The 144,179-nt window shown below is 35.1% G+C and overlaps 2 protein-coding genes across 2 annotated transcripts; one reads left to right on the forward strand and one right to left on the reverse strand.

Annotated features, from left to right (window-relative positions):
- The first annotated feature begins 2,507 nt into the window (after window positions 1–2,507).
- On the forward strand, window positions 2,508–100,995 carry LOC148941844 (protein tweety-like). The gene is made up of 12 exons (XM_089103000.1): window positions 2,508–2,643; window positions 35,619–35,832; window positions 40,118–40,278; window positions 42,873–42,984; window positions 50,015–50,259; window positions 55,855–55,950; window positions 58,949–59,021; window positions 70,667–70,891; window positions 77,349–77,488; window positions 78,159–78,260; window positions 96,673–96,867; window positions 98,744–100,995. Exons 2-12 carry the CDS (start codon window positions 35,722–35,724, stop codon window positions 98,922–98,924), a joined length of 1,641 nt encoding a protein of 546 aa, XP_088959126.1. The 5' UTR covers window positions 2,508–2,643; window positions 35,619–35,721; the 3' UTR covers window positions 98,925–100,995.
- Window positions 100,996–134,858: 33,863 nt separating this feature from the next.
- On the reverse strand, window positions 134,859–135,701 carry LOC148941845 (uncharacterized). The gene has a single exon (XM_089103648.1). It carries the CDS (start codon window positions 135,699–135,701, stop codon window positions 134,859–134,861), a length of 843 nt encoding a protein of 280 aa, XP_088959774.1.
- Window positions 135,702–144,179: the final 8,478 nt, after the last annotated feature.

The following is a 144,179-nucleotide window of genomic DNA, read 5'->3' on the forward strand; positions in this document are numbered from 1 at the left end:
AACAGAAATTACAATAAATAACCGAGTCAAAACTCAAAACGATTAGAAATTAACATGAGTAGGGCTCAAAACCCCCATGCCTTTCCAAGGCCAGAACATAATTTGCACTTTACTGAAAAAAAAATACAAATGGAATGAGCATTGTCAGTTTAATATACTTATACTGATATTTGTTAACCAAAATTTTAATATTATTTTATTTATAAAAATAATGAAAGTAAAAACATTTATATTTTTTCATTAAAGTGCAAATTATGTTCTGGCCTTGAGAAGCCATAGGGGTTTTGAGCTCTTATCATGTTAATTTCTGCTGCTTTTGAATTTGACTTGGTTATTTATTGTAATTTCTGTTTGTTTTGGGTTTCATTTATTTATCGATTCTGATTTGTGGTAGTTTCACGCTTGGTAGATTATTTGATTTTATTTTTGCTCATTTTTGGTTTAATGGAGTTCTTTACTTTTCTTTGAAAAAATTATTTTGTGGAAAAAGTTTTTTTTAATTAATCTAGTAAAAGTTGCTAACGATTAACAAGTGTTTATCCACTGAATTATTAATGCAAGAGTTGTCAAGTTGAATGATGAATTCTCAAGAAATGTAATAGCTTTGTTTTAGCTGCCGAAGCTGTTAACAATCTTCTATTTTTAAGGTAAAAGCCGGGGACCCTGGTTTTACATGTATGTGATCAAAAAAAAATATCCCTTAAAAAAAAATGGACTGGAAAACCATATTGTAATGTGATAAACCTGAAACTGGATTTAAATCTAAGAACAAAAAAGCGGTGTTTTTTTTATAAGCTCCTCAAGAGCTAAAGCATGAAGTGATGAATGTAATAAACATAGTGAGTGAGAATTGATTGAAATGGACGCTGAGTCTAAATCATGGCCTGGGAATGTCTTTTGAAGTGTCTTCTTCCCCAACATTCTCCTTTGCAAGGCATTGGCCAAAGAGTACGGGTAACTTTTAAGAGCGAAAACTGGCACTAGTGTTGACTAAAAAAAACTATCAACACCTTTTAACGTTTGGTAACACTTGGCATTTTTTCAGTGTACCAATAAGTATGATTAATTTAATTGGTGTCATTGGTAAAATTAGAGTAGCAATAAGTATTTCCTGATAAAAAAATGATCACAAAGCATGAAAAATGCCACATTTTGCTCAAGCTAGAGGGTGTTGATAGTTTTTTTTCTGCCGACACTAGTGCCAGTTTCCATTCTTATAAGTTGCTCCTTTGGTATTGGCTTTTGATGAACTTGGACAAGAAATATATTACAAACACAGCACAAATGAGCTCCAAAGCATTTTTTTTCTTAGGTTTGCATCCTTCCAAAGCATGGCGTATAATGTTTGAATCATTTATTATTTTTTTTTCCGTTTGAAAAATGGCTTAAAATTCAGAAATTCGATATAATTCTGTTTTGAAACCTACTGTCAAGAAAAACAGATATGAACTAAAATTAAGGGCAACATTCTTTTTAGCCAAACTTATTTATATGTAATTTATTTGGTTTCTAGGAATCAAAATTAATTTTGAAATATCTATGTTTTCTGGCCAATTATTATTTAATATGCCATTCATCAAAGAAGTTTATATTAGTGAACTAGAATTCAGGTATATTTTATCAAACATTCGGACACAGCTGCAATTATCACTTTTCCGGCTGAATAATCTTGACTACATGTAAACTATCGAACATGTGTAAACCCATGGACAAACTAAGTATTTTTTTCTTATCAAAACGTGCATGATTGTAAAATGAACAGTCTTTAAAAAAAAAACAAAAAAACATTGCGGTCTTATTAATTTAAATTTTAAAAAAATAGACTCTACGAATCCTATATAGAAGTATTTAAACGTATTGAGGAAAACTTAAGAAATAAATTGAGTTGACTTATTGGTCCTGCTGGTGGTCCAGCATAAACAGAAAAGCCACTCGTCGCCTTCAGTCCAAACGGCCCTAAGCTTGCATAATAGCTTCGCCATGTGTGCTGCTGATCAATGACAGGTCGTGATCATGGCTATCCTTCTGTCTAGAACAAAGCCGTCTACGTAGGCGCTTCCAGCCCTGAGTCGAAGGATTGAAACTAAAGGACTGACGTAACTGACGCGCGGACGTAACGTAAAGTTTATTTCTGATGTAAGTCAGAGGTAACTATAAACTTACCCCCCCCCTCCCTAATGTGCAAAGATATACCCTAAATTGGTATATATAGGGGTGGACGTGAAATTTATTTCCGACAAAAATGATTATTATATTTGGAATGAGCATAAAAAAGGCATCGAGTGGTACGTTTATTTTATTTGTAAGTCAAAAATATGAACTGCGGTAAATTTACCCTTAAAAATCCTAAGGCCTCTTTTGTTCGTCCCAGGTTCATCCAGCTCTTTAGTGACGTTTAGAGCATTGGTGTAGGTGCGGCATAGACGAAATTACCCTTAACTTGAACAATAAGTCGGCTAAGGAAAGAAGGCGAAGAAAAATAAAAAGAAGGAGAAGAAGGATAATTAATTGGAACCACATACTGATAAAAATCAATTGGACCGGTGGTTCGTGTAGGACTGAAGATTACCAAGAAGTTACTAACGAGCCAATAAAAGGGTGCAGAAGACCTTTGCCCCTCCACTCTTACAACAGCTACAAATGGTAAATAACTGGAGCATAATAAATTTAAAGTTTAGTGGCTTTTTGAGATCTTGGAATGTTGTTTAGCTAGGTGAATAAAACTCTCGGGAAATAAAGATCTAGATCCCAGAAAGGTATATCAGGTCTAGCCAATTTCTCTTCTCTCATCAAGGGCAATGATATTTCATGATATTAGGAAAATTATTCATACTAAAAGCTTTATTTTGAAAATGCCGGGAATGGTTTTGATCAGATTAAAGACCTCTATTAAACACTTTCCAAATATAATCTCCCTAGGCACGACTAGCGTGTAGCCTAGTTCAGCAGTTCTTTTGAAGTTTCCTAAATAGGCCTACAATGGTACACCAATAGGCTACAATGGTAAATTTACAGTTTTCAACATAATTTAGCTAGGATAATAATTTAGCTTGGCCAAGATGGCCAAGATGGCCAAAATATTGTTTTGTAAAAATTTGGTATACAATCCCATTTTATGGGCCTCTCTAAAAAGTCAAGTTTGGTAAATGCTAATGCAATAAAATAGGATGAATATATAATAGTTTAGAAACAAATTTGGGCTATATATTTGCACATTAGGGGGGGGGGGGTTGGTAAATAAATGCATATATTAAATATGTAACCTAACCTAGGTACCTTCCCCCCAAAAATGCAGTTTAATATCATATATGCAATGAAAACCTTGCTATCATTGCCTGCTCTACAACAGTTAAGACATCACAAAACAGGTTTTATCATTGCCAGTCTATAGTGATTAAGCCAAGAGGCCCATAAAATGGGATTTTACCAAAATTTCAATAGGTATAGACCTGTCATGTAGGAAAATTTCAGGATCCTGTAGAGAGAGAAGGACTGGAGGTAGGTACTTCAAAATACCTTCCCGGGACCTACTTTAGCCTGTAGACCCATCCCTGAAAGTTTCATTTTCCTAACCTAACCCCTTTCCAAGATAGACAAAAGTAGCTAAAGTAAAATTTTACTGTCTTTTTTTATGCTCTTTCTTAATTCATTAATTGCTTTTGGGGGAAACATTTGAGCCCTTAATGGGGCCCCAAAGGGTAAAACAGTCCAAAGTAACCAAAAGTTAAAAAAAACATGTTTTAAAAAATGATCTGTTGTTGATTCAAGAATGGTAAATGTTATTTTCCTTAGTTGTAGCAGTAACATGTTATTTTGAAAACAAATTTGCAGAAATCTTTAAAAAGTGCCGGAAATCCTTTGGAAATGACATCACAGCAAAATTGACATCATTTTGAGGGGTTTCAGGGTTTTTTTTTAATTTTTGCAAATTTGGTTTCATAATAACATTTTACTACCACAACTAAGGAAAACAACCTAACTACCATTTCTGAATTAGCTACAAATGACAATTTTTCTCACTATACAGATTTTTTAGATACATGCTTCTAAAATTCTGGTTACTTTGGGCTGTATTGGGCCCTTCAAGGGCTCAAAACTTCAAGGCCTTCAGGTAGTATCCCTGAGAGCAATTATTGAAATATGAAAAAGTATAAACAAGGCATCCAGTTATGTATTCACTTTCATCCTAGCTTATTTTTTTTTGAAAACTGCAAATTTACCAATACAACATACAATAATATCTGTCAATATAATATTACACCAATACAAAACACAATTTTACCAATATCAATACAAATTTACTGATACAAAATGCAATAATACCTTGCAATACAATATTATACCAATACAATATAATATTCTACCAATATTAATACAAATTAAACAACACAAAATACAAAAATGTCTGTCAATATAAGCCTAGAATTAGGGCTGTTGAGAAGGAAACATGTCAAGCCAACAATTCTTGCTTCATAATCTATAGTATAATTCTAGCTAACATATTTTGACTGTAGCTCCACTATATTTTACACCTAACCACCCTTAATGGGCAAATATATAGCCCAAATTATATATTTCCTATGCATTCTGCCATGTGTTACTCTGGTTCATGTTTTGTCACAGTTGTTCAATTTATGGGTACATTGGTTGAAACAAGGGAAATACATGGTGGAATGCATGGTAAATATATAATTTGTGCTAAATATTTGCATATTAGGTGGGGGTGAGGGCTACAATTATTCTGCATATTATTTATCAAGACTTCATTTAAACACGATTCCTTCTCAATAGCCCCAATTCTAGACCTTTACCCAAAATTCTATAAACAATGTAGGGATAAGGTGAACATGATAACTTGATTCCTTTTTGAGTAGGCCTACTTACATGTTATAGCAACCACACCAAAAAAGTGAAGTTAGGTTAATCCTCATGAAATATACCAAGATATGATGAAAATATAGTAGGCTACTTTAGAAACAAAACTATAGAAAATACAACAGAGAATTATGGAAAGCAGGCCTGTGTTCTGCAGGAAAGCAGGCCTGTGTTCTGTAGCCATTACAGAACACATTATATTAAATATCTAACCACCTCTATATATTAAATATTTATTTAAAATATACCTGTATAGTTACCATTTATCTAGCTCAGGCTAAGCTGATTATCTCCAAGTGGACACAGAAAATCAGTTTCATTACAGATCAAGAACAAAGTGTGATTGCTTTAACTCATAAGTATCCCTTTTTGTAAGCTCTTCCTAAATATATAAATCAATTTGGTTGCAAACACACTCCTCCCCCCTTGATGGTCCCAAAACACCAACACTGAAATTCTAACTTTATAATATGCAGTATGTTTTTATCAATCCAATTATTGTGTTAATTTTCATTATTGTATATTTTTTAAAATCATTTTAAATAATATTTTTTGTAAATTACATACTCAATCACCCAGAGAGTTAAATTACAAACTGAGAAGATATTAGGGCTATATATAGGGTTATCTAGTGGGGAGGGAATACATTTGCCAGTGAATGGATTAGTATATTTGGAAAGAGCATACAAAAAGGAATCAAATAGTGTGTTCATCTTATTCTTATATCAGTTATAGAAACTTGTATATACTGACCTTATTCTACTTTACAACAGCCTAGTATATTTAAATACAACTATAGTGTTTCACAATACTTGTCTATACTGACTAAGAAACTTGTATATACTGACCTTATTCTATTTTACAACAGCCCAGCATATTTAAATACAACTATAGTGTTTCACAATACTTGTCTATACTGACTAAGAAACTTGTATATACTGACCTTATTCTACTTTACAACAGCCCAGCATATTTAAATACAACTATAGTGTTTTACAATACTTGTCTATAATGACTAAGAAACTTGTATATACTGACCTTATTCTACTTTACAACAGCCCAGCATATTTAAATACAACTATAGGGTTTCACAATACTTGTCTATACTGACTAAGAAACTTGTATATACTGACCTTATTCTACTTTACAACAGCCTAACATATTTAAATACAACTATAGTGTTTCCCAATACTTGTCTTGGGTTAAATCTGTCCAAGCCTAAGTGTGTCTATGTTTTAGATACTTTTGTAGTAAGATTGGCCATATCAAGAATCAGAATTTGGTCTTATTGAAAAAAAAATTTAAATATGCAAAATGTAAAATACAAACTCATGAAATAACCCTTTTCACTGAGATAAAGAGTTTTTGAAATAACCAAATAGCCAAGAGCTCTTACAGGATGTGCTGGCTGAGTTACAGAATTTTGAAATTACCATCTCCCTGAATAAAGCAGGAAGTGTGGTAGGGCATATAGTTTAGATATTCCCTGTGTTTTAAGATAATGTTGTTGTAACATTTAAAACTTCTTATCACTTAGATTGTTTGAGATTGCAATGATTGGTATAGTAAGTGTTATCTGATTTAACTATTATTTTATGTGCCAATTTATTATGTGTATTATTAATAAATGTGCCAATTAAATATGTGTTATTTTGTCTCTTTCATGTCAATTAAAAGCAATCAATATTTAACATTAGTCTTCTCTCAAAATTCAGTAGGCAACATCTTATAATTAGTTTTGGCTACCTCAGTATTAAGATGCTACCCATAGTTATTAACTCTATAACATTTGGTGACCCTAAAGGTCACCCCCCCCCCCCCAACACCTCATTTAACACCATCTAGGACAATGGTTTATTTTTTCATCACTACTCTTTGTTCTAACTTTCAGACACTATGTCCAATATTGAGCAGCTTTTTAATTATGTTCTTATTAAGGAAATTAAGGCAAATCAGATAACAAAACAATCCATTTTCTAGGTAGTGTAATAGAGATTTCACAGTGATTTAACTGTTTAATTGGTGATTAACTGTCTGAGTACTATGTATCTTACCCTAAATAGGTAATATTCTAGATTAGGGGAGTAGTAAGTATCTATTGAATTTGCTTAGACAAATAGCAATCTCCATGTTATTTGCATGCCCCTATAGGAATTCCCTCCCATGCTATTTTATAGCGCTATGCCCCTTCCATTGTTATTCTATGGGACCTCTACACGTGATTAAGCCCGTTATAAAACTACGTGCTATTTGCTTATGTCCCATTGGTACCATTCTAAACGAGTGGGGATTCCCCGCATATTTCTAAACATTGCAAAAAAGATAACAGTATGAACGGGGATTCCCCGCACAAGTTTGTTTCAACTCCAAGTTTTTCAACCAGACTGGTTTTATGAAAGCATAGTGTGTACATGTGTGTAGGCTTTGTTATTAAAAACTTGGACACTACAATCAGAATTGTTTGATTGATATTTAAAAAGGGGTAATGAGATTTGCGAATTGGAGTGTTGGATTCGCGAATTTGATCCTATTAAGCATTTACTTGAAATACAAATTTTTAACTAGAAATGGCTGAAAAGTGTTTTGGGGGAGATGGGGTGATTGTGTACTGTATAATACACATGTGATGTTTGGACAGTGTTGTCAGTTTAAAATAGTTTAAGGTGCCCTTCGTACCCCCATTTCTGAGGGCAGGGGAGGGGGGGTCAAATTTGGACGGAAAACCAAAAATACTCAGAATAGAAAATAAGTGGGATCTGCCTCAAGGGCAAGGCTCAGAGGCCCTTCGTTCCCCCATTTTTGAGGGCAGGGGGAGGGGGGGTCAATTTTGGAGGTAAATTCAAAAATTCTCAGAATCTAAAATAATTGGGATCTGCCTCAAGGGCAAGGCTCTGAGGCCTCTCGTTCCCCATTTTTTGTGGGCTGGGGTGGGGGGGTCAATTTTGGAGGGAAAACCAAAAATGCTCAGAAACGAAAATACCTGGGACCGGCCACCCGGGCACGGCACAGAGGCCCTTCCGTCCCCCAGTGATGAGGGCAGGGGCGGGGGGTCAAGTTCTCAGTGAAAATCAAAAATGCTCAGACTTGAAAATGAACGGGATGTGCCTCAAGGGGAAGGCTCAGAGGCCCTTCGTTACCCCCTTTCTGAGAGCAGGGGAGGAGGGGGGGGGACAATTTTGAAGGGAAAACAAAAAAAACTAAGAATAGAAAAAAAATGGGATCGGCCTCAAGGGCAAGGCTCAGAGGCCCTGCGTTCCCCCATTTTTGAGGACAGGGGAGGGGGGAGGGCTAAATTGTGGGGAGAAAATCAACCATGGTCATAGTTGAAAATAAATGGGATGTTTCTCAAGGGCAAGACTCATCGGCCCCTCGTTCCCCGATTTCTGAGGGCAGGGGAGGGGTCAAATGTGCAGGAAAAATCAAAAATACCGAAAATCGAAAATAAATGGAATGTGCCTCAAGGGGAAGGCTCAGAGGCCCTTCGTTCCCCCATTTCTGAGGGCAGGGGAGGGGGATCAATTTTGGAGGGACAACCAAAAATACTCAGAATCGAAAATAAATGGGATCGGCCTCACGGGCAAGGCTCAGAGGCCCCTCCGTCCTCCATTTCGGTGGGCTGGGGAGGGGGGGGTCAATTTTGGAGGGAAAACCAAAAATGATCAGAATCGAAAATAAATGGGATCTGCCTCAAGGGGAAGGCTCAGAGGCCCTTCGTTCCCCCTTATCTGAGGGCAGGGGAGGGGGGGGTCAATTTTGATGGGAAAACCAAAAATACTCAGAATCGAAAATAAAGCGTGATCTGCCTCAAGGGGAAGGCTCAGAGGCCCTTCGGTCGCCCATGTCTGAGGGCAGGGGAGGGGGGGGGTCACCTTCGGAGGGAAAACCGAAAATACTCAAAATCGAAAATAAATGGGATCTACCTCAAGGTCAAGGCTCAGAGGCCCCTCCTTCCTCCATTTCTGAGGGCAGGGATCAATTTTAGAGGGAAAACCAAAAATACTCAGAATCAAAAATAAACGGGATCTGCCTCAAGGGCAAGTAGTTCATTTTGAATTTCTTTCATTGAAATGCAAGAGTTGGAATATTTCAGTAGTGTTTTGTTGTACTTTAACTTGTCACAGTTACATTCTCTTAATTTTTCAAAGTTCATTTTGAATTTCTTTCGCGAAATGCAAGAATTGGAATATTTCAGTAGTGTCTTGTTGTGGTTTACCTTGTCACAGCTACATTCTCATGATTTTTCAAAGCTCATTTTGGATTTCTTTCGTTGAAATGCAAGAGTTGGAATATTTCAGTAGTGACTTGTTGAGCTTTACCTTGTCACAGTTACATTCTCTTGATTTTTCGAAGTTCATATTGAATTTCTGTCGTGAAATGCAAGAGTTGGAATATTTCAGTAGTGTTTTGTTGTGCTTTACATTGCCACAGTTACATTCTGTTGACTTTCATAGTTCATTTTGAATTTCTTTCATTGAAATGCAAAAGGTGGAATATTTCAGTAGTGTTTTGTTGTGCTTTACCTTGTCACAGTTACATTCTCTTAATTTTTAAAAGTTCATTTTAAATTTATTTCGTGAAATGCAAGAATTGGAATATTTCAGTAGTGTCTTGTCGTGGTTTACCTTGTCACAGCTACATTCTCATGATTTTTCAAAGTTCATGTTGAATTTCTGTTGTGAAATGCAAGAGTTGGAATATTTCAGTAGTGACTTGTTGTGGTTTACCTTGTCACAGCTACATTCTCACGATTTTTCAAAGTTCATTTTGAATTTCTGTCGTGAAATGCGAGAGTTGGAATATTTCAGTAGTGACTTTTTGTGCTTTACCTTGTCAGAGTTACATTCTCTTGATTTTTCGAAGTTCATTTTGAATTTCTATTGTGAAATGCAAGAGTTGGAATATTTCAGTAGTGTTTTGTTGTGCTTTACCTTATTACAGTTACATTCTGTTGATTTTCATAGTTCATTTTGAATTTCTTTCATTGAAATGCCAGAGTTGGAATATTTAAGTAGTTTTTTGTTGTGCTTTACCTTGTAACAGTTACATTCTCTTTATTGTTCGAAGTTCATTTTGAATTTCGGTCGTGAAATGCAAGAGTTGGAATATTTCAATAGTGTTTTGTTGTGCTTTACCTTGTCACAGTTACATTCTGTTGATTTTCATAGTTCATTTTGAATTTCTTTCATTGAAATGTAAGAGTTGGAATATTTCAGTAGTGTTTTGTTGTGCTTTACCTTGTCACTGTTACATTCTCTTAATTTTTCGAAGTTCATTTCGAATTTCTTTCATGAAATGCAAGAATTGGAATATTTCAGTAGTGTCTTGTCGTGGTTTACCTTGTCACAGCTACATTCTCATTATTTTTCAAAGTTCATTTTGAATTTCTTTCGTGAAATGCAAGAGTTGGAATATTTAGTAGTGACTTATTGTGCTTTACGTTGTCACAGTTACATTCTCTTGATTTTTAGAAGTTCATTTTGAATTTCTGTCGTGAAATACAAGAATTGGAATATTTCAGTAGTGTTTTGTTGTGCTTTACCTTGTCACAGTTACATTCTGTTGATTTTCATAGTTCATTTTGAATTTCTTTCATTGAAATGCAAGAGTTGGAATATTTCAGTAGTGTTTTGTTGTGCTTTACCTTGTCACAGTTACATTCTGTTGATTCTCATAGTTGATTTTGAATTTCTTTCATTGAAATGCAAGAGTTGGAATATTTCAGTAGTGTTTTGTTGTGCTTTACCTTGTCACAGTTACATTCTCTTAATTTTTCAAAGTTCATTTTGAATTTCTTTCGTGAAATGCAAGAATTGGAATATTTCAGTAGTGTCTTGTCGTGTTTTACCTTGTCACAGCTACATTCTCATGATTTTTCAAAGTTCATTTTGAATTTCTGTTGTGAAATGCAAGAGTTGGAATATTTCAGTAGTGACTTGTTGTGCTTTACCTTGTCACAGTTACATTCTCTTGATTTTTCGAAGTTCCTTTTGAATTTCTGTCGTGAAATGCAAGAGTTAGAATATTTCAGTAGTTTTTTGTTGTGCTTTACCTTGTCACAGTTACATTCTGTTGATTTTCATAGTTCATTTTGAATTTCTTTCATTGAAATGCAAGAGTTGGATTATTTCTGTAGTGTTTTGTTGTGCTTTACCTTGTCACACTTACATTCTCTTAATTTTTCAAAGTTCATTTTGTTTTTCTTTCATTGAACTGCAAGAGTTGAAATATTTCAGTTGTGTCTTGTTGTGCTTTACCCTGTCACAGTTACATTCTCTTGATTTTTCAAAGTTCATTTTGAATTTCTTTCGTGAAATGCAAGAATTCGAATATTTCAGTAGTGTCTTGTCGTGGTTTACCTTGTCACAGCTACATTCTCATGATTTTTCAAAGTTCATTTCGGATTTCTTTCATTGAAATGCAAGAGTTGGAATATTTCAGTAGTGACTTGTTGTGCTTTACCTTGTCACAGTTACATTCTCTTGATTTTTCGAAGTTCATTTTGAATTTCTGTCGTGAAATGCAAGAGTTGGAATATTTCAGTAGTGTTTTGTTGTGCTTTACCTTGTCACAGTTACATTCTGTTGATTTTCATAGTTCATTTTGAATTTCTTTCATTGAAATGCAAGAGTTGGAATATTTCAGTAGTGTTTTGTTGTGCTTTACCTTGTCACAGTTACATTCTCTTAATTTTTCAAAGTTCATTTTGAATTTCTTTCGTGAAATGCAAGAATTGGAATATTTCAGTAGTGTCTTGTCGTGGTTTACCTTGTCACAGCTACATTCTCATGATTTTTCAAAGTTCATTTTGGATTTCTTTCGTTGAAATGCAAGAGTTGGAATATTTCAGTAGTGACTTGTTGTGCTTTACCTTGTCACAGTTACATTCTCTTGAATTTTCGAAGTTCATTTTTAATTTCTATCGTGAAATGCAAGAGTTGGATTATTTCAGTAGTGAATTGTTGTGATTTACCTTGACACAGTTACATTCTATTTATTTTAATATTTCATTTTGAATTTATTTAATTGAAATGAAAGAGTTTGAATATTTAAGTAGTGTGATGTTGTGTTTTACCTTGTCACAGTTAAATTCTCTTAATTTTTCAAAGTTCATTTTGAATTTCTGTCGCGAAATGCAAGAATTGGAATATTTCAGTAGTGTCTTGTCGTGGTTTACCTTGTCACAGCTACATTCTCATGATTTTTCAAAGTTCATTTTGAATTTCTTTCGTAAAATGCAAGAGTTGGAATATTTCAGTAATGTTTTGTTGTGCTTTACCTTGTCACAGTTACATTCTGTTGATTTTCATATTTCATTTTGAATTTCTTTAATTGAAATGCAAGAGTTGGAATATTTCAGTAGTGTTTTGTTGTGCTTTACCTTGTCACAGTTACATTCTCTTCATTTTTCAAAGTTCATTTTGAATTTCTGTCACGAAATGCAAGACTTGGAATATTTCAGTAGTGTCTTGTCGTGGTTTACCTTGTCACAGCTACATTCTCATGATTTTTGAAAGATCATTTTGTATTTCTTTTGTTGAAATGCAAGAGTTGGAATATTTCAGTGGTGACTTGTTGTGCTTTACCTTGTCACAGTTACATTCTCTTGAGTTTTCGAAGTTCATTTTGAATTTTTGTCATGAAATGCAAGAGTTGGAATATTTCAGTAGTGTTTTGTTGTGCTTTACCTTGTCACAGTTACATTCTGTTGACTTTCATAGTTCATTTTGAATTTCTGTCATTGAAATGCAAAAGGTGGAATATTTCAGTAGTGTTTTGTTGTGCTTTACCTTGTCACAGTTACATTCTCTTAATTTTTCAAAGTTTATTTTGAATTTCTTTCGTGAAATGCAAGAATTGGAATATTTCAGTAGTGTCTCGTCGTGGTTTACCTTTTCACAGCTACATTCTCATGATTTTTCAAAGTTCATTTTGAATTTCTGTCGTGTAATGCAAGAGTTGGAATATTTCAGTAGTGACTTGTTGTGCTTTACCTTGTCACAGTTACATTCTGTTGATTTTTCGAAGTTCATTTTGAATTTCTGTCGTGAAATGCAAGAGTTGGAATATTTCAGTAGTGTTTTGTTGTGCTTTACCTTGTCACAGTTACATTCTGTTGATTTTCATAGTTCATTTTGAATTTCTTTCATTGAAATGCAAGAGTAGGAATATTTCAGTAGTGTTTTGTTGTGCTTTACTTTGTCACAGTTACGTTCTCTTAATTTTTAAAAATTCATTTTGAATTTCTTTCGTGAAATGCAAGAATTGGAATATTTCAGTAGTGTCTTGTCGTGGTTTACCTTGTCACAGCTACATTCTCATGTTTTTTCAAAGCTCATTTTGAATGTCTGTCGTGAAATGCAAGAGTTGGAATATTTCAGTAGTGACTTGTTGTGCTTCACCTTGTCACAGTTACATTCTCTTGATTTTTCTAAGTTCATTTTGAATTTCGGTCGTGAAATGCAAGAGTTGGAATATTTCAGTAGTGTTTTGTTGTGCTTTACCTTGTCAGAGTTACATTCTGTTGATTTTCATAGTTCATTTTGAATTTCTTTCATTGAAATGCAAGAGTTGGAATATTTCAGTAGTGTTTTGTTGTGCTTTACCTTGTCACAGTTACATTCTCTTAATTTTTCAAAGTTCATTTTGAATTTCTTTCGTGAAATGCAAGAATTGGAATATTTCAGTAGTGTCTTGTCGTGGTTTACCTTATCACAGCTACATTATCATGATTTTTCAAAGTTCATTTTGGATTTCTTTCGTTGAAATGCAAGAGTTGGAATATTTCAGTAGTGACTTGTTGTGCTTTACCTTGTCACAGTTACATTCTCTTGAATTTTCGAAGTTCATTTTGAATTTCTGTCGTGAAATGCAAGTTGGAATATTTCAGTATTGTTTTGTTGTGCTTTACCTTGTCACAGTTACATTCTGTTGATTTTCATAGTTCATTTTGAATTTCTTTCATTGAAATGCAAGAGTTGGAATATTTCAGTAGTGTTTTGTTGTGCTTTACCTTGTCACAGTTACATTCTCTTAACTTTTCAAAGTTCATTTTGAATTTCATTCGCGAAATGCAAGAATTGGAATATTTCAGTAGTTTCTTGTCGTGGTTTACCTTGTCACAGCTACATTCTCATGATTTTTCAAAGTTCATTTTTGAATTATTTAGTAAAATAAAAGAATTTGAATATTTCAGTAGAGTATGTTTGTGGTTTACCTTGTCACAGTTACATTCTGTTGATTTTCATAGTTCATTTTGAATTTCTTTCATTGAAATGCAAGAGTTGGAATATTTCAGTAGTGTTTTGTTGTGCTTTACCTTGTCACAGTTACATTCTCTTAATTTTTCAAAGTTCATTTTGAATTTCTGTCACGAAATGCAAGAATTGGAATATTTCAGTAGTGTCTTGTCGTGGTTTAACTTGTCACAGCTACATTCTCTTGATTTTTCAAAGTTCATTTTGGATTTCTTTCGTTGAAATGCAAGAGTTGGAATATTTCAGTAGTGTTTTGTTGTGCTTTACCTTGTCACAGTTACATTCTGTTGATTTTCATAGTTAATTTTGAATTTCTTTCATTGAAATGCAAGAGTTGGAATATTTCAGTAGTGTTTTGTTGTGCTTTACCTTGTCACAGTTACATTCTCTTAATTTTTCAAAGTTCATTTTGAATTTCTTTCGTGAAATGCAAGAATTGGAATATTTCAGTAGTGTCTCGTCGTGGTTTACCTTGTCACAGCTACATTCTCATGATTTTTCAAAGTTCATTTTGAATTTCTGTCGTGAAATGCAAGAGTTGGAATATTTCAGTAGTGACTTGTTGTGCTTTACCTTCTCACAGTTACATTCTCTTAATTTTCAAAGTTCATTTTGAATTTCTGTCGTGAAATGCAAGAATTGGAATATTTCAGTAGTGTTTTGTTGTGCTTTACTATGTTACAGTCACATTCTGTTGATTTTCATAGTTCATTTTGAATTTCTTTTATTGAAATGCAAGAGTTGGAATATTTCAGTAGTGTTTTGTTGTGCTTTACCTTGTCACTGTTATATTCTCTTAATTTTTCAAAGTTCATTTTGAATTTCTTTCGTGAAATGCAAGAATTGGAATATTTCAATAGTGTCTTATCGTGGTTTACCTTGTCACAGCTACATTCTCATGTTTTTTCAAAGCTCACTTTGAATGTCTGTCGTGAAATGCAAGTGTTGGGATATTTCAGTAGTGACTTGTTGTGCTTCACTTTGTCACAGTTACATTCTCTTGATTTTTCGAAGTTCATTTTGAATTTCGGTCGTGAAATGCAAGAGTTGGAATATTTCAGTAGTGTTTTGTTGTGCTTTACCTTGTCACAGTTACATTCTGTTGATTTTCATAGTTCATTTTGAAAAATCTTTCATTGAAATGCAAGAGTTGGAATATTTCAGTAGTGTTTTGTTGTGCTTTACCTTGTCACAGTTACACAGAAAATCAACTGAATGTAACTGTGACAAGGTAAAGGTGACTACTGATATATTCCAACTCTTGCATTTCACGACAGAAATTCAAAATAAACTTCGAAAAATCAAGAGAATGTAACTGTGACAAGGTGAAGCACAGCAAGTCACTACTGAAATATTCCAACTCTTGCATTTCATGACAGAAATTCAAAATGAGCTTTGAAAAAACATGAGAATGTAGCTGTGACAAGGTAAACCACGACAAGACACTACTGAAATATTCCAATTCTTGCATTTCACGAAAGAAATTCAAAATGAACTTTGAAAAATTAAGAGAATGTAACTGTGACAAGGTAAAGCACAACAAAACACTACTGAAATATTCCAACTCATGCATTTCAATGAAAGAAATTCAAAATGAACTATGAAAATCAACAGAATGTAACTGTGGCAAGGTAAAGCACAACAAAACACTACTGAAATATTCCAACTCTTGCATTTCACGACAGAAATTCAAAATGAACTTCGAAAAATCAAGAGAATGTAACTGTGACAAGGTAAAGCATAACAAGTCATTACTGAAATATTCCAACTCTTGCATTTCACGACAGAAATTCAGAATGAACTTTGAAAAATCATGAGAATGTAGCTGTGACAAGGTAAACCACGACGAGACACTACTGAAATATTCCAAGTCTTGAATTTCACGAAAGAAATTCAAAATGAACTTTGAAAAATTAAGAGAATGTAACTGTGACAAGGTAAAGCACAACAAAACACTACTGAAATATTCCAACTCTTGCATTTCAATAAAATAAATTCAAAATGAACTATGAAAATCAACAGAATCTAACTGTGACAAGGTAAAGCACAACAAAAAACTACTGAAATATTCCAACTCTTGCATTTCGCGACAGAAATTCAAAATGAACTTCGAAAAATCAAGAGAATGTAACTGTGACAAGGTAACGCACAACAAGTCACCACTGAAATATTCCAACTCTTGCATTTCAACGAAAGAAATCCAAAATGAACTTTGAAAAATCATGAGAATGTAGCTGTGACAAGGTAAACCACGACAAGACACTACTGAAATATTCCAATTCTTGCATTTCAACGAAAGAAATCCAAAATGAACTTTGAAAAATCATGAGAATGTAGCTGTGACAAGGTAAACCACGACAAGACACTACTGAAATATTCCAATTCTTGCATTTCGCGACAGAAATTCAAAATGAACCTTGAAAAATTAAGAGAATGTAACTGTGACAAGGTAAATCACAACAAAACAATACTGAAATATTCCAAATCTTGCATTTCAATTAAATAAATTCAAAATGAACTATTAAAATCAACAGAATGTAACTGTGACAATGTAAAGCACAACAAAACACTACTGAAATATTCCAACTCTTGCATTTTACGAAAGAAATTCAAAATGAACTTTGAAAAATCATGAGAATGTAGCTGTGACAAGGTAAACCACGACAAGACACTACTGAAATATTCCAATTCTTGCATTTCACGAAAGAAATTCAAAATGAACTTTGAAAAATTAAGAGAATGTAACTGTGACAAGGTAAAGCACAACAAAACACTACTGAAATATTCCAACTCTTGCATTTCAATTAAAGAAATTCAAAATGAACTATGAAAATCAACAGAATGTGACTGTGACAAGGTAAAGCACAACAAAACACTACTGAAATATTCCAACTCTTGCATTTCACGAATTAAATCCAAAATGAACATTTAAAAATCATGAGAATGTAGCTGTGACCAGTTAAACCACGACAAGACACTACTGAAATATTCCAATTCTTGCATTTCACGAAAGAAATTCAAAATGAACTTTGAAAAATTAAGAGAATTTAACTGTGACAAGGTAAAACACAACAAAACACTACTGAAATATTCCAACTCTTGCATTTCAATGAAAGAAATTCAAAATGAACTATGAAAATCAACAGAATGTAACTGTGACAAGGTAAAGCACAACAAAACACTACTGAAATATTCCAACTCTTGCATTTCACGACAGAAATTCAAAATGAACTTCGAAAAATCAAGAGAATGTAACTGTGACAAGGTAAAGCACAACAAGTCACTATTGAAATATTCCAGCTCTTTCGTTTCAACGAAAGAAATCCAAAATGAACTTTAAAAAATCATGAGAATGTAGCTGTGACAAGGTAAACCACGATTAGACACTATTGAAATATTCCAATTCTTGCATTTCACGAAAGAAATTCAAAATGAACTTTGAAAAATTAAGAGAATATAACAGTGACAAGGTAAAGCACAACAAAACACTACTGAAATATTCCAACTCTTGCATTTCAATGAAAGAAATTCAAAATGAACTATGAAAATCAACAGAATGTAACTGTGACAAGGTAAAGCACAAAAAAACACTAATGAAATATTCCAACTCTTGCATTTCACGACAGAAATTCAAAATTAACTTAGAAAAATCAAGAGAATGTAACTGTGACAAGGTAAAGCACAACAAAACACTACTGAAATATTCCAGCTCTTGCCTTTGAATGAAAGATATTAAAAATGAACTATGAAAATTAACAGAATGTAACTGTGACAAGGTAAAGCACAACAAAACACTACTGAAATATTCCAACTCTTGCATTTCACGACAGAAATTCAAAATGAACTTCGAAAAATCAAGAGAATGTAACTGTGACAAGGTAAAGCACAACAAGTCACTACTGAAATATTCCAACTCTTGCATTTCACGACAGAAATTCAGAATGAACTTTGAAAAATCATGAGAATGTAGCTGTGACAAGGTAAACCACGACGAGACACTACTTAAATATTCCAATTCTTGCATTTCACGAAGAAATTCAAAATGAACTTTGAAAAATTAAGAGAATGTAACTGTGACAAGGTAAAGCACAACAAAACACTACTGAAATATTCCAACTCTTGCATTTCAATGAAAGAAATCCAAAAAGAACTATGAAATTCAACAAAATGTAACTTTGACAAGGTAAAGCACAACAAAACACTACTGAAATATTCCAACTCTTGCATTTCGCGAAAGAAATTCAAAATGAACTTCAAAAAATCAAGAGAATGTAACTGTGACAAGGTAACGCACAACAAGTCACCACTGAAATATTCCAACTCTTGCATTTCAACGAAAGAAATCCAAAATAAACTTTGAAAAATCATGAGAATGTAGCTGTGACAAGGTAAACCACGACAAGACACTACTGAAATATTCCAATTCTTGCATTTCAACGAAAGAAATCCAAAATGAACTTTGAAAAATCATGAGAATGTAGCTGTGACAAGGTAAACCACGACAAGACACTATTGAAATATTCCAATTCTTGCATTTCACGAAAGAAATTCAAAATGAACTTTAAAAAATTAAGAGAATGTAACAGTGACAAGGTAAAGCACAACAAGTCACTACTGAAATATTCCAACTCTTGCATTTCAACGAAAGAAATCCAAAATGAACTTTGAAAAATCATGAGAATGTAGCTGTGACAAGGTAAACCACGACAAGACACTATTGAAATATTCCAATTCTTGCATTTCACGAAAGAAATTCAAAATGAACTTTGAAAAATTAAGAGAATGTAACAGTGACAAGGTAAAGCACAACAAAACACTACTGAAATATTCCAACTCTTGCATTTCAATGAAAGAAATTCAAAATGAACTTTGAAAATCAACAGAATGTAACTGTGACAAGGTAAAGCATAAAAAAACACTATTGAAATATTCCAACTCTTGCATTTCACGACAGAAATTCAAAATGAACTTCGAAAAATCAAGAGAATGTAACTGTGACAAGGTAAAGCACAACAAAACACTACTGAAATATTCAAACTCTTGCATTTCAATGAAAGAAATTCAAAATTAAATATGAAAATCAACAGAATGTAACTGTGAAAATGTAAAGCACAACAAAACAATACTGAAATATTCCAACTCTTGCATTTCACGAAAGAAATTCGAAATGAAATTCGAAAAATCAAGAGAATGTAACTGTGACAAGGTAATGCACAACAAGTCGCTACTGAAATATTCCAACTCTTGCATTTCACGACAGAAATTCAAAATGAACTTTGAAAAATCATGAGAATATAGCTTTGACAAGGTAAACCACGACAAGACACTACAGAAATATTCCAATTCTTGCACTTCGCGAGAGAAATTCAAAATGAACTTTGAAAAATAAGCGAATGTAACTGTGACAAGGTAAAGCACAACAAAACACTAATGAAATATTCCAACTCTTGCATTTCAATGAAAGAAATTCAAAATGAGCTATGAAAATCAACAGAATTTAACTGTGACAAGGTAAAGCACAACAAAACACTTCTGAAATATTCCAACTCTTGCGTTTCAATGAAAGAAATTCAAAATGAACTATGAAAATCAACAGAATGTAACTTTGACAAGGTAAAGCACAACAAAACACTACTGAAATATTCCAACTCTTGCATTTCACGACAGAAATTCAAAATGAACTTCGAAAAATCAAGATAATGTAACTTTGACAAGGTAAAGCACAACAAGTCACTACTGAAATATTCCAATTCTTGCATATCACGACAGAAATTCAAAATGAACTTTGAAAAATCATGAGAATGTAGCTGTGACAAGGTAAACCACGCCAAGACACTACTGAAATATTCCAATTCTTGCATTTCACGAAAGAAATTCAAAATGAACTTTGAAAAATTAAGAGAATGTAACAGTGACAAGGTAAAGCATAACAAAACACTACTGAAATATTCCAACTCTTGCATTTCAATGACAGAAATACAAAATGAACTATTAAAATCAACAGAATGTAACTGTGACAAGGTAAAGCACAACAAAACACTATTGAAATATTCCAACTCTTGCATTTTACGACATAAATTCAAAATGAACTTCGAAAAATCAAGAGAATGTAACTGTGATAAGGTAAAGCACAACAAAACACTACTGAAATATTCCAACTCTTGCATTTCAATGAAAGAAATTCAAAATGAACTATGAAAATCAACAGAATGTAACTGTGACAAGGTAGAGCACAACAAAACACTACTGAAATATTCCAACTCTTGCATTTCACGACAGAAATTCAAAATGAACTTCGAAAAATCAAGAGAATGTAACTGTGACAAGGTAAAGCACAACAAGTCACTACTGAAATATTCCAACTCTTGCATTTCACGACAGAAATTCAAAATGAACTTTGAAAAATCATGAGAATGTAGCTGTGACAAGGTAAACCACAACAATTCACTACTGAAATATTCCAACTCTTGCATTTCACGGCAGAAATTCAAAATGAACTTTGAAAAATCAAGAGAATGTAGCTGTGACAAGGTAAACCACGACAAGACACTACTGAAATATTCCAATTCTTGCATTTCGTGAGAGGTATTCAAAATGAACTTTGAAAATTAAGAGAATATAACTGTGACAAGGTAAAGCACAACAAAACACTCCTAAAATATTCCAACTCTTGTATTTCTAAGAAAGAAATTCAAAATGAACTATAAAAATCAACAGAATGTAACTGTGAAAAGGTAAAGCACAACAAAACACTACTTAAGTATTCCAACTCTTGTATTTCACGACATAAATTCAAAATGAACTTCGAAAAATCAAGAGAATGTAACTTTGACAAGGAAAAGCACAACAAGTCACTACTGAAATATTCCAACTCTTGTATTTCACGACAGAAATTCAAAATGAACTTTGAAAAATCATGAGAATGTAGCTGTGACAAGGTAAACCACGACAAGACACTACTGAAATATTCCAATTCTTGCATTTCACGAAAGAAATTCAAAATGAACTTTGAAAAATTAAGAGAATGTAACAGTGACAAGGTAAAGCATAACAAAACACTACTGAAATATTCCAACTCTTGCATTTCAATGACAGAAATTCAAAATGAACTATGAAAATCAACAGAATGTAACTGTGACTAGGTAAAGTAAAACAAAACGCTATTGAAATATTCCAATTCTTTCATTTCACTACATAAATTAAAAATTAACTTCGAAAAATCAAGAAAATGTAACTGTGACAAGGTAAAACACAACAAAAAACTACTGAAATATACCACCTCTTGCATTTCAATGAAAGAAATTCAAAATGAACTATGAAAATTAAGAGAATGTAACTGTGACAAGGTAAAGCACAACAAAACACTACTGAAATATTCCAACTCTTGCATTTCACGACAGAAATTCAAAACGAACTTCGAAAAATCAAGAGAATGTAACTGTGACAAGGTACAGCACAACAAGTCACTACTGAAATATTCCAACTCTTGCATTTCACGACAGAAATTCAAAATGAACTTTGAAAAATCATGAGACTGTAACTGTGACAAGGTAAAGCACAACAAGTCACTACTGAAATATTCTAACTCTTGCATTTAACGACAGAAATTCAAAATGAACTTTGAAAAATCATGAGAATGAATCAATGAAAATGTAAACCACTACAAGACACTACTTAAAAATTCCAATTCTTTCATTTCACTAAATAAATTCAAAATGAACTTTGAAAAATTAAGAGAATGTAACTGTGACAAGGTAAAGCACAACAACACACTACTGAAATATTCCAACTCTTGCATTTCAATGAAAGAAATTCAAAATGAACTATGAAAATCAACAGAATGTAACTGTGACAAGGTAAAGCACAACAAAACACTACTGAAATATTCCAACTCTTGCATTTCACGACAGAAATTCAAAATGAACTTCTAAAGATCAAGAGAATGTAACTGTGACAAGGTAAAGCACAACAAGTCACTACTGAAATATTCCAACTCTTGCATTTCAGCGAAAGAAATCCAAAATGAACTTTGAAAAATCATGAGAATTTAGCTGTGACAATGTAAACAAGGACAAGACACTACTAAAATATTCCAATTCTGGCATTTCACTAAAGAAATTCAAAATGAACCTTGAAAAATTAAGAGAATGTAATTGTGACAAGGTAAAGCACAACAAAACACTACTGAAATATTCCAACTCTTGCATTTCAATGAAAGAAATTCAAAATGAACTACTTGCCCTTGAGGCAGATCCCGTTTATTTTCGATTCTGAGTATTTTTGGTTTTCCCTCCAAAATTGACCCCCCTCCCCGGCCCGCAGAAATGGGGGAACGAAGGGCCACTGAGCCTTACCCGTGAGGCAGATCACGCTTTATTTTTGATTCTGAGTATTTTGGGTTTTCCCTCCAAAATTGACCCCCCCCTCCCCTGCCCTCAGAAATGGGGGAACGAAGGGCCTCTGAGCCTTCCCCTTGAGGCCGATCCCATTTATTTTCGATTTTGAGTATTTTTGATTTTCCGTCCAAAATTGACCCCCCTCCCCAGCCCTCAGAAATGGTGGAAGGAGGGGCCTCTGAGCCTTCCCCTCAAGGCAGATCCCAATTATTTCCGATTCTGAGCATTTTTGATTTTCCCTCCAAAATTGACTCCCCCCCTCCCCGACCCTCCGAAATGGGGGCCCGCAGGGCCTAGGGGCCGTCCCCTTGAGGCCGATCCAATTTATTTTCGATTGTGAGTATTTTTTGTTTTTTCTCCAAAATTGACCCCCCCCCCCTCCCCTGCCCTCAGAAATGGGGGAACGAAGGGAACGATAAACTATTTTAAATTGACAACACAGTCCAAACATCACATGTGTATTATACAGTACACAATCACCCCATCTCCCCCAAAACACTTTTCAGCCATTTCTAGTTAAAAAATTTTATTTCAAGTAAATCCTTAATAGGATCAAATTCGTGAATCCTACACTCCAATTCGCAAATCTCATTACCCCTTTTTAAATGTCAATCAAACAATTCTGATTGTAGTGTCCAAGTTTTTAATAACAAAGCCTACACACATGTACAAATTATGCTTTCAAAAAACCACTCTGGTTGAACAACTTGGAGTTGAAAAAAATTTGTGTGGGGAATCCCCGTTTATACTGTTATCTTTTTTGCAATGTTTAGGAATGTGAGGGGAATCCCCGCTCGTTTAGAATGGTACCAACGGGACATAAGCAAATAGCATATAGTTTCATAACGTGCTTAATCACGTGTAGAGGTCCCATAGAATAACAATGGAAGGGACATAGCGCTATAGAATAGCATGGAAGGGAATTCCTATAGGGGCATGCAAAAAACATGGAGATTGCTATATGTCTAAGCAAATTCAATAGATACTTACTACTTAGGGGTACTCAGAAGCAAATATCTTAATCTAAGAAAAATAGTACCATTTGATTACTTTCATGCTCTTTTTGAATGTCATGTGTATATTTTTGATATTGTACCCTACCCCTCCTAATGGTCTATCCTAGCTGAGTGGTTTGTGCTCTGGACTTGAAATCCTGAGGTCAGGGGTTCAAGTCCTGGTGTTGTTGGTTATTTGGTTTGGAACATGGGTCAATGGTGTGACCCTGTAAGCTCAGCCAGAGTACACCCAATTCTAAATGGGTACCTAGAGAAATCAGGGGGAAAAACACTGGAAGCATTGGATGTCTTGCCCCCAACCATGGACTGCACTTCTGTCCAAAGGCATTGAATCAGGAGATTGGTACCTGTGTAATGCAGACCTTTGGTCAGCATGCAAAAAAATTTTAAGTTTTTTTTGTCCTCCTAATGGTCCCATATTGGACCCTTGGTCCCTTGGATACATACAGAATTAATAGAAAACATTGTCAGAAGTATGACCATGATATTCAAAAAGAGCATAAATTTTATGCTCTTTAAATTAATTTTAGGTAATGAATCTAATGGTACTATTAATGGTACTAAAAATAGTAATATAGTAATAATGGTAATAAATAGTACTATAATAGTATATATTACTATAATAGTAATATATACTACTAGTAATATAATATATAATAGTATATATTACTATAATAATATTACTATAATATAGTATTTATTACTATATATTATTACTATTATATAATATTATATAATAGTAATATAGTAATAATGGTAATAAATGGTACTAAAAATAATGAATCTAATGGTACTACTTAAGTTTTATTTAGATATTCCAAGGAGCCCCTAATCTACAATGCTACCCAATCAAAATAATGGCATATTTTCTGTGGTCTCAAGGAAAATTAATCATAGAATAAAAGTAGTACCATTATATTATTTATGTTATTTCCAAATATCGTGGTTGCTTTTCTGACAACGCACCCCCCCCCCTATTAATGTTAATAGATATAGATATAAGACAATAAAATAAACCACTAAAACAACACTGTTTTTACCATAAGATATATTATCCCTTAATATACCTTATAATACCAGAAAGACCTTATAATATGCAGCAGGTTTCTATTCATTACATTACCTTGTTACCTTGTATAGTTGTTAACATGATTAAATCATTTCAAAATTGTATTCTTTCCAACAGTACTATCAACTTAGATAGTGGATAGTGGTTCTTACAGTACTTAGATAGTGGTTCTTACAGTTTAAGAAAGTCAGAAGTTAATTTCTTTAACCATATTGGCCTGCCATAATCAATCAAAAGTGAGAAAACGTGAAAGAAAAGAAAACAATCTGAAAACAATCTGAAAACAAGTGAAAAGAAAACAATCAAAAGTGGGCTTTTTTAAGGCCAAATGAGAAAACTGAAAGAACACACAAAGCAAATATTTTGAGAGGACAACCACCTCTCTTCTTCAGCACAAACAAAATAATATATTCAAGGAAAATGCCAAAGAAAAAAAAACAACAACAAAACAAACAAGAAAGTCAATATGAAAAAAAGAAAGAAAAAACCAAAAAATTAAAAGATAAATAAAATTAAATAAAAGCAGAAAATCATAAGAATTAAAATCAAATACCTAACAACCATAAAGCAAGTCATTTGCCAATATCTGTGATTCAAACAAAATCCAAAAAAATTTGAACTCCCATCAACAGATACTAGCAAAAAACTAGCAGTTATTTTTTTTTGATTTTGTGCAAATCGTGGATATTGGTGAATGACTTGCTTGATGGTTGTTAGGTATTTGGTTTTAATTCTTATTATTTTTTGCTTTTATTGAATTTTATTTATCTTTTAATTTTTTTGTTTTTTTTTTCATCAGTTTTTTGTTTTTTCATATTAACTTTCTGTGTTTGTTTTGTTGGTTTTTTCTCTTTGGCATTTTAAAGGCATTTCTATGGCAATTCCTTGTAAAAGGAATAAGCTTAAACAATACGGCACTAAAAGCAGTGGCGTAATTTTGTCAAAATCCTGGGTAAAGGGGGGGGGGCAAATTCGGAGGTATTTTTCTCAAATCAAGTGAAAATATCAGCAAACAACTGAAAAATTAGCCATATAGTTCCATAAAGGTAAATGACTGTCACCATTTACCAAAGAAAACTGACCCGTTTTGGTGGATGCTTGAATTATGACAAATTTTTTATTGTCTCCTTAACAATATCTATCAACAAATTTCCGTTTTTGATATCCTTGGTATGATGAAGGGAAATCTTTGAATCATTAATCTCTTCTTTGAAGATACAAATCTGTGTCATCGTTTTGGAAAAAACGATGACATTTGGAGACAATGACATTTGGAGACAATCATTTTTTGACATTTGGATGACATTGGATGACAATCATTGTTTAGGAAACGATGATTGGAAACCAAAAATTTGGAGTTTTCTTTTGACATCACTCTGATGGATCCAATCCAATCATTGAAAAAATCTTGAATATTTTTTGGGAAAAATGACATTCTCTGTGCTATTGACTAAGAAGTTTTTATACTGCTGTTTGTGGTAAAAGACCGTGACATCAGTCAAAGCTACATCCAAAGCTGGATACTGCCCCCCCCCCTAAAACATAAATAAATTCCAACTCAGTAAAAAATTAAAAATGCATATAAATTAAGCTTTTGAAGTTTTTTTTGTAAAACCCCCCCTACCCCCCCCCCCCCCCTAAACGAAAATTCTGGATATGCCCTTGGTATCAGTGACATGTTTCTTCTTGCTCAACCCGGGTTTCAATCACATGCAGGAAATATTCTTGCAAATAAAGGAGTGTTAAATTGAGGGGTGCCTTTTGGGGGATTTTCATTAAAAAAAAAATGTCCCAACCTAGATTTTGAAAATCACTTTTTCTTTGCATAAAAACTGACAGAATCCTCCTCCTGTGTTTGGTGAGTTGGTGCCTCTGATTTCACTCAAAGGTTGTACTAAAGAAGAAAGGAGGGATTGCTTTTCTACAGTTCTATACTAAAATGTTTTAATTTTAAGGGTTTACGTCTGTCAGGTATTTTCATCAGCCAACCACAATACTCCAAAGGTGTGTGTAAGAATGGGAAGCTCCGCCTTTCTAAGTCGTGATTATTTCTTTTGTGGCCCTCGGTGTAATTGTAAACCTATAAAAAGGACGAAATATTAATTTCTACCTGATTGGCTCTTCTGTGTGAAATTTTAAGTATTCTCTTGTGAAAAGTATTGATTCACAAGAATGCTTACAAATAAACCATTCCTGTATGGTTTTACTTGGAAAAAGCCTTAATCCAATAAATGTTTTTTTATTTTAGCTTTCTGGGGGCCCTTGGTATTTTTTTGATGGAGGAGGGAGGGGGGGTCTCTTTGTTTAGTACAGTGGAACAAAACTGGCCTGTACTGTTGGTTTGATCCATATAACTGACCTGTATTAGTGCAGCAACAGAAAGAAAGTTGTTGGTACTTTTTGTAACTTTCATTAATTGTTGGTACTTTCATTCATTTTCAACTTTATTGAGATTTTTGCTTTATTTCAAACAGTCAAGCATTTGGGAATCATAAATCGTAGGCAACGCAATAGCGCCGCCTAAGTAAAGTACAATGTTGGAACAATGTTTTATTTATTTAGACCAGGGAACTTTGTATCGAAGGAGTTGTCAGAAACCTGGAAAAGGGCTTATTTGATTGGAAATTGGAACGGCTAGTGCCCTTTTTAATAGCTGAAAGTGATTGGAAGGCAACTAACACCCCTTCCACGCCCACCATTTCCCTAAACACTTCCAATCAAAATTTTGAGATATTCATTTTGTTCAGCATAGTTGATTTCCAGATAGAAATTATGTTTTTGAGGAGGACACTCCCCCACAGCCCTCAGGGCAAGGATTGCAAATTATGCTCTGGGGGCATATAAGGTTTCTTTTATAGCAAGCGTTGTCGTAGAAAATTCAAAAAGGAATCATCCGATTCGAAATTGTAACGGCTAGTGCCCTTTTTAATAGTCAAAAGTGATTGGAGGGTGAGTAACCCCCTCTCACGCCCACCAGTTCCCCAAACACATCTAATCAAAATTTTGAGATGGCCATTTTTTTTAACGTAGTTGAAAAGTCCTGAGATTATGTATTTGAGGATGACGACCTTCTCACAGCACTCAGGTCAAGGGTGTTAATCCATGCCCTGGGGGCATGTAAGGTAGATATAAAAAGTGTTGTCGTAGAAACTTCAAAAAGGGCTCATTCGATTGGAAATTAAAAGGGCTAGTCCCCTTTTTGATAGTCGGAAGTGATTGAAGGGCAGCTAACCCCCCTCTCACGCCCACTATTTCCCCAAACGCATCTAATCAAAATTTTGAAATAGCAATTTTCTTCAATGTAGTTGAAAGTTCTGGAAATTAGGTTTTTGAGGATGACCACTTCGCCCCCCCCCCCCCCCCAGCCCTTAGGGCAAGGGTTGTAAGTTATACCCTGGGGGCTTATAAGATTTTTATTGAAAGTTTTGTGGTAGAAATTTCAAAAGGGCTCATTCAATTGGAAATGGAAAGGGCTAGTGCCTTTTTTAATAGTTGAAAGTGATTGGAGAGCAACGCTTTCTCCAATGTTTCGAGGGCTGCGGGGAGTGTCCTCCTCAAAGATATAATTCCCGGACCGTTCAACTACTTCGAACAAAATGGCTGTCTCAAAATTTTGATTGGATGTGTTTGGATAAAGTGCAAATTGTGTTCTGGCCTTGAGAAGGCATAGGGGTTTTGAGCCCTACTGATGTTAATTTCTGCTGGTTTTGAGTTTGACTCGGCTATTTATTGTAATTTCTGTTCGTTATGGGTTTCATTTATTTATCGATTCTGATATTTATTTATGATGCTGGTAGATCACTTGATTCTATTTTTGCTCATTTTTGGTTTAATGGAGTTCTTTACTTTTCTTTGAAAATCTTATTTTGTGAAAAAGTTTTTTTAATTAATATTTTATAAGGAAGCATGAATTCAAGTTAGCACAGGGCAAAGATTCACTCGCTTATTGTCTGATTGGAAATATATCAAATTTTATAGGATTGGAAATATCAAATTTATAGATTGGATTGGATAGATTGATTGATTGGAGAAGATAGATTGGAAATATCAAATTTCCCTTTTGATTAAATTTCTTATAATTTTAATTATAATTTTAAATTTCTGAAAATTTTACTCTGTGCCATGGAGGTCTTTCAGGAGACTTTACTCCAATGAAAATTCTGTGAAAACATGCTGGGCAAAAATCTGAATACTTTGCCTTTAAACACTCATTTTTCAAAATATTAAATTTCCCTTTCAAGAATTTTCTGGTAAATTCTCTGGAATCTTGGCGTTTACACACCAGTATTTCAGGGGGGGGGGACACCATTTTCATCAGATATACGGAGATACTACCATAGTCCATTATAATGATAAGTTTTTTGTCAACTAAAGCATCAAGGATTTATTCCAAAGTGTGCTATGTGGTAGAGATTGGTTAATAGGTAAATAACTTATCTACACTCTCACAACCAAAGGTTCCGTATTCGAAGCTTTAAAAGTAAACTTTTCCGCTAGTCTCCATTTAATCTTGTATTGCTAACGCTCAGATAAGATACATTACTGATGAAAATGGACACAAATTGTTGAGACAATGTCTGTCCGTTGTGAGACAAAAGCCTATAAAATGATAAAAAACCAGAAAATAATGGCATCATAACGTTGTAATTAAAAAAAAAGAAGTTAAGAATGTCAATGAATTAAGTCATAGAAACTAAAGGTGAGTATTAAATCCAGTGAACCAATAGGTAGGGAGGGGAAGGGTGTAGTTGTTTGCCTCTAGGTTAGAAAATTTTTTTCTGTTTTACCTTCGTTAAAAAATTGAAAACCCTAAATTAAAACAAAAAAAAATTCTAAAAACTAGAAAAACCCTCCTTCCTACATTTTCATGAGTTGAAACCACTGATAGAGTTTTTTCCCCAAATAGTTAACTGATTCAAACTGAAAACCCAACAACTGATTAAAATATCCGAAAAAAATATCTTATTGACAATATCATTGGCAGCGCTAGCGCGCTGCCTAAGTAAAGAACGATGTGGGCACAATGTGTTTTTTTTTCTTCATCCAGGCACTTCGTAGAAAGGAGTTGTCGTAGAAACTTCGAAAGGGGCTCATTAGATTGGAAATTGAAGTGGCTAGTGCCCTTTTTAATAGTCGAAAGTGATTGGAGGATAACAAGCCCCCCTCCCCAACGCCCATCATTTCCCCAAACACATCCAATCAAAATTTTAAGATAGCCATTTTGTTCAGCGTAGTTGATTTCCAGATAGAAAATATGTTTTTGAGGATGATACTCCCCCCCATCCCTCAGGGCAAGGGTTTTAAGTTATGCCCTGGGGACATATAAGGTTCTTATAGAAGCCGTTGTCGTAAAAACTTCAAAACAGGCTCATTCGATTGGAAATTCGAAGGGCTAGTTTAATAGTCCCTTTTTAATAGTCGAAAGTGATTGGTGGGCAACTAGCCCCCCCCCCCCCACGACCATCATTCCCCAAAACACATCCAATCAAAATTTTGAGATAGCCATCTTGTTCAGCGTAGTTGATTTCCAGATAGAAAATATGTTTTTGAGGAGGAAAATTCCCTAAAGCCATCGGGGCACGGGTTTTAAGTTATGCCCTGGGGGCAAATAAGGTTTTTATAGAAGGCGTTGTCATAGAAACTTCAAAAAAGGCTCATTCGATTGGAAATTCAAAGGGTTAGTGCCCTTTTTAATAGTCGAAAGTGATTGAAGGGCAACTAGCCCCCCCCCCCACACCCATCATTCTCCGAACAGATCGAATAAAAAGATTGAGATAGCTATTGTTTTCAGCGTAGTTAATTTCAGTAAATAAGTTTTTGAGGAGGACACTCCACCACAACCCTCAGGGTAAGTGTTTTAAGTTATGCCCCGGGGGCAAATAAGGTTTTTAAAGAAGGCGTTGTCGTAGAAAATTCAAAAAATGCTCATTCGGTTGGAAATTCAAAGGGCTAGTGCCCTTTTTAATAGTCGAAAGTGATTGGATGGCAACTAGCCCCCCCCCACGCCCACCATTTTCCAAAACATCCAATCAAAATTTTGAGATATCCATTTTGTTCAACGTAGTTGAACGTTCTGGAAACTAGGTCTTTTAGGATGATCACCCCCAAATAAGGTTTTTATTGAAATTTTTGTCGTAGAAACTTGAAAAAGGGCTCATTCGATTTGAAATTCAAAGGGATAGTACCCTTTTTAATAGTCGAAAGTGATTGGAGGGCAACTAAGCCCCCTCTCACGCTCACCATTTCCCCAAACACATCCAATGAAAATGTTTATATAGCCATTTTATTCAACTAAGTGGAAAATTTTTGAAATCAGGTCTTTAAGGATGACATCCCCTCCCCCCACAGCCCTCAGGGCAAGGGTTGTAAGTTATGCCCTTGGGCATATAAAGTTTTTATTGAAAGCGTTGTCGTAGAAACTTCAAAAGGGCTCATTCAATTGGAAATTGAAAGGGCTAGTGCCTGTTTTAATAGTTGAAAGTGATTGGATTGCGACTAACGCCCCTCTCACGCCCACCATTTTCCAAAAAAAAATCCAATAAAAATTTTGAGATATCAATTTTGTTCAACGTAGTTGAACGTTCTGGAAATTAGGTCTTTTATCATGATAACCCCTCAGATCCCTCAGTGAAAGGGTTGTAAGTTATGCCCTGGTGGCATATAAGGTTTACATAGAAAGTTGTTTTATAAATCATAGGCAGCATGATCGCGCTGCCTAAGTAGAGAACGGGGACACTCGAGAAAGGGACAAGAAATGGGGACTAAGTAAAGAGGAGGACCCTCCCCCACAACCCTTAGGGCAAGGGTTTTAAGTTATGCCCTGGGGGGCATATAAGAACGATGTTGGCACAATGCATTATTTATTAATTGTTTCCTTTCGACCAGGGCACTTCGTGTCGAAGGTATTGTCGTAGAAACTTCGAAAAGGGCTCATTCAATAGGAAATTAGAGTGGCTTGTGACCTTTTTAATAGTCGAAAGTGATTGGAAGGTGACAAACACCCCTTCCACGCCCGCCATTTCCCGAAACACATCCAATCAAAATTTTGAGATAGCCATTTTGTTCAGCGTAGTTGATTTTCAGATAGAAATTATGTTTTTGAGGACAGTCCCCAACAGCCCTTAGGGGCAAGGGTTGTAAGTTGTGCCCTGGGGGCATATAAGGTTTTTTTTTATAGAAGGTGTTGTCGTAGAAACTTGAAAAAAGGCTCATTTGATTGAAAATTCAAAGGGCTAGTGCCCTTGTTAATAGTCGAAATTGATTAGATTAGCCGCCTCTCACGCCCACCTTTTCCCAAAACACATCTAATCGAAACTTCGAGATAGCCATTTTATTCAATGTAGTTTTAAGTTCTGGAAATTAAGTCTTTTAGGATGACAACCGCCCCCGAGACCTCAGGGCAAGGGTTGTAATCTATGTCCAGGGGGCATATATGGTTTTTATGGGAAGCGTTCTCGAAGAAACTTCGAAAAGGCCAATTTAATTGGAAATTAAAAGGGCATGTGCTTTTTTTAATAGTTTACAGTGATTGAAAAGCAATTAACACCTCTTCCACACCTACCATTTGCTCAACCAAAGCCTATAAAGATTTTGGGGTAGTCTTTTTATTCCACGCAGTTTAAACTTCAGGAAATAACACCTCTGAGCAGGACACTTCCCCCATTGTCTTCAGGACAAGGGTTGTAAGTCATGCCTTGAGGGCATATAAGGCTTTTATTTAAATTATGGTGGTATAAACTTAAAAAGAGCTCATTCGATTGGAAATTCAAAGGCTAGTGCCCTTTTTGATAGTCGAAAGTGATTTGAAGGCAACTAACCCCCCCCCCCTCTCACGCCCATCTTTTCTCCAACCACATACAATCAATATTTTAGATAGTCATTTTATTCAACGTAGTTGAAAGTTTTGGAAATTAGGTCTTTGAGGATGACAACCCCTCCCCCCCCATAGCCCTCAGGGCAAGGGTTGTAAGTTATGCCCTGGGGGCAAATAATGTTTATATATAAAGTTGTTACAGAAATTTCAAAAAGGGCTCATTTAATTGGAAATTGAAATTGTCCTTTTTAAAAGTGAATGGAGAGTAATTAACCCCCCTTACGCCCACCATTTCCCCAAAAACATTCAATCAAAGTTTAGAGATAGCCATTTTGTTCAACGTAGTTGAAAGTTTTGGAAATTATATATTTAAGGATGCCAAATCCCCCAGAGCCCCAAGGGCAAAGGTTGTAAGTTATGCCCTGGGGGCATATAAGGTTTTTATAGATAGAGTTGTCGTAAAACTTCAAAAGAGGCTCATTCAATTCAAAATTGAGAGGGCTAGTGCGCTTTGTAATAGTCGAAAGGGATTGGAGGGTAACTAACCCCCCTCTCACGCCCACCATTCCTCCAAACACATCAAATCAAATTTTCAGATAGCCATTTCGTTCAACGTAGTAAAAGTTCTAGAAATTAGGCCCTTAAAAAGGACCTCCCCCCCTAGCACTCGGGGCAAGGGTTGTAAGTTATGCCCTGGGGGCATATAAGATTTTTATTGAAAGTTTTGTCGTAGAAACTTCAAAAGGGCTCATTTGATTGGAAATTGAAACGGCTAGGGCCATTTTTAATAGTTGAAAATGAATGGAGAGCGACTACTGCCCCTCTCACGCCCACCATTTCCCCAAACACGTCCAATAAAAATTTTGAGATAGCCATGTTGTTTACCGTAGTTGAAAGTTCAGGAAATTTGGTCTTAGAGGATGAATAGTCGAAATAGTCGAAAGTGATTGGAAGGCTTGAGATTTTTATAGTAAAGATCGAAGTGGGTATAATGTGTTATTTTTTCTTTTGTTGTTGTTATTTAAACCAGGGCACTTCGTATCGAAGGAGTTGTCGTGGGAACTTCGAAAAGGGCTCATTCGATTGACAATAGAAAGGGCTGACGCCCTTTTTAATAGTCGGAGGTTATTTGAGCGCAAGTATTCCCTCTTCCACTCCCACCCACCCATCCCCACCCAACTAATTATGCGCTTAAAATTTAGACAAATAAAAAAAGCGTAAGTGTATACAATCTATCAAAGAAAGTAAATAGATTTTTTTTGCGAATGGTATCAAGTTTTCAATTTCAGGTCAACTAGAGGAGGTATGAAACTAAATTAAATACTACTATTTGTGTCCAGATTTTAAAAGGGTGTATGCTGTTTAAAAAATGCTGAAAATTTTTCTCCAGCATACAAATAGCAGGCCAAACTATAAAGTCTTAAAAACGAAATCATTTAAAGTATTATTTTCTTTTTCCTTAAAAAGACCATGCCAATATAAAACGAACAGAAATTAATTTAAAAAACTTTTTCCACAAAACGAGTTTTTCGAAGGAATGTAAAAAACTCGGTTAAACAAAATGTGATCGAACATCCAATAAAATGGTCTACAAAGCATAAAACTCCCACAAATCAGAATCGATAAATAGGTGAAACCCAAAACGAACAGAAATTACAATAATTAACCGAGTCAAACTTTAAACGAGCAGAAATTAACATAAGTTGGGCGTAAAACCCCTATGCATTCCCAAGGCCAGAAAAAATTTGTACTTTACTGAAAAAATACAAATAAATGTGCATTTTCAGTTGAATATACATATACTGATATTTAGTAATCAAAATGTTAATATTATTTGATTTATTAAAGTTATAAAAGTAAAAACATTTATATTTTTTTTCAGTAAAGTGCGAATTTTGTTCTGGCCTTGGGAAGGTGCAAATTCAGTATAGTGTAAATTTTGTTCTGGCCTCGTCAGTGTTGTCACGTTGAATCTTGAAAGTAAATAAGCGAAACTAATTATTAGAATTTTGCAACGTTGTTTGTCCTTGAAAATTTGTAGAATTTTACTTTCAAAAGAAAGCTGCAGAAGAAAGCTGAACACAGCGGAAAATCACTACCATTTATGCTTTATTAGAAACAATCAAACATTTGGGAATCATAATTATTTTCTAAGGAAGCGGGCTTACGTAAATTAAAACTGGCGCAGGCCAAAAATCTATTTCTGTATTGCCTGAGAACGCTACTTTGGAAATATTAAATTTCCCTTTGACCAATTTTTTCTATAAACTTCCTAGAATTTTATTGTGTGCCACAATTTTCAAGAGCGGGGGTCACGGGAGGCTCTATATCCGTGGAAATTCTGTGAAAACATGCTGGACATTCACAAATCTGAATATTTGCTTTTGAAACGTTCATTTTTCACAGTATTAGATTTCTCTTTGAAGAACTTTCTGGTAAATTTTCTGAAATCTTGACGTTTGCACGCCAGTTCTTTCAGGAGTAGGGGGTGGGGGTGTCTTCAGACATTTAGGGAAACTCCACCACTGTCTTTCATACTGATAATTTTTTGTCTACTTGATGCTTACCAAGGACATAAAAGTAAAAAAAAAAAGAGATTAACCTCTTGGTTAATCTTATGTCTATCCATATTAGAACACCACAATTTTCTAAGATTTTCTTTTAAGCTGTTCCAAAATTGTTAAGTAATTATGGCAGTTTCACATTTCGGTCAGTGCTGCCACACTGAATCCTGAAATTAAATAAGCAAAACTAATTAGTAGAATTTGGCAACACTTTTTGAGTTTGAAAATTTGTACAACTATACATTCAAAAGAAAGCTACAGCTTCTGAAGCAGTTGGGGGACATGCGTTTTTGGCTTAATTTTTGCCCATATTTCTTTTTTTAATTTGATAACCCTACTACCAAAAGTTGTCTATCTACATATTGAGGTCTTTTTCATTAAAAAATTTAATTCCTAGTTTTTGTATATTTTTTAAATGTATTTAATTGTGTAGACAATAATAAACTCAAACAATCAGATGTGATTTTCACTGTCCTTGGTATTTAACTACTATTTCGTTGGACAAATTAATTTTATTTAAATTAAAATTTAATTTTAATTTATTTTATTTATTAATTTTATTTTATTCGCCTTTTTCACAAGCAACAAAAGTGACTATTTAAATTTCTTTTCAATTTATTATATTTTACAGAGAAAATGCCTGTTGGCAAAGGGAGTGGTTGACAAAACGTTGCTAATCGAAGACTTCCTGTATTGGTTTTAATTTTGGCCAATCTATTGGTATTTTGCACAAAATGGATGGACCAAACTTAGTTGTTCAGTTTTTTCACAGTTTACCTCATTTGGATATTCACCTATCAAGGATTCCGCCTGTATTTGATTCCAGTAATCCTAAATATCTAGAGGTAAGTTGACCCCTGTCTTCACAATTTACCTTATTTGGATAGGCTATTCACCTCTGTCTTCACAATTTACCTTATTTGGTTAGGCTATTCACCTCTCGGATATTTTGCCGGTTTTATGCTATTGACTTTGTAATCAATTTCGTCAATGTTTTGTGCATTACATTTTTCGTGGGGTTTGTCTTTTTCAACTGTTTTGTTTAGTTAATTTAAAAAATATAATAATAAAAATTAACCTCCAACGAATTCTATGTCATTCTATAGTCATTATCATGTCATTCTATGCTAGTCATTAAACTAGTCATATCTCCCCTCCTCATATAAACTCCCCTCCTCAATACCTCGCTCTTTATGCTGAAGTCTTTTTTAGAAGTTTTAAAAAAGCTCTTCTAGTTAAACAGTCCTTGTGTTTAAGGAGTCGTTCTTGAAGAATTGGGACAAAATGTCCGAATTTAGCGTAAAGAGTAAGGTATTGAGGAGGAGGTAATCCCCTCATATACATAATAATTTCTATTCGTTTCAAGTTTTGATGTTGCTCCTTACTTTCAGTTGAAAAAACTTGTTTTTTTAGTTTAATTTCTGATCGTTTTTAAGTAATGCCTGAAAATCCGGCTCCCCCTCCATGGAAAACTCCCTCCCCCACGAAACACTCCTCCATGTAAAGTTCTTTCCTCGTAAAATACCCCCTGTCAGGAAAATTCTCCCTGACAATTCCATTCTAGCTAAAAATACTCCCTCCCCCCCCCCCAAAAAAAAAAAATCTTGCCGACAGTTCTGAGTGAAAGTTTTTCTTAGCGCACTTTCATTTGATAAAGACTTTAATTTCTAATTTTTTTTTAATTATGCCGGAAATCCCCTCCTCCGTGGAAACGTTTTCCCGCAAATACCCTGCCTTCTAGTTGAAGGCTGCTCATGCAGAAAATTCTCTCTGAAGAATTTATCCCGCGAAAAACTCCCCCGTGTAGAATTTCTCCCGTGGAAAGTCCCCCCTCCTCCCTTACAGAAAGATGCTCTAGAAAATTCCAACCATGTAAAATTCCCCCTTGGATAACTCCCCTTAACATCTCCACATGTAAAATTGACTCGGCAAAGAGAAAGTAAGACAAAGAAAAAGAATTTCGTATAGGGATTCAGGCGAATTCCACCAGTGTAATATTTCGCCTAGAGAGTTCACCCCTGGAAGCTTCCTCTACAACAGGAAATCCCCCCAGCAAAAAGTTCGCCCCCTCCTCCCAAAAAAAGTCTGTATGCTTTCCAATAACAAACATTACATGTAAACAAAGTTTAAATTCTATGACTTACAGACCTTTCCCCAGGGGCTGTGGGGGGTCTTGTTATCCCCAAAGGCATAGTTACTGGACTTTCAACTATGCTGAACAAAATGCCTATCTCAAAATTTTGATCGGACTACTTTGAGGAAAAAGGTGATGGGAGGGCTAGTTGCCCTCCAATCTTTTCGGTCACTTAAAAAGGACACCAGAACTTTTAACTTATATTTGAATGAGCCCTTTCCCAATATTCTAGGACTATTGGTTTGATGCGATCACCTCTGGAAAAAAAACCCAAAGAAACAAATAAACGCGCATCCGTGATCCTTCTTCTGACAAAAAATACAAAATTCTACATTTTTGCAGATGGGAGCTTGAAACTTCTACAACAGGGTTCTTGATTCGAAAAGATTCCTTAACTTTTAGGGGGTGTTTCTCCTTTTTTCCGAAAACCAGGCAAATTTTCTCGTAGCTCGCAGCTTTTGATGGGTAGCTCGTGCCTCGTAGCTCGTAGGCTCGTAGCTTTTGATGGGTAACACTAAAGTTAACGAATTTTCCACATTTGGAATCAGCATAGTAAGCCAATCCTTTTGATATATCTATTAATATAAAAATATGTTTTTTAGAGTTACAGTTACTATTGAGCCGTTTCGCTCCTTACCTACAATTCGTTTCCACAAACAGTTTGATTAGTTTGAAGTTGCTACATCATATTATTGAATTAATACCTGGGGTTGACAAGGTCTAAGCGTCGAAACTTTTTTCCTTTGTCAGTTGGCAATTTTCAGATTGTATAGCAGATTTTTCAGGGGAAGTTAAATAGAGTCCATTTCATAAGACCACATTTGTAAAAAAGTCCAAAATCCATAAGCAAAATTCCCAACATCCTAAGTTACCACGAGTTGATTCTACTCAGCAAGGACGGATCTAGAGCAAAATGTTGGATGGGGGGGGGGGCAATGTGACAAGGGCGATCTGACCAAATTGACAAGTTTATCTAAAGAAAATTTCAAAAAGACAAAAAAATAAATGAGGGCACCATCAAAACCTTGGGAGGCCCGTGGTCCCCCGGCACCCCTGCTACTCAGTGGCAGTAGTTACGAAAAGTCAACTATAGTTCGAGAGTAATTCCTTACTAGCTGTGACTACGAAGTGTAAAATGTTTGAAGTTGATTGTAGGTAGTCAACTAAAGTCTACCAAACGTACTTCTGGGCGAAAATCACCTGATTTTAAAAGTAACATGAAAATCACCACCACCTGAGAAATCGTCTAATTTGGCAATAAATCAAAAGTGTTGAGAACTTTGTTTCTAGCCTATTTTATGAGAATTTTCTATCATTGACATCGTTCTAAAAAAAAAGAAAAAGAAAAGAGGCTGACAGCATCTTTTATGAGATCTATGAGATCCTTTTATGAGATCATCTATTTATGAGAATTTTATGAGAAATCTCCATAGCACAGGTATCAATCTCCTAACTTTCTGCCTTTGGCCGAGAGCGCTATGCGGTGCTGTTAGCAAATCATCTGACGCTTCCAATTCCCTCGCCCCCCAGATTTCTTTAGGTACCTATTTGGAGCTGTGTAACATGGCTGAGTTTACAGAGTCACACCACTGACTCCCATTCCAAACCAAAAAAGTCAGCGGCATCAGGACTCGAACCGCTGCCCTTACTGACATAGGGTTGCAAGTCCTGCGCGTCAACCAATCGGCTAGTACGGCTCGTAAGTGACAGTTCGTATCGCACTAAATGGTTTCTTACTTTTAAGGTCTTTGAAAACGAGGTTTTATACACTTTAAAGTCTACTTTTGACTACATAATTATTTTGTATTCTTATTTCTGCCTTTTTCGTAGGCCAATGAAGCAGCAGGATTTTTTGAAAGTTTCAATTCTGCCCCACAAAGGGCAGTACTTCGTAATTTCCGTTCTAACACTGACCTTAGTTATTCTTTTCTTTATTAATGTTGACGGTAAACCCAGATTTAATTTTTTAACAAATGCAAAATCATTATCTTATCAATTAATTCTTAAATTTCAGCAGTTAGAAATACATGGATTTACTTTGAAGCATTTTATAACTATTTACTCGTATCCAAAATTTCTCCAGACGTTTTACTCGTGGAAATTTTCATTTTTTAGCCTACCTAAGCTATTGCAAACTCCCGTGGCCTTTTGCAAAAAGGGCCTAAGTTCATTTTTCCTAATTTTAAAGGAGAGTAAAGTAAAAATGAAAAGACACAATTAAAATATCATAATTCAGAATTTAAGGAACTTGTAACTTTAAAGACTGATTTCTAAAGACTTTCTAAAGTCTTTAAAGTCTTTAGAAATCAAAAGTTAGAAAGTTGATTTCTAACCTTTCGATCGAAATTCACTGGAAGTGCCCATTTATGGCCTTTTCGAACTGTTTATAACTCGGTCAGAATTAAAGATTAGCCCATTTTGAAGTGACAAATCGATAGATCTCTTCGAGCTCTTTCGAACCATATGCCTAACTCATTTTTGGGAAAAGTCAAAACGCCAAACGCCACGGAACTTTTTGCAAAACGCCACGGACTTGTCTTTCAGCTACTTCAAAATGCGAGGGGGACTAAAGAGCAAATTCTGTCACTAGTAGACCTATATTTTTTCCATAAAGCGCCAAATTTTTTCCATGCGAAATGGGGCCTTCAATGTAGACTAGATTTTTGCTTTTTAAGTTTTCAATTCTCTTTGGTGTAGGCACTACTGCACTAGTCTGACCTGAAGTTTGCTGATCAAATCCATCAGTCTTTTTTTGTGCACTTGTTTTTTTTGCTTTTTTATCCTTTTTTTCTTTTCTCCTTTTTTTGCTTTTTAGTTGCTTTTTGTGCTTTTTTATGCTTTTTTTGCTGCAGAGATTACGGTTCTATATATTTCTGAAGCCATCCCTATTTGTATTTATTCTCTTACATCGTTTTGCTTCAAGAACCATCGGTTCTTTCTTTATTCCCAGTGTAGTCTCATTATAAAAAAATGTTAAACATTTCCTTTTTTTTCAGGCCCTGGCGGTGATTGGAAGTGTACCTATCCTCTGGCTGATTCTAACTATGATAGGGCTACTTGCCTATTTTTTAACGCGATGTTGTGATAAAAAATTACAAGTTCCTAGGCCGATGGAAGCCCATAGATGGGTCTTAGGATTCACTGCTGTCCTTTGCTGGTATGTATTTAGTCTCTTTTTTTTTCTTTGCAGATTGAGCAAAGATTGTACACTTAATGGGTTAAATCTGCCCCCATTTTTTTCCGGGGGGGGCGGGAGGTTGAAGTGGAACTACTTGTACGGGTGTCTATTGGGGGTTGTATCCATTGAAGGAAATAGAAAATAACTAATAGTTTGAAGAAGATGAAAAATATTGCCAATTTTCAGACAGAAATTTCTGATCGTTGATGTAAATTTGAAAATTAAGGATTATAAATTAATGTTTGATAATATTTGGCAGTAGAGATCTGTTTTTGTGTTACAACTTTGTCTTGCAGAGACACTTACTATACTGAACTTAACAAAACCTCTTGGTCGAATTTGTACACCCATCAGGTCCACAAGTATTATACGTCACTATACTTCAGTTAAATACGTCACAAATGCGTCGTTAGATATGTCATAAAAAAAAAACTCGACTAGCGGTTTCGAGCTACGAGCTCTGGCTTATTTTTATAGGCAGTGTTCCTAGGGGATATTCTTTTGGATTAATAATAATATATTATATATATATTATAATAATATGTTTCTGTACAAAACACAAAAACACTTGGAGGATAATAAAAAACAAAAAGATAAAGACATAAAAAAACATCTCAGATATGATTTTGTGTCATAAATATTTGTTTCTAGCTACCCGATGAAAGTACAAGTTAATTTTTCTTAAGTTTTTTTTGTATGGAAGTAAAGAGGACGTTAAAATTAAAAATGGAAATTATTTTATGTATGAAGGGAGATTCCCCCCCCCCCCCATATACCTTTTTGGATAAATATCAATAAGTACCACTATAATGCGACGAAAATGCGACTACTATTCATAGTTTAACATAGCTCCAAGCGGCCGTTGCAGCTCGGTGCTGCCACACACCTGAGCGTGCAACTGTATTCATTCTGTTACTGAAGTAAAAGCAAGCTGAGCATCTTCGTCTTTATGAAATAAGAGGTTTTTTTATTTATCGTATTTTTGTTGTTATTTTATTTATTATAATTTTCTATGTTAAAGTTCATTATTATAGATTTATAATTATTGAAGAAGGCAAATTTACTCATTGCAACATTTTGTGATTTTTTTTTTTTTTTAATATTTTAAAAAGTGTATTTGCCATTTTTTTTAAATGTTTATTCGCCATTTTTGATGGAAACACTAATGCCTCTGTGGAGAGTGGAGATCAGGTTAGCAAGTTGATTTTTTGCTTTCTAAAGTGTATGTATTTCTTTTTTTTTTTGTAAAGACAAATTATATATAATAACAGATTTTACGTGTTGTGAGTGGTTTCGTTAAAATTTTATGTAATTTTTGTTAAATTTAATTTTTTCGCCGTTTTCTTGCCATTTTTAGCCGAATTTTATGCGTAATCTGGTGAGTATACACTATTTTTTGTCACGGTTGGAGTTCGACCAACGATTTAAGTAAAAAGTTTCTTTTATTTTTTGGTGGGGAGGAGGGAAAGGCCGAAGAATTTTAGGAGATCTGATTGGCCTTTTGATTTTGGTTGCTCTCAAGAGATTTTCCTTTTTTTATAAAGGCAAGTGGCTACACTTGATTACAGAGATTGCATGTTATGAGCAGGTTTCCTAAAAATTTTATTGAATTTTTGCCAATAAAAATAATCCCCATTTTTTTGCCGAATTTTACGCGTAATTTGGTAAGTTTACCCTGTTTTGTCTCACGGCTGGAGTTCAAGCCGAATCTTTAAATATTTTTTTTTTTTGGCGGGGAGGAGGGAAGGGGGGAATAATTTTAGGAGATCAGATTAGCCAGTTGATTGTGGTTGCTCTCAAGATAGTATGCTCTTTTTTCGTAAGGGCAAGTGGCTATTTCTGTTTACAGAGTTTGCTCGTTGGGAGCAGGTTTTGTGAAGATTTTACGGAATTTCTACTGAATTTAAATGTTTTTCATAATATTTTTGTCGAATTTTGTGTGTAATTTTGTAACTATACCCTGTTTTGTCTCACGGCGGGAGTTCGTCCAAAACTATAAGTAAAAACTTTTTTTTTATTCTTAGTGGGGAGGAGGGAAGGGGCGAAGAATCTTAGGAGAAGATCAGATTAGCCAGTTGAATTTTGGTTGATCTCAAGAGAGTATGTGTTTCTTTTATAATTGCAAGTGGCTATATTTTATTAGAGAGTTTGCATGTTGTGAATAGGTATCGTTAACAATTTTATGGAATTTATCCCGAATTTTAATTTTTTTTTTCGCCGTTTTTTCGTCGTATATGCTTTATTTGGTAAATATACCCTGTTTTATCTCATGGCTTGAGCTTGAGCCAAATCTTTAAGAAAAAGCTTTTTAATTTTTTTGTAAGGAGGAGGGAAGGGGCGATGAATCTTAGGAGAAGAGGGTGGACTATTTTTTCTCCAGTCCTCACAAAAGAGAATATGCCAAGGTATTTTTCTTTTTTTATACCTGGCGTCTCACAGACTCTTTCGTTAGTTTTTTATGTATTTTTAAACAAAATAAATTTCAAAAGTAATATTTTTGATATTTTTTTTAAAAACTGAACTTAACATTTATAAATATGTTCAATGGATTTTAAACTGTTTTATTTCTTCAGTGGATCCGTTGCTGTTGGTTTGTATGGGAACGATGATTTTCATAGTGGTGCTAAAGCCTTTGCTAATGCTTTGCAAACTATACAAGACAATGCTACTGAAGCAGAGCTCGGGGTAAGATATTTTGAATGTATAGTTTAATCTAATATAATTTAACATAATTTTTTTTTAATAATAAAAAAAATCTTTTACAAAGAAAAATTTGAGCCAGAGCTAAAATAATTTGTTAAATTTGACAGTACTTTTTTGTGTAAAGATTCAAATATTTACAATCCGGTTATTCCCAAATTTGTTGGCTCAATATTTGATTTTGTAAGGTTTTTCTCTTATTTATTTTAAAAGATGAAGTTTTTAAGTGCCATTTTAAGTGCAAAAAAATTAATATAATTTTTCGAAAGTATAATAATTTAAGAATGTTAATTTATAGGATCAACAAATTCCCGTATCTTCCAGACTTGGTCCATATAAGTTCTCATATTTCCATTTAGTTTGCATTTTCTCACCCTTTTGTATTAATTCTCCCCTCGCCTCCGAAAAATTTCTTGAATATGAACCTGCTTCGGCCTGAATCTTAGCTTGTTGTACGGCAGTTAACAAAAAAAGAAGAAAATGAAAGACAAATCAAACGTGGGTGAATAAAACGAAGAGAAAAGGCAGATTTATTGTTAAATAATATTTTTTAAAGTTAAGATTTTTTAAAAGTTTTATTAGTTTATCCATATATTTGTTTTTTTGTCTTTGTTATTTTTTACAAAATAGTACCTTTTTAAAGTACCTTTTGTTACAAAAAGTAATTTTTTTTGTTAAAATAGGATTTTATTTGGTCAAGGAATATGGGTAACTTAGGAATATGGGTAAAGAGCTTTGCGAGTTTCTTCGCTGGGGTATGATTTTATACTGGAGTGACTCAAACTACACATTTAATTCCCTGTGGCTCCTTCGTTAGTAGGTTTCAACTTAGAAAAGTGTATGATATATATATGTTACCGTAAATGTCCGAAATCTGGTTAATGTCGACATTCACCGGGGAATGTCCGAAATTCCTTATTCTCTGCTTGGATTCATTTAGCTCTGCGAGTCTTGTGCAAGCTATGACGGTAAACGTTGGGTTAGATTATATTAGTTTAGGTTAGATTAAATTTGGTTATAAATATCAGAAACAGGTTGAAAACTTAAGCTAACCTAACCAAACCTGACGAAACCTAATCTAACCTAACCTGTAATAACCAAACCTTGCATTAAAGTGAAAAATTTGATTGGCAACGCTGACTAAGTCCAAGGAGAAAAAAAAAGATATTTTGGACATTCACCAGTGATTCTTAATAATTTTGGATTTATTAAATCTAAAGAAAAACGAGAAAACATTTAAAATGTATTTGTTACTATCATACGAATAACAAAAAACTGAATATAAATGAAATGAGGACAATAAAAAGTAAATTTCAACTAACGCCATATATTGCTATTTTGCAACTTTTTATTTGTTTATATTCAAGTCACCATCTAGTTATCTTTTTATATTTTTTTTTCGTTTTTATTGCTATACCTTTTTTGTTCTTGCGAAACAATGATAAATTTTGGTTATGAAATATGTTGTCCAGAATGATGTAGGCATTTTGTGGCAACTATAGTTTTATTACAAGTTTAATTGTGAGTGATGTTATATACGAGAACTTTCGATTTTATTACGGTTTTCCTTCGAAAGAAGAGATTCCTATAGTAGAACAACAGTACAACAAATTGTTGACAAAGAACAAAGAAGATACAACAAACATACAACATACAAAGAACATACAACAAAGAACAAATTGTTCTTTTTTCGTTTTCCTTTTTTCTAAAACCAGAGTATAATTCAGTATTCTCCTATTGGAAAGATCTCTTGCTACATATACTATTTTTAGTTTTTAAATTATTTTCCAATTTCTATTAGGGGTTAAGATTCCTAATCCTTTAAGGTTTACCGTATTAGAGATTGCCATTAGTGAATATTATTGTACATTATTGGGGCTCCAAAAAATAGTGTAGCTAGGAGAGAAAGGGGGGGGGGGGAGCTGTCCTTGGGTACAGCCTTCGATTGGTTGTTCAACTGATTTTTTTTACTTATATTGCGGTAGTGATGGGGGAGGGGGTAAAAACAGACGTTGTCCTCGGGTGCTGGATTCCCTAACTACACCACAGGCTCCATGTATGGCTGGATCAAGTATAGATGAAAGATAAGTATAGATAAAGATAATAGTGTAGCTAGGAGAGAAAGGGGGGGGGGAGCTGTCCTTGGGTACAGCCTTCGATTGGTTGTTCAACTGATTTTTTTTACTTATATTGCGGTAGTGATGGGGGAGGGGGTAAAAACAGACGTTGTCCTCGGGTGCTGGATTCCCTAACTACACCACAGGCTCCATGTATGGCTGGATCAAGTATAGATGAAAGATGGCAGATTGCCAAAGATTATGCTTTTTGGCCATCCATTTGGGGCCAAACGAAAAACATCCCCGTGGCTTGGTGTTATAGTGAGTTGTTAGTAGTAGTAGTATTACGAGGGATTACCATTTCAACTTAGTTTCTTATTGCGATTGTCACATGCCCACTTCGTATGATGAAAAAGTCAACTGTTCCTGGGAAAATCATTTTCTAAAAATCAATTATACCACTGATTAAATAGACAGATAGATAGATAGATAGATCGTGTATTTCCAAAGTCCAAGAGCCATATGTACACAAAAATTTATGAAAAATAAAGAAATCACAACAGAACAAATTACGAAAGACACATTAACATGATACATAGCAAAAAAATACCTCATGGTAATTTATCGAGAAAATAAATGTAATTCCATATAATTAATAATAATTAATTGTAAAAAATTTTCCTTCTTTCTAATCCCTTCTTTATGTGCGCACCAATACGAAATATTGTGGCTGTACTATTACTCTGTAAAGTACCAGGAAGCCGCAAAATCAACCCATGCAAGCATTTTTCTCTTAAATCAGAGAGCATCGGCCACTTCCGGGAAATTGGTCCAAATCTTCGTCCAAATCATCCTTACAAAGAGGACACATATACTAACCATCAGTATGTACTATCCCCCTGTCGAACACCATTTGCCTGCTCTGGATTGGAAGGCAATTCGCCCTATGCTGAATCCATCTACATCAAGTCATAGCCGGCATATTAAATTTAAAATGAATTTCCTCTCCAAAACTAGGTTTAACCTGATTATAATGATTCAATGTAGCGGAATTTAAAATCAGCCTTTGTCAATACTGAATTTCTTGACCCTCCAAGATAAATCGTACCTGGCTTACTAAATTTTTTGGTAGATACTGGAAGCCGAGGCCATAATTTCATAAGTAAGACAATCTCACTCTTTCTAATAATGACCTTCTTTGGGACGGCCATGACATTTTAAATCCCTAATTCAACATCTGACGATAAACAGCTTTTTCTAGCCCATCTTTATTATACCTAATGAGCTCCAACCGAAATCTACGCATCAAAATAGACCTGCGTAGTTTCAACGAAATGTGGCCCATATTACCTTTCAGAATCTGTGAATGAGTTGTCTGGGGTTACCCAAACATTCTTTTATAATACTGGATCTGGAGGGACTCCAACTTCTGTTCCGCTTCTCCGCCCCAAATCTCTGCTCCATATTCTATTACTGGTAAAATTTTTGTATTAAATATTTTTTTTACATTTTTAGGTTTTTAATTCCCATTATCGCCGGATTTCTAAAAATCGCAGACATGGCCACTTTGCCTCTATTTATTATTTCATCAACATTACTCTTTAAACTTCCATTTTCCGATAAAACAAATCCTAAATATTTCATTCTTTTACTTACTTTCAGTTCCTTATTATTAATTTTAAATCTATAATTATCTTCGCCACTTGCTTTCCTTTTTTTTTAAAATAACAACTTCACTCTTTTCAACATTCAGCCTTAATTGTTTTCATCATCAAATATTCTTCTATAAGACTCAGAAGCGTCTGCAGATCTTGCGGTGTGCTAGCCACCAAAGCAATATCATCTGCAAATAATAAAAGTGATAGTTTATTGGTCCCTAGACTAACTTTCGGAGTCCATCTATTATCTATCAACAACATCATTTATAAAAATATTAAACAATTTAGGAGAAACAGTGGTGCCCTGTTTTACTCCCAGCCTAATATTAAAAAGCCTAGAAAACCTGTTACCAACTAACACGATTCCACTCACACAAATATACATACTCACTATTAACCTCACAAACAAATGAGGGATTATTAATTATTTAATCTGGTAAATATTGATTTTACCAGACTTAACAATATTAATAATTACTAGATAATATTTTTAATAATATTATTAACAATGATTTAAAATTCTAATTCTTATTTTAATAATTATTGTTATTAGGAAAGTCTATTAAACGTATTTCCTTTTGTAACTCTAAGAAACTCCTGTTATATCTGATACAAGTATCAGAGAATTCCTGCAGCAAATACAAATAAGTCATTTTTGATAAATGATAATTACCTTTGCCTGAAACGGTTTGGATATTTGATAGATTTCAGAGGTAAGTTATTTTTGTAATTTTCGGTAAGCAAATTTCATTTTCAGTAAAAATCAGTTATACAACTATCAATTTGCTATTGGGTAGCCAATTGGTAGTCTTTTGACAGTCTTTTGGCGGTCTTTGACAGACCTGCCAAACTATTGGCAGTCTTTATGGGCTGCGTCCCCTCTCCAACTGTAAGTAACTATAATAACTTTTACAGTCATAGAGACTGTAATAACTTTAACTCGTACAAGAATCAGGAAATATCTAGAACAATAAATTCCATTGGACTGCAATTCCACATCAGAAAACGTTTCCAAGAAATTGTCGGACTGATTATAGAAGCAGTCCAAAGAAATGACCTTAGGCTCATCTTCAAAGCGGTTTAAGTCCCTACTACCGTCAATAACTTCTTTTCCTGTATCAATTTTTTACCCTAAGGCCCCGCCTCCCTCGTCCTGCTTCAACGAGAATCTCCATTTGTATCCCATTAAAGTTATCCGCAGGACGATACAGAAGAACTTTTCCCCCGACATAATCGACATGTTGAATAAATGGGTCTCCTTCCTCTCTTTTCTCACCCACCCCCTTTTTACCACTCATTGTGTAAAATCTATTTTACTAATTTTGAAGTATGACAAACAGTAAAAAAGGGAAAGGGTAAATGTGGGTAATGGGTAAAAAGTGTAATGGTAAAAAATGTGGGTAAGGGTAAAAAAGGGTAATGTGGACAGGAAAGAAGCCAAAGGGACAAAAGCAGATATTTCGGCAAGGACTTCCGCCATGTCGTCTTTAGTGCTAAAAAAAAAAAACGAGAAAAGAAACCGTTTGAAGTAAAGTCAAGTAAAGCAGAAAAAACACTGAATCAAACGAACAAAAAAACATGCCGGAATTAATGAAAGATTGTTTGCAAATTAGACTGGGCAAAAGGTCTCTGCTTAGCGATGTGTATGGTCCTAGAGTATATTTAATAATTTTGAAAGTTCTTTTGGTAGTTTTCTTCTTTATTTACTCAATTCCTTAAAAGCTTTTGTCCCCACATAACAGAAAATTGACTTTCCCAATAGTTTTTCTCTTCATTGTTATTTATTTATATATTCCATTTATTTATTCTACTTCCTTTATTTATCCTATCATTTTATTTTTATTAACCTGTTTCATCCCCTTGTCAGTTCTTCCAGTTTGTTTTTGATCTTTTTAAATATTGACTTAAGTAATATGACAATATGATATAATATGATATGACAGTGAATACAAAATGATATGACAATATAATATGACAATGAATACAAAAAGTCAAAACCGGAGGATCTTATCCCCTTTCGTTTTAAGATATCAGGCCATAAAAGACAATGTATTCATTTATTAAATATTAAATAAAATTAAATATTGATATTGATGCCATATTTTATTTTTGGACCGGAACCAGGAGCCCCCCTACAAAATAAAGACGTATTTAATTTGGAGATGCATCATTCTCTTCTATGTCGTACTTGCTCCTCAGCTAATACTCCTCAGCCACCCAACATCTCTTAGTTGATTGACAATCCCTATGCGAGAAAACTAGGGTTCTCAAGCATTCATGTTCTAAGCCAAAATTTCCCCAGATGGTCAATACAATTCTTTAAATACGAAATAAATAACAAAAACACTTTTAAAAATTTGATTAAAATACAGTCTTTTCAACAGCGACAAGGATAGAACCAGCCACATTCTTGGAGGTTGTGTTTATAGAATCTCATTTTTTTTATTTTGGCCTTTTCTTTGGCCTCATTCTGGGTAGTTGTACTTATACGATATCATGTTTTTGCGGTTGTTTCCATGCTCTAAGGACAGATCTACAATTAGGAGAGAGGTTATGAGAAGATAAATCTTCAGCCGACAAAGCTATAAAGTTGCGCCAAGCGCCCGAGAGTTTTGAGACATTTTTTTGTTTGTTTGGTAACTCCTCAGTTAAAGGTCTCACGTAAATTTGGCACTTAGTTTAAAAATTAGGGAAATATTAAATAAATTATCCTATAATTTTTTTTCTAGTTTTGATAGAAATACATTGTATAACTTAGTTTGGTAAGATTGGGTGGTAAACTTTGTTTTCTAGGTCTAGCTTCTACTCGGCTTTTGCTGTCACATTACCCCACCTCCAAGAAATTTTATTTGTTTTTAGTGTTATTGATTTCCCTTTCTTCACTGTGACTTACGACTCCTGTCGCATGGTGGGTGGTGTAAGGGGCGTTGTAACTTTACTCCTCCAGGTTTAATCCCCTGCTATGATGGGTATCTTGTCAACAGTAATGTAAGCCATTTTTAGGAGTTTGCTTAGGCTCTCCTTCCACGGAATCCTACGTCTAAATCTTGGGCGTAGCCAAGCATTCGATGTGGGGCTAAAGTCGAACGCAATCCGAGCTAGATTATTCGGATTATTTTCGGGGAGGGGGGTTTCAATTTTTTGTTAAGCATCAAAAAATTTTTTATATTCATTTTTTACTTTTTTACGAGTCAGACAAACATTTCGGAGGGGGGAGAGTCAAACACTATACCCCCTTCCCCTTTGGATACGGCTTTGGGAGCCAGGACCATCTAAGTTTTACATTGTTTTTTCTTTCAGGCTGCATCAGTGATCGAGTCTATCCAAGCACAAATAGAACCACAAACACAAAACCTAACCAAATTGCTTGAGAAGATTCTCCCTAGTCAAAATGCATCAATTCACGTTGCTATGGTTCGTGAAATGAGGGTTGTAGTGAGCAGTATTAACTCGATCTCTGATAATCTAAAATTAGGTAGTCATATATTGAGAAGTGTCCATGTTCAACCCTATGTTGACCAAATTCATGAATTTGAGATTATCAGGTATTTATGTTTTATATTACTTTTCAGAATTTGGCTATTTTCTTTAAATGCTTCTCTCTTTTCTATTATTTCACAATTCGGCTTTTGGTAAAGCTCTAGACGAGGGGCTGTTTTTCGGGGAAAGAAGTTGACTTAGGGGAATGAAACTTTCATTAGAAATCAGACCTTGAATTATGTCGTAGGAAGGTCTTTTAAGTATCGTTCTCTGCCCCCTTCTCATCCAAAAGACGCTGACTATTTATGAACTTCGACAAACTGTGGTTAAGAAGTAATGAAGATGTGATATAAAATCCTAATCTTAGGCAGCGCAATGGCGCTGCCTAAGTAAAGAACGATGTTCGTACAATGTATTATTTTTTTTTCTAGACCAGAGTACTTCGTATCGAAGGAATTGTCGTAGAAACTTCGAAAAGGGCTCATTCGATTGGAAATTGGAATGGCTAATGCTCTTTTTAATAGTCGTAAGTGATTGGAAGGCAACTAACACCCTTTCCACGCCCACCATTTCTCGTTTGAGATAGCCATTTTGTTCATCGTAGTTGATTTTCAGATAGAAATTATGTTTTTGAGAAGGATATTCCCCCCACAGCCCTCAGGGCAAGGGTTGTAAGTTATGCCCTGGGAGCATATAAGGTTTTTATAGAAAGCCTTGTCATAGAAACTTCAAAAAGGGCTCATTCGATTGTAAATTCAAAGGACTAGTTCCGTTTTTAATAGTCAAAAGTGATTGGAGGGCAACTAACCCCCCTCTCATGCCCACCTTTCCCCCAAACACATCCAATCAAAATTTTGAGATAGCCATTTTGTTCCACTGTAGTTGAAATTTCTGGAAACTAGGTCACTGAGGATGACCCCCCCCCCCATAGCCCTCCGGGCAAGGGTTGTAAGTTACGCCCTGGGTACATATAAGCTTTGTATAGAACGGTTTGTCGAAGAAACTTCAAAAGGACTCATTTGATTGGAAACTTAAATGGCTAGTGTCCTTTCAAATTGTCGAAAGTGATTGGAAAGCAACTAACACCCCTTCCACGCCCACTATTTCCCCAAACACATCCAATCAAAATTTTGAGATAGCCATTTTGTTCAAAGTAGTTGAAAGTTCTGGAAATTATATCTTTGAGCTGGACACTCCCCCACAGTCTTCAGGGCAAGGGTTATAAGTTATGCCCTGGGGACATATAAGGTTTTTATTGAAAGCTTTGTCGTAGAAACTTGAAAAAGGGCTCATTCGATTGGAAATTCAAAGGGCTATTGCCCTTTTTAATAGTCGAAATTGATTAGAAGGCAACTAACACCCTTTCCACGCCCACCATTTCCAAATACATCCAATCTTAATTTTGAGATAGCCATTTTGTTCATCGTAGTTGATTTTCAGATAGAAATTATGTTTTTGAGAAGGATACTCCCCCCCCCCCCCCACAGCCCTCAGGGCAAGGGTTGTAAGTTATGCCCTGGGAGCATATAAGGTTTTTATAGAAGCCTTGTCGTAGAAACTTGAAAAAAGGCTCATTCGATTGGAAATTCAAAGGGCTATTGTCCTTTTTAATAGTCGAAATTGATTGGAGAGTAACTAACCCCCCTATCACGCCCACCATTTCCCCAAACACTTGCAATCAAAATTTTGAGATATTCATTTTATTCAACGTAGTTAATAGTTCTGGAAAGGTCCGGTTATGTTTTTGAGGATGAAACTCCCCCTACAGCCCTCAGGGCAAGGTTTGTAAGTTATGCGCTGGGGGCATACAAGGTTTTTATAGAAAGCGATGTCGTAAAACTTCAAAAAAGGCTCACTCGATTGGAAATTGAAAGGGCTAGTGCCCTTTTTAACAGTCAAAAGTGATTGAAGGGCAGCTAACCCCCCTCTCATGCCCACCATTTCCCCAAACACATGCAATCAAAACTTTGTTCAACGTATTTAAAAGTTCTGGAAAGGTCCGGGGATGTCTTTGAGGATGAAACTCCCCCTACATCCCTTAGGGCAGGGTTTGTAAGTTATGCCCTGGGGGCATATAAGGTTTTTTATAGAAAGCGTTGTCGTAAAACTTCAAAAAGGGCTCACTCGATTGGAAATTGAAAGGGCTAGTGCCCTTTTTAATAGTCGAAAGTAATTGGAGGGCAACTAACCCCCCTCTCACGCCCACCATTTCCCCAAACACATCGAATCAAAATTTTGATATAGCCATTTTGCTCAACGTAAATGAAAGTTCTAGAAATTAGGTTTTTGAGGATGCCAACCCCCCCCCCCCTCCCAGCGTTAAAGGCAATGGTTGTAAGGTATGCCCCGGAGGCATATAAGGTTTTATTTTTATAGAAAATGTTGTCGTAGAAACTTCAAAAAAGGCTCATTCAATTGGAAATTGATAGGGCTAGTGCCCTTTTTAATAGGCTAGTCAAGACTGATTGGAGGGCAGCTCACCCCTGCTCTCACGCCCACCATTTCCCTAAACATATTTAATCAAAATTTTGAGATAGCAATTTTGTCAACGTAGTTGAAAGTTCTGGATATCGTGTCTTTGAGAATGGTACCCCCAACCTTCCACACCCCTCAGGGCAAGGGTTGTAAGTTATGCCCTGAGGGCATGTGAGGTTTATATAGAGAGCGTTGTCATAGAAACTTCTAAGAGCTAGTGCCCTTTTTAATAGTCAAAAAGTGATTGGAGGAAAACTAACACCCCTCCCACGCCCACCATTTTTCCACCATTGTGTCCAACGTAGTTGAAAAGTCCGGAAATTATGCTTTTGAGGATGACACCCCCCCCCACAGCTCTCAGCGCAAGGGTTGTATGTTATGCCCTGGGGGTATGTAAGGTTTTATAGAAAGCGTTGTCGTAGAAACTTCAAAAAGGGCTCATTCGATTGGAAATTGAAAACGTTAGTGCCCTATTTAATAGTCAAAAGTGACCGGAGGGCAACTAACGCCCCTCTCACGCCTATCATTTCCCCAAACACATCCCATCAAAATTTTTAGATAGACATTTCGTTCAACGTAGTTGAAAGTTCTGGAAATTAGGTCTTTGTCAGCGTTGTCGTACAAGCTTCAAAAAGGACTCATTCAATTGGGAATTGAGAGGGCTAGTGCCCTTATTAATAGTCAAAAACGATAGGAGGGCGAATGCCTCCCCCTCCCCCATGCCCATCATTTCTTCAAACACTTCCGATCATTATTTTGATATAGCAATTTTGCTGAAGGTAGGTGAAGGGTCCGGATATTATGTTTTTGAGTATAACAACCCCCCACAGCTCTCAGGGCAAGGGTGGTATGTTGTACCCTGAGGGAATATAACCACTGTCATCACTGTGGCTTCTAATATTCTAGTCGTGTTTAGCACACTTATCATCATATTCTTCCAAACTTTTTTATAACAGTGAAAAAACACGCTGAGCCTTGGCTATTCTACTTTTAACATTTTCACTGCTCCCACCGTCTTTACTAATAATTAATCAAAAGAACTTTTTGCACAAAATAAGTTTTTCAAATTAAAAAAGTAAAGAACTCCATTAACCCAAAAATGAACAAAAATAGAATCAAATAATCTACCAAGCATACAACTACCACAAATCAGTATCAATAAATACATGAAACCCAAAACAAACAGAAATTAAAATAAGTCAAACTCAAAACGAGCAGAAATTAATCTGAGTAGGGTTCTAAACCCTATGCTTTCTAAGAGCCAGAATATAACATGTACTTTACTGAAAAGATTCTTTTAAATGTGTTCACTTTTCCAACTTTAAGAAATCAAAAATTAATTAAGATTTTAAGGAATAAATACTAGCATACGCATGTAAAACTGAAAAAACACATTTTTTTTTTTCAGTATATTCATTTGAATTTTTTTTCAGTAAAGCACATGTTATATTATACTTATTTAAAAGCATAGGGGTTTAGAAACCAGAGCGTATTAATTTCTGCTCGTTTTGATTTTGAATTATTTTAATTTTTGTTTGTTTTGAGTTTCATTTATTTATTGATAGTGATTTGTGTTAGTTGTATGCTTGGTAGATTATTTGATTATATTTTTATTCATTTTTGATTTAATGGAGTTCTTTTCTTTTTTTTGAAAATCTTTTTTTTTGTGCAAGTTTTTTTTTATTGAAATGTTTTAAATATTGCTTTTATCATTGAAGTCAAATAAAAGTAGACTCAACCAAAATAAGGGGGGGGGAGGTGGATTCCAGTGTTAAGACGGGTATAGGCTCGTCTTCTATACAATTTTTTTCATTAGAGAAATATAGAAGGAGTTGAGTTAGTAGCTCGAAAACACTTTTCCAGGACAAAATTCATTCTAACTGGAAAAATAAAACACTTTTGCAGGACAAAATTCATTCTAAATTCATTCCTGATAATTTCATTCTCTTGCTTGTGGTCAATTAGGCTACTAATTGAGAATGGGCTCTTTAGGAAACAGCTCTGTCTCTTGTCTTCTGTAGCTGGGGGGGGGGATAGGCTGTCTAAAATTTGACTTCTTAGTATGTCGTTAAAAAATTGGGCAAATTTTATTTAGAGAATGCTTTTTTTACGCGTTTGTTCAACTAAATCAGATCAGAGGATGAAATTTTCAGAGTGAGATGTTTTATCTCTCTTTTTTTCTCTCTCCCTCCCTCCCTCTCTCTCTTTCTGTTTCTCTTTCTCTCCTTCTCTTTCTCTGTGTGTTCAGGAATAGGACAGGAACGATTTGGCCCTGATCAGTTTGAAACTTACAGCCGTGTGTTTAGAGTTCATGGGCCAAGAGGAACCTAATGTACAGCAACATTATGTTGGGCACGGACTCCCCAAAAATGGAGCCCAAAAAGGGTCAATTTTTTTTCGATTGGCTTGGAACTTTTATCCTTCAGTCCTTGTGCTAAGTAGACCCAAATGTTGAAAAAAACAGAGTGCCATTTGTGCTTTACTGAAAACGCGGCATATTTTAAACAGTTCCTTTTATCGTTGTAATATTGAAAAATATGCTTCAACTTTGAAGAACCAATATTAGGCTGTTATATTTTATACAATGTAACCATAATCGTTATTGTGTTACGCAGTGAATGTCTATCCATGCTTTTTTCCTTTTAGACGTATTCCTTATAAATACATAGTAAACCAATTGGTAAATCATTTAATGATTCTTCAGTTTAAAACATTTTTTTCAAAAATCTAACCAATAGTTTTAAAAATGACGAAATTCAATTTAAAAGCTTAATTTAGGCATTGATTTTCCATTCATTTAAAAAGTTTCCTTTTCAATATAGGAAATTAAATTGAAGGTCACAAATGTAATTTTCGAAGAAAAATTCTTCCTTTGTTATAGCCTATGATTGTGATTATCTTTTCTGTTGTTGAACTTTTGACGAAGAAAAAACACACTGCTCAAAATGTATGTAGTTTTCAGTAAAGTGCAACTGAAGCTCTAGCCTTAGGTCTGTAAATGGGAGGGTGGTAACCTTACCTTTATGTTTAGTAATTTAATGTGGTAACTTTTATTTTTGGTACTTTTATATTTAATGTGGTTATCTCCCCCAGCAACATAATCCTGTTTGTACCCTTGTGTCACTTTTTTTTGTCTTTGTAAATTAAGATCCAACTCAATGATTTTCTTCTTCTTCTTCTTCTAGATGGCCTGTTACCATTGGTGTTCTAAGTTTTTACATATTTTTGTGTCTGGTGCTAATTTTTGGCATTGTCAAAGGATCTCGTTGCACCATACTTCTGTAAGTACCACTATCGTACTTGAATAGTTAACTGTAGATTTATTAGAAGTTAATAGCAACATCCTTTAAAGAAAAGGGTGTATGGTAAAACATAAGAATAAGATATAACACAGAAATAGTTAGTGAACTTTGAGGTGATTGAAGAAGAAGTAAAAATCCAAATTACTGCAAAGGCCAAGAATCACCATGAACCTGAACCACCTAACATGATGGCCTAGCTTCAAGAAATGCTGCCAGAAACCAAACGCAATATCCATAAGATAGCAAAGGGTAGATAAGGTCGTGGCTAGTGAGTAAAAAAAAAGGAAATGTTCTTCAAGGACCTTAACACCAATAGATTATAGATGTATTACATCTGATTTGAAACGATCACCCTTGGGATTGATAGGCAGTATGATCTGTTCTTGGTCGGATATGAGCTGTTCTCGGTATGATCTGATCTGTTCTTGGTCTGATCTGATCTGTTCTTGGTCTGATCTGATCTGTTCTCGGTCTGATCTGATCTGTTCTCGGTCAGATATGATCTGCTCTCGGTCGGGTAGGATATTTTCTTAATTTTATTTGAAAGAAAGTATAATATACAATATTATTAATAGCTTTATAAAAACAATCTGCATATAGCCATTTAAAAAAAATCTATTGAACTTAAACATAAAACAAGATAATAAGACACAAAACATATAACATAGACAATAAACATAAGACATTAAACTCTACTTGAAAAAAAAAACATACAAAAAGCAACTTAAACATAAAATGGCAGTGTTTGAAATGAAAAACAAACCTACAAGTTCATAACAGTTCAGAAGAAAGGCCACACTCATTTGGCCACACACCCTAAGTTCTACTGGTGGCCAACGTAGGGTCAATGTTGCAATCCCTAACTAGCTGCCGCTGAGTGTGTCGGGTTTTGTTTACTTAAGCCCTAACGAAACTCCAAAGCACTTGGATCGATCAATGCTCTGGTACAGGAAAGTGAATCCAAAGAATATAATCATGTTATCCTAGTAATAATATTAGTAAATTAATATATTTAGCATTGACGTACTAATAGGCTCTGTAAAGTGCCGGCCCTCCCCTACTACTTTTTGCCCCGGCCCTCCCCTACTACTTTCCAAGATCTGCTTCGAAAAATCACAATGTTATAAACAAAAAATTCAGGTTACTAATATATATACGCAATTATATAATACACTTAATATATATTTTAATATACTTTTTGAAGGTAATATTTAATGTATGCTTTTCCCAAGCTCCGAACTTCAGGACTAAAATCCCAAGTTCTTGGGGAAAATCCCTAGGAATGGCAGTCCTGGCTTGCTAGATTTTAGTGCAATATCATGTCTTCTAATCGCCTGATTACTTTGCCTAATGACACGACTACAATCGCCCCGAACTTTATACAGCCAAAATGTGAAGATTTGATGACGATATTAGTAACTTTTATCTTTTTTTTTCTTGTTCTTACGACAGAAACGATAAATGAATAAAATATTAAGAAAAAGACAAAAACAAACAAGGCTATTTATCAGCCAGTAATTAAAACAAAAACTTCAACGTTTTCATTAACGAAAAACCGATATTTTGGCAAATCCGTCCCCAATGCTCAAAAAAAGAATATGTATAAATATATATATATATATATATATATATATATATATATATATATATATATATATATATATATATATATATAAATAAAACTAACCTTTTGAAGTAATCCATACACCCATACATATACAGAGAATTTCTATCTCGATGCTCGACACTTCTCGATACCTTCTTGATGCTCGTTACTACCATCTTGTTCTTATGCTTGGCAACTTTTTGTTCGCACAGTAGCTTCAAACTACAATTCGTTTAATTTCTTTTCTTTTACAAGGAATGCATTTTTATATTGGATAGCTGAACTGTGAGAAATTTAATCGCAATGATGCTGGAAATTTTTTATTTTTTATTTTTATATTCTTCTGCGTAGTTGTTTTTATGGCGTCTTCTTCTTTTTAAGGCTTCTTCTTCTACTTATGTTTTTATGTCAAATTCCTCTTTTAGCATCTAAAGAAAAAACTACTAGCTCAAATATTGAAGAACGAATATGTATTTATTTTTTAGGCGCAATTAATTAAAATTAATTTGTTTTTATTTTTTCGCCCTAATTTTTCTCAAAAATGTAATTCTTAAGGAAAATGAAATAAAATAGTTTAAGTATCATGACTACTCCAAAAAATGTGTTGAAAAGAGAAATTTACTTAAAGCTATCATAGGGCACAAATAGATTGACAGGAGACAAAGATATTTATCCCCTCTCCCCAAGACAAAATTGGAAGTCCCTCGCTCTTCCTTCCTCCATACTACCTGAAATATTGACATGCTATTTCGATAACCTACATGTGCATAACGTCATTTAATCAACCTCTACCCTTTCTCCCTAATCTTAATTCAACATCCACTTACCCTCCTACCCTTAGTTCTCCCTGAAAGTTTCATTGAACAGCCTGGGAACACATAACGCTTTTATACTGCCTCGCTACTTAACCGTGTGTAGATTAGCCATTTTTATATATATATATATATATATATATATATATATATATAGCAAATCAACGTCCTAAGATATTATTACATCTTTTGACAGAGAAAGACTTTAACAAAAATCTGAGGACTTTTTTTGTAAACTTCTCCTTCATTCTACTCTGATCAGTGGTCTAAGGACTTAGATGAAATTATTATCAAAGTTGTTTATTGAGTATTCTATTTGGCTGTGAGCTGTAAAATGGCTTACCACTTTGATGAAGCAAGTAAGGATAATTGGAGGAGAAAGAAGCAAGATCTTATATGTAAGATCTTAACACCTTGATGGGTCCAGCAACGGACTTATTTAGTGTCCAATAGGACTTAACGGGCAACGTATAGAGTATATTGGGAAGATAAATTTACTTTTCTTTGCATTTTCATGATATCTAATTGTATTTCTGGAAATTTAAATCTTCTTTTCCAGGTTTACCGTTTTTGGGTTAGTTTGTCTTGTAATCAATTGGATGATGGCTAGTGCGTATTTAGTAGCAGGAGTTGTAAGTACTGTTCCAGTTTTTTTCGTTAAAGTTTAACATAATGAAATGGTATTCTTCCCATAGCTATGGAAATTCAGGCTACATAATGTGGAATTACCAAGAGTAATTTAAACAAGGCCTATGCCACATTATCATCAGGCTTCTTGAATCTGAAAATTTGTGCCAATCAGGTAGGCGAAAAGGAACCAAAATGAAATCACTAATACTATAAAACTAAATATTAATTAGCCTCTATCAGTTTGGGATGAAACATCGTATGTCGGACAATTAGGCTAGCGTAGACTATATTTATATGGAAGTCTGTTCGATGTATAGGCTTTTGTACGTGTTTTTCTTTTCGTGTTTTCGTGAACTTTTCGTGTTTTTATTGATTTTTATGTTGGGAGGTGAGGGGCGTCCTGGCATGGAGTAATTAGCAGATAGAGGCGACGAACGAACGCGCACGAGCCAATAAAAAAAGGAAAAATACTTTTTCGATTTCAAGTACCAAGGACAATGAAAATAGAATCTGATTTTCTGAAGTGGTTAAGCGCAAACTTACACAACTTCATATATCTTTAAAAATTAGAAAAAATAAATGTTACTCATCCGACAAGCTCTAACTACTCGGATCTCAGTATTTATTACCCGGGTACTGTTAGTCCAAACAGTTTAAATACTAGTGCTACTAGTAGTAACAACTCATTGCAGCACCAAGCCGCCTAAGGCCCAAACAGCTACGCACGCTCCTCCTCCATTCCAATATATTCAAAGCCTCCCTCTTTAGGACCTCCCAGGAAGTTCTCATTTCCCTTAAATCTTTCTTCACGACATCCTCCCACCCCTAACCACGGACGCTACTACTACTGATAAGTCCCTACAAATAATAAAAACACACCACAGCACCAAGCTGTCTGAGGCCAAAACAGCTACGCACGCTCCTCCTCCATTCCAATTTATTCAAAGGACCTCCCAGGAAGTTCCCATTGCCCTTAAATCTTTCTCTGCGACATCCTCCCACCCCTAACCACGGACGCTCCTACTACTAATAAAAACTCCCCGCAGCATCAAGCCGCCTGAGGCCAAACAGCTCCGGACGCTCCTCCATCCCAATCTATTCAAAGCCTCCCTCTTTACAACCTCCCAGGAAGTTTTTTGCGAATTCTTCCCACCCAATTCGGGAGCGAACTGCTTTTTGTTTGACCCTGAATGGACGGCTCTATATGGATTCTAGGGCATAGATGTTTGGCCCTGGAATGTGTCTTAGCAGGATTGCTGTTGACCGATTGACCGATTGACTGGTTTTCACTTAATCTTGTTGTCAAAAATCCCCATTTTAATTTTTTAACAAATTCAATCATTTTTACGGATAGCAAAAAAGCAGTTTGGCTGCAGAATTAACCTAATAAAGATAGTATGAAATGTCAAAATGATACATCTCGAAATATTGTCATCCAGGTCTTTAAAGATTGGTTAAAATTCACAAAAACGTAAGGGGAAGGCAAAATATCTAGGAGAGATTTCGAATCTAGGAGAGGGGGCATTTTGGTTGTTTTTTTCGAATTTTCCAAGAAAAATATCAAGAAAAGGGGATTCTAAATTATATATATAAAAAAAAGTATTTTTCACAATCTAGAGGGGGGAATACCCCCCCCCCCACCTTCTAGGCTTCTTTCTGTCATTGTTTGTGTAATTTCGGTCTTTTTCGGCAACTGCAGCCCAGAGCGACATTCCTAAATTAAAGCTGTTGTAGAATAGAAGAATGGAGTAAATAACAAAAAAAGGGAGAATATATACATATAAAAAACTGAATCATTTAATCCAAACAGCTGTGGTAGACACATAAAAAAATGCAGTAAGTGATGCCCTTTTTCCAATTTCGCATTTTCCATTTCTTTTTATCTTCTTATAAAAACTTGTAAAGAAAACGAACAAAAGCAGTGGCGCTAATTGGAGTTCATAGGGTGCATTAAACCCCTCCCTTTAGCTTGAGAACAAAGGTTAAAACAGATACACCCGGCTCAAGTTTAGCATTTTTTCTTTTGTTCAAATATACAAATTTTTGGCACATAACCTCTTTGGTATTTCTACTGTCGAACAATCTTAGCTAGTTTTATTTTGTCCCTGGTTGCTTTGTGTAGGTGGTCCGACACTTGCTTGACCTATCTCACTATAATATCATCTGAAATCCAAGATAATATAATTCATGGCACCGGCACTAACAATGGTTGCCGATTCTGTTGAATTGTGACACCAGGGGTAGTTTCCTTGCAAGGACGTGTCCAGGGGGGGTGTGGGGGGTTTGAACCCCCCCCCTCCAAAAAAAATGTTTGTCTGACTCGTAAAAACGTAACAAAAATGGATATTAACAATTTTTTATACGTTTTTTGAGGTTTTTTAACCCCCCTCCCCCCCCCGAAAAAAATTTTATGCTTCAGACGCATTACTCAAATCTACATTTTTTTTATTTTTGGCAAAAGCTTTGAAATATTTTTTATATATAGATGAATGAAAAAACTAAATAATTAGGTAGTTTTATCATAATTTATTAAATAATAAGCTTTATTAACTTATTAAATTCATTAACTAGTAAATAAATTATATATTAAATAGTAATAAGGTAATTAAATGAAGTAATTCTTCAATGAATTAATTAGATAATTAAGTAATCGTGTAACTTTAGTACTTATGTAGTTTTTGGCAGTCCTGAAATGGCTTTATTATTCTCGTATTCGTGAACCAGGTACATATGGAAAATTCTTGATTAACTATTAATTGACTATTAAATTAACTATTAATCAATTTCATTGACTTGTTCAAAAGGGTGAAACAATTTTGAAAAACAAAACAAAAACACACTAATTACTTTTAAATATAGAAATAATCAAAAGAATCCCGAGATTTTGTGCATGGGTTTCGCACATAACTGTTTTGATATATTATATATATATATATATATATATATATATATATATATATATATATATATATATATATATATATATATATATATATTATTTGAGTAGATTTTTGAAATCCGTCATGCATAGTTGAACCTTTTTGTGACGGGTAGAGCCATATGGTTTTTTTGTTGTTGTTGTTTTTTTTAAATTCTGTTTTTGGCAAAAGTAACACAAGATAAATTGATCCTATGATGTGTGGGTGCTTCGGGGATCTTGATAGATTGTTCCAAAAAAAATATCTTATCAATTTAAATCATTTGTCACCTAGATTGAAGTCACTAACTTTGTGCATGCCTGAAGCTAAATTGTTTTGTGATCGATTGTCAAAAAGAATATCCTCATATATCCTCATCAATTTAAATCAACTCTTACCAAGACTGGGGGGTCTGAAGGGCATTAAATTTAAAGTGCCAATGACGGTAAAACCGAAATCTGATTTTTCGAATTGGTTAAGCTAGATATCAATTTATCAATTTATATCCTAGGGTTAGTGGTGTCCGGGAAAAATTAACTACATTGCGCCCTGTCAATGTGGAAATTTTGATTAAAGTGGGCAAGCCCCCAAACTCAGTGCTCCCCAGTCACGGTGCCCAGGGCAGCTTGCCTCAGCTGACCCCCCCCCCTTGAACAGCTCTGCATGTAAATCTTAAACCATTACAAAATATTGGGTATTCAATTTTTAGTGAAAAAAACATTTTAGTGAAATATGTGATTTTTATATCAATTGTTAAAAAGAATTTTTCTTTTTTTTATATCAATCTTTAGTTGTACCTTAACACGCTCAGATAAATCATATGAAAATATTGTGACACAATCGCCTCCTAACACCTAGCACCAGGAGCTGCATTGCACAGATGCGAGGGACTCCATTTATTGCTACTTGTGTATTATAGTGACCACGCTCCGATTAATCATATAAAAAATATTGGGACACCTGGAATCCCTGGGATCTTGCAAGAGAATGTACTTGGAATCTTGCCAGGGCATGCGCTCGGAATCCTATGGGAAAAGGGATGCGCTTAAAATCCTATGTTAATTTCCCAGGGATGCGCTCAAATAGATTGACCATCACTACAAAAACTTTGGAACTGTTAAAAGGGCTTAGGAAATGTCAAAGATTTCATCCAATACCTCAAAGACCCCCACTTCTTCGATGTCGCTTGATTCGTTCCTTTCCTCAAACTTATACATTGAATTATTAAACTTCAGAAACATTGAGAGGTCTTAAATATAGTTAATATAGTTAATATCTTAAATATAGTTTAAGGTAATAGTGGGTGCCAAATTAAAAAAAAAAAAAACTTTGGGTGAAAGTTCGCAAGAACTAAGCCAAAAATGTATGGCATGAGACAGATTGAAAAGGCGTAACTTTTTTCTGAGAGTGTAGTTGACTTTGGTAATCAACAGACTGTAAAAGTTTAATTTTACGAACGTAATTAGTTAACTAATTACGGAATAAATTTAACTAATTAGTCTGGCTTATTTATTTTCACGGCTCAACATAGCAACACGGACAAACATGGTGCACTGTCCTAAAAACGTCATAATTGTGTAACAACCAAAAGAAAAATATCAAAAAATAGTTGGTTTCAGGTTTGAACATAACCTAAGATAGGTCCAGGGGGGGGGGGGTAAAAATGTTTCTATTTTGATTTCCTTGTTACTTTGGGGATGTCTTTCGGTAATGAAAGTAAAGCTAAGATTTTTTTTGTTACTGTTGACAGTTTGAACATTCAATAAATTCCTATCTAGATATAGGCAAGTTCAGGGCTGTATCCAGGATTTTTTTCAGGTGGGGTGGGGTACAAAAAAAAGAAATTAAAAACGAATCAAAAATTTGTTTATATGTATTTTTCTTACGTTTTTACAAGTCGGAGAAGCATTGGGGGGGGGGGGGTGCCGTCTACCCCCCCCCCCTCTTTGAATACGGCCTTGGGCAAGTTTTTTCTTTTTTTAGCATGTCATTTAAATTATTGTTTGACGTATTTGAAGCTTTTTGACGTTTTTTGATATGAAAGAAAAAAATATCCTGAAAAGATCTATATAGATCCTGTAACCAGAGTTAATAATTATTTGCTATGTCTTTTCATATATGTGCACAGAAGATAATGTAGAGGGGTCAGCAAAAACACTAAAAAACTTCGAAGTCAATACTTCAAATGCAGAAAAATGTATGAGAAAGGAGGGGATTATAAACCCCTCGCCCCACCAGAATTCAAGCAGATCATATTATCAAGGAAAGACTTTTGTGGTATCTTTTTTCAGTTGATATTTGTTGCAGTTTACTAGATATTTAAGCTGGAGGGGTCGTAGGGGTATGAATCTACAAAACCTAAGCATTTTAGACTCGAAGGAATTTTTTACCGATACATCTCTTAGTAATAAATGTTCCCAAAATATTAGTTTAAAAAAGTACCCTCCCACCCCTTCATTTTTTTTAAATATCTAGGACATAGAAGCGGTAGAGAATTCTGAGAGCAACATTTTGTGCAACAATATGTATATTCGCATCTGCAAAGGCTTATTTTTCAGTGACGCCTCTCCTAGTTTCAGAGTATGAGTAGTAATCAAGGTTATACTTTGCCGCCTTTATGTTCCATCCTGTGTTATTTGTGGCCTTTACGTTCCCTGGCACCTTTCCATGGCAGATTACCAGACTGATTATTGCTATTGTTGTCAATTGAATATGGAATTATACAAAACCTACCAGACAAGTTTCCGGGCCAACCAGACATGTTTCTGGGCCAAGCAGACAAGTTTCTGGGTCAACTATAGGTTTCTGGGTCTTTACGTTCCATGACACCTTTCCATGGCAGATTACCAGACCGATTATTGCTATTGTTGTCAATTGAATATGGAATTATACAAAACCTACCAGACAGGTTTCCGGGCCAACCAGACATGTTTCTGGGCCAACCAGACAAGTTTCTGGTTGGCCTATGTACGCGCTATGTAAGTCTATGTACGCGCGTACATAGGCTAACCTAACCTATGATTTTGGTATTTCTGTGCAATAATGTGGAATTTGGTAACATAAGTGTATGTTTGTGTGTGTGTCTGTGTGTGTTTGTGTGTGTGTGTTCAAACTCTTGCATAAGAAAACCTTAAAATTTAGTGCGCGTACATAGGCTAACCTAACCTATGATTTTGGTATTTCTGTGCAATAATGTGGAATTTGGTAACATGTGTGTATGTTTGTGTGTGTGTCTGTGTGTGTTTGTGTGTGTGTTCCGACTCTTGTATAAGAAAACCTTAAAATTTAGTAAATTGTCAAACGATGTCAAAATGTAACCTCTTAGTTTAACTGAGGTATTGGACCTTTCATCTATGCCGAACAAAAAAAATAACTAGTTGAAGATGTGTTTTAATTCTTCATCAAAATATTATCCAAAACAGGAAAACTAAAATGTAAGTGCGTATTTCAATGAAATAATGGCCTTCTTGACAACTTAATGTTGATAAACAGTGGAAATCGGTTTTCTTCAGTATTGTTTGTGAATGATTAAAGATGGTGACTGACAAAAACATTTTGAAACTAAAGAAAACCTTAAAATTTAGTAAATTGTCAAACAATATCAAAATGTAACCTCTTAGTTTAACTGAGGTATTGGACCTTTCATCTATGCCGAACAAAAAAAATAACTAGCTGAAGTTGTGTCTAAATTTTTCATCAATATAAAATCAAAAACATGAAAATTAAAAATGGAATAATTGCCTTCTTAACAATTTAATGTCAATAAACAGTGGAAATTGGCTTTCTTCAGTATTGTTTAATTGATCATACAACCTAAATTATTTCATCAGATACGCCAGCACTCACAACCAATTCTTTTTAAACTATGCTAACATCACTTTTTTTCAAGGTAAAAGTTTGATCAAACCCTCTTAGGATATCGAGTGTCCTTACTGAAAAACTAATAAATTAAAAAAAAAATTAAACTTATCAGACGGCTTAGATTATTTTATCAGATACGCCAGCACTCACAAACGATCCTTTTGAAATTCTACTAACAACATCTATGCTCAAGGTAAAAGTTTGAATCAAACCCTTTTAGGCTATCGAGTGTCCTTAGTAAAAAAATACTACATTATAACACACAAAAAATAAATCCCAGGAACCTAACGCCCACGAAAATCTAAAAAACTAGGTCTGAAAACCCAAACAGCTAATTAACTATTCTAATTCATAATTTCAGGCACGTAAAACCACAAAATACTAAAGTTAACTTCTCAAATAATAAACCCCAGGAGTCAAACACACACGAAAATCTAAAAAACCTTGGTCTGAAAATCCCCAAACATACAATTAAATATTCTAATTCATGATTTCAGGCAAGTCAAACTATGAAATACTAAAGTTAACTTCTCAAATAATAAATCCCAGGAACCTAACACCCACGAAAATCTAACAAACTAGGTCTCAAAACCCAAACAGCTAATTAACCATTCTAAATCGTGATTTCAGGCACGTCAAATCAAGAAATACTAAAGTTAACTTCTCAAATAATAAACCCCGGGAACCAAACACCCACGAAAATCTAAAAAACGTAGGTCTGAAAACCCAACTTGGACTTGCAAACACCAATCCGGACGCGTACATAGGCTAACCTATCCTATGATTTTGGTATTTCTGTGCAATAATGTGGAATTTGGTAACATGTGTGTATGTTTGTGTGTGTATCTGTGTGTGTTTGTGTGTGTGTTCCGACTCTTGCATAAGAAAACCTTAAATTTAGTAAATGGTCAAACGATGTCAAAATGTAACCTCTTAGTTTAACTGAGGTATTGGACCTTTCATCTATGCCGAACAAAAAAAAAAAAAACTAGTTGAATTTTTTTTAAAATTCATCATCAAAATAAAATCCATAAAATGAAAACTAAAATGTTAATGCGTATTTCAATGAAATAAAGGCCTTCTTAACAACTTAATGTTCATAAACAGTTGAAATCGGTTTTCTTCAGTATTGTTTTTGAATGATTAAAGATGTTGACTTGCAAAAATATTTTGAAACTAAAGAAAAACCTTAAAATTTAGTAAATTGTCAAAAAATATCATAATGTAACTTCATAGTTTAACTGAGGTATTGGACTTTTCGTCTATGCCGAACAAAAAAATAACCAATTGAAGTTGTGTCTAAATTATTCATCAATATTAAAACAAAAAAATAAGAATTAAAAATGAAATAACAGCCTTCTTAACAATTTAATGTCGATAAACTGTGAAAATTGGTTTTCTTCAGTATTGTTTGTGAATGATTAAATATGGTGACTGACAAGAAAATTTTTAAACTGGATAAAACCTTAAAATTTAATAAACTGTCAAACAATATCAAAGTGTATCCTCTTAGCTAAACTGAAGAACTGGACCTTTCATCAATGAAGAACAGAAGACAATCTCTCAAACCCCTTAAAGCTCTTTCAAAACAAATTCGTATAACAACACCAATGCTCAATTTAAAATTTTGATCAAACCCTATTATTTTATCAAGTGTACTTACGGAAAAACTACTGCATTAAAAAAAAAATTAAATTTATAAAACAACCTAGATAAATTTATAATATACGTCAGCACTCACAAACGATCCTTTGAAATTCTGCTAACAATATCGATGCTCAAGGTAAAAGTTTGAATCAAACCCTTTTATTTTATCAAATGTACTTACTGGAAAACTACTACATTAAAAAAAAAAATTAAATAGATCATACTACCTAAATTATTTCCTCAGATACGGCAGCATTCATAAACGATCCTTTTGAAATTATTAGAACATAACCGATGCTCAAGGTAAAAGTTTGAATCAAACACTTTTTAGGTTATCGAGTGTCCTTACTGAAAAACTACTGCATTAAAATGAAATAAAAAAATTAAATTGATCATACGACCTAAATTATTTTATCAGATACGCCAGCACTCACAAATAATCCTTTGAAATTCCTATAACAACATCGATTCTCAATGTAAAAGTTTGAATCAAACAACTTTATGTTATTGAGTTTCCTTAGTGAAAAAATACCACATTATAAAACACAAATGATAACTCCCAGTAACCTAAAGCCAACGAAGATCTAAAAAACTAGTTCTGAAAACCCACACAGTTAAATAAATATTCTAATTCATAATTTCGGGCACGTAAAACACCCACGAAAATCTAAAAAACTAGGTCTGAAAACCCAAACAGCTAATTAACTATTCTAATTCATGATTTCAGGCACGTCAAATCACGAAATACTAAAGTTAACTTCTCAAATAATAAACCCCGGGAACCAAACATCCACGAAAATCTAAAAAACGTAGGTCTGAAAACCCAACTTGGACTTGCAAACACCAACCCGGACATGCAAACAAAAAGAATCAGACATGTAAACAGAGAGACAGGCACTTTAGACATTCAAACCAACAAAGACGAATTCTTCGAATTGCGAAAATCAGCCCAGGCGTTCCCCTTTAGTTAGATCTCTTTTATTTTTGATCCCGAGTATTTTTGTTTTTTCCTACAAAATTAACCCCCCCCCCTCTCCTGCCTTCAGAAATGGGGGAACGAAGGTCCTCTGAGCCTTCCCCTTGAGGCATATTCCCGTTTATTTTCGATTCTGAGTATTTTTGGTTTTCCCTCCAAAATTGATCCCTCCCTCTCCTGCCCCTCAGAAATGGAGGAACGAAGGACCTCTGAGCCTTGCCCATGAGACAGATCCCGTTTATTTTCGATTCTGAGTATTTTTGGTTTTCCCTCTGAAATTGACTCCCCCACCCCCTACCCGGCCCTCAGAAATGTGGGAACGAAGGGCCTCTGAGCCTTCCCCATGATGCAGATTCCCGTTTATTTTATATTATTAGTATTTTTTGTTTTCCCTCTGAAATTGACTCCCCCACCCCCTCCCCTGCCCTCAGAAATGGAGGAACGGAGGACCTCTGAGCCTTGCCCATGAGACAGATCCCGTTTATTTTCGATTCTGAGTTTTTTTGGTTTTCCCTCTGAAATTGACTCCCCCTCCCCCTCCCCTGCCCTCAGAAATGTGGGAACGAAGGGCCTCTGAGCCTTGCCCATGAGACAGATCCCGTTTATTTTCGATTCTGAGTATTTTTGGTTTTCCCTCTGAAATTGACTCCCCCTCCCCCTCCCCTGCCCTCAGAAATGTGGTCCCCCTCCCCCTCCCCTACGGGTTTTTACGGGGTTTTTTTCGCTAGCAAGCCGACCCATAGTACAGCACTATAGGTACTCTACTAAATCCTTCTCCCATCATCCCATCCCTCCACAAATATTTTATTCAGAGATTTCATGTTAACAAATTAACTAATCACTAGTTACTACTTTTTTGCAGATGCTAAACAAAAAAAAACCTGTCTCCTTTTCAAAATGTTCGTATTTTGAACCCTGTCGGTTAACACTAAGAAGTGAATTGGGTAATCCACTAGCAATAACAATCGGCTTAGCAGTGATTACATGTCATTTTTCGACCCGTTGTCGGTCGCAAATTGAGTTAGCTTAATGCAAATGAGATATCATTTTGATATCTCTAATAGTGTATGCGATACTGGGGCGAGATCTCAGATACCTTTAAGCTACAGGCTATTAACCGGATTCCATAACTACAATATTCTCTTTGAAAAGGTGTAGAGCTTCTCTAGTCTAGAATACTGACATAATTTCACTTTATCGACCCTCAAATTCCATTTAGGTTGCCGTATATGGTGTACCCATAGTATTTCCATACACCTATTAGCCCAGAAACTTGTCTGGTTGGCTCAGAAACTTGTCTGGTTGGCCCAGAAACATGTCTGGTTGGCCCGGAAACTTGTCTGGTAGGTTTTGTATAATTCCATATTCAATTGACAACAATAGCAATAATCAGTCTGGTAATCTGCCATGGAAAGGTGCCAGGGAACGTAAAGGCCGCAAATAACACAGGATGGAACATAAAGGCGGCAAAGTATAACCTTGATTACTACTAGTATGCACACACCTATGCTCCAATTGCGCACAAATTTAAATTATAATCAGTGTCCATCATTTAATTTAGCTGTATCCATATGAAATTTTTATTCTGGCACAGAGCGATGGTGATTCTATTAGTAATTTTCTTGGAGCATGATGCCCATTGACAGACAGACCCCCCTCGCCTCGAAAGATATTTTGACTCATTATTGTAGGACTTTCCAAATATGTGCATTTACAATTGTCGCTCAGTTATTTATTACTGGTACTGTATGAGTATATACAAACAGTAGCGAAAAGTTTCTTCAAAAATGATACAGATTAAAGCGCTCGGAAAAGGATTTCCCTCTGCGCGTCACAGCAATAGTTTCATTTGCTTCTTGGCATTCAGTCAGATCACAGCATAAGCCCGCTGTAATGCGCTAAACATTTGTCATTGCGCGTGCGTGAAGAGGTGGAGAAGAAAGGTCTGAACTGATATGTGTCAAAAATCTATAATGGAAAGTATAAGACTTTTCGCTACTGTTCATATATACTTATACTGTGATTAATGACTTTCCCTGAGAATTGTGAAACTGTCTCTTTAGTCAAAGTGGGATAACGTCACGGCTACAGCTTAGCTCCGATATGTCTGGTGGAGTTTCGTTGACACACTATGCAGCGTTTCTGGCTCTGTAGGATCTGAGGTCCATTTTGTTTATTTATTTTTCTCTTGTCTTGCAGAGGTCATAATTTGGAACAGATAGGTATAACATAAATAATTTTTCAGGGAGGAAGTGACCTTTGCATGAACCCTCCCGGGGTCATTTTAAACACGACTAGGGATCTAGCGACAAAGGAACTATTGCACAGATACGTTGTGTGCAACAAATCCGACGAAATGCTTGGTCCAGTTGAAGGGCCGATCCGAGAAGCGAGACTTGCCGTTACAGAAGCTGATACTGGCGTTTACAAGTTTGTCGAATTGTCCTCACAATATTATTCTCATAGAGATGTAAGCTCTTTTTACAGATATTTTCTATAGCCTACATATGTCGGGGTCGTATCCAGGATTTTTTTTTCGGGGTGGTTTTACAAAAAAAAAATTTTTTTTGGGGGGGAGAGGGGGGTTATAAAAAGGTTTTTTTGGGGGCGGGGGGTTTAAAAAACTTTTAAAAAACACATCAGTTTTTTTTAAATATATTCATTTTTGTTACGCTTTTACGAGACGGACAAACATTCTGGGGGGGGGGGGTCAAACCCCCTAACAACCTCCCCCCCCCCCCACCACCCGGGATACGGCCGTGTCAAATGTGTTATTATATGTGCATAGGTTCTTAAGAAGGGATAATAGGGTTTTAAAGTGCTATAAAATTACCACTGCTAAATATTGTCATTATTTTGTGTCGCATATTTTGTTGGTATTACTGTAAAGGCCGTTGCTGTTGTAGGTCGTCAGAAAAAAATCTGACAAAAACGATGTTGTTTTTTATATGCTTGGAAGCGAACGTGACTACAATTCCGATTCTGGTGGTTAGAAAGGGGATCAGATAAATTCTTTCTAAGGGAGGAGGGGTAAAAACACTGAAAATTTGTTTTTAGTCAACTATTTTTAAGGAAGAGTCCTTTGGGGGGAGAGGATTCCCCTTCTCACTGAACGCGGGCGTGATTGGGAGGGACACTTCCTCGGTCCTAGTGCGATTTTGAGGAAATACGATTTTGAGGAAGTGCGATTTGGATGATTTTGAGTGCGATTTTGAAGTCGTTGAAAACTAGAGAACATGCTTCCCTAGTACATTCTTTTATAAAAAACATTCTTAGACCACACTGGCTATACATGACAAATGAAACTCAGAGAGGAGAGAAAGTAACAAAATGAAAAATAAAATCAAAAAGGGTAACAAAACGAAGATTTTGTCAGCCAGTGGCTAATAATAAAAATGACAAAATATAACCAAATATTTCGACAAGGACCTCCGACAAGTCGTCCTCAGTGCTAAACAAAAAATAAAAAAAAAACACGAAAATATAACCTTTCGATGTTTACCTTACAAAGACAGAACAGACACTGAATAAAAACCAGGCAGGAATCAATGAAAATGAATTTACCAAGATGATTGGGCAAGAATCTTTCGCCTTGCAATAGTTTTAGCTGGTCTACAATTTCGGTTTTCATTAGATATGCAAATAGCTTCTTTTTCGTTATTTCGGGTGAAAATATTGATTGAGTCCTTCAAGATTAAACTGTTGTAAATTAGGCTTAATGAAATATCTCTAGTGTCTCTCTTTATTACTAAATTTTGGTTTATATATTTTTTTATCTCAATTACCTCTTTTAAAGTTTGTGGTACACCATTCACAGTTGATATCAAGGTTGCCTTGTCAAACAGAACTAGATGGGTTGGATTTACGAAAATATGTGAAGCCAATGCCGAATCAGAGTTGTCATTGTTATTTTTTAATCTCAGGGACTTATCTATTGAAATTTTGTGCTCATGCAAACGTTCACCTAGTTGTTGATGGGTCCTACCAATGTAAAATTTTCCACAAGAACACGGGATTCTGTTTTATCCTTTCCTGAGTTGAAAAAGTGTTCAACTTAACACTTTTTAAGTTGAACACTTTTTCAACTCAGAAAAGGATAAAACAGACCCTGTACTGGGTAGTGGTGTCTACAGAATCCCGTGTTCTTGTGGAAAATTTTACATTGGTAGGACCCATCAACAACTAGGTGAACGTTTGCATGAGCACAAAATTTCAATAGATAAGTCCCTGAGATTAAACAATAACAATGACATCTTTGATTCGGCATTGGCTTCACATATTTTCGTAAATCCGACCCATCTAATTCTGTTTGACAAGGCAACCTTAATATCAACTGTGAATGGTGTACCACAAACTTTAAAAGAGGTAATTGAGATAAAAAAATATATAAACCAAAATTTAGCAATAAATAGAGACACTAGAGATATTTCATTAAGCCTAATTTACGACAGTATAATCTTGAAGGACTCAATCAATATTTTCACCCGAAATAACGAAAAAGAAGCTATTTGCATATCTAATGAAAACCGAAACTGTAGACCAGCTAAAACTATTGCAAGGCGAAAGAGTCTTGCCCAATCATCTTGGTAAATTCGTTTTCATTGATTCCTGCCTGGTTTTTATTCAGTGTCTGTTCTGTCTTTGTAGGGTAAACATCGAAAGGTTAGATTTTCGTGTTTTTTTTTTCTTTTTTGTTTAGCACTGAGGACGACTTGGCGGAGGTCCTTGTCGAAATATTTGGTTATATTTTGTCATTTTCATGATTCGCCACTGGCTGACAAAATCCTTGTTTTGTCACCCTTTTGATTTTATTTTTCATTTTGTTACTTTCTCTCCTCTCTGAGTTTCATTAGTCATTCTTTTATAAAATTTGACAGGGAATGTCTAGTTTTGTGGGATTTGATTATTTCAAGGGAGAAAACTCCTCCACTGGGTTTTAGGTACAATTATTGGGTCTAGGCTGTGTTTGGAAAATCTATTGAACGGAGATTGCTAAGAATATATTGATAGGGATAACTAATATAGTCTATGGATTAGTTAGAAGAGATATTGGAATCTTTTGATATTTCGGGCATTACTGAATTTTTTGGAGAGTTCTTTAAAATGGCTAATTGTTAGTGTCAAGGCAAAGTGACAAATTTTTGATGGCAAGGTAAAGTGAAAAAGCGGCTTCAAAGTGGCAAATTATTAGTTCAAAAGTGGTTTCTGGCATCCAGTAAAGAAACAGTAGTGTCAGTTTAAGCGGAATAAAGTCATTTGGAATAAAATCCTTAAAAAACTTTTAAAAAAAGGTTTTATTGACGCCTTTTTCCTCCAAACGTACCAAAAAGTATAATTTTTCTGCTACCCGAAAAATTCTAAAGTTTAAAGACTAAAAACAAATTTCTCTCTTGTACCACCCAGAAAACACAAAAAAAGAACAGGAAAAAACTGTGTAGGTAGTAAGATTTTTCTCACTGTATCTTCTTAAGATTCGCTAATGCTAACTTTCATCTTAAATATAGTTTTTAATGAAACGAATTTTTGATCCAAAGCGGAATATTTGCTCATATGGAAACCCATCCGCCTACCAAAGTAAATTCAACATTTATTTACGGTGAATTTTATCAGTTCGTGAGTACTCGTTGTATCAGTTCAAAAGTATTCGTTCATCAGAGGCAACGCTATAGCGTTGCCTATAGTAAAGGCCATACGGCTCCAGTGTTTTATTATTTATTATTATTTTTTCCAGAGGCACTTCATATGTTCGTCGTATAAACTTCAAAGGGGAATCATTTGATTGGAAATCGAGAGTTCTAGTGCGCTTTTTAAGAGTCAAAAGTCATCATAGAGCCTTTTCCCCCCAAATACATCCGATAAAAATTTTGAGGTAGCCATTTTGTAAAAAATAGTTCAAAGAACATATAACAAAAACTCTGGGGTCGACACAAGCGTTGTAAATTATGCCATGGGGGGCAAATATGGTTCTTATATAAGGGATGCTCGTAAAAACTTTAGAGGGCTCATTTGATTGGAAATTAAAAGTTCTATTTAATTTTTTTTAGAGTCAGAAGAGATTGGAGGGCAACTGAGGGCAGGCGTTGTAAGTTATGTCCTGGGTCCTGGGGGCAAATAAGTTTCTTTTGGAAGGGATCCTCGTATAAACTTCAGAGAGGGCTCATTTGATTGAAAATGGAAAGTTCTAGTTCACTTTTAAAGAGTGAAAAGAGATTGAAGGGCAATGAGCCCCCCCCCCACGCCCTTTTTCCCCAAACCCATCCAATAAAAAATTTGAGATCTCTGAGATCTCCGTCGATAAAAACTCCGAGGTGGACACAAACCCATTTTTTTACTTTCATATTGTCACTTTGATACTAGTTTTGATACTTCGATCCACATTTGATTTGGAAAAAAAAGGATTATTTTCAAATAAGTTTTTTTTAAAACTAGTAACTTTTTGCAAAAAAACGAACGAAAATTAATTAAAAAAAAACTTTCCGAAAAAGAAGTTTTTAAAATGAAAGTAAAGGCCATTCTAAACTGAAGATCAGCAGATAAAAATACCTGCTAAAATTCAAACTCAAAACGACCAGAAATTACTATATAAATTGTTAATAATTTATAAGAAATTTATAAGAAATAATGTTAAGAAATTACTTATAATTGTTAAAACGATTGAAACTTAAATTGAATATGCAAATCAAGCTTGAAACGAACAAAAATCACTGCAAACAAGAGCTTGGTATCGTCTCCTTCTCTCACTGTAAAAGTCTAAAACTTACTGCGTCATGGCGCTCTACCGAAAACTATATGTGTCTTGAACAGTCTTGAAAAGTATAAACAAAATTTAATTGAATATTTGATATATAATGATATTCATTGTTTAAAGATTCATCAGTTCAGGATTTTATTTCACTGTAATTTTATTTTCATTTTCAATGCTGTAAGAATTGGAAAAGAAAATATTTATAATATAATTCGTTTTCAGTTAAGTGCCAATGACGCAGTAGGTAGTAATTGCTTAAAGCTCACCAGTTTAAAATTTTACTATAATTTTAAGGTTTATTTTCAATATTAAGTGCAAAAAAAATATTTGTAATAAAAATGGTTTTCAGTAAAGCGCCAATGACGCAGTAGGTTTTAGACTTTTACAGTGAGAGGAGGTCATACCCAAGCTCTTGTTTGTAGTGATTTTTGTTCGTTTCACGCTTAATTTGCATATTCAATTTAAGTTTCACTCCTTTTAAGATTTATTTATTAATTTACATTAATATCTTTTGTATGTTTGTTTGCATTGATTGTTTATTTAATTTAATTCAATTTAATTCAATTAAAGTCTCCCTTGTTTTAAGATTTATTTATTCATTCACATTAATATCTAGTGTATGTTTGTTTGCATTGATTGTTTATTTAATTTAATTCAATTTAATTCAATTAAAGTTTCCCTTGTTTTAAGATTTATTTATTCATTCACATTAATATCTAGTGTATGTTTGTTTGCATTGATTGTTTATTTAATTTAATTCAATTTAATTCAATTAAAGTTTCCCTTGTTTTAAGATTTATTTATTCATTCACATTAATATCTTTTGTATGTTTGTTTGCATTGATTGTTTATTTATTTTAATTCAATTTAATTCAATTAAAGTTTCCCTTGTTTTAAGATTTATTTATTCATTCACATTAATATCTAGTGTATGTTTGTTTGCATTGGATTCGTAATATTCTTATCTTGTCAGTCGAGGGTGCTGCTGAAATAGGCGGACAAAGGTGAGAAAACGTAATAACGTGAATGTGCTGTCAATCAGTTCAGGCCAATTTGCAGGGCCTGCCGTTCCAACGTGATGTTACAATAGCAAGACAACAGGGTTTGCACAAGGCTTTAACAATGTTACATTTAAAAAATTATTACTATAATTACTGTAATTATTACTATAATAAACAAATTATTACTATAATTACTATAATTATTACTATAAGGTGTATTGGATTTGAAAGCTGAACTAAAGTCGGTATTGTTTTAAGGAATAGGAATATACTTGTGGTCATGGTCACATAATTGAAAACTTGTAAATTAATTGGAAAGCCCTAGTAATCGAGCGTAGAATATTTTTGCGGTATCCTGCTAGCTTTTCGCTGATACTATACGGTTTTTTTATCCATGTAATTCCTGATACTCCTATTCAGTTTTTGGCCAAGGCTTGCTGATGAAGAAATCTATGTCCTGATTTTTTTCGTCCTGAATTTACAGACATTTATTAACAGCTTATAATGTGAAATTTTTGAATTTTTTTTGAAAATTTGGCAACATTTATTGCTAATCCAATATGTTTATGATCTGACTTGATTTGCGGCTAAATCTGCTGCTGACCTGATGGTTACCGCCATATTGACTTGTCCGAAATTCTGAAAACCTGTTAGTGCTCTTGATGTGAGATTTTGACCTTGTTTGCGTGAATTTCGCTTAATTTTGTTCTAATCCTACTCATTTATTATCTATCTTGTCGATAGTTCTGCATCTTGACTACACCTTGACTCCACTTTCATAGTTCTCCACTTTGACGCGCCAACCTGATGGGTGACCCCTTTATAATATGTCGCGCAGCAACTTAGCAGCTCTTCCTGTAAAAATAGTCGGCAAAAATTTTCCTAATTGCTGAAACATTTTAGTAGCAGCTTTAGATGGGAACTTTCTGGGATTAAAAATTTGCTGTGGTTAAGGTGAGGGTAGTGACTGATTGCAGTAAGGGGCCATTGGAATTGGGGAGGGGCAGCGTTTGTTGCATGAACTTTGACAAAATTTGCAGGAGTTCATAAAAGATTATTACTCCATTTGTCGCAGGTTGCCATTAAGATTGACTTTAAATAGTGTTTATTATTAGTTGTTATCTATGTTATTTTATCCATAATTATAAGTATTATTTATTATAATTTTTTATTTATTTTAGGTGAGGGTAGTGGCTGAGAGATTAAAACGGCACCTGGGTACCGCATCTCATAACCTAAGTATGCTGGCTAGTTTAGTGGACTGTCGGCAGCCACATCAACAATACCAAAAAGCCGTATTTCACATGTGTGAAGTAGGAATGTAGGTTAAATTTTGTATTTTTTTTATGTATATATTTCTGTATACGTGAAAAGCAGTTGTGTAAGATCCGTCTTATTATGCTGGTCCGTGTGAAGAGATTCATGCCCCTTCCTTCATTGACGCTCTTATGGATTTTCATTTGTTTCCTACATTTTTCTATTTATGGCACTTCTTTCGAAGTCGAGTCCCCCCCCCCTCAAAAAGAACTTGCGCTTTCGTCAGGACGGATGAACCTTTTTTTAGTTTTCTTATTTAAGGAGGAAAAAACAAAAAAAGAAAACAATAATTTGGTTCTATTTTTGTTTAGGTTTTGGAATAATTCAGTTTCTTTTTATTTGTGTTATTGTAGATAGTAAAAACCACTATTTTTTACGTAATATTTAAGCTTAATTTTAGCTTTTAATTTTACTTAATTAACGTTAGTGTGCATTTGTACGTGATAATAACAGATCAATAGGGACAAATTCTTTTACTTGATAGTGAAACAACAAAAAATATCTCTGGATATTTTGGTCACATGTAGTCATCAGCAGTGGCCATCATCAGCAGATAATCCAGAGATTTGAGCCAATCTCTGATTCGAGCCAGTCAGAATGTTTCATCAAGTATTTAAGCCAATCAGAAAATTCTACGAAAAATCACTTTATAAGTACAATGAAAATTTTTTTAGGTATGGCATTGCTTTCATGTTTTTGTCTACAGTTGCCACCGGTCTTCTTTTCACTATTCTAGTTTGGATTGGATCTCATGTATGGATATATCTAAAAACAAGGTAATTGTTTTTTCAAAACCATAGTTTTGTTCAGGCATTATTTTTCATGTTCTTGACCAAATTCTTTTTTTGTATAAATCTACATATATGAGTATATATATATATATATATATATATATATATATATATATATATATATATATATATATATATATATATATATATATATATATATATATATATATATATATATATATATATATATATATATATATATATATATATATATATATATATATATATATATTTATATATATATATTATTTATATATATATATATATAAATATATTTATATATATATATATATATATATATATATATATATATATATATATATATATATATATATATATATATATATATATATATATATATATATATATATATATATATATATATATATATATATATATATATATATATTTATATATATATATATATATATATATATATATATATATATATATATATATATATATATATATATATATATATATATATATATATATATATATATATATATATATATATATATATATATATATATATATATATATATATATGAACGTCATCACATTTTTGCACGCTCCTCCCCCATCCCAATCTATTCAAAGTCTCCCTCTTTGCAATGTCCCAGGAGGTCCATTTTCCCTTAATTCTTTCTTTATGACATCCTCTCACCCCGACCTGCTTTCCATTTAGCCCTTGACGATTGGCCACGATTTATATATCTGTATCTCCTTAGATGTGATTATTGTTTTGTTTGGGTCTTAAGTTTGTATGTAGGTATTGTTTTATTACCTACCATATAACTCAAAATAACTGATATTACGTCACAATAACCATGCGTCAACATACCATCATATTACGTCTAATAACTGATGGAATAGAAATAAAGAAGGAAAACACAAAACACTGTATTTGATTTTGTTTGTGTGTCTGATTGTGTTTAAGCATTTTCCTTTCTTAAATTATTGGGTATTGTTGCTGCATTCATAAAAGGCTAGTGTCCAATTTGTCTTGTACCCTCTACGGATGCTGTTTATTGACCTGGTTTATTGACCCCCCACCCCCACCCCTTCGCCCCAAGTATAGCTAAAAGTTTCCAGCTGTTTACAAACCTAGGCAAGAAAACCTGGCATTGGTTTGGTTAGATCATTTTATTTCCCTGTCACCATGTGTTATTACCATTTTGCATCAGGCATCAAAAGTGGGATGGGGACTTTGGGTACCATCCCCAAAATCTAATTTTTTTTTCCAAATTTCTGGGGACTTCTTATTCAAATTATCAAGAACGACTTCTAATCCCCCTCCCCCTCCCCGAAAAAAAAACCTGTGTACACGCCCACGGCCGTATCCAGGGGGATGTTTGGGGGTTTAACACACACCCCCCTCCGAAATGTTTGTCCGACTCGTAAAAACGTAACCAAAATGAATATAAGAATTTTTTTTATTCGGTTTTTAAAGTTTTTTTGTACCCCCCCCCCCCCTCCACCGGAAAAAATCCTTTTGTACCATATAAAGAAGATAGAACACAACCCTGCTTAACTCTTGATTTAATATAAAACCAGCTGCTAACTTCATTTCCTACCTTAACCGCAGCAGTGTTATTCTCGTGTATAGCACTAATCACTTTAATGTATTTGTCTGGTATCATAGGCAGCGCGCTAGCACTGCCTAAGTAAAAAACGATGTGGGCACAATGTGTTGTTTTTTGTTTTTTCTCCATACCCGGGCACTTCGTATCGAAAGAGTTTTCGTAGAAACTTCGAAAAGGGCTTATTCGATTGGAAATGAGAGTGGCTAGTGCCATATTTAATAGTCGACAGTCATTGGAGGGCAACTAGCCCCCGCCCCCCCACGCCCATCAATCCCCCAAACCCATCCAATCAAAATTTTGAGATAGCCAATTTGTTCAGCGTAGTTGATTTTCAGATAGAAAATATGTTTTTGAGGAGGACACTCCCCCACAACCCTCTGGGCAAGGGTTTTAAGTTTTGCTCTGGAGGCCTATAAGGTTTTTGTAGAAGGCGTTGTCGTAGAAACTTCATAAAAGGCTCATTCGATTGGAAATTCGAAGGGCTACTACCCTTTTTAATAGTCGAAAGTGATTGGAGTGCAATTAGCCCCCCCCCCCCACGGCACTCAGTTTCCCCAATACCTCCAATCCAAATTATGAGATAGCCATTTTGTTCAGTGTAGTTGATTTTCAGATAGAAAATTTCTTTTTTAGGTGGACACTCCCCCACAACCCTCAGAGCAAGGGTTTTAAGTTTTGCCCTGGGGACATATAAGGTTTTTATAGAAGGCGTGGTCGTAGAAACTTCAAAACAGGCTCATTCGATTGGAAATTCAAAGGGCTAGTACCCTTTTTAATAGTCGAAAGTGATTGAAGGGCAACTAGCCCCCCAACCCTCCCTCAGGGGTTCAGCGTAGTTGATTTCCAGATAGAAAATATGTTTTTGAGGAGGGCACTCCCCCACAACCCTCAGGGCAAGGGTTTTAATTTATGCCCTGGGGGCATATAAGATTTTTATAGAAGGCGCTGTTGTATAAACTTCGAAAAGGGCTCATTTGATTAGACATTGGAGTGGCTTGTGCCATTTTTAATAGTCGAAAGGGATTGGAGGGCAACTAGCCCCCCCCCCACCCCCCCACGCCATAATTTCCCCAAAAACATCCAATCAAAATTTTTAGACATCCATTTTGTCTCAGTGTAGTTGATTTCGAGATATTAATTATGTTATTAAGGAAGATATACCCCCGGATCTCTCATGGCCATGGGTGTAAGTTATACCCTTGGGGTATATAAGGTTTTTTACGAAGGCGTTGTCGTAGAAACTTCAATAAAAGCTCATTCGACTGGAAATTTAAAGGGCTAGTGCCCTTTTAATAGTCGAAAGTGATTGGAGGGCAACTAGCCCCCCCACGCCCATGATTACCCCAAACACATCCAATAAAATTTTTTAGAATAGCTATTTTGGTTAGCGTAGTTGATTTCCAGATAGAAAATATATTTTTGAAAAGGACACTCCCCCACAACCCTCAGGGCAAGGATTATAAGTTATGCCCTGGGGGCATATTATGTTTTTATTGAAATCTTTGTCGTAGAAACTTGAAAAAGAGTTCATTCGATTTGAAATTCAATGGACTAGTACCTTTTTTAATAGTCGAAAGTGATTTGAGGGCAACGAAACCCCTCTCACGCCCACCTTTTCCCCAAACACATCCAATCAAAATTTTTAGATAGCCATTTTATTCAACGTAGTTGAAATTTTTGGAAATTAGGTCTTTAAGTATGACAACCCCCCCCCCCACAGCGCTCAGGGCAGGGGTTGTAAGTTATGCCCCGGGGGCACATAAGGTTTCTATTGAAAGCGTTGTGGTTGAAACTTCGAAAAGGCTCATTCGGTATGAAACTGAAAAGGAAATTGTCTTTTTTAATAGTTGAAAGTGATTGGATAGCGACTAACACCCCTCTCAAGCCCACCATTTTCCCAAACACATCGAATTAAAATTTTGAAATATCCATTTTGTTCAACGTAGTTGAAAGTAGTTAGTCTTTAGTAGTGACAAAATGAAATAAAAACACACTTTCCTTAACAGATTTCTCATTACTTCACTTACATTCTTTTTAACTCGGGAAATTTCTCCAATAGGTCCCCTTCCCAGTAGCGTCAATTCATAAAAATTTAGCGATAGGAGAGGGGCAAAATATATTACCCATGTCTAAAGGGGGAGGGATTTTTTTTTCAATTTTGTCATGGAAAACATCAATGGTGGGCACAATGTGTTGTTTTTTGCTTTTTTTTTTCTCCATACCCGGGCACTTCGTATCGAAGAAGTTGTCGTAGAAACTTCGAAAAGGGCTCATTCGATTGGAAATGGGAGTGGCTAGTGCCCTTTTAATAGTCAAAAGTGATTGGAGGGTAAATAGCCCCCCCCCCACGCCCATCATTCCCCCAAACACATTCAATCAAAATTTTGAGATAGCCATTTTGTTCAGCGTAGTTGTTTTCCAGATAGAAAATATGTTTTTGAGGAGGACACTCCCCCATAACCATCAGGGAAAGGGTTTTAAGTTATGCCCTGGGGGCACATAAGGTTTTTATACAAGGCGTTGTCGTAGAAACTTCAAAACAGGCTCATTCGATTGGAAATTCAAAGGGCTAGTACCCTTTTTAATAGTCGAAAGCGATTGGGGGGCAACTAGCCCCCCCCCCACGCCCATCATTCCCCCAAATACATCCGATCACAATTTTGAGATATCCATTTTGTTCAGCGTAGGTGATATCCAGATAGAAAATATGTTTTTGAGGAGGACACTCCCCCACAACCCTCAGGGCAAGGGTTTTAAGTTATGGCCTGGGGGCATATAAGGTTTTTATAGAAAGCGTTGTCGAAGAAACTTAAAAAAAGGGTCATTCGATTGGGAATTCAGAGGGCTTGTGCCCTTTTTAATAGTCAATCGTGTTTGGTGGGCAACTAGCCCCCCCCCCCCACACCCATCATTCGCCCAAACACATCCCATCGAAATTTTGAGATAGCCAGTTTATTCAGCGTAGTTATTATACAGAACAAAATATGTTTTTGAGGAGACTCAGCCACACGGCTTTTAGGACATAGGTTTTAAGTTATGCCCTTGAGGAATATAAGGTTTTTATAGAAGGTTTTGTTGTAGAAAATTCAAAACCGGTTCATTTGCTTGTAAATTCAAAGGGATAGTACCCTTTTTAATAGTCGAAAGTGAATGGTGGGCAATTAGCCCCCCCCCCCCCCACGCCCATCATTCCCCCAAACACATTCAATCAAAATTTTGAGATAGCCATTTTGTTCAGCGTACTTGATTTTCAGATAGAAAAAATATGTTTTTGAGGAGAACACTCCCCCACAACCATCAGGGCAAGGGTTTTAAGTATGCCCTGGGGTCATATAAGGTTTTTATAGAAAGCGTTGTCGTAGAAACTTCAAATCAGGCTCATTCGATTGGAAATTCAAAGGGCTAATACCCTTTTTAATAGTCGAAAGTGATTGCTATTTTGTTCAGCATAGTTGATTTCCTGATAGAAAATATGTTTTTGAGGAGGACACTCCCCCACATCCCTCAGGGCAAGGGTTTTAAGTTATGCCATGGGTGTATATAAGGTTTTTAAAGAAGGCGTTGTCGTAGAAAATTCAATAAAAGCTCATTCGACTGGAACTGCAAAGGGCTAGTGCCCTTTTTAATTTTCAAAAGTGATTGCCATTTGGTTCAGCTGAGTTGATTTCCAGATAGAAAATATGTTTTTGAGGAGGACACTCCCCCACATCCCTCAGGGCAAGGGTTTTAAGTTATGCCATGGGGGTATATAAGGTTTATAAAGAAGGCGTTGTCGTAGAAACTTCAATAAAAGTTCATTCGACTGGAAATTCAAAGAGTTAGTGCTCTTATTAATAGTCGAAAGTGACTGGAGGGCAACTAGCCCTCCCCCCCCCCACACCCATCATTCCCCCCCAAACACACCCAATAAAAATTTTGAGATAGCCATTTTGTTCAGGGTAGTTGATTTGCCGATAGAAAACATATTTTTGAGGAGGACACTCGCCCACAACCCTCAGGGCAAGGACTATAAGTTATGCCCTGGGGGCATATAAAGTTTTCATTGAAAGTGTTGTCGTAGAAACTTCAAAAGGGCTCATTTGATTGGAAATTGGAATGGCTAGTGCCCTTTTTAATAGTCAAAAGTTATTGGAGGGCAACTAGCCCCCCCCCCCCTCCACGCCCATCATTCCCCCAAATACATCCAATCAAAATTTTGAGACAGCCATTTTGTTCAGCGTAGTTGATTTCCAGATAGAAAAATATGTTTTTGAGGAGGGCACTCCCCCACAACCCTCAGGGCAAGGGTTTTAATTTATGCCCTGGGGGCATATAAGGTTTTTATAGAAAGCGTTGTCGTAGAAACTTCGAAAAGGGCTCATTCGATTGGAAATGGGAGTGGCTAGTGCCCTTTTTAATAGTCGAAAGTGATTGGAGGGCAACTAGCCCCCCCCCCACGCACAGCATTGCTCCAAACACATCCAATCAAAATTTTGAGATAGCCATTTTGTTCAGCGTAGTTGATTTACAGATAGAAAATATGTTTTTGAGGAGGACACTCCCCCACATCCCTCAGGGTAAGGGTTTTAAGTTATGCCCTGGGGGTATATAAGGTTTTAAAAGAAGGTGTTGTCGTAGAAACTTCAATAAAAGCTCATTCGACTGGAAATTAAAAGGGCTAGTGCCCTTTTAACAGTCGAAACTGATTGGAGGGCAACTAGCCCCCCCCCACCCCCCTTAGTGCCCCCAATATATCCAATAAAAATGTTGAGATAGCTATTTTGTTAAGTGTAGTTGATTTCTACATAGAAAACTTAGTTTTGAAGAGGACACTCCCCCACAACCCTCAGGACAAGGATTATAAGTTATGCCCTGGGGGCATATAAGGTTTTCATTGAAATCTTTGTCGTAGAAACTTGAGAAAGGGCTCATTCGATTTGAAATTCAAAGGACTAGTACCCTTTTTAATAGTCGAAAGTGATTTGAGGGCAACGAAACCCCTCTCACGCCCACCTTTTCCCCAAACACATCCAATCAAAATTTTTAGATAACCATTTTTTTCAACGTATTTTAAAGTTTTAGACATTTTGTCTGGCAGTATGACAACCTCCCCCCCCCCCCCCACAGCCCTCTGGGCAATGGTTTTAAGTTATGCCCTGGGGACATATAAAGTTTTTATTGAAAGCGCTGTTGTAGAAACTTCAAAAGGGCTCATTCAATTGGAAATTGAAAGGGCTAGTGTCTTTTTTAATAGTTGAAAGTGATTGGATAGCGACTAACGCCCCTCTCATGCATACCATTTTCCCAAACACATCGAATTAAAATTTTGAAATATCCATTTTTTTCAACATAGTTGAAAGTAGTTAGTCTTTAGTAGTGACAAAATGAAATAAAAACACACTTTCCTTAACAGATTTCTCATTACTTCACTTACATTCTTTTTAACTCGGGAAATTTTTCCAATAGGTCTCATTCCCAGTAGCGTCAATTCATAAAAATTTAGCGGTAGGAGAGGGGCAAAATATATTACCCATGTCTAAAGGGGGAGGGATTTTTTTTTCAATTTTCTCATGGAAAACATCAATGGTGGGCACAATGTGTTGTTTTTTGCTTTTTTTTTCTCCATACCCGGGCACTTCGTATCGAAGAAGTTGTCGTAGAAACTTCGAAAAGGGCTCATTCGATTGGAAATGGGAGTGGCTAGTGCCCTTTTAATAGTCAAAAGTGATTGGAGGGTAAAGAGCCCCCCCCACGCACATCAGTCCCCCAAACACATCAAATCAAAATTTTGAGATAGCCATTTTGTTCAGCGTAGTTGATATCCTGATAGAAAAAATGTTTTTGAGGAGAACACTCCCACACAACCTTCAGGGCAAGAGTTTTAAGTTATGCCCTGAGGGCATATAAGGTTTTTACAGAAGCCGTTGTCGTAGAAACTTCAAAGCAGGCTCATTCGATTGGAAATTCAAAGGGCTAGTACCCTTTTTAATAGTCGAAAATGATTGGAGGGCAACTTGCCCCCCACGCACGCCCATCATTCCCCCAGATACATCCGATCACAATTTTGAGATATACATTTTGTTCAGCGTAGTTGATTTCCACATAGAATATATGGTTTTAAGGAAGGCATATCCACACAACCCTCAGGGGTAGAATTTTAAAGTAGCCCCTGGGAGTAAATAAGGTTTTTATTCAAGGCGCTTTTGCGGAAATTTAAAAAAAAATTGTATCGCTGGGAGTTTCAGAAGGATAGTACCATTTTTAATAGTCAAAAGGGATTGGAGGGCAACCAGCCCTCCCCCCCCCCCAACCCTCATTCCCTCAAACACATCCCATCAAAATTTTGAGATAGCCAGTTTATTCAGCGTAGTTGTTTTCCAGATAGAAAATATGTTTTGAGGAGGACACTCCCTCACAACCCTCAGGGCAAGGGTTTTAAGTTATGGCCTGGGGGTATAGAAGGTTTTTATAGAAAGTGTTGTCGTAGAAACTTTAAAACAGGATCATTCGATTGGAAATTCAAAGGGCTAGTACCCTTTTTAATAGTCGAAAGTGAATGGAGGGCAATTAGCCCCCCCCCCCGCCCATCATTCCCCCAAACACATCCAATCAAAATTTTGAGATAGCCATTTTGTTCAGCGTACTTGATTTCCAGATAGAAAATATGTTTTTGAGGAGGACACTCCCCGACAACCATCAGAGCAAGGGTTTTAAGTATGCCCTGGGGGCATATAAGGTTTTTATAGAAGGCGTTGTCGTAGAAACTTTAAATCAGGCTCATTCGATTGGAAATTCAAAGGGCTAATACGCTTTTTAATAGTCGAAAGTGATTGCTATTTTGTTCAGCATAGTTGGTTTCCTGATAGAAAATATGTTTTTGAGGAGGACACTCCCCCACATCCCTCAGGGCAAGGGTTTTAAGTTATGCCATGGGGGTATATAAGGTTTTTAAAGAAGGCGTTGTCGTAGAAAAGTCAATAAAAGCTCATTCGACTGGAAATTCAAAGGGCTAGTGCACTTTTTAATTTTCTAAAGTGATTGCCATTTTGTTCAGCTTAGTTGATTTCCAAATAGAAAATATGTTTTTGAGGAGGACACTCCCCCACATCCCTCAGGGCAAGGGTTTTAAGTTATGCCCTGGGGGTATATAAGGTTTTTAAAGAAGGCGTTGTCGTAGAAACGTCAATAAAAGCTCATTCGACTGGAAATTCAAAGGGTTAGTGCTCTTATTAATAGTCGAAAGTGATTGGAGGGCAACTAGCCCTCCCCCCCCCCCACACCCATCATTCCCCCCAAACACACCCAATAAAAATTTTGAGATAGCCATTTTGTTCAGGGTAGTTGATTTCCCGATAGAAAACATATTTTTGAGGAGGACCCTCCCCCACAACCCTCAGGGCAAGGACTATAAGTTATGCCCTGGGGCATATAAAGTTTTCATTGAAAGTGTTGTCGTAGAAACTTCAAAAGGGCTCATTTGATTGGAAATTGGAATGGCTAGTGCCCTTTTTAATAGTCGAAAGTTATTGGAGGGCAACTAGCCCCCCCCCCTTCACGCCCATCATTCCCACAAATACATCCAATCAAAATTTTGAGATAGCCATTTTGTTCAGCGTAGTTGATTTTCAGATAGAAAATATGTATTTAAGGAGGGCCCTCCCCCACAACCCTCAGGGCAAGAATTTTAAGTTATGCCCTGGAGGCATATCTTCCCCTGAGAGTGGTTTTGTCGTAACTAAGGTTTTCAAAATTCCGAGAAAAACGACTTTGAAAATTTCACCTTTGCTGGAACTTACACGGTACAACCGATTTTCTTCGCAAATACATCAAAAAAAAGAGAAAAAATAAGAAGGAAGGTCTCCCCAATATGAGATGGAAAATTTAAAGTTTTCATTGTCGAAACTTGAAATGAAATACAGATACGACAATCCGCCCTTAACGAAATGGGAGTAAACTTAGATACGATAAAATGGTGTGGGCTGCCTATTCTTTTCACCATGAAGATACGACAAACTATTTTTCTGCTGCCACTTTTCTGAATCTCGAGGTGCTCCTGATTTTCTGCTGCCACTGAACCTGTTATGGCACTTGAACTAGAACCACAGCCAACACTGATATTAACCTCTGAAAAGGGATCATAATCCACATTTTCTTGAAGAGGCTCAGCTACTTCCTGATCAGATTCTCGGAAATTTTGTTCTGAAAGGCTGCTTGCATCTAGTTCAGGTCGATAGAGAGGGTCACTTCCTTTTTCTGAATCAGAAGATAGATCTTCCTCGCTAGAAAAAACGAACAAAAAACTATAGCTTAAGTCTTGAGTACACCAGTCAGAAAAGTTCAAGGAGGCACACTTGTGCCTCTTTAAAAAGGCGACCCACCACAATGTTAAGCCACTTCCGATCCTAGCGGTCGCAGAGAGACGGCGGTGATCGCATTTTGTAGCCTAAGCTCAAACTAAGAAACATGCAAAATTTCACCCCCCTCTGAGATTATCTTCATGGGGGAAAGTGGGCCGGAAGTTTCAACCCTCCCACCACCACCTCCCTTTAACGTCTACCGATCAGACTGAGACTTAGAAGATAAGCTGTCCGAAGGCATGAAAGCTTATCCTCAAAATTTCAGCTCAATTTAGCACCTCCTTATCTGTTGTTCAAAACTCAAATATAGTCACTAGATTATCATAAAGTTATTTTTTTTATCTGACAAGCCTACAGGCCCAGTTGGCAACGGATCCGGGTGAATGAGGACTCATTCGAAGAGGAATTCGACCTGTTAGGGCATTTTTATATTTTCAGACCGAAAAAATTATCCCCCGAATTTACATTTACGAAAAACCTCTTTTTCCCATAAGAGCCCATATTAATTTTTGAAATTCCTAAAATCATAGTATTTCATTATTAAATTAGATCAAAATAGTCCTCTTAACCTGACAAGACCGACTGCAACCTTTCAGTTGTAATTCCTAATCCCTGTATGTTTTAAAGTTTGAACTTGTGACTCAGCCTCTTTAACTCTTTAGAAAACGTAGTTTTTCAAATAATACTACACAGGGGCGGATCCTGGGCGGATCCAGCCTTCCAGTCTGGGGGGGGGGGAAATCTCGACAACGAGGGAGGGTGTGTACAGAAATTTTTCGGTACTTTTTAAACACATCTTTCGATCTTTTTCAAAGCTTAAAGATTCTATCTCATAAAATCCCTAAAACAGTATTAAAAGTGGAGTTTATAGTCCGTCTAGGGGAGGGGGGGATCTTCATAATAATGTAATTGCAACACACAGTAAATGAGAAGCACTCAAATATCATTTCTGTAGTTACATGGTTGTCAAGCTCCTGTATGTTGTGTGTGGGTCAGATCACTTAGATCTTTAAGGGTGTGTCCAAGCTTGGCAGCTGAAGCTACAGGAAGATCCAGAGCTGTAAATTTCTTAACAAACAGGCTGCTGCATTACAAGGAAACACTACCAAAAACCATAGCCAAGATTTATTCTGACCACTGATGTGCCCCAAAAATCATAAAAAATCAGGTAGCCTATTAAATAGGCTACCTGATTTGTAGCCTATTTAATATTTTGTTCCAAGAGTATATCAAATTTTTATATACTCTTGGAACAAAATATTAGTCAATTCCACAAAAATGAGGTACCTGGATTCCTGCAAATATTGTGCAGCTTGTGCGGATGTAAACAATGTCCGTTTGGGTCTCATTGTGAAACTTTAACCAAATCTTTTCTTCTTCAAAAGTATACGTTGACGGAGTTGCAGCAAAAATGCCCATGAAATTTTCCCATATGAGGTACGAGAAAACCGCTCTTAACAAAAGAGCAAAGTGTGAGATACAATAAATAAGAAATCTAAAATTGGGGCACTTCTAGCTGAGCTACAACAAAATGGTCGACGGAATCGGATAGAGCAAAAAATTTCACGTTAGATGGCAGTCCTAACTGCACTTCTCCAAAAAGTCGCAGATACGACAAAACCGCTCTCAGGGGACGATATAAGGTTTTTATAGAAGGCGTTGTCGTATAAACTTCAAAACAGGCTCATTCGATTGGAAATTCAAAGGGCTAATACCCTTTTTAACAGTCGAAAGTGATTGGAGGGCAACTCCCCCCCCCACGCCAATCATTCCCATCCAATCAAAATTTTGAGATAGCCATTTTGTTCAGCGTAGTTGATTTCCAGAAAGAAAATATGTTTTTCAGGAGGACACACCCCCACAACCCTTAGGGCAAGGGTTTTAAGTTATGCCCTGGGGGCATATAAGGTTTTTTATACAAGGCACTGTCGTAGAAACTTCGAAATTGGCTCATTCGATTAGACATTAGAGTGGCTACTGCCCTTTTTAATAGTCGAAAGTGATTTGAGGGCCACTAGCGCCCCCCCCCCCGCCCATCAAGCGTTGTCGTTTGCAAAAGTGCTCATTCGATTGGAAATCGAAAAGCCTAGTGCCCTTTTTAATAGTCGAAAGTGATTGGAAGGCTTGACATTTTTATAGTAAAGATCGATGTGGGTATAAGTTATTATTTTTTGTTGTTGTTGTTGTTTAGATCAGCGCACTTCGTATCGAAGGAAATATAGTGGGAACTTTGAAAAGGGCTCATTCGATTGAAAATAGAAAGGGTTGATGCTCTTTTTAATAGTCAAAAGTGTTTGGAGGGCAACTAGTCTCCCACCCTCCCATTTGCCCATTATGTTTAAAAACTTTATATTGCCTTAAGATAAATCAAAATGCACTGTGATAATGCTAATTCCCGATAAGGCATCTCAGCAGTATCCCAAGAACGACTGTGGGTATTATGTTCTAACTTTCGAGGCTACTTCTGCTCTTAAAATTTAACCAAATCAAAATAGCGTAAATGTATCCTAGCTATCAAAGTAAGTAAACAGATTTTTTTGCGAGTGGTATCAAGTTTTCCATTTCAGGTCAACTAGAGGAGGTATGAAACTAAATTAAACATTTCTATTTGTGTACTGATTTTTAAAAGGGTGTATGTTGTTAAAAATTGCTGAAAATTTTTCTCCAGCATACAAATAGCAGGCCAAACTATAAAGTATTAAAAAACGAAAAGATTGAAAGTATTATTTTCTTTTTCCCTGAAAAGACTATGTCAATATAAAACGAACAGAAATTAATTAAACAAACTTTTTCTACAAAAAAAGTTTTTTAAAGAAAAGTAAAGAACTCCATTAAACAAAAAAAGAGCAAAAATAAAATCAAATAATCTACCAAGCGTGAAACTACCACAAATCAGCATCGATAAATAAATGAAACCCAAAACGAACAGAAATTACAATAAATAACCGAGTCAAACTCAAAACGAGCAGAAATTAACATAAGTGGGCCGCAAAACCCCTATGCCTTCCCAAGGCCTGAACAAAATTTGCATTTTACTGAAAAAATACAAATGAATGTGCATTGTCAGGTTAATATACATATACTGATATTTAGTAATCAAAATGTTAATATTATTTGATTTATTAAACTTATAAAAGTAAAAACATTTTTTTTTTCAGTAAAGTGCAAATTTTGTTCTTACATCCATTAACCCCCGTTCCAAACCAAATAACAAGGGTGTATGTTGTTAAAAATTGCTGAAAATTTTTCTCCAGCATATAAATAGCAGGCCAAACTATAAAGTATTAAAAAACGAAAAGATTGAAAGTATTATTTTCTTTTTCCCTGAAAAGACTATGTCAATATAAAACGAACAGAAATTAATTAAACAAACTTTTTCTACAAAACAAGTTTTTCAAAGAAAAGTAAAGAACTCCATTAAACAAAAAATGAGCAAAAATAAAATCAAATAATCTACCAAGCGTGAAACTACCACAAATCAGCATCGATAAATAAATAAAACCCAAAACGAACAGAAATTACAATAAATAACCGAGTCAAACTCAAAACGAGCAGAAATCAACAAAAGTGGGCCGCAAAACCCCTGTGCCTTCCCAAGGCCTGAACAAAATTTGCACTTTACTGAAAAAATACAAATGAATGTGCATTGTCAGGTTAATATACATATACTGATATTTAGTAATCAAAATGTTAATATTATTTGATTTATTAAACTTATAAAAGTAAAAAAATTTATATTTTTTCAGTAAAGTGCAAATTTTGTTCTTACATCCATTAACCCCCGTTCCAAACCAAATAACCAGTGACACCAGGATTCGATCTTTATTAGCTGCAGTATATTTTATTAGCTGCAGTGACAAATAATAGTTGGAAGCTATTAACTTTTAATATAACCAGCGACACCAGGATTCGATCTCCTGTTTTAGTGCGCCAACCACTTGGCTACGACGGCTATATGTATAATGTGAACATATTTTATTAGCTGCAGTGACAAATAATAGTTGGAAGCTATTAACTTTTCTGGTTTGAGGCAGCAAGCCTCAAACCAGATGACAAATCTCAATCAACAGTTAAATTTTTGACCAATAATTTAGTTATTATAGAATTTCTTATTAAAGCTTAAGTCAATCAATCAATCAATCAATTTATTAATACTAAAAAAAAAAAACAATTACAAACGTAAGGTTTTTAAACGCCCAAGAAGCAAGAAGTATGATGTGATTTTTAACAAAGATTCTATGAATCAACCAAATATTAAGTAAAGCAGAATTAAGGACCTTAATTCTGAAATGTTTTTTTTTTAAATCTCGAAATGAGGTGTTTTATTTGTAAAGAAAAATTAAAACCACAGACAATTAACATATTTGGCTCCGCTGCCCACTTCGGCGAAACATGGCCTTGCATAGCAATTCCAAGGATTTGAGGGGGAAAATTAAAACAACAGGAAAGAAACAGTTAATTTTCTTTAAATTAATTAATTTTATAATTCTGTTAATTTTATTAATTAAACTATGTAGAAAACCATGATTAATTTGTTAATTCAAATATAATTAATTAATATCAAAGAATAAGAAACCAAAGAAAATACAAACGAGAATCGGGCCAACGAAAATACTGCAAAAGAAGATATGCGATCTCGATGTAAATCAAACTGCCAAGTTCTAAATACGACCTAACAGAATTATTCAAGCCCCTAGCTTGGAATATTTCTTTTTTCCGCCATTATTATCTCCATTGCCCACTTTGGCAAAACATGATATCGCGTCGCAATTACAATGATTACAAGGTATCCGTTTTAATCAGAGAGCTAAAAAAAATGTCTGAAATTTGTTTGACCTGTGCTATGAATCGGAAGTATATCAGAGATAAAAATAAAAGGATAAATCACGACTACAAATAATATGAATTAAATGTAAACACCACTCGTCGTGACAATCATTAAGTCCAAATAACGAATGTATCATTTTAAGTTCAGCATAGCGCAACCCGTGTCAATAGTGGCCTAAATTACCCCCCCACCCCCACCCCCACCCCAAAAAAATTTATAATAATATACACATCAAAAGAATTCACTTTTCTTTGTGACGAATATGTAAAATTCATACAGGTCAAAGCCACCCAACGAATATTATTAGCATTGCTGAATTTGCATAATTTCATCAGGAAAGGGGCAAATAATTTCTAAACAAAATTAATAGAAAACAAGTGTAGCTTACATCGAATCAAGAAATTAAATTGAGTACCTTGGACACACCTGAGTGTGAAGCTAAAAATGAACAGAAGCAGAATTTTTCAAATGAAGGTAAGGATCGATAGAAAAGGAACAGACACGATCTTGTGTATTGTGGGTCCTTGTGGTCCCCCTTGACCCCCACGCTTAATCCTAAAACTTGCAAAAGCCTTGGAAAAACGACTCTATTTTCTACTCCAAATTGCTTTCAGTTAAACCTTAGTCATGCACCAACTGGCTATTATTTTACCCACTGGTTATATTAATGCTTATATTAATTATATTATATTAATTATATTAATTATATTAATTAATTATATTAATTATATTAATGCCTATCGTTGAGTACTGGTTAAACTTGGGGTAATGAGCAGGAGTCAAGGGGCGGAAGACCTCTCTCGCAAAATTTTTACTTTTACTTGGATTTCTTTTTCCATTTAGTAGTTGACAAAAAATGACAAAAAACAACAGTAAAGAGTAAATTTTGGCAAAGTGAAGCTTGGTCTTCTGTACTGTGGAAGAAACGAGGAATTTTGGAATTAATTACAAAATTAATTAAAGGAATAATTAAAAAAAAACAAAAGATCTCATATATTTGTGCAAGGAGTAGCAGACACATAAAAATGGTCTCAGCTTAAAGAAATTATCCTTGGACAAAGTATTCAGTAAGTAACAATGGGTTTATTTAAAAAAAAAAATATATACATCATCGATTCCCTGAAGCAATGCTTGTGCGGGAGAAAACCCACCTAACAAATCAAAAAACCAACAAACCAAAAAAAAAAAAATATAAATAAAAAAAAAATATAAAAAAAAATTCAGACATAATTAGAGCTCAACTTACCGGACTCGAAAACCAACGAACTTCCAAACAATACCCAACAAAATTATAATAATTATAATCATATTCAGCTGCAACTAAACCCTCCTCAAAAACAAAACTTAAGTGGCGTGGAATAATCCATTCAAAATATACACATCAAAACAATGGTTCTTTAGCGACTTACGAAAATCCTGCAAACCCCCAACATTCCTCAAATCCTCTGGCAAACTCTCCCAAACTAACGGAACAACATGGCGAATTGAAAACCTAGACGTGACCATAGCTGGTCTTCGCACCAACTGAGAAGATCGTGTCAAATGATCGTGTGTAGTAGACGCAAGACTAAACATTCCTGAAAAACATGATGGTAACTCCGAAGCTAAATATTTAAACATAAACAGAGCATTATAGAATACACATATTCCTGCTAACGGTAGAATTTTATACTCGCGGTAAAGATGCCTCACCGATACAGATAGGTCAATTTGATTACCATAAAGAACTCTAATTATTGAATCCACGAATTTATTATGGAATGTTTGAAATGAGAATGGGCCTTTATCTACCAAATAGATACTCAACTGGATAATAGACTCAAAACGGACAAAAATTATTATTTCACAGCCATATCGATATCACACAGCCATATCGATATCATACAGTCATATCGATATCATACAGCCATATTGACATCTTACAGCCATATCGATATCATACAACCGTATCGATATCATACAACCATGTCGATATCATACAGCCATATCGATACGATAAGCCACATTGATATCATAAAGCCATATCGATATCATACAGCCATATCGATATCATACAGCCATATCGATATCATACAGCCATGTCGATATCATACAGCCATATCGATAGCATACAGCTATATTGATATCATACAACCATATCGATATCATACAGCCATACCGATGTCATACAGCCATATTGATATCATACAGCCATATCGATATCATACAATCATATCGATAAAACTAGCTCACAACTACTTAAAGCTCCTTGATTCATCTCTAACTCTTACTTACAATTTAACTCTTATCAACGTTGGCAACACTTTCGAAGCTTTGACTTGCTGATCTTGTGCTTTTATTTTGATAGGTAAAATGTACCTAAAATGTAGTTTTAATTTGCTTCCTGTTTACAAGAAAATTGGACCTATAATTAATGCATCGTTGTAAAGCTGTGGCAGGTTTGGAAGCATTTTTGCTAGGGTTTGATACGTAAAGTCCTATGGACCTGCAGCAGACTGTCCAAGTTCTTAGAGTTAAGAACTGTAAGTAAGGAGCAACCTGGCTCAATAGTAACCAAAACTCTAAAAAACGGTATTTTGATATGAATAGATACATCAAAAGAATCGGATTATTATGCTGATTTCAAAAATATAAGCTTCATTAAGTTTAATTTTACCTATCAAAGGCAATCAACCTGAGAAAATTGGGGGAGGGAGATTTCCACCGGGTGAACGTGTCAAGGGAAATTATATACTGGGGGAATTTGCCAAAAATTCCTCTACAAAATTGTTTTTATGTCTTGCTTTTTTTTTGCCGTCTCAATTTTACGCGTAGAGCTGTTAAGGGTAATTGTCGGGATAAATTTTCATCGAGATTGAATTGTCTAGAGGATATTTCTGTGGGAAGGGAAATTTCTCCGTGGAGGTGGGGCCAGATTTTCTGGCATTATTTAAAGAACGATCAGAAATTAAATATAAAAAAACAACTTTTTTCAACTGAAAGTAAAGAGCAACATTAAAAATTAAAACGAACAGAAGTTATTACCTATGTGAAGGAGGTCGCCCCCTCCTCAATACCTCGCTCTTTACGCTAAAATTTGAATTTTGTCCCAATTCTTTAAGAATGATTCCTGAAACACAATGGTCGTTAAACTAGAACAATAATTAGCTCTTTTAAAAGTAGTAAAAAACTTTAGCGTAAAGAGCGAGGTGTTGAGGTGGGGGCTACCTCCTTCATATATGTAATAATTTCTCTTCGCTTTAAGTTTTAATGTTGCTCCATATTTTCAGTTGAATTTTTATTATTATTATTTAATCTATTGAAATAAGGGCTTTGGTGAATGAAGTTTTTAGAGAAAAGTAAAGAGATTGGAGAGAACTAATGAAAGTAAACTCGGTTTAAGATATATATTCGTCTTGTTTCCTGAAAATTTCTGCAATTTTCAGTTCTACAGTGTTGTAACTACTAAAAGTAATCTGGTTTTAAAATCAATAAGGTTTCAAAGAGAACAAAAATATTTTCTCCAAAAATAAGGAGTGGTGTAATTGGTTTAGTCGTCACAAAAATAAACAAATGAAATTAAAGCACAGTCTCAACACAAGAGTGAGGTATTGTAAACTCTTTCTTTATGGTAACATGAATATGAAAAAAATTTATTTATTTTTCAGAAAAGGATACCTCCAAGTAGCGGATCAAGAGCCATTCTTGCCACTGTCAACCAGCAATGCCAGCAGAGCTAGCGGCTCCACTGGCCGATCACAGAATCTTCCATCCGCTCCACCTGGTTCAAATACTAACAGTTTGAGGTATCACTCAAGGCACTCTCATACGCCCCCTCAAACTCCTCCATTTCCTGGAACATTGTGAGTATTTTCTTCTTTGTTTTATCTTTAGTATTACTCTGGATCAGTCAAATTGCCTGGACAAACTACAGTCCGTAGGGACTGGACTCTGGCTCTTATCCAAACTTTATGTGTAGATAAGGTAATTTATTTATTTCGAAAAAAATGTCTATCACTAGCCCAAATGAACCTTATTCGCACTTTGGAGTCAAAATACAAAAGAAAAACACCAATAAAAAAAAGTAACAACAACAAAAAGAAATAGATGTCAAATGCAAAGAAAGGCTTTTAAAAAATTAATGAAATAAATTCATCGTCTCTATTCTATGACTTCCATGTTGTATCTTGATATCCCGTGTTTTAAAAATTTCACAGCTTGTGTGTCACTAGGGGCCGTGGGGGTCATTTCATCTTCAGAGGCATAGTTACTGGACCTTTCAACTATGCTAAGTCAAACGGATATTTAAAATTTAATAAGATGTCTTTGTGGGAAAAGGGGCGTGGGAGTGGGGCTAGTTACCCTTCAGTCTTTTAGGCCACTTGAAAATGGTACTAGAACATTTGCTTTCCGTCCGAATGAGTCGGGCACCAAGTTTGAAAATAAGGAACATGTGTGTTAAAATCATCAGAAAATGAGCAAATAAGATATGTCAGCATGGAGCTCTAGAGAATGTAACTTTCCTGATTGATGTAGCAAAATGTAAACACTGCCATAAATCTAAGCTCTGTATTAATATGGATATTATTAACGTTATTCAAGATTAAAAACTTAAAATTATTAATTAATTAAACTACCGACAAAGGATTTCTTTTAGAAAGACCAATTAGCCTGTGTTATTCTGTTATATTAATCCTTTTAGTTGACTATTGACATATCAGTAGAATCCTTGTTTTATTCTAATTAAAAAATAATCACTTTTGTTACTTAATTTTTACATATTCTCAGTTTACTATATTTGATCAATACCGGTATGTTCAAATGAACATACGGGTATTTCAACATACCGGTTGTACGCTTGTACCACCCTATTGATTGATGCAACGATTAGGCGGAGATAAAATGGGTGTTACGCCCATTTTGTTGGGCTTGTTTGTAAACAAGAAAAGTTTTTGCTTTTTCTTGTTGGGGTTCAGCTTGGCAAAAAAGAAGAGAATTTCTGCAACGAAAAAATCTTAATAATTGTATCATAATAATTGCAATTATTAATCTAGTTATTAATGTAGTTAATAAATAATAATAATAATTCAGCTAAAAGAAAAATCGTAGAATATGCCGGTTTTGGGTATCAATAGACGTAAGATGGAGCCAGGGGCATAGTGGCGGCTCTGGCCTCTCTTGTTCTCGGAGCCAAAATTTATTGGTGACCCCCCCCCTTGTCTCCCAAATAAATTTAATTTATTAACAAAATATATTCAATTAATTAATTAATTAATTATCTATTTTACAATTAGTCTTTAATGTATTATTTAATTATTATCGATTATTATTACTTAATTATTTTTTATTAATTAATTAATAATTTATTGATTATTTTAATTAAAATGAAATATCAAAAATTACAAGATGACTACAACTGTTAGCATGGACTTAGGGAGGGGGGGGGGCAGCTACCCCCCCCTAGACCTTCAAATTTACATTAGATGTGGCTGAAAAAGCAGATGGTTGGAAAAACAGTTGATAAAAGGCCCTCCATAACACTATCGACTGGCCCCCCCCTAGACAATATGCTGCCTACGCCCATGACAGTTAGATTATCTATTTGAAATTTTACGCCCCTAAAATTTAGTGCCCGGGGCAAGTGTCCCCTAAAACTGCCTCTGCGGGGACAAAAAAGTTTTCATTTTGATGTCCTTGGTACTTAAAGTTTTTTGTCTCTACCAATTCTACTATTTGTAGGACCGGAAGAACTTCTACAGATGACAAAGACAAGACTTTGACATTGCGAAAAAACCAGGAAATATCATTGACATCTACAATTGGGCGGAGAAGTCCACCAGTCGTGTTGGGGCCGAATAATGGGCAGTATGCCACTCTGAGCAAAAGCTGCAAGACACTGGAATCATCGGATTTTTATTGATTTATCTCAGGGACGCAACGTGCCACAAAATATTTGTACAAGGTTATTTGCAGTTAACTAGCTGCAGATATATTTCTATGTCCAAATGTGTGCTTTTTTTAGTGATTTTTATCGTTCACGAAATACTCATTCGCAAAGAAAAGTTGTTCTTATTATGTTTGATTTCTACTAATTTTTTAAAAATTGTTTTCCTTGTTTTCTATTTTATGTATAGTTTGTCTTTTACTGGCCGTAAGTCATCCGCAGAAACAAGAAGACATCCCGTTTACGGGGGGAGGGACATTGCGCCTATATGGCCTGAGCTTCGACACTGTGTGTGGATCCGCCCCGCCATAAAATGAAAAAGAACTAAATTAATACTTTTGGCTAAATTCTTCTCACTAATTTATTTAAATTTATTTATTTTTACATCAAATTTATCTGCATAGAACAGAGAAAATTGAGAAGTTGCTCTTTGGTGGTTTCAGATGAACTTAGGAGGGATGAAGTGGTGCTAGCCACCTTCTAGCGCCACTGGTAGTGCAGCGCTATCCAGCAGAACTAGAAATTTTAAAGGCAGCTTGAATTGAGCAGTTAATAATTTGTTAAAAGCTTGATTTTAATTATAAGCAGAAAATCCCTAGGATCCAACCTAAAATTTTCTGAAAATTTAGAATTTTCTGAAATTTTAGAATTTTTGAAATTTTCTTAATCTTCTCGTAGTTAGCTTATTTTTTTCATTCGAAAATAGTAAGGGCTATATTAGTCAGTGGAACATAGGCTAGTTTAAAAAAAGGACACAGGTCCCTGTTTCTCCCTTTTGGGTAATGTTTTCTTTTATTTTGAATCTAATGTATAGCAAAGGTGAACAAAATTGATAAGTAAAATTAATGCCACTAATATTTTTATTTAAGTTTTCATCATTAGCTCTAGGATTGTCCAGGAAAGACCTTGTTGGGCGTTATATTTTATCCGCCAGTTTTCACTGGCTGTGAATAACCTCGTTTTTCATTTTGTCGTTTTTCGATGGCTATACGTATTTTGTCCTTTTGAAAGTAGTCCGTTTAATTTTGAACCCACATGAAGCAAAGGTCAAAAGGTGATAATGAAATAAATAAAAGAAATATTTCTCGAATTCTACCTCAGATTTTCTCAAAATATTCACACTCTTTTTATTAACTCTTTCTCCTGATCGTAAAGTAATAAGGGCAGACTAGTCAGCAGAATATAGGCTAGTTTAAAAAGAAAATGTATGAAGATACATCTATCTTGCCCTTTGGGCAAGTTGCCCTTTTCTTATAATGCGACCCAATGTAAAGTAAAGGTTAAAAAAATTGATAAAGAAAATCAATGCATCAAATTCTTTTAAATAAGTGTTTTTCCCTATTGCTCTTTGTCATTGTGCCCTGTTTTGCCTATTGTGCCCTTTTGGCAAGATGGGGAGGGGTGCAAATTTGACCCAATATAAAGTAAAACTAAGAAAAAAGCGATTGTAAATCATAACATATCTCTTTATTTGAAGCATTTTGCCCCTTTGGACAGTATTTTGTTCTTTTACTCTTTGTCCTCCTGGCCTGTTTTGTCTATTGTGCCCTTTTGGCAAGAGAGGGGGGGGACGAAGTTGACCCAGCATCAAGTAAAGGGAAAAGAAGTGATGAATAAAATCATAACATCTAATATTTTTTCTCATGTGTTCCTAATTAGTTCTATGATTTGGTATCGTTATATAATTCGATTATCGTTAAATATTATAATTAGATTTATCGTTTTATAATTCGATAGAATCGAGCTGGGGTGGAGTTAAACCTTGTGAGGAAAGCTCAAATTCAGTGGGAAATTGTATTAATTTGCAAAATGTAGCTATTTAGGGAGGGGCTGGCCCCCTCCCTCTCGTAATATTCCTGCAGTGCTAAGCTAAAGTGTATTGTCTGTATTGTGCTTATTTATTTTGTTTTCGTGTGTGGTTAGTTTTTTGTGTTTTTATCCAGTATTATATTGAAGGCTGTTGCTGGTGGAGAGATTTTGTGGGTTTAGGAAAACAATTTCCCCAAAAAATCCATCATTTTTGAATTACTAAAACCAAGGAAAATAATTCACGTGCTTATTTGTACAAAGACGTTTTTTTTTTTTTTTTTTTTTGCGTGTGTGGACTGTCCTGTGGTAGGTTGGGGGACAGGCTTACTACCTGTCTCTATAAAAAAGGACCGGTAACTGAATCGTCAACAATTGTCGTCGACGTCCTATGCGGAGGATCTTTACCCTTTTAACCTCTATTGTGGGGCGGGGGGGGGGGGTCTTTGTCATGGCTTTTAAGGGTAATATTTCTCTTATCTTCTTTTTTATAGTTTATTAACTATATCATTATTATATTTCAGTGAGAATTGAGATAAAAAAAAACTTAGATAATTTCTTAAACCACATTGGCCTGACATCAAATAAAGAAAGAAAAACGCGAAAAATTGGTTTTTTTATAGGCCAAATGAAGATACTGAAAGAACGAAGCGAATATTTCGAGAGGACAAACGCCTCTCTTCTTCAGCGCGAAACGAAACGATGTATCAATAAAAGCCAAAAATTAAAAGAATTAAAACCAACTACCTAACAACCATAAAAGCGAGTTATTCGCCAATATCCGCGATTTGCACAAAATCCAAAAAATATGAACTGCCATCGACGGATACTTGTTTGCTAGTTGTTTGCTAGTATCCGTCGATGGCAGTTCATATTTTTTGGATTTTGTGCAAATCGCGGATATTGGCGAATAACTCGCTTTTATGGTTGTTAGGTAGTTGGTTTTAATTCTTTTAATTTTTTGCTTTTATTGATAAATCGTTTCGTTTCGCACTGAAGAAGAGAGGCGTTTGTCCTCTCGAAATATTCGCTTTGTTTTTTCAGTATCTTCATTTGGCCTATATAAACCCCATTTTTGCTCGTTTTTCTTTCTTTATGAAAAAAAAAACTTGTTTATTTTCCAAATGAACTGAATAAGTATTAATTGACTACAGTCTTATTAATCTTGTATGGACAGGATAGATTTGTTTCAAAGGAAAACAGAAAGACTGAAAAAAATATTTTGACTCGAAAACTTGTCTTTCTTTTTAATGGCTCTAGATTTCACAGAAGGGACCTATGTAGCAGCGTAATATCTTGTGTCGATAGTTCAGGTTACCGTTTGGGCTATACCCTTTGGCACTTGTACCTATGGCACTTAGGCAGCTTATGGTCGAGATAGCTCTTCCAGGAGCGTATTCATTGTAATTGTAAGTCAGCCCTCAAAAGAATTTAATAAACAACTTAAAAGGAAGATATACAACCATACATTTTCCTAAAACCCATTGTTATTCTTACCTCTATAGTACTAGAGATTAATATAACTAAATAAACAAAAACTAATTGTACTAAATTACTATTTCTCCTCTCAGATGCTTATATTTTCCTAAATGCGTTCTTCTAAACGAAAAAAAATATATATTTTTAAGAACCAATTTTTTCTCTGGGGTGGTCTTTGAGACCACTATTACAATGTAAGATTCTTTCTCATATCCCTTCAGTAACGGAAGTAAATTGGTCTGAGTATATCAGAACTCCAGATATCGATTTGCTGAAAATTTGAAAGTGAGAAAGTGAGTGGGAAAGTGAGTCTTAAGCCATGAAATGCAAATAGTTATGTAAGTATATATATATATATATATATATATATATATATATATATATATATATATATATATATATATATATATATATATATATATATATATATATATATATTAAAGATTCAGTATTTGTTTGTATTGAATATAATAGTCATAAAAATAGACGGATATAAATAGTAGACAAGCAGTGTGCGTTCTTATGGATGTAAGGTAGAAGTGAGGTTCGAGTCTTAAGTTTTTTTTTTGTATTTTAAGCCATATCAATTGGAGCCTAGGTCTATATTTCCTTATATTAAAAATATTTAATTTTAGTGATTACATTGTCATACATTCCCTCCCCCCCTTAAAGCTTCCTCCAATTCAGCACATTAAATTTATAACATATCATTTAGTTTTTTTTGTGTTTACCATGGCCGGAGCTTAGAGAATTTTAAATTCCGTTGAAGTTGTTTAGAATGACGTAATATTCTCCAGAAGTTTTGTTTCTGTTTTTTTTTTTATAGCTTTTCTATAATAGTTTGATTTTTTTTTTGAATTATTGATGTTCCAAACAAAATCATATAAATGTTTAAAAAGTGTCGGTGCTAGATGAAATATAATTGCATTTCTGAATCTAGGATGAAAAGTTGTGATAGGAAAGCCTTTTTTGCAATACGAAAATTGTTTAGGATTCTAGTGGGAATTTTTGCATAACACGCACAATGCACCTTTTTGTCCTCGCCTAAAATTAGGTTTCACCTAAAATTGTCATTAGGTTTCAATTTTGTCACCTAAATTTAGGTTTCACCTAAAATTAGGTCTCGCCTAAAATTAGGTTTCAGATACTTTTTTGTCCTTAACTTGAATGTCATCCTAAGTTTTTATTTAATTAATTGTAACATTATAAATACCTTCATCATGACACTGAGACAAGAGTGGATCCAGGATTTGTGGTGAGATTTTTTTTTGGTAGGGGAAGGGGGTGCAAAAAACTTCAAAAAAAAATTAAGTTTGTTTATAGTGCTACGTTTTTATCAGTTGGACAAAAATCTCAGGGATGGGTTCAAAACACGCAAGCCCCCGCCCCTCCCTGGATACGGCCTTGCACTGAGAAAACTATGTACAATAAAAATATCTTGCTTAGCTGAATGTTAAGTTTTGCATTAAACTCCGACGGTTCAGGAACAGACTAACAGACTATGTTTAAAAACACAGATTAATCAAAGTGAACATATTAAGCCCAAAAAGGTACAATGGAAGCGTTGTTGTCAATTTTACAGGGAGGGGGTCCTTGTTCAATTTTTCGAACTTATCCCTTGCCTGAGCCTTACCCCAAAATTTTACTGTATGAATAGCCTACTGTATTGGCCTTTCAGATTTTGCAAATTATTCCGTGGAATACAAAAATAATGGACAAATTCCAGGTTGTTTAATAATTGTAAATAATGTGGTACTTCTCTAAAAAAACCTCCATTTTCGCTTTTTTAGGAGATTACTCCAAGCTTGTTTTTCCTCCGAGAACAATGCGTGCAAGTGCATTTGTTGATAAGGGATGAAATTGTCAAATTTCTATTTTCAAATTTTAAAGGAGTCACACTATGTCAAGCTAGCGAGCTAAGTCTAAACTGAGAGTCTAACAGTGGATGGACTGATTTAAGTCTAAACAGTGGATGGACTAGGTGCAAAACCGAGTTAAGTCTGGATTTGTGTAAAGGCTTCTTTTCGCAATCAAAAAAAAAAAAATAATAAATATCATAACAGGCGCGAAAAATAACTTGCGAATTGTATTGCTTATATTAGGGAGTGGTATATTTTGAGATCTTTATTAGGTCACAAGCACATTTGCTGGTATTGAAAGTCCTTCTGGCCCGTCTTCTCCCTCAATTATTCTTGTTTTAGGATGACAAAAAAATGAATTCATATGAAAATCCTTGACGGGGAAAGATGTGCATACAAAAGTAATGAACATGCAAAAATGTTCATAAAAACAAATAATGCCATAACAGCATGGTTGTCTTGTTAGGGGGGGGGTATGTAAATAACAAAGAAAAAGACCAAAATATACATTTTTATTTGACTTTAAATTTGATTTGTCATTCAATGGGAGGGAGGGGGTAATTAAGTAGCCTTCTGAACTTTAAGGAAAGATTCACATAGTATATATAGTCAGCTAATATAACAAATACTAAATATAAATGAGTATCTTTAAATACTTAAATCTAGAAGCTATTACTTTAAGTACTGTTGGTGTTACATTTTGATAACTGGGTTTTACATTCAGGAAAAAAGGGGAGGCCAGAGCGTATAACCTTTAGCGGCACGTACAAATCTTCTTTTTTTGTGGACAGGTGGGTGAATAAAAAAAGGTAAAAGGGACATTTGAGTTACATGAAAATAAATACGTTACAAACAAAAGAGGGTCATAGGTTTTTTTTCGCCCTTTCCGATCCCTCCGTCGCGTGTTCCCTCCTTTGTCTGTATTCGCAAATTTGGGCATTCAGCAGTCAGTAAAGACCCACTCTTTGGTAGAGTGGTGCTTGGGCCTTCAACCCTTGCTTGCTTTCAAGAATTTTTATTAATGTATTTAGCACACATCAGTGCACATGGTTACACTGTAATGTTGCAAAATCTCATTTTTCTTGCTTCAATATTTTAAGTGTGTATATGCACATAAAGACGGAAAGGTTATTCAGTGTATATTTATGAGATACAGGAAAAACTGTTTTTTTTTTTATGTTGCCCGCGTGCTTTGTGCGTGCGTGTCTGTGCCATAAGTAGAATAGTGGTGTTCAATTATAAAAAAAAAGTCAAATGCTGTTTCTGGAATATTAATATCTGTGAATTGAATTAAAAAAGTGGAAGCAGCATTTTGTAAAGGGGCAGCAGTATACCCAACTTAGAATTTTTATATGGCGACAGCATTCTTTAATTGAACTGGTTGAGTTTCCAGTCTGAGGTGTTTTTTTATTTTGGACTTTAAATTTTTATATTTTTTTTGGTGCGGGTCATTTCTTGTGATCAGTGTCCTTAATTTTCTTCATCACATTTTTACCCGTTGGTAATACCTGAAAACTAGATAGTACTGTTAGTTTAATTTGATTTAAATAGTTATTTTAATAGGGTAATTTTACTAGTCTTGAGTTTGCCTATTTCATCGTGTATGTGTATATATTTCAAGTTGACCTCCTATCATGGTTGCCACCGAATGAGAGAAAAAATCACTAGAGTTTGGTGATTTTGTGGTTGATTTACTGATTTTCTTTAATAATCTAGTGATTTTTCTGCTGATTAAGTGATTCTCTTTTTGTTTAGGCAATATAAAAAATCGCTAGAAATAGTGATATATCACCTGGGTGGCAACCCTGCCTACTATTTTGTGTGTGTGTGTGCACTTTTTTTTTACGTTTATATTTTGTTTCCGAGAATGGGGTTTAGCCGTTCTTCAACCGTAAATGGTATATTTGTGTGTTTTAAGATTATATGCAATTTTCCCCGTGACAGCAGTCAACCTCTAGCCGAAGTTAAGCGTAATCCTGCGCCAGTGATGAATTTTAAGGGTAAATTTCTGGTGGGCGCAGCTTAAATGTGCCCACTTCGGACTGTTTTTGAAATTAGTTTTGAGCCATCATTAGTAAAGCATCGTTTTGATTGACATCACTTACTCTCCCATGAATATTTATTGTAGGCGGAGTATTTTCGAACCGGTGGCTATGATTGGCAGTCATTATAACTGGACAGCCTTCGAATTTACCGATGGCTATGAATGGCTGTCCAGTTGAAGATGACCTTGTTGGTGGCAGGGTGAATGATGTCAATCAGGACGAGACTTAAGATGAAAGGACTACATTTTAGACAATGGTACGATTTGCGTTGAGTTTCGCTGATTTACGTCGCCCAAAGAGTTTGCTAAATTATTTGTCAAGCATTGTTGAACTAATATTGATTTTATTAGCCAATAGTGCAAATATTATAAATATAATAGTGCAAGATTTTATTTGCAAATATTTATTTTATTTGCCAATATAATTACAAATTTTTTTAATTATAGGCCTTAGTGGATATTAAAAACCATCAGTATGTTCTAAACTGGCCGCACATGACGTTTGACCAAAAAAAACAGATAATGCAAAAAAATATATAATTTTTACAAAAGCATATTTATCCTTTGGTTTATTCTGGATTTTTTGCTCTTTTTTTTCAGCATTTCTTCTCTTTTGTTTATGTTCGCTTTCAAAGTTTTTTTTTTTTATTATTATTATAATTGCTTTTAGTACCTAGGCTGCTGCTTGGCTGCTTGATTTTTACCACCAGTTGGAAAGCACCCTCAGTTTCTTAGTTTTTTTTTAAATTATATTATTTTTAACTATATTATTTTTGCGTCAAACGTATAGGCTATAGAAGAAGTATGTAAATACCCGGTCCTTTTCTTTGGCATTTTATATGAGCATAATTAAATATTAAAGAAAATATGATTCGAGAATTGATTATTTATCCTTCAATACTATCCCACCTCCAAGGGTTATACCCAAGATTTGACCTGGGGGAGAAGATGGGGATCCAAAGAAATTCCACAGCCAAGCAGTCCATAATGTTTGGTGAAAATGGTAAGATAGAATTAAAAGCAGAGTTTTTTTTTCTTTTTCGTTTTTTTTTGTAAAAAAAAAACGAAAAGTAAAGAGCAACACTTTACTTTTTTTTTGTCTAAAAGTCGTTTTTGAATCGAGTAATTCGGCAAGGTTACATTTCTTGAAGACGATTTTACTTAAAATACAAAAGAATTTCCTTTTTTATATTAGAGTTTCGATTAATTAGTATTAATTAATTTTAATTACTAATTAGTATTAATTAATTAGTATTAATTAGATTAACTATATTAATTAGTCAACCTAACCCAGGAGAAGGGATCCAGAGATTTGTAACGTGAGACTTGGTGTTGTAAAAAGTGTGTTCTTTAAGACGAATATATAGTGTCGTATTAGGAGAAAAAAAATTATCCCATCCACCCTGTGTTAAAGTGTATTGGTATCATAATTGTCGTATCTTGTGACGAAAATGTGAGGGGGGGGGGCAAAGATAATTTTTTCACGTATTTTCTTGAAGATACACAAACAATATATTTTAAAAATCATAAGGGGGAGAGGTATTTTAGTTATGCCCGAGCCACAACTGTCGCCAACTCTTATGACTTTTTTTTTTTTTTTTTTTTTTTTTTTTTTTTGGCGCCAAGCGGAAAATATAAATTGAAAGACCAACATTTTTACAAACGAATTTTACAACCAACGCTAATTTGTTTTCAACTATTTTATAATGATACTATGTCTTCTTTACTTTTGTCTGATTTATGTGACAGATAGAAAAATTGAAACTAGAAAAATCTAGTTTCCAAAAATTATGCTTTAATTCTCAACTCTTATTCGTCAATCAGAAATTGAAAGTTAAACAATGTTCAACTCGAAAAATTACGAATGACGTCCATAGTTGGCGCTGTAGTCGTGCGTAATTTGGAATTTGTTAACAAGTGTGACTAATGTGGCCTGGGCATTACTTTTTTAAGGAATACAAAAAAAAAATCAAAATTTACAGAGGGAAATTACCCCCCCCCCCTAGGTTACACCTAGTGTTTGGATGCAAGTAATTGTTTAGGTTTTAGTGAACAAAGGATTTTTTTGTGAATGGTTTATTGTGCATTTTTAATGTTTGTAACTCTAAATGGGAAGTAAGATTATTCTCGTAGGCTTTCAAATTGCTTTGTATTTTAATTTTCCTTATAGTAAACTTGTTTGTTCATTGAATATTGGTTTGGATATTTTGTTTCCTTAGACAACTTTATTCACGTCATTTTTATGTATTCAATTTCAGTTAACAAAAATCTTCCTTTTTTTATACTTCAGTGGTTTTAAGAATTCTCCTGAAAAGTAAAAAAAAAAAAATTCCAGAAGTTAACAAAATCTTCCTTTTTTTATGCTTCAGTGGTTTTTAAGAATTCTCCTGAAAAGTAAAAAAAAAAAAAATTCCAGAAGTTAACAAAATCTTCCTTTTTTATGCTTCAGTGGTTTTTAAGAATTCTCCTGAAAAGTAAAAAAAAAAAAATTCCAGAAGTTAACAAAATCTTCCTTTTTTTATGCTTCAGTGGTTTTTAAGAATTCTCCTGAAAACTAAAAAAAACAAACTCCAAAAACTAAAGTCAAGGGATATCAAACACCTGTCATGTGCTGATTTAAAATCTGCCTGGTTACAGTGCTTCACTTTGCAAGATTTCTGAAATTCAAGATTTTTGGCTTTGGCAGGATTACTCTAAGGACTTATGAAAATTGAGGATTTTGGGACTTCATTAAAAAAAAATTCTGAATCTATTGCATAACTTCAGCACGAATTCTGGATTTAAGGACCATAGTAGAAAACCAGTTTATCATGTAATTTTCTTTATTTCGGGCATAAATTCTTCAGCTGCACTTTTCAAATCTGCCAACAAAAGAATTTTACACTATTATTATGTACTTATATGTTTTTGTACGTATTATAATTATATTTTTTGGTCCACGTCATGAAAGAATGTCTTTATATGGGTGAATATTCTTTCTGTTTATGATTCAAAGAGACCAGAGCCTAACATTCGCCAACATTACACCAGACTTAAACGAGAGTTAATTATTGTTGTCCATGATTATTTGGGCTCATAACGTGGACCCAAAAATATATGTAGGGGAGAGTCGGGAACCCTGGGACAAGTTCAACTTAAAGCTCAATATCTCCTACATTTACAGTCCGATTTTCTTGTATCAAACATCAATCTGTGGTAAAATCATTTGGCTTTTACTGTGATTTTTCTCAGATTTTGATTACTCCCAGTAAAATTAGAAAGACTTATTTTTCAGAGCGCCCCATTTTGTCCAAGCGTACCACTTGTGCGGTTATTATGGGTCAGGGTTGTGGGTACTTTGGGACACCATGATAAATCAATTAAAACTTCGAATGTTTTGTGGTATAAAACTGTAAAAATACAATAGGCTTATCTAAAAAATTATTCAACAGAGTAGTTCCTCCCGAGACCATTAGAACTGGCAATCTCATCACTACTTTTGAGCTATCGACAAACGCTTCATCGCGCTCTTTCGGAAACATAAACCTCCAGGCTGGAACGTTTCATTTCAAAAAATTGACAGTGTAGCCGTCTGGCTCAGCCTGAAGCACTTAACCAGTGTAGAATTTCGATCCCTTTTTCCCCTTGTATTCGACTAGAACAAAGTCACCGGAACAGATACTGGGAGTCAGAGACTCCTCTTCCGCCAATCGGAAATCCAGAACAGAACGAATTGTCAGAATTGTCGTCACACTCAAAATCCCCTGGTCCTGCTTCATCTCCGCTTTCGTCACTGAACGTCAGCAATCTCTTGGTAGTTTTCTTCTGAATCTTGGGATATTTGGCAGGAGCCGTTTTATTGCTTTCCTTGAGATCCTTCTTCTCATTTTTTGCCTTCCTTTCGTTTTCTGCAGCTTGGATCGAGTCTTTCACCGGTGTAGAAGTCAATATCTTGGATATTCCAGGCTTCCTGCCTGTCTTTCTGTTTGTAGCTTCCCTTCTTGGCAGGGATATAGTATCTTCTAGCACAACAAACGAGGTTGAATGGGTTGTAGTACTGGGACTCTGGGTCAATCGAAGCCCTTGCGGATCTGGTAAATTTCCGTCAACAGCGGCAGACTGATTTCCCGGCTCAGTAGTATCTTCTCGTCGCAAAGCAGGAAGAAAGTCAGACTCTTACCACACTCCAGCATTCAGCAGGAATATTCCAGGCTTTGAGAATCCACTAGTGATGTTAGTCTGAGAGAAGGGCTTAAGAAAAGCAACGTCCAGTAATTCACCGATCTCATATTCCGTCATTGCTCGACTAGGGTGAAGTCTCGACCAGTTCTCCATTGCCTGTGACCAGTAAGTCTGTAAAGGTCCATAAACCGAAACGTCGAGAGGCTGCAACTTGGATGATGTGCGCGGTGGGAACGTAAGTAAATGCATTCCCTTATGTTTGGCCAACGAAACTGCATCGTAACTGGTTTGACTTTTATGATTGTCCATCAAAATCAAGACAGGATTCTCAGGAGATAGGTGGACATGCGATACAAAGTGCTTCAAATACAGCAAAAACAGATCCTTTTTCATCCAAGCATTTCCAGGCTTGCCACTTGCTATTCCAGCAGTCTGTGGGGGGGGGGGCTCCATCAAGAAGCCTTTCTGCAAAACGTGCTCGCGGGAACATCAGAAAGGCTGGAATAAATCCTCCCATGGCATTTATAGTGCCCACCATGGTCACCAGCTTTCCTCTCTCTTGGGAAGTCGTAGCACCAAGCTGCTTTAATCCGTTCGGGCTCAGCACTCTTTGACACTTGGTCTGGACATTCGTGAGCCCAGTCTCATCGAGGTTGAAGATCCGGCTAGCATGGAACTTGTATTTTGAATACAACTCTCCGAGATTCCTGTAAAAAGTGTCAACAGCAACACGATTGAAACCAAGATATCTCTGGATACTTGTAGGTTCCGGCCTTCGAAGTGAAATCGAAGGATGCTTTCTAAAAAGGCCATACAACCAGTCTTTGCCTGCAGACTTTTCTGTGTCCCAGCTTGACAGATATGCAAGTCCATTTCGTTTCGCCATAAGCCAAGCAAGCTCTCGGGCTCTCTTCATGGAGAGATAATTGTGCATTCGGGCTGCATAAAGGATGTAGTCTTCAAGTTGAAGCTTCTGCTCAATTGTAAATGCTTGTCTGTTGTCATGGGTGGCAGTGTAGGTAGACTCTTCTTTTTCTTCATCTGTTCTGTTACGAAACGCAGTGGCATATCTGCTTAGAGTTGACCGCTTGACATTATAAACTTCAGCAGCTGCTCGAAGTGACAGTACGAACTTAAGAAAATAAAACTTAGATCAGCCACTAGGTGGCAGAAGAACACAGCAAAATTTATTACCATCGAAAAGCTCATAAATTTCTCTATCTAATGAGCTATAAGCAATTTTCCAGAAGCTGCTTACCTAAGAGAACCGTAGAATTTCGCAAAGTAAAAATGTTTTTCAAAAACCACCTAAAAAGTTCTTACCTAAATTTTGGGATAGAAAGTTGCAAATGCGACCACTATACTACATCCACAGATAGTCCAAGAGATGACGTCTAAGGTGTGAGTAGCGGCAGATTTTTAGCTTGAAGTTTTCTGTCAAAAGTACACGTGTCTCAACGGACCCGTGTCCCAACGTACCCGACTCTCCCCTATAGATCTTATATATAGAGTATAAATGTATATGTACATATTTGTACTATTATATTTGTACTATTCAGCCACAGAATAAATAATTATTCCCTCAAAGACTTTAAATGAGTTATTTTTATTTCCGTACCAAAATCTGAAAACGTCAGAACACGTCCTTTTGTGTTGGTATTGGCGGTACGACCGTGAGAAAACTAGAAAAATAAATCGAGTCTATCGCTGTCTGACACATCGAGTCTATGGCCAATAGGAAGAATGAGACAGAAAAACAACTGAACGAATATTTCGCATGTATCACCAAGAAATGAGTTCGAGCATTCCGTGTAAGACTTATCTGATTAACCCTAGCAAATACTTATTGATGTCCATGCAGAGACGGTTTTAGGGGGGGGGGGCGTTCCCCTGCCGCTGGGATTGTAGGGGTATAAATTTTCATATAAATAATCTAACGGTTAGTTTCTGAACTTTTGTTTTTATTAAAATAAAGTAGAGTGTCCAGTTGACAAATGAACATAATTAATAAATTATTAATTAATTAAAAATAAATTCTTAAATAATAATAAGATTCAAACATAAATTATGAATAAATCGAAAATCATTTTGTTAATAAATGAAAATTTAGTTAAAATTTGGCCTGAAATGTTTATTGAAGACAGGAGGAGGGGACTCTAATCAAGGGGCTGCACCGGGCGCAAGAGAGGCCAAAACCGTTTGAGACCGAAGAAAGGCCAGTTGAAACGCTCGAACACACTATAGGTGTAATGAGCGTTGAAAAAGGAAAAAATAAAAAAAAACAATTTAAAAAGGGGGGGGGGATGTAAAATTACAAAATGGTTTTGTTTTTCTCATCGAATTATAACTTTTCACCGACTGTAAAACCGTTTTTTGTTTTATTGGAAATACCTGCTGGTTCAAAATAGCCGGAGTGATCCAAAATATGCCTCGCCTAAGCAGAAACAAAGGTTTGAGGAGGCTTCTAAATTTGAAAGCTATATCTATGGAATTACGGTGCTCAATAAATCGTTCAACAAATTGCTTGCGAGTGCATCCACTGTAGAACTTACCGCAAGAACAGCAGGACTGCCACAAGGTCCCTAAAACTGGAGAAGGTCCTTAAAAGTTCCTAAAAGACCTCGCAAGTCTCTTTTTGGAAGGTTAAGCCAGGTCAATACTTCAGCTAAGAAGTCTTTTTAGTCTTCTTAGAAGTCTTTTTAGTGTATTAATGAGCATTCTTGTCGTAAAGACTGCAGAAGAATTTCAAGGTTACAGTGTCCTTCTTGATAATGAAGGGTGAAGAGATTTGATGTCCTTTGCCTCGGGAGTCACTTGAGATGCCGTGCTTTTTTGTATTCGATTTTTTAGATATGTGCTCCCGAAGATTCGACATTTTTTCTCAGCTCACTCTTAATGAACTATAGCTTCACGAGAGTAGAGTTGGTTTCAAACCCTTGCGCTCCTAATCCTTATATCATTATTGCATTTGTAGCTGCAACCTAGTAAAGAACAATCCTAGGGCCATAGCAATCAAAAATTTAAGTGGTTAAAGAAAAATTTATGCTAAAAGATTGAACTAAAAGAAATCGAAAGAGAACACAGCCTCGAGAAAAGCTGTGTAATGCATGTCAACTCCCTGAAGAAGACGAAGAGCATAAATGAATCTGCACCTCTCCAAAACAAAGAAATCAGTAAAAATACTTGGTATCACATTAAGTGATGATCTCTCGTTTGGAGATCACATGAGCCAGATCACAGCAAAGGCAGCTGGTTCTCTAAAATCCTTTGCAAATCTAAGAAGGTTTGGAGTGGCAAAGCAACTCCTTCTTTCGTGCTATAAAACCTATGTAATATACGTAATGATATACGGCTGTCCTGTCTGGCACCCATCGCTTATAGAGAAGCACAGAAATGAACTGGAAAAAATTCACAAGAGAGCCTGCGAAATACTTTTTGTGCCGAATTATAAAAACTCTACCAACACCTTGAGCCAACTCAAGCCCCCACCACTGGAGGAAAGGAGGCAAGACCTACTGAGGACGTGTCGAGATGACATCCGGACGTCCACAACACACAGAAATATAAGAACTCCGTGTACTTCAGAGAAGCACGCACACAAAGCAAGGTTGGCAACCCTTAAAAAGAGAAAAAAACAGTTGGGATGCCCGCCTACACACTCGGCAACAATATATCTAAAATCCTTTGTGCCCTACTACGTCAGAAGTTACAACAATAGTGCCCTGAAATAGAAGGGATGGTTCATCATTTGTGTTTTTCTTGGTGTTGTGTCTTTTTGTGCTTTTCTTTTTTTTGCTTAAATTGACGCTACCCATGTTATTGCAGTGTGATAAATGGAACGAATAAAGATTATTATTATTATTAATCTAAAGGAAAAAAAAATCAAATGAATGCACATTGTCAGTTTAATATACATATGCTGATATTTATTCCTTAAAATCTTAATTAATTTTTGATTTTTTAAGGTTATAAAAGAGAAAACATTTAAAAGAATTTTTTTCAGTAAAGTGCAAATTATATTCTGATTTTTAGAAAGCATAGGGGTTTTGAAACCTACTCATATTAATTTCTGCTCGTTTTCAGTTTGACTCTTGTTATTTGTTTAGTTTATGTTCGTTTTGGGTTTCATTTATTTATTGATACTGATTTGTGGTAGTTTTATGCTTGATAGATTATTTGATTCTATTTTTGTTCATTTTTGGTTTAGTGGAGATCTTTACTTTTTTTTGAAAAACTTAATTTGTGGAAAAAAAAATTTAAATTAATTTCTGTTCGTTTTATATTGACATAGTCTTTTTCAGGGAAAAAGTAAATAATAGTTTGAACCTTTCCAGTTTTCCTTAAAGAATTTATAGTTTGGCCTGCTATTTATAAGCCGGAGAAAGTTTTTCAGCAATTTGAACAACATAAACTCTTTTGAAAATCATGACTCAAATAGTAGTGTTTAATTTAGTCATATACATCCTCTAGTTGACATGATAAATAAAAGTTGATACTAAAAAATTATATCTATGCTCTTTCACAGTCTGGATAAAATTACACCCTTTTGAAGAGCTAAAGAGGAGGGCTGATTGCCCTCCAATCACTTTTGACTCTTAAGAGGGCCCTATAACTTTTAATTTTCAATCAAATTAGCTCCTTTAAAATATCAATGATATTACCGATTATGATACAGCATCGCTGCCTATATCCTTATATGTCCTTTTAATACCTGCATGCATATAGGTTTTTTGTTTAATTGAAACTCCTAAACGTTCCCTAAAAAATTCAACTCAATGAAATTAGTATCGTTAGTTACAGTAACTGTAGAAGCAGCATTAAATGATTACACACAGTGTCTTCTGGCTAGCTCAAAATCCACAACCTATGAAGGTATGAAGGTGAAATTTTCAGAGAATGTTTCGGGTGTACGGATGACAACCTGCCATCCGGATGCAGGTTGCCAAAAGGACATTTATGCAATATCTTATGAACAGTTTCGTGTGTGAAACTAAAACTTACATCGCTTATTGTGGGGGATGTTGAACTAACCAAAAGACAATATTTGCATTATATTACTAATGCTTCTACTTCTACAACTACTGCAACTACTACTACTGCTACTAAAGCTAACACTACTTCTATTAACTATACTCCTACTGCTACTACTATATTTACTGGTGCTACTACGACAACTCATAAACCTAAGGGTATTAAGGTGAAATTTTTGGGCAATATTGAAACTATATTGAAATAAATCGAAACACACTATGCCTATATAGGTTGTCAAGAGGACGCACCAGCATTGCTTCAGGACAGGTTGATGGTATTAAGTTCAAATTTCATAGTGTGTTGAAGGGGATGTTGAACGAAGGTGCTATTTGCATAATGCTATTATGCTACTTCTCTACTACAACTATTGCTACGAATAATTACTGAACCTTTGAAGAATACTGACAAAATTTGCGTCTTAAAACTTTTTTTGGATAATTGTTTTTATAAAGGATGGGCGTGGGGCGGGGGAAGTTTTGTCTCAAATCAATTTGACTCTTAAAAAGGGTACTAAAACTTCCAATTTAAAATCAAATGAGACCCATCTGAATTTAATACGACCGCCCATTCCATAAAAACCTTATTTACCCCCAGGGCATAACTTAAAGCCCTTGCCCCAGGGCTCTGGGGCGTTCTGCCTACCCGGGAATCATTGTTATATGTTCTTTGCACTATTTCAAACAAAATTATCTCCGCAAAATTTCAATCAAATACATTTGGTGAAAAGAAGGGAAGTTGGGTGGGGGGCGCTGCTAATTGACCTCAGGGGCATAACTTAAAACCCTCGCCCTCAGGCTCTGGTGTATTGTAATAACCTCAAAAGCCTTGTTATATGATATTTGGACTATTTTCAATAAAAATACTGTCTCAAAATATCTATTGGATAAATCTCAGGAAAACACGACGTGTTTGTGTGTGTGTGTGGGGGGGGGGGGGAGCTGCGCTCTCATTGCTTTGGCTCTTAAAAAAGGGCACTAGAACTTATAATTACCAATACAATGAGTCCACTCCAAAGCATATACGACCCCCCTTATATAAGAACCTTGTTGGGGTTCCACCCCTGTTTCTTTCCCTTTCAGATAAATGACCTGTTTTCGTTCTATTTACATTTGTTTAGATTTACCTATAGTATAATTTGCAATGACAATTTAAAAGTCTCGTTTCTAAGTTATAGTTGTGTTGCAATAAGTAAGGTTTGAAGTAAATTCTGTTTTTGTACTTCCTGGTTTGAGTAATTGAATAATAGAGCTGGGAAGGTAGAATTGGTTTTGAATGGAGATTGAGATGATTGGCTGGGCCAAGTGAAGGTCCACCCCTATGAACAGTTGCTGTACCTATTATTATTATTTTGATTTAGTCTGCATTTAGACCCCGTTCGGGGAAACATATTTTTGTGATATTATTGTGACCCTTTAGAAGAATACAAGTAAGGTATATTCTACAAACTGTGTACTAGTATTCGTAACCCAGGCAGGGTAGGAATAGAACTACGAGATACCGTCATTATTATATTGATAGGGGGGTGTGTTACATCCAAGGAGAGAGTTAGAGATTTTCTGGCCGTAACCCAAGGCGGTTACATTTTGGTTTTGAAAGTGACCATTTGAACACTCGATCGCGTTATCATACCCTGGGACAGGGTATACTGTAAATCGGGCACTGACATACCCGATAGATACGAAACCGTTGGGGTAAGAGCGGGAATCCCACTAACATTTGGGCCGACAAGGGGTTCTCTCCCTCGAGTAAGTGGTATAGCAACCTTTTTGCGCCATTTTTGCACCAATAAGTGGCGACCCCCGTACCTTACTCCCAATAAGTGGTGGCAGCAAGAAAAGATCCTATCATTAAACCGGATAGTAAAAGAATTCCGCGTTTTCAAAGAGACAAGTAATTTAGCCTACAAGAGTAGCCTATTGTGGTTACATATATAAAAAATCGCAAAGAGAATTTTTTTTATCTGGGCTGTGCCTAGTTGGATAATAATAAGTAATAAAATTTAAAAATCAATAGATCACGCGAATAATTAACTTGTAAGACAAGGGAGGCTGCTCCGCCCACGTAGAATCGGCAAATTAAAAGGAAATAATTTTTCACGAAAGGATAAAAAGAGACATTGGTAAAAGAATTTTCATTTGGACGGAAGACGTTAAGTAAACCTTGAAATAATGGCGGACAAACGAAGAATTCAGACAAGATCTACCGCGGTAAAACAAAAATCGGATTCAGACGAATCGCAATTATATGCGACTCCCGCTGGAAATACCCTAAGAAAAACACCATCAGATAGAACCTTATATCACTCAGGGTGTGAAATAGAACAGATTTCTGAGACCTGTGAAGGGGAAATCTTTAAAAAAAAATCAGTAATAGAGCTATATCCGGTACAAACCATGGAAGAAGAAAAGATTTTAAGGCAGATTCAGAAAGAATTATTCCAAGACAGAGAAACCCAGACAAAAGAAACAGTGGGAATCATACATGAAGAAAACTCACTATATGAAAGGGCAAATAAAACAAAGCCAACTCACCCTTTACATGAAGTACAAAATGTACGGGAGTTGAGGGTAAAAGAAAATATAATTATTAGAACGAACAGAATCAGAAAACGAATTAAGAGGATATAAAAGCAGAGAGATTCATAGTAGGCCAAGCAGCACCGGTAGTAGAAGCTCAATTTCCAGCAGGGGGTCGCGAAAAAGTACCCGAATAGATATGACACAGCAACTATTAAATTTCATGGAGAATGAGAGAATAGCCAGAGAACGAAAAGAGGAGGAAGATAGAAAAGAAAGAAAGAAAGAGAGAATAGCTAGAGAACGAAAGGAAGAGGCAGATAGGAAGGATAGAAGAGAACTAATACAAATAACTGCAGGGAAAATCTACCAAGAGCAGCAAGGATCCTCCACAGTAATTTTAATGCATGCAGTAAACTTTCAACTAATGAAAGAAAATGAAGATGCACATTTGTGCCTCTATAACTTTGAAAAAACTGCGAAGTTACATGGATGGCCGAGAAAAAGTTGGGTGACAAGAATTCAACCACTCCTTAACTAGAAAGTAAAAATTGCATATAAAGCATCACCTATGCACTACTCAAGAGATTTTGAAAGACAAAAACAAGCCATTTTTGAAAAGTTTCAACTCTCCCCCGAGTACTTTCAAAGAAGGTTTAGAAACGAAAGAAAACGAGACAACGAAACTCATAAAGAACACGGGTACAAATTGAAAGATATGTGTTTAAAATAGCTAGAGTTAGAAAACTATAGAATGTTAGAAGACCCGGAAGAAATAAAAGATAAGATAACGAAAATAGTAGATAAAACAGCGATGGAACAATTCTTAGAAAATACCCATCCAAATATGAGAATGTACTTAAAAGAGAAAAACCCACAAACAATTGAAGAAATGTTCGAATTAGCAGACAGGCACACTGAAATTAGGAGGGAGACATTCCCACCAAGAACATGGTTAGGAGGTAGTGGCAGGAAAGAATACGCTTACTCATAAAATAAAAATAATGCTAGCCAGATATGGCAAAGACAAACAGAATCAACGTGCTACCATTGTAACTCCGGCAGCCACTATAGCACCAATTGCCCAAATAAAGACGGTAAAAAATACGGCCAAAAACAGGAAAAGTATGACGTTACCTGTTATGACTGTAATAAACAAGGCCGTTATTCATCAGATTACCGCAGCGCGAAAAAAAATTACGACATTAACTACAGAACAAGGGACGATGTGGCAAACGGAAAACAGGACAATCCGAGAAACGATCGATCCCGAGAGAATGGGAAAAAGTCTCAAACGTATAAGAGAACCGCATGGGTTAAAAGCCCGGAGAATATGAAAACTTGCGCATTTGCAGAATCACACAAAGTATGTGGCGAACTAAATGGTAAATCGGTAGAAAAAGCTATCGATTCATGCAGTGACCAAACCTATGTACGGAAAAATTTAATAAAGAAAACGGACATAAACTACAAAAATAAAGTGGCAGCGCTATGCTACTATGGAGCAAAACTTGAATGTCCGATAGCTCAAGTCATAATAGAAATCGCCAATAAAGAGGGGAATACGTTTAAAAAGGAATTAAAAGTAGGGGTTGTACCTGTTCTTGCAGTAGACGTGTTATTAGGGGGATATTTTGGCAATATAGAAAACTTTCTTACACTAAATGCAACCTCCATGATAAAAAAAAGTAAATGCGGTAACACGAAACCAAGAAAAAAAGAAAAGGGAGGCTGCGCAGCCCAATAATGAAAATGATGTTCAAAATATACAAAACCCATTTCAATTTAACGACGAGATGTTCATAAAAATGCAAAACTAAGAAAACCAAAAAGCCAAAAAAGGGCAGACAAAAAGGAATATAACCATAAACAAGAGGAATTATTAACCTTAGAAAGAGAACCAGAGAAAACCAAAGATGAACTAGCCGGAATACTCAGGGTAACCTCCAAAAATTTCGCAGAATTACAAACAAAGGATAGAGATTGCAGAAAAATAAAACTAGCACTAACGAATAAAAAAAAATCCGCAATCTATACAGTTTTCCAGTAATGGAAATCTACTTTACAAAATAATGGAGACTGGGAAAAAGCATAGAAAATTACAACTTTTGGTACCACATTAACTAAGAAGAGCGGTAATAAAGTTGGCTCACTCAAGCCCAAGGGGGGGAGAACACATGGGATCCCACAGAACAAGAGATAGAGTCTTGCAGCATTTTTGGTGGAAAGGATTAAGCAAGGATATTATCAAATTTTTTAAAAGATGCAAAGATTGCCAATTAGTTGCATACAAAAAACCAAATAACAGCTTCCAATGAAAACAATGCTAATTTTTGGCAAACCGTTTGAGAGACTTTCAATGGACATTATAGTTCCACTCCCGATATCCATCGCGGGAAACATATTCATTCTAGTTATTAATTATCTGGATACGAGATATCTGGAAGCTGTCCCAATGCGAACACTAAGATCTCCAAATATTACAGAAGAATAAGCGAAACATGTCTCACGTCGCGGGATCACAAAAGAGATTTTAACAGACAATGGAACCAATTTCATAATAATAAACATTCGAAAATTACATAGAATTCTCTGAATTAAACAAGTATTAACTACTCCATTCCATCCTCAGACAAATGGAGTGATAGAAAGATTTAACGGAACCCTAATTAGTATGTTGAGACGTTTTGTAAGAGATGATGTAAACCAATGGGACAAAATGCTTCCCGATGTCCTTTTTGCATAAAGAGAAACTCCACACCAAGCTACAGGGTTCTCGCCATTTGAATTACTATATGGGACAAACCCGAGGGGGGTGTTAGACATTTTACAGGAATCATGGGAAAACGAGGATCAAAATGAAGAAACAGTAGTAACCCACTTACTATCACTGTAACAAAAAATGCATAAATACCATGAAATTGCCAACTAGGCACAGCGGGAATATGCAGAAAAAACAAAAATACGGTACGAGAAATCCACCCGAATGCGTGAATTCACGGAAGGGGATGAAGTCCTCATATTGCTACCTGACGGAAATAATAAATTGGAAGTAAGATGGAAAGGACCATTTAAGGTGAAAAAGAAAATGAATGATGTAAATTATATGATATAATTAGATGGAGCAAGGAAAAAGGAAAAAGTTTATCATGTGAATTTACTGAGGAAATTTAACAGGGAGAATGAAAAGGGAAGCCACAAAGTTCTGCAGAAGCGCTGCCTCATGATTTTGACCTCAGAACACGACGAGGAAACTGCCCCTTTGGGTACAATATACCCAGCGGAAACACATGTAAATGCCAATGAAAGAGTTTTGTGAGAAACGCATCTGAACCAAGCTCACAAAGACCAATTAAAAACTTTATTCACGGAATTTGCGGACTTATTAACAAACCGAATCGGAAAACAAAGGATATGGTACATAAAATACCAGTAAAAAACAACAAACCAATAAAAAAAATACCCGTACCAAATACCAGAAGCTAAAAGGAAAGAAATGAAAAAAGAAAGAGACCGAACACTCGATTTAGGGGTTATAGAACCATCAAATTCAGAATATGCAGCGCCAGTCGTATTAGTCCCGAAGAAGGATAGCTCCATTCGGTTTTGCGTAGACTACAGAAAACTGAATAATATTTCCGAATCAGACGCGTACCCAATACTAAGAATGGATGAAATTCTAGAGTCAGTTGGCTCCACAAAATTTATATTAATTTTACACTTGAGAAGGGGATATTGGCAAGTAAAGATGCACCCAGAAGATTCAGCAAAAACGGCTTTTATTACGCCTTTTGGGTTATACTAGTTTATGTATATGCCTTTTGGACTAAAAGGGGCACCAACAACGTTCCAAAGACTAGTAAATTGTATTTTAAATTCCTTACCATATACAAAAGCCTACTTGGATGACATTATAGTATTTTCAAACTCGTTCAATAACATATAACTCTTATGGAACAAGTATTGACCAGGCTGAGGAGAGCAGGATTGACTCTAAATGTAGAAAAATGTAAATTTGTACAGTCAGAGACAGAATACCTGGGACTCAAAATAGGAAACGGTATCATAACCCCATTAAGGGAAAAAACAGAAAAAATTAAAAGCGCAGCAGCCCCGAATACAAAGAAAAAAGTTCGGTATTTCTTGCGATAGGCATGGTTTTATCGAAGGTCTTCCCTGAATAGTGCATTAGTTTGTATTCCTTTAACGGACCTCAGAAGGAGAAGGTTTATTGGCTCTTCTAAAGAGGCACACTGGGAAAAAGATATCATCGGTCCGCTTAGAGACGCTCTTTGTTGCAAGACAATACTGAGGCATTCAGATTTCTCCTCTCCATTTGTGATACAAACTCAAAGTTCAGATTACAGATTAGGGGCAGTTTTATCTAAAAATTTCGAAGATGGGGAACATCCAATCATATTTATATCCAGAAAATTGTCAAAAGCAGAATTAAATTATAGCAAGATAGAAAATGAATGTCTTGCGATAATATACTCAGTCAAAAAAATTGACTTTTATGTATGTGGACGAAAATTTACTATAGTGACATATCACAACCCATTGATATGGCTAAATATAAGGACGCCATATAACCGACGATTGGCACGATGGGCCCTGTGCTTACAAGAATACGATTTCAAAATAAAATCAAGACCGGGGACAGATAACGGGAACGCGGACGGCATGTCCTGATTGTGAAAAAGATATATGTAAATAGAAAAGGAAAAAAAAATGTTGGATGGGCTGTGCCTTGATAACATAAATAATAGAGAGATAAATAAAATGTTTGATGGGCTGTGCCTTGATAACATAAATAATAAGCGGGAAAAAGAGGTCAAAGACCCATGGGAAATAAAACAAGATGGTTGCAAAATAGAGATGAACAACGGGATACAGAGATACAGAGATGAACAACGTTGTATAGAGATACAACGGGTTGGGGGAAAGTTGGGAAATATTGAATGTCGATTCGGATAGAAAAAACTTGGAAAGAAATCTGAGATTGGTATTATCAATTCAAAAGATATGTCGATCCCTTATGAGGGGGAGGAACCCTTTGGGGAAGATCCCTTGCGGGAAGTCGCGAAAGATAGCCCTTCTCCTTAATGCACAACTGGCGGACAAGTTGTGACCCCTTTATCGAAATTTTGCCTCTCTGATCTGGAGTCCTTGGGAGATACTCTCTCCCAGTCATTTCACATTTCACCCAAAACTCTGTCCAGTAACCCTATTCATAGCTGTTATTCTTCATGGGAATTGACAATTATTTCCGGAAAACCATATTCAGTATCAAAGTTTCATCTTCAATTAGCATCAACGCATATTCTTCATTTAATTATACCAGGGGAGGGAACCCAAAAAAAAGGCGATTCATGGTTCACTCAAAATTTTAATTCATTCCCAGTGCCCTTATCGTTTTCACAGGCCTTTGCATGTTCGGCCTTTGATTATTTCAAATTGTGCCAAGGGGCAATTTACTTTTTTATTGAGATGTGGGGTTGTTTCCACAGATGGAAATTAAGAGGCTAGTGCAGCCAATTTTTCATGGTGGCTGGCATCATCAAATGTGCCAGAAACTGATTCTCTGCTCCTCTCAAATGTAAATTCGTGAGAGCGAGAAAATCTTTTGTTTTTGATTGCGCTGCGCACAGTCATTGTCTAAAAATCTTGGGGACTTCAACTTTCAAAACCTGATGCGGATGCTATACGATTTAGACCATGGTGGTCCTATAGTAGAAACGTGACAATGACGACCGATCCAGAGCCAAGCGGTGAAAGTAGTAGCACAGACACTGGTGGAAGAGAGAAGGCAAATGGATTTTATAAAGTTGAAGTTATGTGTTTATGTTTGTAAGGGTGGACCAAGGTAGTGCTTGGGCGGTCATTTATCTTACGGGGGGTTGCAGTTGTGTTGCAATAAGTAAGCTTTGAAGTAAATTCTATTTTTGTACTTCCTGGTTTGAGTCATTGAATAATAGGGCTGGGAAGGTAGAATTAGTTTTGAATAGGGATTGAGATGATTGGCTGGGCCAAGTGAAGGTCCACCCCTATGAACAGTGGATGTACCTATTATTATTATTTTTGATTTAGTCAGCGTTTAGACCCCGTTCGGGGAAACATATTTTTGTGTTATTATTGTGACCGTTTGGAAGAATACAAGTAAGGTATTTTCTACAAACTATGTACTAGTTTCCGTAACCCCGTAACGGCAGGGTAGGAATAGAACTACGAGATACCGTCATTATTATATTGACAGGGGGGTCTGTTACCTCCAACGAGAGGGTTAGAGATTTTCTAGCCTTAACCCAAGGCGGGTACATTTGGCTTTAGAAAGTGGCCATTTGACCACTCGATCGCATTATCATACCCTGGGACAGGGTATACCGTAAATCGGGCACTGATATACCCGATAGATACGGAACCGTTGGGGTAAGAGCGGGAATCCCACTAACATTTGGGCCGACAAGGGGTTCTCCCCCTCGAGTAAGTGGCATAGCAACTTTTTTGCGCCATTTTTACACCAATAAGTGGCGACCCCGTACCTTTCACCCCAGTAAACCTTATATGCCCCAAGGGCATAACTTACAACCCTTTCCCTAAAAGCTGTAGGAGAGGGGGTTGTCTTCCTCACATAAATAATTTTTAAAACCTTCAATTACGATGAATAAAATTGTTATTTCGAAATTTTATTGGAGGTGTTTAGGCAAATGCTGAGCGTGGAGGGGGGGGGGGCTGTTTGCTCTCAAATCGCGTTGACTCCTAAAAAAGGCACTATAACTTCCAATTTTAAATCAAATAAGCCCCATCTGATGTTTATACGACCGCCCATTCAGTAAAAACCTTATATGCCCTCATCAAAGAACTCACAACCCTATGCACAGGACGCTGGGGGGGGGGGTTGTGTCAACCCTAGAGATATTATTATATGTTCTTTGGAGTATTTTGAAAAAATAGCTATCTCATAATTTAATTCAGATGTGTTTGGTGAAAGGAGATAATGTAGAAGAGGAGGGGGGGGGCTAAATGCCGTCCATATCTTTTGACGCTTAAAAAGGAACTAGAACTTCCAATTTTTAATCAAATGAGCCCCTTCTAAAGTTAAACAACCATCCCTTCCATAAAAAACTTAAATGCCCCCCCCCTCGGTATAACTTACAACCCTTGCCCCCTAATTCTGGGGTTTGTTTCAGCCCCAAAGCCTTGTTATATGATATTAAAACTATTTTGAATAGAATGGCTATCTCGAAATTTCTATTGGATGCAGTTTAGAACAATATGACGTGTGTCTGTGTGTGTATGTGGGGGGGGGGGGAGTAGATGCCATCCGATCACTTTGACTCCTGAAAAGAGCACTAGAGCGTCTAATTACCAATCCAATGCACCCCTCCGAAGTTTATATGACCACGTTTTCTATAAAAACCATATTTGCCTCCAGGGCATAACTGACAACCCTTCCCCTGAGGGCTGGGGTATTTTTTATCCTCGATGACATAATTTCCAGACCTTTCAAATATGTTGAACAAAACGGCTATCTCAAATTTTTGATTGGTGATGTTTAGGGAAATGATGGGCACGGGGAAGGGGGGTTATTTTCCCTCTGTTCACTTTTGACTAATAAAAAAGGCACTTAATTTTCAAAGTCGTCTTAATTTTCAATCGAATGAGCCCTTTTTGAAGCTTCTACGACAAAACTTTCTATAAGAACCTTAAATGCCCCAAGGGCATAACTTATGACTCCTTGTTGTGAGGGCTCTGGGAAGGAGGGGGGGGTGTCATTCTCAAAGACATAATTTCCAGACCTTTCAACTACATTCAACAAAATAGCTATATCAAATATTGATCGGAAATTTTTGGAGAAATGATGGGCGTGGGGGGGGGGGGTGATTCTCCCTCCAATTACTTTCGAATATTAAAAAGGGCAACTGCCCTCTCAGAGAGGGGTTAGTTGCCCTCCATTCACTTTTGACTATTAAAAAGGGGACAAACCCATTCAATTTCCAATCGAATGAGGCCTTTTCGAAGTTTCTACGACGACGCTTTCTATAAACATGTTATATTCCCCCAAGGCATAACTCACAACCCCTCTGCTGAGGGATCGGGGGGGGGGGGGTGGTTGTCACCCTCAAAGACCTAATTTCCGGAACTTTTAACAAAGTTGAACAAAATGGCTATCTCAAAATGTTGATCGGAACTGTTTTGGGAAATGGTGGGCATGAAGAGGGGGGTCAGTTGCCCTCCAATCACTTTCGACTATTATAAGGACACTATCCCTTTCAATTTCCAATGATAGGAGCCCTTTTGGAAGTTTCTACGACAACGCTTTCTATAAAAACCTTATTTGCCCCAAGGGCATAACTTACAACCCTTACCCTTAGGCTTATGGGGGGAGGGTTCATACTGAAAGACCTAATTTCCAGAACTTTCAACTATGTTGAGCAAAATGGCTATCTCAAAAATTAGATTGGATGTGTTTGGGGAAAAGGTGGGCGTGAGAGGGGGGCTAGTTACCCTCCAATTACTTTCGACTATTAAAAAGGGCACTAGCCATTTCAATTTCCAGTCGAATGAGCCCTTTCTGAAGCTTCTACGACAACACTTTCTATAAAAACCTCATATGCCCAAAGGATATAACATACAACCTGTGTCCTGAGGGCTGTGGGGGGAATTGCCCTCCCAAAAGACATAATTTCCAGACCTCTTAACTAACTTGAACAAAATGGCTATCTCAAAATTTTGATTGGATGTGTTTGGGGAAATGGTCGGCGTGGGAGAGGTGTTAGTTGCCCGCCAATCACTTTTGACTATTAAAAAGGGCACAAGCCCTTCCTATTTCCAATCGAAAGAGCCCTCTTCGAAGTTTCGACAACGACACCTTCGATACGAAATGCCGTGTCCTGGAAGAAAAACTAAAAATAATACGTTGTGTCAACATTGTTCTTTACTTAGGCAGCTCTGTTGCGCTGCCTCTGATAAGGAAATATGAATTTATTATCCACAGCAGTCATAAAATTATCCCTGTATAATATTAGTTGACTGAAAATGCGTACCACGTTTAAATTTTTTTGGAAATTTTTACAGGTTTGACTAAAAAAGGTCACAACACTCAAAATGTTCAATTTTGAAATATGTATATCAAAGATATTATGTAGAGCCGAAAAGACCCTAAAATGGCAAGGAGGACGATTCTCCAAAACACTGATGGTCATTTCGTTAATCTTCGGAAAGTCTACTATTTCTAACTACTGAATTTTAAAAAAGGACAAAGAATCTTTTCCTTTTTAGTTTTTATTAATATCTAGCTAAACACTGGAATTGTGAATACTGAATCTGAAATTTACTTCTTCTTTCTCAAACATCGACTCCTGCTATGGAACGAATAAAATTATTTTATTAAACATTTTTAGGTATTAATCTAGTTTCTATTAAAAAAATCGAGTTGTTAGAATTGAATATTTTTGAATATACTTTAGAAATTCTGAACTAAAACAAAAGAAAATGTATTTTAAATTTTCATTTATGTTACAAGTTTCAGTTCAAAAAGTAGATTTATATTTGCTAAGATACTTTAAATATTCTTGAATTTTATTTAACAACATTGAACTGAGAGGTGAAATAAAATCTTTTTTATATTTATAGCAAAATTTCTGTTCATACATTTTTTTTATCTCAATTATCTCTTTAAGAGATTTCAGTTGGCCATTTACAGTAGATATTAAAGTTGCCTGCTCAAAAAGAACTAAATATACAGGATTTTCAAAGATATGGAGGGCCAAAGCAGAATGTCATTTTATTTTTGAATCACAGGGACTTATCTATTGAAATTTTCTGTTCATGTCTTCTACTACTTTTAGCTCTCATGGTGATGTTGAAAATCCAAACCTACTCAGAGGAGAAATCGTCAAGTGTATTCCTGATTATAAACCATCATTGTCGCTTCAAATTGCCTCTTTAACAGAGACATTTTAAATTGAATTTACATAATAATTGAAAATTTACAAAATACATAATTATTTAATTTTAAAGTGCGCCTCTTTAAAAGAGGCAATTGAAATAAAAAAAATATATAAACAGTAATTTGGCTATAAATAGGGACACGGGAGATATTTCCTTTAGCCCAATTTATACCAACTTAATTTCAAAAGACTGAATCTTTTGATAGATAGAGAAATAGAGAGAAAGAGAGAGATAGAGAGAGATTAATTGAAACTAGAATAATACCTGAAAATTTCAATCAAATATTTTTATTTCACCTCTCAGTTCAATGTTATTACATAAAATTCAAGAAAATTTGAAGTATCTTAGCAACAATATCTTTTGAGAGATAGAGAGAGAGAGAGAGAAATTCCGCAAAGTCTAATTTAAGACAACCTGTCCGCATAGAGATTCTAAATTAAGATCGAAAATAAAAGAAAATTTATTTTTAATTTTCATTTTTGTTACCAGTTTCAATTCAAAAAGTAGATTTATTGTTGCTAAGATACTTCAAATTTTCTTGAATTTTATGTAATAACATTGAACCGAGAGGTGAAATAAAAATATTTGATTGAAATTTTCAGGAATTATTCTAGTTTCAATTAAAAAGTTCGAGTTGTTAGAATAGTATATTTTTGAATTTACATAATAACTTTAGAAATTCTGAACTAAGAACAAAAGCAAAAGAGCATTTATTTTAAATTTTCATTTATATTACAAGTTTCAATTCAAAAAGTAGATTTATAGTTGCTAATATACTTTAGATATTCTTGAGTTTTATACAATAATATTGAACTGATAGGCGAAATAAAATTATTGTATTGACAGTTTTTAGTTATTAATCTAGTATCAGTTGAAAAATTCGATGTGCTAGAATTGAATAGTATTGAATTTACATAATAACTTTAGATTTTGAACTAAGAACTAAAATAAAAAAAAATTAATTTACATTAATGTTACAAGTTTCAATTCAAAAAGTAGATTTATAGTTGCTAATATACTTTAGATATTCTTGAGTTATATACAATAATATTGAACTGATAGGTGAAATAAAATTATTGCATTGAAAATTTTCAGGTATTAATCTAGTATCAGTTAAAAAATTCGATTTGCTAGAATTGAATATTATTGAATTTACATAATAACTTTAGATTCTGAACTAAGAACTAAAATAAAAAATAAATTAATTTTCATTAATGTTACGAGTTTCAATTCAAAAAGTAGATTTATAGTTGCTAATATACTTTAAATATTCTTGAGTTTTATACAATAATATTGTACTGATAGGTGAAATAAAATTATTGTATTGAAAATTTTCAGGTATTAATCTAGTATCAGTTAAAAAATTCGATGTACTAGAATTAAATATTATTGAATTTACATAATAACTTTAGATTCTGAACTAAGAACTAAAATAAAAAAAAAAAATTTAATTTTCATTAATGTTACAAGTTTCAATTCAAAAAGTAGATTTATAGTTGCTAATATACTTTAAATATTCTTGAGTTTTATACAATAATATTGAACAGATAGGTGAAATAAAATTATTGCATTTAAAATTTTCAGGTATTAATCTAGTATCAGTTAAAAAATTTGATGTGCTAGAATTGAATATTATTGAATTTACATAATAACTTTATATTCTGAACTAAGAACTAAAATAAAAAAAAAATTAATTTTCATTAATGTTACAAGTTTCAATTCAAAAAGTAGATTTATAGTTGCTAATATACTTTAAATATTCTTGAGTTTTATACAATAATATTGAACTGATAGGTGAAATAAAATTATTGTATTGAAAATTTTCAGGTATTAATCTAGTATCAGTTAAAAAATTTGATGTGCTAGAATTAAATATTATTGAATTTACATAATAACTTTAGATTCTGAACTAAGAACTAAAATAAAAAAAAATTAATTTTCATTAATGTTACAAGATTCAATTCAAAAAGTAGATTTATAGTTGCTAATATACTTTAAATATTCTTGAGTTTTATACAATAATATTGAACTGATAGGTGAAATAAAATTATTGTATTGAAAGTTTTTAGGTATTAATCTAGTATCAGTTGAAAAATTCGATGTGCTAGAATTGAATATTATTGAATTTACATAATAGCTTTAGATTCTGAACTAAGAACTAAAATAAAAAAAAATTAATTTTCATTAATGTTACAAGTTTCAATTCAAAAAGTAGATTTATAGTTGCTAATATACTTTAAATATTCTTGAGTTTTATACAATAATATTGAACTGATAGGTGAAATAAAATTATTGTATTGAAAATTGTCAGGTATTAATCTAGTATCAGTTAGAAAATTCGATGTGCTAGAATTGAATATTATTGAATTTACATAATAACTTTAGATTCTGAACTAAGAACTAAAATAAAAAAAAAATTAATTTTCATTAATGTTACAAGTTTCAATTCAAAAAGTAGATTTATAGTTGCTAATATACTTTAAATATTCTTGAGTTTTATACAATAATATTGAACTGATAGGTGAAGTAAAATTATTGTATTGAAAATTTTCAGGTATTAATCTAGTTAAAGAATTTGATGTGCTAGAATTGAATACTATTGAATTTACATAATAACTTTAGATTCTGAACTAAGAACTAAAATAAATAAAAAATTAATTTTCATTAATGTTACAAGTTTCAATTCAAAAAGTAGATTTATAGTTGCTAATATACTTTAAATATTCTTGAGTTTTATACACTAATATTGAACTGATAGGTGAAATAAAATTATTGTATTGAAAATTTTCAGGTATTAATCTAGTATCAGTTAAAAAATTCGATGTGCTAGAATTGAATATTATTGAATTTACATAACAACTTTAGATTCTGAACTAAAAACTAAAATAAAAAATAAAATTAATTTTCATTAATGTTACAAGTTTCAATTCAAAAAGTAGATTTATAGCTGCTAATATACTTTAAATATTCTTGAGTTTTATACAATAATATTGAACTGATAGGTGAAATAAAATTATTGTATTGAAAATTTTCAGGTATTAATCTAGTATCAGTTAAAAAATTCGATGTGCTAGAATTGAATATTATTGAATTTACATAATAACTTTAGATTCTGAACTAAGAACTAAAATAAAAAAAAAAAATTAATTTTCATTAATGTTACAAGTTTCAATTCAAAAAGCAGATTTATAGTTGCTAATATACTTTAAATATTCTTGAGTTTTATACAATAATATTGAACTGATAGGTGAAATAAAATTATTGTATTGAACATTTTCATGTATTAATCTAGTATCAGTTAAAAAATTCGATGTGCTAGAATTAAATATTATTGAATTTACTTAATAACTTTAAATTCTGAACTAAGAACTAAAATAAAAAAAAATTTAATTTTCATTAATGTTACAAGTTTCAATTCAAAAAGTAGATAAATAGTTGCTAATATACTTTAAATATTCTTGAGTTTTATACAATAATATTGAACTGATAGGTGAAATAAAATTATTGTATTGAAAGTTTTTAGGTATTAATCTATTATCAGTTTAAAAATTCTATGTGCTAGAATTGAATATTATTGAATTTACATAATAGCTTTAGATTCTGAACTAAGAACTAAAATTAAAAAAAAAATTAATTTTCATTAATGTTACAAGTTTCAATTCAAAAAGTAGATTTATAGTTGCTAATATACTTTAAATATTCTTGAGTTTTATACAATAATATTGAACTGATAGGTGAAATAAAATTATTGTATGGAAAATTTTCAGGTGTTAATCTAGTATCAGTTAAAAAATTCTATGTGCTAGAATTGAATATTATTGAATTTACATAATAACTATAGATTCTGAACTAAGAACTAAAATAAAAAAAAAATAATTTTCATTAATGTTACAAGTTTCAATTCAAAAAGTAGATTTATAGTTGCTAATATACTTTAAATATTCTTGAGTTTTATACAATAATTTTGAACTGATAGGTGAAATAAAATTATTGTATTGAAAATTTTCAGGTATTAATCTAGTATCAGTTAAAAAATTTGATGTGCTAGAATTGAATATTATTGAATTTACATAATAACTTTAGATTCTGAACTAAGAACTAAAATAAAAAAAAAATTAATTTTCATTAATGTTACAAGTTTCAATTCAAAAAGTAGATTTATAGTTGCTAATATACTTTAAATATTCTTGAGTCTTATACAATAATATTGAACTGATAGGTGAAATAAAATTATTGAATTGAAAATTTTCAGGTATTAATCTAGTATCAGTTAAAAAATTCGATGTGCTAGAATTGAATATTATTGAATTTACATAATAACTTTAGATTCTGAACTAAGAAGTAAAATAACAAAATAAAAATTAATTTTCATTAATGTTACAAGGTTCAATTCAAAAAGCAGATTTACTGTTGCTAAGATACTTTAAATATTCTTAGATTTTGTTTAATAACATTGAACTGAGAGGTGAAATAAAATCATTTTATTGAAACTTTTCAGGATTGAATTGAATCAATCCTTTTCAGGATTGAAACTTTTAGAATTGAATAGTTTTGAATTTACATAATAACTATAGAGATTCTGAACTAAGAACTAAATAAAATAAAATTTATTTTAAATTTCATTTATGTTACAAATTTCAATTAAAAAAGTAGATTTATTGTTGCTAAGATACTTTAAATATTCTTGAATTTTATATTATAATATTCAACTGAGAAGTGAAATAAAATAACTATGCTTCCAGGGTGGTGAAAACCCCCTAGAGCCCTGGGATAAGGGCTTCAAGTCATGCCCTGGGGCATATAAGGTTTTTATGGAATGGATGGTCGTATTAAATTAAGATGGGTCTCATTTGATTTCAAATCGGAAGTTATAGTGCCCTTTTTAATCGTCAAAGTGATTTGAGAGAAACATCCCCTCCACGACAATCACTGCCATAACAAATAACCAAACAAAGTTTTGAGATATCAGTTTTTCAGTATTGTTGAAAGGTTCAGTAACTATGTGTAGCAATAGTTGCAGTAGCAGTAGTAGCATTAGCAGCAGTATGGAATTTTTAACTTAATAGCATCAACTGGTCCTGAAGCATTGCTGATACGTCCTCTTGACAACCTATATGGGCATAGTGTGTTTCGATTTATTTCAATACAGTTACAATATCGCCCCAAATTTTTACCTTTTTACCCTTAGGTTTATTAGTTGTAGTAGTAGCACCAGTAAATATAGCAGTAGCAGTAGGAGTACAGTTAAAAGTAATAGTCTTAACTTTTGTAGCAGTAGTTTTGGGTTTTATGAAACCCAAAATGAACAGAAATTAAAATAAATAACAGAGTCAAACTCAAAACTAGCAGAAATTAATAGGAGTAGGGTTCAAAACCTCTATGCTTTCTAAAAGCCAGAAAACAATATGTACTTTACTGAAAAAAATTCAAACATATATACTGAAAAAAAGTGCATTCTCAGTTTAATATACATATGCTGATATTTATTCCTTAAAATCTTAATTAATGTTATTTTCTTAACGTTATAAAAGTGAACACATTTAAAAGAATTCTTTTCAGTAAAGTACAAATTATATTCTGGCTTTTAGAAAGTATAGGGGGTTTTGAACCCTACTATTATTAATTTCTGGTCGTCTTAAGTTTGAATCTGTTATTTATTTTAATTTCTCTTCGTTTTTGGGTTTCATTTATTTAGGAGGGCGGATTGCCCTCCAATCACTTTTTACTCATAAGAGGGCACTAGAACTTTTAATTTTCAATCAAATTAGCTCCTTTAAAATATCAATGATACTACTAGCTATGATAGAGAATCACATCCTTACATGCCCATATGCCCTTCTAAGTATGCCCTTCTAATGCCCTTCTAGTGCTTATATGCCCTTTTAATACCTGCATGCATATAGGTTTTTCGTTTAATTGAAACTCCTCCTAAACGTTCCCTAAAAGTATCAACTTAATGTCATTAGTGTCGTTAGTTATAGTAACCGTAGAAGCAGTATTAAATGAATACACACTGTGTCTTCTGACTCTCTCAAAATCCATAATCTATGAAGGAATGAAGGTGACATTTTCAGAGAATATTTATGTTATAAGGATGACAACCTGCCATCCGTATGCAGGTTGTCAAAAGGGCATATCAGCAATATCTTAGGAACAGTTTCGTGTCTGAAATTAAAATTTACAACACTTGTTGTGGGGGATGTTCAGCTAACCAAAAGACAATATTTGGAACATAATACTACTGCTTCTACTCCTGCAACTACCACTACTGCTACTATTATTATTACTGCTACTATTGCTGCTACTAAATCTAGGACTACCACTATTAACTCTGCCCCTACTGCTACTGCTACAACTGCTGGTGCTACTACTCCTACTACTAATAAACCTAAGGGTTAAGGCGAAAATTTTGGGCAATACATTCATACATACATGCGTGTATTTAAAAACCAGTGGCCGTATACACATAAACAAATAAATAAAATAAAAACAATAAGGAAAGAACAATAGCACTCAACAAATTTAAACTACAGCTTCTTTCTTCACCATCAGACTATTCTCTATAAAACAACCTAACGCAATAATTAGGTCCCTCGAAGTAGTCCCCAAAACACCCGAAAGCAGCGGTACATCCCCATGAAAAAATGTATCCCTAATATATGCCAAACTTTGGCATCTACTCAGAAAATGGTCCATCCCATCCCAAAACTCCCCACAGAGGGGGCAGGCACGCTTACTTCCCGAGCCATCCTCATCATAAGACTCACTAGCCTTTTCGCAGTGGTATGCAATTTGCCCGTGCCTGCAAACAATACTTAAGGGTTCTCCACGGTAGGTTCAGCTTCAAATAAAACTCCTCCTCAAACACATCTTTAACCTGTCCATAAAAATGCAGGCTACTAGACTTTTCCAGACCCGTTAGCTAAACCTGAATCTCTTGGTCCCGAAGGCGTGATACAAACTTACCGAGGAAATCTGCAGGTTTACCGAGAGGACCCTGCCCCTCATTCCATGCCCATGATAAGCCAGCATTATCCAGCAGTGCTTAAACTTGTTTTGGTCATGCTGTCTTTTTGGTCAAACTCAACATCTCTGTGTAGGGCGCTTTCGCCAAGCGGTTATCAGGTAAGCGCGTAACCTGTAACCAAAACTTAATCATTTGTATAGTCCTCATGTGACGTAGATCCTGCAAACCCAAATCACCCTTTAGGACCAAACTACTAAAATTATTTTGGAGGCCTACAACATTTTTTAAATACATAAACCGCCGAGATTCCAGTTGTTTTACGTCAGTAGTCACTAGCAGTTTGCATCCATAATGGGTAACAGGAACCACTTTAGTGATAAAAAGGTAAGCATGCATCTTCATATTTTTGATTCCCATGCTATGTTTTTGGCGAAGTAGAGCAGAAGCAGTTCTCCTACCACTTGCAATCATCAATTTAATGAGCTTGGTCCAATTCCCATTTGCTGCGACCATGAATCCCAGATGTTTATACTTTGGGGCCACTTTTATTGCTTCGTCGTTATAAGTAAAGGAATAATCCTGAGGTCCATTGGGCTTCCTACTTTGGAAGATGACAATCTCTGTCTTAGATGCGTTCAGCTTTAACTTCTTTGATTCTAGGTAAGATTCAGTTAAATTCAGAAGAGTTTGGAGATCCTTGGCTGATTTGGCCACTAAAGCTGTGTCGTCAACGAACAGCAAAAAAGAAAATAGGTTATTCGCTAGTGATACAACTGGGGCCCATCTCATTTCAAGTAACTCTGCAAATTCATTGATATACAGAGTGAAAAGTTTCGGAGACAACGTGCATCCTTGGCGAACTCCTCTGAAGGTTCTGAATGGCGTAGATACATCTTTTTTAACAATAAAAACCGCAGATAAAGTTATCTCATACATGTTAATTAATAACTTAATAAAAGGCCTGGGTAGGCCTATCTTAACAAGGTAACGGAATAAAATAGGTCTATCAATACTATCAAATGCCTTTTCCAGGTCCTAAAACTCGACAAAAAGCCTACCATTTCCCCTGCAATATTTTCAAATAAGAGCCTGGAGTATAAATACACGATCTCTAGTTGAATATACCTTTTGGCATCCTCCTCGGGTTTCACTGACAAAATTTTCCTTTTTTAGCTACAGCCTTAATCTATCATCTAGAGCCTTTTCAAAAAAATTTACCAATTTCTAGTAATAGACCAATAGGGCGATAGTTACCTTACTTCATCTCTCCACCTTTTTTAAATAACTGCATTATAACAGACATATTCCATGCTGTTTGCCAACTACATGAAACCGGGACTGCATTATATAAAGCTAATAGAACTGGCAACAGGGGACCGATTAATTTCTTATACATTGTTGACGGAATTCCATCAATACCCAGCGAAGATCCTCCACGGTGGCTCCTGATGGATTGTTTTAGCTCACTCTCTGATATTTCCTGAATTAGCTGGTAAGAATGCTCTGGGAGGGGGAATTCACTGACCACTGCATCTATCGGCTCAGTATACACTTGCGGGTAGATGGGTGCCTGCCCAGCTGAGTTTCTATGATTCTCCAGGTCTTCAAAATAAGTCGGCCAAGAGTTAACTTCTGGGATCATTTTTGATTGGTCTCGTGGCCCACGTAAATACTTCCAGAATTTCCTCATACTGGCCGATCTATAAGCTTGAAAACACTTCTCTTGCTCTTTAATTTCATATAATGATTTCTTCCTCCTTAATAAAACCTTGTGTTCTTTTCTAGCTAATCTAAATGTTGATAGTGCTTCTTGTTGCTGCTCTGGGCCATTGGCATTTTTCACCTTATTTAATAAGCTAAATAGGCACAACTTACTAAGTTTGCAATCATTATCAAAAGGACCTATTTTCGGCGGCTTTCGTTTCAGGACCCGATCAGCCTTTTCATGGAGGAGTTGTGACAGGCAGCCAGTATTTCACGGTCCGAAGAGAGTTCACATAAACCCTTTAACTTATCCAATATCTCTTCCAAGCAAAATCTATCTTTCAGCGTTTTTGTTTCTTCATCAGTCCAATCTTGTCGTAACTGTCAACGCGTAATCGATAACACTGGGGTTTGGCCCGGAAAAGCATGTGTATTCACTTCTACCTCTGTCTTTACCAAATCTTCCATTACAAATTGCTAAACCATTCTCCTTGCAGTATGCCAATAAATTTCTCCCCCAAATATTCATTCTTCTAGACTGATCGTCACTGCTCAGTGGCATCCCAAAGACCTCAGGAAGGACCTCAGCATTATCATCTGAAAAAATTGAAAAGTTATCTCTAATACATTCGAAGTATAGGCATTAAAATCCCCTACTAACACCAGATGGTCCCCCGGAAACTTCTGTTGTATCAATCGCGTTTCTTCATGTAGTATAGTCCACGTGTCTTCAGACGAGTAAGAACTATTTTGTGGTGCTAGATATACAGAACCTATAATTAAAAAGTACTCTCACAGTTAAATCTACCCCACACTATGTTCTCTGATTGAGTCGCAAGTCTCACTGCAGAAGAAAATGACGTTTGGCTAAAATACATAACCACACCACCATAATACCGATTATTCTTAGAAACTTTTCTATTCACTGCATAAAAGGAATAATTATGTAAAGGGGGGCTCTGCATATCATCTTCATAATTATGCCAAGACTCAGCCACACGAAATATATCTAGGTCCCTCAATAATGCTAATGATGTTTTTTTCTCTTTGAAACCTTGAGTGTTCCAGCACCCAATCCTAAGTTCGCGATAAACAGACAAAGGTATATGGCCACACCGGTCCTAATCCTCGTTCTCGTCACTCATATTCTCAGAGGAGTCACCAGCCCCTTCTTTTGGGGGTGAATTCAATCCATTCGACTTCTCGGCTGGTGCAGCTTCACTCTTAGTTGTGCTGGTTTTATGGACACAACAATTTCCGGTTTTATGGGCATCTTCAGGACTAATGATGGTTTCTAATCTCCTCTTTGCTTTCCCACGAGTAACCATTTTGTGCTTTTGGTCAGGCCACACCGCGTTCTTATTAGTGCTGTCTCTGAAATTTACAGTTTGAGAATTTTGAATTCCCGGGGCTTGGAGGCTAACTTGCTGAGTCTGCGATCTGGGCACAGTACTAGGTTTAGCAGCCAACATTTCCACTCTGTCTGTGACTTGGTTATAATAAAATGTTTGGCCTTCAATCAAAAGGCGCGTTCCTCTTAATTTGGTGTCTTGTTCAAGCGACAAAGCCTCATTCAGCATTGGTTTAAGCTCTTGGCGAGATTTACGTTCCAAATAGGTATAATCCGGGGCTACTGAAAAATCAAACTTTTTTAAAAGCCGGCCACAACGTAGGATTATGTCGCGAAGTTCCTGATTATTAAATTTCACCAAAATAAGGCGCACCACACCTGGTTTACTTTTTCCCAAGTGAAACACATTCTTAAAATCACGCCTGGTCAAACTAAGCTGGGGGAAATAGCAGTTTATTGCCGCCATAACTTCTTCTACTAGACTACTTGGAGGTGCGTTTACTGACTTTAAATTATAAATGATCAGATTTTGCTGTTTAATTTGTCTTTCAAGTTGCTCCGGCCTTTTCTTTTCTTCAAATAGTAGGTTCCGCAGCTGGTTGATTTCGGATCTTACTGCCTCATCCCGTTTGCCTGTCTCAGTTTTGAGTTCCGCTAATTCTGATTCGATCGCAGAAACGCTATTGGCAACATCTTGAATCTGATTTAATTTAGCATCCATTTGCGACAATTTTTCAAGGATTGCTGCGATCCCGGTTGATTCAGCCATTTCCAAAATTATCATTCAACCTCTTCCAAAAATATTATGTTAAAAATTAAGAGCAGGAAACGAAAACTTACTCACAAGGGGTGCAATTAAATCCCCCTACTTTCCAACAATGTCTTGTAATAATCACGTCCGCCAATGCTATAATTATTATCCAAAGAACGAAAAGTCACTTGTAACTTTAATCCTCTACTAGACACTTTCGCAATCACTGAATTAATTATATTTTCAAACAATCCAGGTCAGCTATTTCACATAGATGTTTACGATTTGAAATCTAATATTGTTCACTTGGGTCTTATTTTCCATCACTTTATCATTATATTCATTAGTGATATTGTCAGTCAATGTCCTTTATATTGTCCTTTTAACAGTTCTGGCATGTAGACAAGATATGATTTATTACATTAATGCAACAGTTGGCTTTTCTTTTTACCCGTGGTATCCGACAAAAGATGTTGGTAAACAATTTATTCACTCTGATACTTAGATTTTGTAAATGCTATCCTATGTATCAGATACAGGATGTTGATAAGGAATTCACTAACCCTGATACTTAGATTTTGTCAATGTTATCCGACGTATCCAACAAAGGATGTTGATATCAGTTTCTAATACATCCCCTATGAGCCTGCTAGCAGTATTTTTATCTCTAAAACTTCCTTTTCTTACATCTCTGACCTTTTAATAAATATTCTAAACATTTGACTTGCTTGCGTGCTCTAAAATAATGGATATATAACAAAGTAATGCATAAACTATTTTTATTGAAATAACGACATGTAGAATATTAACATACAAATATATTATATACATTATTAATATCATTGAACAACTTTGGACATTTTGAATCTGTTCCATAAAATAATTCATTATGTTATCTCTTGATACTAAAGTTACTCTCTTCTCTTAGTTCATTCAAATGAAAGCAAAGGGGACATTGACAAAATCTAAGCATCAGAGTGATTAAATTTTTATCAACATCCTTTGTCGGCTACATAGGATAATATTGACAAAATCTAAGTATCAGAGTGAGTAAATTTTTTTATCAACATCCTTGTCGGTTACATAGGATAACATTGACAAAATTTAAGTACCAGAGTGAATAAATTCTTTATCAACATCCTTTGTCGGATACATAGGATAACATTGACAAAATCTAAGTATGTGAGTAAATAAATCCTTTGTCAACATCCATTGTTGAATACGTCGGATAACATTGACAAAACCTAAGTATCAGAGTGAATAAATACATTATCAACATCTAAGTATCGGAGTGAATAAATCCTTTACCAAAATCCTTTGGCGGATACATAGGATAACATTGAACAAATCTAAGTATCAGAGTGAATAAATCATTTATCAACATCCTTTGTCAGATACATCGGATGAAATTGACAAAATCTAGGTATCAGAGTGAATAAATTCATTAGCATATTATTTTATTGGATACATCGGATAACATTATCAAAATCTAAGTATCAGAGTGAATCTAAGTAAAGAACGATTTGGGCACAATGTGTTTTTTTTTTCTCCATACCTGGGCACTTCGTATTGAAAAAGTTGTCGTAGAAACTTCGAAAAGGGCTCATTTGATTGGAAATTGGAGTGGCTAGTGCCCTTTTAACAGTCTAAAGTGATTGGAGGGCAACTGCCCCCCCCCACGCCCATCATTTCCCCAAACGCATCCAATAAAAATTTGAGATAGCCATTTTGTTTAGCTTAGTTGATTTCCTAATAGCAAATATGTTTTTGAGGAGGACATTCCCCCACAACGCTCGGGGCAAGGGTTTTAAGTTATGCTCTGAGGGTATATAAGAACAATGTTGGCAAAATTTACTATTTATTATTTTTTCCTTTAGAGCAAGGCACTTCATGTGGAAGGGGTCTTCATAAAAACTTCAAAAGAGGCTCATTCGATTGGAAATAGAGAGTTCTATTGTCGTTTTTAATAGTCGAAAGTGATTGGAGGGCAACTAGCACCCCCCACGCCCCCAAATAAATCCAAATAAAATTTTGAGATAGCCATTTTGTTCAGCGTAGTTGATTTCCAAATAAAAAATATTTTTTAGGAGGACACTCCCCCACAACCCTTAGGGCAAGAGTTTTAAGTTATGCCCTGGGGGTATATAAGGTTTTTATAGATGGCGTTGTCGTAGAAACTTCAGAAAAGGCTCATTCGATTGAAAATTCAATAGGCTAATGCTCTTTTTAATAGTCTAAAGTGATTGGAGGACAACTAGCCCCCCCACGCCCATCATTTCCCCAAACACAACCAATCAAAATTTTGAGATAGCCATTTTGTTCAGTGTAGTTGATTTACAGATAGAAAATATGTTTTCGAGGAGGACACTCCCCCACAGCCCTCAGGGCAAGGTTTTTAAGTTATGCCCAGGGGGCATATAAGGTTTATAAATAAGGCGTTGTCGTAGAAACTCCAAAAAAAGCTCATCAAAATTTTGAGATAGCTATTTTGTTCAGCGTAGTTGATTTCCAAATAGAAAATATATTTTGAGGAGGACAATCCCCCACAACCCTCACGTCAGGGAATATAAGTTATGCCCTGGGGGCATATAAGGTTTTTATTGAAATCTTTGTCGTAGAAACTTGAAAAAGGGCTCATTCAATTTAAAATTCAAAGGGCTAGTACCCTTTTTAATAGTCGAAAGTGATTTGAGGGCAACTAACCCCCCTCTCAAGGCCATCTTTTCCCCAAACACATCCAATCAAAATTTTTAGGGGGCGAACCTCTTTATATACGCAATAATTTCTGTTCGTTTTAAGTTTTAACGTTGCTCCTTAGTTTCAGTAGAAAAAACTTGTTTTTTTAATTTAATTATAGAAAGCGGTGTCGTAGAAACTTCAAAAAAGGCTCATTCGATCGGAAATTCAAAGGGCTAGTGCCCTTTTTAACAGTCGAAAGTGATTGGAGGCCAACAAACCCCCCCTCACACCCACCTTTTCCCCAAACACATCCAATCAAAATTTTGATATAGCCATTTTGTTCAACGTAGTTGAATGTTCTGGAAATTAGGCCTCTGAGAATGATGACGCTCCCACAGCCCTCAGGGCAAGGGTTGTAAGTAATGCCCTGGGGGCATATAAGGATCAAATAGAAAGCGTTTCCGTAAAAACTTCAAAAAGAGCTCATTTTATTGAAAATTGAAATGGCTACTGCCCTTTTTAATAGTCGAAAGTGATTGGAAGCCAACTAACATTCCTTCCACGCCCACCATTTATCCAAACACATCCAATCAAAATTTTGATATTGCCACTTTTTTCAAAGTAGTTGAAAGGTCCGGAAATTGTATCTTTGAGGATGACACTCCCCCCCCCCCCCAGCCCTCAGGGTAAGGGTTGTAAGTTATGCCCTGGGGGTATATAAGGTTTTTATTGAAATCTTTGTCGTAGAAACTTCAAAAGGGCTCATTCGATTCGAAATTGAAAGGGATGCTGTCTTTTTTAACAGTTGAAAGTGATTGGAGAGCAACTAACGCCCCTCTCGCAACCACCTTTTCCCCAAACACATCTAATCAAAATTTTTAGGTATCCATTTTGTTTAGCCTAGTTGAAAGTTCTGGTAATTAGGTCTTTGAGGATGACAACCCCCTCACTGCCCTCAGGGCGAGGGTTGTAATTTATGCCCTTGAGGCATATAAGGTGTTTATAGAAACCGTTGTCGTAGAAATTCAAAAAGGGCTCATTCGATTTGAAACTGAAAGGGCTAGTGCCTTTTTAATAGTCGAAAATACCCCTCCCACCCCCATCCTCCAAATTGCCCATTATGTTGCCCAGAATGGACCAGAAGTGTCCCAGAATGGACACTACCCACCACTATCCATTCTGGGTAGTGGTGTTTATAGAATTCCTTGTTCTTGTGGCTGTTTTTATGTTGGTAGAACCCAACAGCAATTGGGGGAGAGGTTATCTGAACATAAGTCCTCAATCGACAAGGCCATGAGGTTACGCCAAAGGCCTGAGGTTTTTGATTCCGCCTTGGCACAACATGTGTATGAGAGTCCACACCATTTCATTTTGTTTGACGAAACCTCCATTGTTGCCCTCGTTAAAGGTCGGACGCAAGTTTTCAGGGAGGCAGTTGAAATAAAAAAGCACATTATCCAAAAGGTAGCTCTTAATAGAGACACGGGAGAAACTTTTCTAAGTCCCATTTTTGAAAAAATTATTAATTCTGATCGTTTTTACATACATCAACAAATTTATATTTTACAATCAAATAGGTTCTCCGATAATAATCAAACTGGAAAGCGATTAGCCTTTAAGAGTGCTTTACGTAAAATGGAATTGCGAAATGTCATTTAGACTTATGTTTTTTATTCAGTTACCCTTTCACCGTTACTAGGAAAGGGTCGTCCAATTTTAGTTTTGTGTTTCTATTTTATGATTTGGTTTTTATATTTTTATCAGTTTTATTCTGCACTGAGGACGGTCAAGCGGAGGTCTTGACCGAAATACTTGCATAATTTTTCAATCTTTTCACTGGCTGTTAATTGTCCTCGTTTTCTTCCTTTTTCGCGATTTTATGTTCTAACACCCCTCCGACGCCCACCATTTTTCCAAAAGCATCCAATAAAAATTCGAGATAGCCATTTTGTTCAACGCAGTTGAAATTATGTCTTCGAGGATGATACTCTCAGTGCAAGGGTTATAAGTTATGCCCTTGGGGCATATAAGGTTTTATAGAAGTGTTGTCGTAGAAACTTCAAAAAGGGCTCATTAGTTTGGAAATTGAAAGCCCTAGTGCTCTATTTAATAGTCGAAAGTGGTTGGAGGGCAATTAATGCCCCTCTCACCCACACCATTTCCCCAAAAATATCCAATCAAAATTTTGAGATAGACATTTTGTTCAACTTAGTTGAAAGTTCCGTAAATTAGGTGTTTGCCACCCTTGTCGTAGAAACTTCAAAAAGGACCCATTCAATTGGGAATAGTGCCCTTATTAATATTATAGTGCCCTTATTAATAGTCAAAAGCAGTCGGAGGGCGAATGACCCCCCCCCCCCCCATACCCATCATTTCCCCACACACTTCCGATCAACATTTTGATACAGCAATTTTGTTTAACGTAGTTGAAGTGCCCGGAAATTATGTTTTGAGTATGACAACCTCCCATAGTCCTCAGGGCTAAGGTTGTAATTTATACCATGGGGGCATATAATGTCATATAGAATGTGTTGTCGTAAAATATTCAAAAAGGGTTATTTCGATTTGAAATTGAGAGGGCTATTGCCCTTTTTAATAGTCGAAAGCCATCAGAGGAAGAATCGCTTTATCCCCATGGTTTCCCCAAACATTTCCGATCAACGTTTTGATATAGCCATTTTGTTCAACGTAGTTGGAAGGTCTGAAATTATGTCTTTGAGGATGACAACCCTCCTCCCATAGCCCTTACGACAAGGGTCTTAAGTTATGCCCTTGGGGCATATAACGTTTATATAGAAAATTTTGTCGTAGAAGCTTCAAAAAGGGCTCATTCGATTGGAAATTGAGAGGACTAGTGCCTTTTTTATTAGTTGAAAGGGAACAGAGGGCAAATTTCTCCTTCCACGTCTATCATTTCCCCAAACACTTT

This window comes from Artemia sp. Qi Xiang Cuo, chromosome 17 (assembly GCF_049724085.1).
Source record: "Artemia sp. Qi Xiang Cuo chromosome 17, ASM4972408v1, whole genome shotgun sequence".
NCBI classification, from domain to species: domain Eukaryota; kingdom Metazoa; phylum Arthropoda; class Branchiopoda; order Anostraca; family Artemiidae; genus Artemia; species Artemia sp. Qi Xiang Cuo.

Bases quoted from the DNA above. Each gene is read 5' to 3' on its own strand.
- LOC148941844 (XM_089103000.1), top strand. From the start codon at position 35,722: ATGGATGGACCAAACTTAGTTGTTCAGTTTTTTCACAGTTTACCTCAT. The intron at 70,892-77,348 runs GTAAGCTCTTTT...TATTTATTTTAG, and splicing joins AATATTATTCTCATAGAGAT to GTGAGGGTAGTGGCTGAGAG. The intron at 96,868-98,743 runs GTGAGTATTTTC...TACTATTTGTAG, and splicing joins CCTCCATTTCCTGGAACATT to GACCGGAAGAACTTCTACAG.
- LOC148941845 (XM_089103648.1), bottom strand. From the start codon at position 135,701: ATGTATGAGATAACTTTATCTGCGGTTTTTATTGTTAAAAAAGATGTA.